Source organism: Pongo pygmaeus, chromosome 1 (genome assembly GCF_028885625.2).
Source record: "Pongo pygmaeus isolate AG05252 chromosome 1, NHGRI_mPonPyg2-v2.0_pri, whole genome shotgun sequence".
NCBI lineage: Eukaryota > Metazoa > Chordata > Mammalia > Primates > Hominidae > Pongo > Pongo pygmaeus.
Window position 1 is genome coordinate 16,457,640 of NC_072373.2, and position 144,179 is coordinate 16,601,818.

The following is a 144,179-nucleotide window of genomic DNA, read 5'->3' on the forward strand; positions in this document are numbered from 1 at the left end:
TCTATGTGTACCCAATGTTCAGCTCCCACTTATAAGTGAGAACATGTTGGAGTATTTGGTTTTCTGTTTTCTCTATTATTCACCTAGGATTATGGCCTCCAGCTGCATCCATGTTGCTGCAAATAATATGATTTCATTCTTTTTTATGGCTGCATAGCATTCCATATTGCATATGTACCACATGTTCTTTATCCAATACACCACTGATGGGCATCTAGGTTGAGTCCATTTCTTTGCATTGTGAATAGTGCTGCAGTGAACATACAAGTGGAAGTATCATTTTTTTTTTTTTTGAGACAGAGTCTCACTCTGTTGCCCAGGCTGGAGTGCAGTGGTGCTGCCTTGGCTCACTGAAAACTTCTCCTCCCAGGTTCAAGCAATTCTTCTGCCTCAGCCTCCCAAGCAGCTGGGACTACAGGCGTGTGCCACCACGCCTAGCTAATTTTTGTATTTTTAATAGAAACAGGGTTTCACCATCTTGGCCAGACTGGTCTCCAACTCCTGACCTCATGATCTGCCTGTCTTGGCCTCCCAAAGTGCTGGGATTACAGGCGTGAGCCACCTAGCCCGGCCAACAAGTGCAGTTATCGTTTTGGTAGAACAATTTATTTCCCTTTGGGGCTATACCTAGTAACGTTGAATTGCTGGGTGGAATGGTAATTCTGTGTTTAGTTCTTTGAGAAATCTCCAAGCTGTTTTCCACAGGGCACTGAACTAATTTTCATTCCCACCAACAGTGTATAAGCACTCCCTTTTCTCTGCAACCTCGCACATCTGTTATTTTTTGACTTTTTCATATTAGCCATTCTAACTGATGTGAGATTGTAGCTCATTGTTGTTCCCCTTTATTCATCAAATGTTTTGATCAAATTTGGGGATAACATATAGACATACCTCAGGCAGCAGCTGATACTTGTAACCCTCGCTCTGTTTCTAATAGAACTCTAACATACTCCTTACAGAATTGTTTCCTGACCTGAGAGTGTTTATCTGAACATAACTTCCTTGAGCTGTATTAAGAACCACACCTTTCAACTCTGAATGCCTTATCAGTCTAAAGTTACAAAATAACCTAGCATATTGATTTGGATGCTGCTCTACTGCTATTATATAACTCATCTACAGAAGACCCATGGAGCAAAAGACAAAAAAGACAGCTAGTTGGTAAAAGAGAATACAACAATGACTCATAAACATATGATAAAATGTTCATCACTAGTACAAAGGAAATGCAAAGAAAAAAATTAGATATTTTCACTTGTTATATTAGAGATTTAAAAAAATCGTAATTATTGATGCTTCCAAGTTTTTGTGAGATGGATACCCTTATACACTGCTGGGGGTGAGGAGCATACATTTATATAATCTTTCTAGACAGCAATTGGAATCTATCTGGCAATATATCAAAATCTCTTAAAAAATGTTTATTTCCTTGATATCCGTTTAACTTAGTAATTCTATTTGGGAGCATTTGTCCTGAGAAAATTATCCAAAATATAGTAAGCGATTTATGAATCAACAGGTTCATCATAATATATACCTTATAATAGCAAAGATTGGAAACAAATTAAATTCTCAAAACTCTCCTCCTTTGGAAGGCAACCACGACCATCTTTGTTTATTCTCTCATCTTCTGTGTTCTCTCAGTGGGCACTCTGCTAGACTAATTTGTGCTGGCTGATATATTGTTCCATAAAAATCATTTGGTTGTTTCTTCTCTGTGTCTCCTGACTATCCTTCCTACTAAACAGACCATATGCAATTTGAAGGCAGGATCTTTGGGCTTTTCCCCCATAAGATCTAGCATAGGGTAATCAGAAGAATCTGGAATCTGTTAGGAACAACACGACCCTGATCATTTTCCATTTAAATTCTTCATTGCAGTGGGCCCAACGGGGCAGCATAGCCCCATAGCAAGAGAGCTTTCTCCTTTTGGTGGGGTGGGAGGGTGAGTACATTTCACAACCATGGTATGAATGGTTTGAACCATGAGCCACAAGTTAACAGTACCTTGGCTCAGCCTCCATGTTTAAGAGGTGCCACTCCTCTGTCTTGTCTTGGGGTGCAATAATGTACCACAGCCCAAACTTTTCCCATATGACTAAGAGTGTGCCCAGTTTACAGACATGAGTGTCTATAGTTCACCAAAGAGAGTGAATTGCCCCTGGTGTCACTAGCTTGTTTTTATGTTTGTCTTCTCACTTCTCTGCACTGTGAGCTCCTTGAAGGCAGAAGCTACATCTTTGTAGCTCCAGGATGTGGAACAGTGTGGCTTATAGCAGGAGCTGAAAATTCATTTAAGTCAAGGAGGAGAGCAGAGCAGCCAGGGTCAGCAGGTGAGGCCATGGGATACATCCAAGTGAGACAGGAGAAGGGAAAGAATCATTTCTAAAGGAAGTTATTCTTAGGCTGATGGGAAAATATGCCTTTAGAGAAAGTACAATCACAAAAGTAGTCTAATAGGTGTTATTATGGAGGCCGTAAAAATAAACTATTTGAAATAAAACAGGATTAAGGAAGAGAAGAATGCTCATTAAGGGTCAGAAGGGATAGAAGAGGAGACTCAAAAATGTCAAGTCAGCTGGGTGTGGTGGCTCACACTTGTAATCCCAGAGCTTTCAGAGATGGGAGGATTGCTTGAGCCCAGAAGTTTGAGACCAGCTTAGGCAACACAGTGAGACCTCATCTCAAAAATCTTAGCCAGGCATGGTGGCATAGTCCCAGCTACGAGGGAGGCTAAGACAGGAGGATCATTTGAGCATGTGAGGTCAAAGCTGCAGTGAGCTATGATTGTGCCACTGCACTACAGCCTGGAAAGCTAAAGTTAACTGAAAACATACAAAAATTAAACAAACAAAAGAACAACAACAACAACGAAAACCTCTATCTCAGTAAAGCAAAAGAAACATGAACTACATTTTTAAGCACTTCGTATTTTAGGCAACACTAGAATGTGTAGAAAGTCCTGGAATTTTGTCAAGAATATGACAGACAGAGATTGGGACAATGTCAACGAACAGCTGTCACTGATGAACTACTACTGTATTTCTATATTCCTGAACTGTATCCATCCTTACAATCATTGATCCACAGAATAAAACACAGTGATAAAGAGTGTCACAGAAGATAGAGCGGGGCTCTTTTATGCTCAAGACTTGGGTCTAAAACTGACAGAAAGGAGCCTCTAGTTCCCCGCATTCCCAAAGAATTGCAAACAGTGGAGCTGGTGTCATCTACAGGAGGGTTCTCTGAGAGATATTCCAATCAATTCTGCTCCCCTCACTGAACCTCCATTCTACCGTGCTCCTCCACAATCAACATGAGCAGAAAACTCAGAGTAGGATGAGGAGGAGGATGATGGGAGAGAGAGGAGAAACATCCATGGCTTCGTGAAGACAGCTGGGCTTTCTCCCTCTCCTCACCGTGGAATAGTTCCTCCAGCTCCTATGTCAAACCAAATGGGGACATGCTGTAGGACATGCAGTGTCAAACCTTCATAACAGACTAAGAAGGAGACTCTAAAAGAAAATGATATTTACTTAGGAATGGCTTTGCAATGGAAATACATGTGCCAGAGTAAACTATGTAGATCATCAGGAAGGTTGAGGCAAGGGACAGTTTTTGAAGGCAAAATGAAAAGAATTACATAAGTTGTTTTGAATCAACTATCCTTGGCTGTAAGGATCAATAACAAGGGTGGTGTCAGTCCAAGGTTGGACAAGCAGTTGCTGGACAGATGTCCTTGCAGAAGTATTTTCTTTGTAAGGTTTTGGTGGCCTTTGTGCAAGGTTGTGCTTTTTTGCAGAGTTTGTTTGTGATAGTTCTTATTATCAGGCATACAAGCATGAGAACCCCCCCATTATGGCCTTTCTCAGTTCCAGTTGTCACACGTGACTCTATTTTGATTCTGACAACTTTCACATCAGCCTGTGGGCCAAATCCAGCCCACCATCTATTTTTGTAAATAAAGTTTTATTGGAATCGCTTCTCGGCCTTTTGGCTAAGATCAAGTGCAAAGTTTTATTGGAACACAGCCATGCCCATTCATTTTCATATTGTCTGTGGCTGCTGTCTCACTACAACTTCAAAGCTGAATAGTCAAAACAGAGACCATATGGCTCACAAAGCTGAAAATGTTTACTAACTGTTCCTTTACAAAAAACATTTTCTGCCCTCTATTCTAGAAAAGTCACTTACAGACACTACTGGTGCCAGAAAAAGGGAGAGATTGGCTTCCATTCTGGGTTGGAGCAGTAAGTTGGTGATAAGATCAAAATGTTCAGCCGGACGGACCATTTACAAAAGGGGGCTGAAAGGTCATTAAGAAGCATGAAAGCAGAATTTGGCAAAGCACAGATGAATACAGGATTGGAAGAAATAAAATCATTTGAGATTTAAAGCCCACCCACCCAACTCTTCCCTCCAGGAATTTAGACTGTGAACTCTTTGGATGCATTAGATTTGGTTTTATTGAATAATTTATTATACATTTTTATTTATTTCGTTTACTAATTTTTTTAGGAGTGCTCTTATTGGGTTGAGCAAAACTTGCTTTTATTTATAAACTAGAAATATTCTGTCTCTGTATGCCTAACTTTATCAATTTTGAGTTTGCAGATGCCCAATATCTGGGACCTAGGAAACAAAATGGGCTGAGCAAAATTCTAAGCTTCAACTTTAAAAGCTAAGATTTGCTTAAAAAGAATTTCTGTAATGCTTCTAAACAATAATAGTGTGTCCTTCGTCACCAAATGCTGTACAGAATGTTAAATTTTACCTGGCTTCTGCCAAGCATTCTTAGAACAAGCATTTATTATAGATTAGTTTTATTTTACATTAATGGATGTCTAGGAGAGGGAGGTAATAGCACTTGAGGCAATTTTGTTTTACTATGAAAATTATTTAAGCCTTTAGAATATGAAATTCAGGAAAATGTACTGTCTTCTCAAAAAATATGTGTTTATAACCCCAAATACAGGAAAAGCTTTTTGAGGAAAGTCATTTTGCTTCGCAAAACAGATTTTCAAACTATTAAGCAAGATAAAAGTTCACATTGACCATTTGTTTTAGATCATTCATTCATTCCTGGCCAGGATTTTATAAGATTGAAAGAGTGTGCTTCTGAAACAGAAAAAAAAGGGCCACAGCATTTATAAACTAGGAGGTCCCTAAATGCTGGAGATTATTCTGATTCCAGAGGGAGAATTCAGGCAGCAATGTAAACATGCTGCTGGTAAGTGAAATTACATTTCAAGCTCTACGTCTTGCCACTCCAAACCTAAATAAATGAATAAAAATTTTCTTCTAACTTGAGATATTTTTCATAGTTACTTTCTAGTGTTATTTTAAAATAGCACCAAAAGCTGAAATTCAGTAAATAATATTCTGATCATGCCGTTTACTCAGCAAAAGAAAAGAATTGCCAGAAATCCAGTGCCATCCACATGTCAACTAAGGTCCCTCTGTCCCTTGGAGACCTAGCTAAAAATGACTGCAGTCCTCTATTCCATGGCCTTTGAGAGGCTTCCTTCACCACCCACCATGGTCCACCTTACCTCTCACCCCCATTCTGCAAACTCCTCTGACTTTACTTCCTCTTGCTTCTCTCTGTTGGTCTTCCATATCTGCATGTGTTTCTTAGTTTGGTTCGACTCAGCCCAGATATAGAGCCTAGCCCCATCACAGTCTGAAAAAAAGCACCACTTGCCTTGTACATTAAGTGAGCTCAACAACTTTACTAAAAATCTGGAGAGCAGCAAGGAGTACCAGGACAGAACACGTGATTTTCCACTATCTCTTGGCTTCTACCCTCCGCTCTTTATGCTTCTTTCTTGTCCCTCTCACCTCCACATGCTGCCACAAAGCAAACTGCAAAATTATCCCCTTGTCACCCACGAAAGTTCTATCTTACCACCTTTGAATTACGGACTTTCACCAACTATTACAGTTTTCTCAAAAAGTATTCTGATTATTGAAATTTTCTGTCTTGTTAAAATATCATGAAGCATGTTCTTGTAAGTTTTGGAGACTGAAAAACAGAATCAGTTATCTGTCTTCAGCAGCAAAATGTCAAATAAATTAAATTACAAAGCCCACCTGTACAATGCTGTATAATGTCCGGAACTCCATTGATATTCTTTCCTTTAAAAATCGGAGGCTATACTTATCTGGCAGGGGAGATACCATGATCACAAAGGTGGTTTTCCCAGGGCAAGGCTCATCCATTGCACTCCAAATGTGTTGACCCCCGCAATTTCCTCAAATGTAGGAAACTCAATTGCATAATGTGTGGCAGTGGGAGACTGCGTTCATGCTTTCCCTTGTTTAAAAAAAAAAAAAAAAAAGTTGGAGCCTAATTCTCTCCATCCTCCCAAAGTGGGCTGGACTTAGTAACTTGCTTCTAATGAATACATTGTGTTGGAAGTGATTCCATGTGACATCCAAGGCTATGTCATAAAAAGGATAGCTTTCCTCTGGCTCTTTCTCTGGGGTAGGCTAGTCGCCATGTTGTGAGGATACCCAAGCAGCCCTGTGGAGAAGCCCCAGGATAGAGAGCCTAGCATGGAGAAGAACCAACTTGCCAGCTATGGGAGTGGATCACCTTGAGTCCTCCAGCTGCAGCCAGGTCTTCAGTTGATTTCAGCCATGGCTGATATCTTGACGGCAAACCACCCAACTAAGCTGTTCCTAAATTCTTGACCCACAGAAACTGTGAGAATAATAAATGCTTGTTGTTATTTTAAGCCACTAAATTTGGGGGTAGTTTACAGAGCAATATATAACTAAAACATGTAGATACTAATACAACTTTCTTGGAAAAACAATTAGTTTTTATAAATGAATGAATGTGTGAACATTCAAATCAAAGCATTACCAGAGAAAGAGAATTAGTTAACCAGGGGATCATTTCTTCTAGCAATGCTTTCCTGACTTCGCCAGATCCGCACTTCAAAAACTTTCACCTGTGGCTGGATCATCTCGGGACTCAACTGTAAATGAAGATTCTGATTCAACAGGTCTGAGAATCTGCATTTTTAGCAAGACTCCAGGTAATGTCAACACTCCTAGCTGATGGCTTTCTGTCGTGGCACTTACCATGGACTCCATTCATCCTAACATCTGGTGTTCAAGGTTATAGGTGACTGTGTCAGAGGCACTGGTGATACTGAACTTTCCCCAAGTCCTGTGCCTCTTGAAAACAGGGGAGATTACAAAACTACCCCTTCCCAACACACACCTTCAGTGTTCCAAAAAATGACTTCTTGCAAGGAATTCCCCTTTCCCATAAGATTTAGATAAAACCCACCAATGACCTATTTGTTTACCCATGACAAGGTTAGACACGGACCTTCCAATTCCCATTCTGTGTCTCATGAATGATTAGCCATTGGTCCCCACTGGCCAGTGTGGACAAGATGCCATCAATGTGACTTGACCAAACTCTGCTCAGGCTCCTCACCTTCCCCCAGGCCCCTGGACTTTGGTCCTTTCTTGCATGTAGGAATGCAGAACAGCCTCTCTATAAGACCTGCTCCAGAGAATGCAATGACCACAAACAGAGACTGAGCCACTGTTTGATCATGCCACTGCCTCATCCCACTCCCCCACATGGTTCTTGGTAGCCTTCTCTACTCCATATGAAAGAAAGACCTTTTTCTGCTGACCTCAGAGATGCACACTGATCTCATGGTTATGGCACTCTCTGCATTGCTATAGTCTCCTTCCCTAATGCTGCAGTTTCCTTTCCTAGAGCAAGAGTCTCCCCACCCTTGTTGCAATAATCCTTTTGCATATCATCTCTCCTTACCTGAGTTCAATTTATTTTCTCTTTGCTTTTCTTTTCTTTTCTTCTTTTTTTTTTTTTTTTTTTTTTTTGAGACGGAGTCTTGCTCTGTTGCCTAGGCTGGAGTGCAGTGGTGCAATCTCAGCTCACTGCAACCTCTGCCTCCCAGGTTCAAGCAATTCTCCTGCCTCAGCCTCCTGAGTAGCTGGAATTGCAGGTGTGTACCACCAGGCCCAGCTAATTTTTGTATTTTTAGTAGAGACCTGGACACCATGTTGACCAGGCTGGTCTTGAACTCCTGACCTCAGGTGATCCACCTGCCTCAGCCTCCCAAAGTGCTGGGATTACAGGCTTGAGCCATCTTGCCCTGCCCCATTATGCTTTGAGGGATTTACTTCTTTGGGTTTGAGATGTAGATCCCTTGAAAATCTGGAATCTCTTGTCTGAATCTACAGGAAGAACTGCTTTTCCCACATGATTATAATCACCTCCTTAATTATCTGTGTCTCACAGTAGATTGTAAACAGGGACAACAGGGACGGTGTCTGACTTATTTCTCATGTTCCCCTAAACTTTTACAAAGCGTTCATGTGGTTAAGTGCTGTATATGTGCTGAACAAGTGAATGATTATTAGAAATATTGAGGGTAGGTGCCATGTTTTGAGAGGCTGGAATATTTTAAAATGTGCAATTTACCTACATTGTTTAGGAAATTAATATAGATAAATTTAGCCTAGTCATTTGACCATATATATCTCCAAATTGTTCTTTCAGTAAGAAGAGTCTCATATTCAAAATAGTGTATTTGGATAATCAGCATCTAAGCTTTGTTTCCATTCTGAATGAGTCTCCACTAAGCATGGCCTATGTCTCTGAAATAACAGTCCTTCAAACCGCAGGATCTCAGCACTAGAAAAATATTAAGAGAAAAAATTGAAAGAAATTTCCTAAACACAGTGCTAGGAACATTCAATCACAGGAGAAATCTTTTCCCACTGAGCAGTATATTGCTATCAGAACCTGGGAAATAATAAGCAAAGTACATTTAAATGGAAAAAATTACTCCTTTCAGTAATTCTAGCTTTCAAAGTATGTATAGAAAAAAATTCAGAGCTAATGGGTCAACTTTAGTGAGCCTAAGCAAAAACCAATTTGGAAAACCTACACTTCAATTAACCTGAAATGAAAACTGGGGTGACAGAAAAAAAGATACAGCTAATAGAAGACATTAAATTAGTGCTTTTCGTGACCCAAGAGACAGAAGAAGAAATAAATTTATCATGATTTACCTTTCACATAGAGGAAAAAAATCTGAATACCTTCCAAAATATTAATTTGTTTCCAAAGTGCTTAATGATTAGGTATATTCCTTTTTTTTTTTTTTTTGCAGCTATTGTAAAAGGGGTTGAGTTACTGATTTTTGTGGGGGGTTTTTTGTTGTTTTTTTTGTTGTTGTTGTTTTGAGATGGAGCCTTGCTCTGTTACCCAGGCTGGAGTGCAGTGGCACGATCTCAGCTCACTGCAACCTCCGCCTTCTGGGTTCAAGTGATTCTCCTGCCTCAGCCTCCCAAATAGCTGCGATTACAGGCACGCCATCACAGCCCAGCTAATTTTTGTATTTTTAGTGGAGACAGGGCTTCACCGTGTTGGTCAGACTGGTCTCAAACTCCTAACCTCAGGTGATCTGCTCACCTCATTCTCCCAAAGTGCTGAGATTACAGGCATGAGAGACAATGCCCGGCCTGAGTTGTTGATTTGATTCTCAGCTTGGTCGCTGTTGGTGTACAGAAGAGCTACTGATTTGTGTACATTGATTTTGTATCCAGAAACTTTGCAGAATTCTTTTATCAGTTCCAGGAGCTTTCTAAAGGAGCCTTTAGGGTTTTCTAGCTAAACAATCATATCATCGGCAAACAGCAACAGTTTGACTTCCTCTTTACCAATTTGGATGCCCTTTTTTTCTTTCTCTTGTCTGATTGCTCTGGCTAGGACTTCTAATACTATGCTAAAGAGGAGTGGTGACAGTGGGCATCTTTAAGGAAAACTACAAAACACTGCTGAAAGAAATCATAGACAACACAAACAAATGGAAACACACCCCAAGCTCATGCTTGTGGATAGGTAGAATCAATATTGTGAAACGGACCATACTGCCAAAAGCGATCTACAAATTCAATGCAATTCCCCTCAAAATATCACTATCATTCTTCACAGAATAAGAAAAAAACAATCCTAAAATTCATATGGAACCAAAAAAGAGCCCGCACAGCCAAAGCAAGATTAAGCAAAAAGAACAAATCTGGAGACATCACATTACCTGATTTCAAAGTATACTATAAGGCCATAGTCACCAAAACAGTATCATACTGGCATAAAAATAGGCACATAGACCAATGGAACAGAATAGGGAACCAAGAAATAAACCCTAATACTTACAGCCAACTGGTCTTCAACAAAGTAAACAAAAACATAAAGTGGGGGAAAGACACCCTATTCAACAAATGGTGCTGGGATAAATGGCAAGTCACATGTGGAAGAATGAAACTGGATCCTCATCTCTTAGGTTATACAAAAATCAACTCAAGATGGGTCAGAAACTTAAATCTAAGACCTGAAACTATAAAACTTGTAGAGACAACATTGAAAAAACTCTTCTAGACATTGGCTTAGGCAAGGATTTCATGACCAAGAACCCATTTAAGCAAATGCAATAAAAAAAAGATAAATAGTTTGGACTTAATTAAACCAAAGAGCGTTTGCACGGCAAAAGGAACAGTCAGCAGAGTAAACAGACAACCCACAGAGTGGGAGAAAATCTTCACAATCCATTCACCTGACAAAGGACTAATACCCAGAATCTACAATGAACTCAAACAAATTAGCAAGAAAAAAACAAACAGTCCCATCAAAAAGTGGGCTAAGGACATGAATAGACATTTCTCAAAAGCAGATATACAAATGGCCAACAAACATATGAAAAGATGCTCGGCATCACTAATAATCAGGGAAATGCAAATCAAAACCACAATGTGATACCACCTTACTCCTGCAAGAATGGCCATAACCAAAAAATCAAAACATAGGCCTGGCATGGTGGCCCACACCTGTAATCCCAGCACTTTAGGAAGCCGAGGTGGGTGGATCACCTGAGGTCAGGAATTTGAGACTAGCCTGACCAATATGGTGAAACTCTGTCCTGTCTCTACTAAAAAAATACAAAAATTAGCCCGGCATGGTGGTGCATGCCTGTAATTCCAGCTACTCGGGAGGCTAAGGAAGGAGAATCGCTTGAACCTGGGAGGCGGAGGTTGCAGTGAGCAGAGATTGTGCCACTGCACTCCAGCCTGGGCAACAGAGCAAGACTCTGTCTCAAAAACAAAACAAAATAATAAATAAATAAATAAATAATACGTGTTGGCATGGATGCAGTGAACAGGGAGCACTTCTACACTGTTGGTGGGAATGTAAACTAGTACAATCCCTATGGAAAACAGTGTGGAGATTCCTTAAAGAACTAAAAGTAGATCTACCATTTGATCCAAATCTCACTGCTGGGTATCTACCAAGAGGAAAATAAGTCACTATATGAAAAAGATACTTGTGCATGCATGTTTATAGCAGCAAGGTTGCAATTGCAAAAACATGGAACCAACCCAAATGCCTAACCCATCAATCAATGAGTGGATAAAGAAACCGTGAGATGTATATAGATACACACACACACACACGCACACACACACACACACACACACACACAAAATGGAATACTACTCACCATAAAAAGGAATGAATTAATGGCATTCACAGTGACCTGGATGAATTTGGAGGCTATTATTCTAAGTGAAGTAACTCAAGAATGGAAAAACAAACATCATATGTCCTCACTCATGTGTGTGGGCTAAGCTATGAGGATGCAAAGGCATAAGAAAGACACAATGGATTTTGGGGACTCAGGGGGAAAGGGTTGGAAGGAGGTGAGGGATAAAAGATCACAAATTGGGTGCAGTGTATACTGCTTGGGTAATAGGTGTGCCAAAATCTCACAAATCACCACCATAGAACTTATTCATGTAACCAAGCACCACCTGTTCTCCAATAAACTGTGGAAATAATTTTTTTTAGAAAAAAAAGGTGCTTAATGAGACTTTTGATCTACTTACTGATCTAAAGAAAACGTGGTGGTAAATGGTTTGAAAACACAGCTCAAATTATTTTCTCCCTGCGTCTATGCCCTTTTGCAGTGTGAGTTTGTAGCTCCTGGCAAGAGAGGTGTAGTTTTTTGTTTTGTGTGTGTGTGTTTTTCCCCACCCGTTGTATCTCAACTAGCCTTGTGACTTACTTTGACAAGTAGAATGAGGTGCATGGGATATTGTGCCAGTTCCAAGTCTAGTATCAAGAGGATTTGCACCTTCTGTTCATTCTCCTGGAACCATGCCACTACCATTAAACCAGCTTGGACTTTTTCTGATGTTGCTGGGAGCCGTGTGGAAGAAAACCAAGGTGCCCCAGCTTGCTCACAGCCAGTTCTGGAAGCAAAAGTACCTGGCCTGCCTGCAGCAAGCCAAAGACTCACTAGTGAGCCCAGGCAACACAGGCCAAGTCAGAACCACTTGGCTGACCCCTGGAGTAATGAATCATTGCCTTAAGTTTTTGGGTGTTTTTCTACACAGCCATAAAAACTGATAGTTCACCCATAAAAAAGATTCACTCATTAATTGTCAAAGAAATTAAAACTAAACCAGCAAAGTCAGACCATTTATTGTCTAATAGATGGATGAAAATAAACAAGGATGTCCATTCACAGAGTTTGTAATTATATGGAAAGCTGGAAGGTGCAACTTTTTTAGAAGACAATTTGGCAATATGTAGTAAATTTTCAAATGTGCCAGCTATTACTGTTCTTGGATAGTATTCTAAAAAAATTATATAAATATGTGATGATTTATTAACCTCATTTATAATACTAATGTTAGAGAATCAATGTGAATGTTCTTCAACAAGTGATGTGTTTTTAAAAAATATTATGGTATATCCATGCAATGGAGTACTGAGCAGTCATTAAAAATGATATTTATTTATGTTGACATGGAAAGACTGCCACACTATTGTCACTGTTATTAAATAATTATTAGATTAATAGGATATTTCTATTTTTTGACTTTTAACAAAAAAACTATGAATAGAAAGTATTTAGAACAATATGCTTTGAAATATCAGCTATTATTTCTAGGAATGAGATTACAAGTGATTTTCATTTTCTGTTTATACATCTGAATAACTTAATCCTATTGATTGATTAATTGATTGATTGAGACAGGGTCTCACTCTGTCACCCAGGCTGGAGTGCAGTGGCACCATCATGGCTCACTGCAACCTCTGCCACCTGAGTTCAAGTGCTTCTCCCTCCCAAAGAGCCGGGATTACAGGCCTGAGCCACAGCACTGGGCTGAATCATTTAATTTTAAACAAAAGTATTTGTCATGCTTAAATTCTGGAAAATTATGTCTACTTTTTAAATGGTTTTAAACTCCTTTATTAGGTACAACATTAAACTAAATTGACCTGTTTGATTACAGGTTTTTATTCTGAAGAATGCATTTCTTTGTTGTTGACAAAAACAAGGAAATGCTTTTTTCAGAATGAAGAAATGCGTTCTAATTTTAAATGAGTATAAAATTGGGGCTGGACGTGGTGGCTCACGCCTATAATCCTAGTGCTTTGGGAGGCCCAGGCAGACTGATTGCCTGAGCTCAGAAGTTCAAAACCAGCCTGGCCAACAAGGTAAAACCCTATCTCTACTAAAATATAAAAAATTAGCTGGGTGTGGTGGTGGATGCTTGTAGTCCCAGCTACTCGAGCACCTGAGGCATGAGAATCGCTTGAACCCGGGAGGCAGAGGTTGCAGTGAGCCAGATTGTGCCACTGCTCTCCAGCCTGGGCAACAGTGTGAGATTGTCTCAAAAAAAAAAAAAAAAATTAAAGATTCCTTATTTGTTTTTGTATATATAAGAGGGAAAGTTTCCCATACATCAAGAATGGCCTGGAAATAGTATATTAATCAGTAAATTTTGGTGCTTCAAACACAGATGTTTGATCCAGAAAAACTAAAGAACATTCATCATGGTACAGATTTGTTTTTCCGTTTAATCAAATCAAGAGGGTCTTTCAATATTTTTGTAAGAGGGCTGGAAATAAAGAGGAAACTTGTACAAATTAATCAGCAACATTAATCATACGACTACTGTGTACAGGAATTATTCTGGTTGCAAGTGAGAGACCTATAAATCTAAAATGGTCTTTTTTTAAAAAATGAATTTACTCGCTAATACTATTTAAGAGTCCAAGAATTAACTCTTTTCAGATGTATGACGTAAGACTCAATGTGACCAGGACTGTTTCTATGTTTTTATTTTTTGGTGTTGGCTCCTCCTCTGGAAGAATCTCTCTTGTGATTGCTTCCAAGATGGGTTCCAACATACTTCATCATTCAGACCCAGTGGGAAAAAGAGAATGTTCCTCCCAGAACAGTTTTAAAACATTTCCTGATGTGAAATCATGTGCCATCCAATTACCTTTCCTGGAAGAGTAAATATGCTTGCTGTTTTAAACTAGAGGTGGGATTAAGCTCATCAAATCACAATGCTCAAGAGAAGTGATTGAGGAGCTTTCCCAGAGGAAAATTACAGTAAACTGTTATAGCTAAAGAAAAGTAAAGGGATTCTAGGTGGTAAAATTAATAGATGTTCACTACAGTCCTCTAGAAGGTTATTTAGAGAATAAAAAGACGTTTTAAATGCATTCCTAGCCACAAAATTATCACATAGAAGCAAGAAATAAACTACAGATACATGAAAAATAATTGCAATTAAAGACTCAGAATTCTAAGTGGTAAGTTAGTTGTGCAAATAACAAATGCATCTCAGAGGAGAAAACATCACTGTGTGTTTCAATGATTAGCCAAATGTTATCCCTTCATTTAATGGTTTTGGTAATAGCATGATGTTTTAAAATGTTCCTGCTCAATCTAGGCTTTTTTTAATTATTGAGTTTTAACCATGCCGTTAAGTGATTTGTCTTTGGGCCTCAGACCCAAGATGTGAGGTTTTGAAATAATTTTCCTGTGATTGCAATAAAGATAATAAATTGATTATCATTTGAAATGCTTTTCCATTGAGTTTTAATGCCTTTCTTTTTTACTTTCTTGAACACATATAATGGAAAACATCTTTATAATTATTCCCAAGTACTGAAACTTTAATCTCCATTGTGTAATTGAAATTTTCTCTGCAGCTAAGTGGTTTTTCTGGATCCTTAACAGGCTAAGAACATCTAAATGTTGATCATTTTCTCAAGGGAAAAGAGGAAAAACATATATAGGGAGAGTAAATCTTTGTTGTTGTTATTGTAAAGAAAATTCTCTCTTCAGTTTCCATTGCCATTTTTTTGTGAACACTTTTTTAAAAAACACTACTTTTTTCTCACTTAAATGCCTAAGTATCTATTCATTAAACAAATATTTATTGAATGCAAAAAATAATGTTATATATTATAACATATTATTGATATTATATGTTGTAATACACTATAAAAGAATTAACAAATGCAATGACAGAAAATAATGTGGTGTGGGCAAGGTGAGATTGAGAAACTTAATTTGATAGGATTTTCATAATGCCTTTCTGAAGAAGTGACATTTAAATAGAAACCTAAAAGATGAGAAGAGCATGTGAAAAGCAGAGTAATAAGTGCTCCATGTAGGAGATCGAGAGTTCCCTGCAAGGGGAACAGCTCAAGCAAAGGCCCTGGGGTGTAAATGAGTTCTCCATGTTTAAGGAACAACAGCGGGGACGGTGTGCCTGGAACATCAGAGGGCAAGTTGGAGTGAGATATGAGGTGCATTTGGAGAGGCAAGTAGAGATCCGACCATATGGGGGCTTGTAAGCCTATGATCAAGAATATGGATTTTACTGAAAATCCAAAAGAACTAAAAGAAAGAACTAAAAGAACTAAAATACTAAAAGAATGCCATTCATGTGTTTTAAGCAGTGAAGAATTAACAGCCTGATAGATATTTTTAAAGATAACTCTGTCTGCCATGCAGTGAATAGATTGAATGAGGCAAAGCTGAAAATGGGAAGAACAGTAAAGAGGCTGCGTAACACTTAGCCATGGCTTATTTCAAGGTGTGGGTAGGAAGCAGTGCCACCAGGATGGGTTGATGGATTGGATGTGGAAGGTGAATAGAAGGGACAATGATGCCAGTTTTCTGGCTAAAGTCATCAGAGAGGTGGTGGCTCTCCAAAACTGGGAAGATGCATCAGTCAGGATCTTGGCAGGAAACAGATGGTACACTCAGACAAGATCACTGATGAAAGTTTAATAGCAGGCGCTATTTACAAAGCAGTGGACAGAGTTAAGAGAAACAAACAAGGGATGGCGAAGGACTCCAGAACTACCAATGCAAGAAGCCATTATCCTTCCTAGGTCTGAAAGGGCAAGTGGAGTAGTCGCTTCCTGAAACTGAGAGTTGTAGTTGTAGCCACAGCTAAAAAAAAAAGTTCCATGAAACTTATGACTTATATGTAGAAATGCAGCCACTACCAACTCAAGGCTGGCAAGAAGGGAGGCAGAGAACTCAATACCCCAACTTTTCTCTCCTCCTGCCCTCCAATCTCCTGCCCGACCCCACCACCAACAAACCCGAAATAGAAGCCGAAATCCAAAGTTGACCACTAATGCAGCCTATACAGGTAGCAGCATCCTGGGCTCAAAGCAGGGTGGAGAAAGGTACAGAGAAAATAGAGGGTGTAAATGGAGAATGCTCAGTACCGATAACTAGTAGAGGAACTATTTTGGGGAGTGGGAATCAAAAGTCACATTTTGTACTCATTAAGTTTGAGACACCTGTGAAATATAAATTGATATTTCAGGGAGAAATGTGAGTCTACAACTCAGAAAGGAGATTTGTGTTGAAAATTAAAATAGGGAAGTTATCAGCATCTAGGTTGTTTTTAAAGCAATAGGAGAGATGAGATAACTGAGACCGTTTAGAGAGAGATTTAAAAGAGCAGGAGTAAGAGCTAGAATCCAGTATTTGGATGTAGAGTGAGAGTCTAGAAAGGTAGGGATTAGAAGAGCGGGATGCCAAGAAATGCAGGAACAGAAAGTGGAAGAAGATATAGTAAGTAGGTAAGTATGTTGAATGCAACTGAGAGGTCAGTAAAATAAATACAGAAATGTGTTCATTGGAGTCAGTGAAAGTAATAGACAATCTTTGACTCCTTTTAACTTTTCAAAATCATATTTTAAAAAATCTTTAGGCCAGGTACGGTGGCTCACGCCTGTAATCCCAGCAGTTTGGGAGGCCAAGGTGGGTCAATCACAAGGTCAGAAGTTCGAGACCAGCCTGGCCAACGTGGTGAAACCCTGTCTCTACTAAAGATACAACAAGTTAGCCAGGCATGGTGGCACATGCCTGTAATCCCAGCTACTCGGGAGGCTGAGGCAGGAGAATCACTTGAACCTGGGAGGAAGAGGTTACAGTGAGCCAAGATCACGCCACTGCACTGCAGCATGGGTGACAGAGTGAGATCCCTTCTCAAAAAAAAAAAAAAAAAAACTTTAAACAACTGTACATGTTTTACAAAAGTATATAAAGTACACTACATTTTAAAACTTTAGGAAACAACAGCAGTCCAATTGACATTTTTAATCATATATTAATAAAATCAAGTCCCCAAACAATGTGAGCAGCAAGTTCTACCACAAAGAATCACAAGGCCCAGACATGTTTATAGGCAAGTTTTACCAACCCTTAAAGGACAAATCACTTCAATAGGTTAAGAAATCTATTTCCTTGATCTTTATAAAGTGACCCCATAATTCACATGGAAGAAAAAGGGCCAAAAAGAGTCTAGAAAAGCACTTTTCAAAGTGTGATTAGAAATTCTTAGGGGTTCCCAAGAACCTTCTGGGAAGGGTCAGGATGGGGTCCATGAGGTCAAAACCATTTTCATAATAATGCTGAAACGTTATTTGCCATATTCACTCTCATTCTCTCATTAGTGTACTGTGGAGTCTTCCAGAGGCTACATAATATGTGATATCATGATAGATTGAATGAAGAAGCAGGTAGGAGGCTCTAGCTATCTTCAATTAAACAGATACGATAATCTACCTATCTTCTATTAAGCCAGGCATTTTTTAAAATGGCAAAACTGTAAAATAATGCCATTCTTCTAAATCTTTGCTTTGGAAAATTTATTACCTTTATTTTAAAAATGTTATATTAACATGCAATGGGTTTGCTAATATTACTTTTAAATGAATTCATAAATAAGCATTAAATATCTTAAACTTTTAATTTCTAATAGAGCAAATATTGATGGATATAATCCACATTTTAAAAACTCTTTGGAATTTTCAGTAGTTTCTAAAAATGTAAGGGGTTCCTGAGACCAAAAGTTTGAGAACTGCTGGCTTAGCATAAAAAAGGAAGAAAAATAGAGGGTAGGCTTTTCTCTCTGAATATCAAGACTGACTGTAAAGCTAGGGTAGTTAAATATATAGTTGTAAAAATGAAAACATCTATCCTTTGCCAGTTTTGGGCTAGGAGGTGAAGAAACAAGAACTCTCACATGCTGCTAGTGGCATGGTAAATGGTTCAACTGCTTTGGAGAGTAATTTGGCAATGTTGAAGATATGCATAACTTAGGGCCTGGTATTCCAGTTCTACATATAAAACCCTAAGGAAATTCGAGCACATGTGAACAGAGAGACAAGAGTATGAATTGCAGCACTCTTTCCATTAAGGGAAATCTGGAAACAACCTATGCATCCCCCAGTAGAAATGGGAAGGAAATACAGCAAGCCTAGAGCAAGAGTTACTCCTTGGAAGGGAGGCCAAAGCAATGGGGAGGGGAAACAAGAGACTTTCAGTTGTGACTGTTTATTTATGAGAAAATAAGGGAGGGAGGGAGAAAGAGAAAGACTGAAAACACAGCACAGTATCATCACTGAGTTAAATCTTGGTGATGTGTACACAGGAGTTCGTTGTGTTATTTATTCGTCTGAATGTTTGAAATACTACATAATAAAAACAAGCTACTGGGACCACATTCATTTGCATTCTCGTTCTGTATAGTGCACACAGTGAAACTGGTTGCCTACAAAGAGATGTTAAAATTTAAATTCAGGTACAAAGTGGTCTAAATATACACCACAGTCTAGCTCTTCCTAACACTCTGATAGTGTTAAAGGAAGTTTTATTTGTTATGGGTTTTATAACCAAGCTATTTGAAGGAACGCAGTTGAAGCATGGAGATCAGAGCGTTTCAATCTTCTGGTGTCTCCTAGGAGGTGCCATATGTTGGAATCATTGTCAGCCAGAAAAACATCCACTACAAAAGTGCATCTTTCTGGGGGAAGTCAGTTTGCATAACTTATCCCAAGAGTAAATTCAGACAATGGGGCAGCATCAAGAATGGGCAGTGATATCACCCTGGTCTGTGGTCATCTCCATTCTTAAGCCAGGTGGATCCAAACGTTATCAGCCAAGTGGATTGGTTTGAGGGATTATCAAAATAGTTTTGTCTTGGTTTACACCTTGAGATAGCAAGGGACTAAGCAAGCTAGTTTAATGGATCATTATTCCCAGTGTCCAACCTCCAAATTTCTGGATAGCAGAGTAACTCTTAGCTAAGCAGTGAGGTAGACAAAGTATGAAACACCCTAATTTGTAAGATAAGAATTTATGCTACTATTGATTATTGTTTCTATTCAATTCCACCTACATTCATGAAGCATATATGCTATGGTTTGAATGTTTTCGTCTGCTCCAAAATTCATGTTAAAACTTAATCTCCAATGCAACATATGAAGAGATGTGGCCTTTAGGAGGTGATTGAGTCATGTCATAAATGGAATTAGGTGCCCTTATGAAAGGGCCTGATGAAGGGAGTTCATCTCTCTTGCTCTTCTGTCCCTTCTTCCATGTAACGACACAGTATTCATCCCCTCCAGAGGATACAGAAACATGGTACCATCTTGGAATTGGAGATTGGGTCCTCACCAGACACTGAACCTGCTGGTGCCAGGATACTAGACTCTCAGCCTTCAGAACTGTAAGAAATAAATTTCTGTTTTTTAAATAAATTACCCAGTCTGTGGTATTTTATTATACCAGCACAAATGGACTGAGACAATATATTTTGTGAAGGCACTATGCTAGCCTCCTTGCTAGTGATTAGGGAGAAAAAAATTAAATAAGACATTCTCAACATACACATCTGTACAGGTAGTTGGCACAGGTAAACCTAATTTTATTTATTTAAGTTAGCACTGCCAAATGCTTTTCTATAAGGGGACACAGAAAACTCTGCAAGGAAAGTTATTGGACTCTTCCCATAACACTATAAAGGTCACTCTTGGTTATGTAAATAGAAGTAGAATAACATATGTTATGGGTTGAACATTTGTCACCTTCCAAACTCATGCTGAAATTAATTGCCGTTGGAATGGTATTAGGAAGAAGGACGGTTAAGAGGTGGTTAGGCCATGAGGGCTCTGTCCTCATGAATAGATTCATGTCATTATCATGGGAATGGATTCCTTATAAAAAAATGAGTTTGTCCCCCTTTGACTCTCTTTTGGTCACTCACCTTTGGCCATGCTATGATGCAGCAGAAGTCCCTCTCCAAGTGCCAGCCCCTCAATCTTGTACTTCTTAGCCTCCAGAACTGTGAGCCAATAAACTTCAGTTCATCTAAATTCCCAGTCTGTGGCATGCAGTTATAGCAGCATAAATGAACTAAGACAACATCTATTGGCCTACAAATCTCAGATTCTTTTTGTGATTCAGTGGAAATGGAGAGAGGGAAAGTAAATTTGCATGGAGTTAAGTAGGAGTTAAGTAGGCTTCAGTGAGGAATAAGATAAAGCCCATGACCCTTTGTCTTTAGATGATTAAAATTATTAGGAACTCTGAGGTTTTAGGATAATGTCAGTCAAAGTTCTCTTGTAGGAAAGGACCTTAAAAACCCAAAGAAAACAAGGAAAGTAAGAACCTGTACTAGTGATCCTTGTTCCACACAGAATATATAGATCATGATGACGAAGGCCTTTAAGACAACTTCAGACCCAACCACCCCATAAATGTTAGCTTGTGAGTAAAAACCATAATCACTTGTACCTTGGAGATCTGTGTGGCAATCAGAACCAGGGAGGCAACTGGTCTTTAGATGCAACACTGTGTCACAGCAATAGAAGCCACAGCAGTTGAAAACCGAGCCTAGTTGGTGGGCAACATGGCCTGGCATTTGTAAGCAAGAGCAACCATGCAAATAAGGCCAAGTAAGCTTCTCAGGATCTTGGACCATTTAGGATGATGGAGTTCATAAAAGCTTGGTGCTGGATTTCCTGCTAACATAAATATATGGAGCTAGAATAATCCACGGGAATGTAAAAGGGGGATTGTTATATTTATACCCCACACTGTGCAGGGGGCCATACTGGTTACACTTACATATCCCAAGAACATCAGCAAAACAACCCGTTTGAAGGGCATAGCACTACTATAGAAGTCTGCAACTAGTGCTAAAGAAATATTATTAAGAAAGTCCTTTGGGAGGCCAAGGCGGGTGGATCACAAGGTCAGGAGATCGAGACCATCCTGGTTAACACGGTGAAACCTCATCTCGACTAAAAATACAAAAAATTAGCCGGGTGTGGTGGCGGGCGCCTGTAGTCCCAGGTACTCGGGAGGCTGAGGCAGGAGAATGGTGTGAATCCGGGAGGCGGAGCTTGCAGCGAGCCGAGATTGTGCCACTGCACTCCAGCCTGGGCAACAGAGCGAGACTGCATCTCAAAAAAAAAAAAAAAAAAAAGCCAATCTTTATAAAAATCCTTGGAAATCACCGTAACTGACAAGAATAGAGACAGTTAATGATTATGTATTGTTCAATAATTTCATGTTATGTACTGAAAATACTGTATGCAGAATCACATTAGCTCTACCTCCCGAGAGTTGCTATGAGTAATCCTGTATACAAGTGTTAGAAGCCAAATTTGTCAGTAGTGTGAAATGTAGGCATTTTAATTCAGACTGTAAAATTAAAATTTTAAAGATAATGTTCTAGATTCTGAAGAGAAAATGTGTAGCCCCCAACAGAGAATGCTCCAGTATGATACACATAACTACGTCCACAAAGGTAGTGCCAAATACTATATGTACTTGGATAACACAATGGAAAACCTGTAAGCAATTGGATTTGCCTCTACCAGCTTGGAGTAACAACCAGGGCCAGCTATACAATTTGTGGCACTCCGTCAAAAATGAAAATGTAGGTCTTATTGCTCAAAAAAGGAATAAAAAGAGATCTTTCTTAAAGTACCTAAAATATAAAGCTTTTTCCTTTCTTTCAAAGTCTCCCCCTCTTGATTTGCCATGGTGTTTTTCATTGGCCACTTGCATTATTTTTCCATTGCTGCATAACAAATTAGCAGCTTAAAACAACAGCCATGTTTTCTGATAGTGTTCATGAGTCATAAGTCCAGGCATTGCTTAGGTGGGTCCTCTGCTCAAGGTATCTAAAATAGTCAGATGTGTAAAATCAAAGGATGGAATGGTGGTTGTCAGGGGCTGAGATGAGGGGGATATGGGAAATTTTTAATCATTGGGCATAAAGTGTCAGTCAAAGCAAGGTTAATAAGCTCTGGAGAGCTGCTGTGCAACACTGTGCCTACAGTCAACAAGAATGAATTGTATGCTTAAAAATTTGCTAGAAGTGTAGATCTCATATTAAGTGTTCTTACCACAACAAAATAAAATAAACTGGAATTTAATCTAATGACAGACTCTGATTCTGGAAATGATATTATAAGGATTGAAGAAACACTATTTTTCTGAGATTTATGCTGAAAGTCTTTCAGTTTCTCTATGAAAGTGAGAAAGGCAATGAATATGGAAAACAGCCTGTTTCCTCATCTATATTAATACTTAGCTCACAAGGTTCTGGTAAAGATGAAGTGAAATAGTGGAAGTCCTTCATAAGCTGTAAAGTGCTATTCAGTATAAGAAGACATTAGTGTTAAAATTAATGACAACAACACATCAACAAATTATTAGCAATCCTATTTGCCAATGAAAAATGAAGCCATAATTGTAGTAAGATCCTGCCTCTCACACTGGTTTTTAGAGGTTGACAGTAGGAACTCACACTGTGATCGGTGAGGTAGGAAGAGGGCACCAAGAAATCACTGTAGAAAAGAAGCACTAGAATGGAAGGAAGTTTCCCCTGAAAATGTAAGTTCTGCCCTCTGACATACTCGGCTTCTGGCCATTACAGAGAATATCAGGGATACAGAGTACTTTGCTAACAAGAAGCATGCATGTTCATACTCAGGACTATTTTTTTTTCTTTTTTTTGAGATGGAGTCTCGCTTTTGTCGCCCATGCTGGACTTTCTCAGGAGATTACAAAGATCTTTTCCCTCAGGTTAATAAACACTATCCAAAAGTACTTGGAAATAGTCTTAAAAATGTTGGATATGCAAGAAACAATTTTCAGGCCAACTCTTTTGACAATAGACTCTTCTGTATCTAAACCAATCCACTATTTGTTATGTCATTCTGAGTCCAGAATTCAGTCCCAATTCACTCCACAAGGTTGACACTGAAATTGTAAGTAATGAGATACAGTACTCAAGGCAGCTGATGGGTGTGAGACTCTCTGTGACTGAACAGCTTCCCTTAATAAAACAAAATATGAAGTGCTCCAAGGTCTTCAGTAAAGAAAAGCTGAACGAGAAATCTTTGGGTAAAAAGAAGGGACTTTCTAAAAGCCCCTATATGTTTTTTCTCAGTCTTTTGATAATGTAGACTCTAGGGATATGCTGCTCTCCCTTTAGGGTTTCTGCTCAATTATAGCTACAACCAAAGTCATTTCCTACTGCTTGTATGGATCAACTAGAAGATCCTTCAAAAAGAATGATATTAAAAACAAGAAGCACATACAAAGGGACACAACATAGAGTATCCTAAATAGTCAAGCTACAAGTATAGGTTTCTGATCCTGCAGTAACCAGCTGACTTACTGACTCATGGACCTCTTCTCTTCCATGTTCTTTCTGAATATGACCTCTAGCTGTTACCTTGTCTCACTATTGCTCAGGAGCTCATCTAATTTCCTGTGCTGCCCTGTTCCTGGAAAGCACAAACTTCCTTTCAATTTAAAACCCAAATCTTTTCATGGATTTCTGCTACCAAGGGCTCTACTACTCAGTTACAGTATCCGGCCTGAAAGCTAAGTCTCATCCCTTCCCAACTCGTTCTGTAAGTTTCTACCTATTTTATTATGATGCATTATGACAGCTCCTTCCCCACTCACCCCATCCCCACCCCAGACCTCAAGGTATTCAAAGGAAAGAATAAACATTTTTTGTGTACCTACTATGAAAACACATGGAATATATAAACAGGAAAAAAAATTGTTTAGGAGGTTTTAAAACAACCTCCTATAGGAGGGGCTACTTACCTAGATTTGCAGGGAAACATATGCTTCCCAGCACTGATACACCACTTTCTTGCTCTTTTAGAAAATTTTGTCTTTACTGGGGACCTGGATCAGTGTTTCCTTTCTTTCTGTATAGTAAGGACATTTTGTAGTCCCCTCTCCTAAGTACTCTGCACAAAGCTAGAGGCCCCATTTTGCTTAATAGTCTGAGAAGGGCTCCTCCTTCTGCTTGGTTTTGTGGCTGTGCTCTGTGACCTAAAGTCTTCTTGCCTGGCCAGAAGTCTGTGCTGCCTCTTTTATCACCATGGACTTCTTTTGCCTTGCTATGCTATAGGAAAGTTGTTTAAACTTTCTGGAAGAAACACTTGATTTCTTGACTGAAGTTTTAATTGAAAATACATCCCCATAGGCTGGAATACAGATACCACGGTGCATTCTTTGTAATATCATTAAATACATCACCTAATACTCACTCACACTCACTGTCATATATGCTATATATGTTATTTGACTCAATCCTGAAACCAGTTCTATGATGAAGAAAGTCTCCAAGGAGTAAAATAATCAAGGAGGCAAACACCATTTGTCTGTCTCCAATGACCAGGTTTATACCATTTTAATTTGCCACGAGGGTTAGTAGTCGTTCCAATAACATTGAGACAGTTTGAATGTATGTTTTGGTGTCAAAGGTGAAAAATAGTTTTTCTCCTTGGTCCCAATACTTATTCTAGTAGTTAACCTTGAGCCCACCCCAGCTCCTTCCCTGTACTCAGGGTTCTGCTTTTCCCTCAGTTGTCCCTTAACCTGCTCCTATGCCCAAGCCCTGCCAACCAGCTTGAACTTTATCTGGGGCTCTGTTGGAAAATACCATCTTCTCATTTCTCCAGAAGCACTCTCATGGGGCTGTGTTGAAGAGTGGATTTGTAACCAATTTTTTCATCAACATAATCCCAACTGCTTTGTGTCTTCCAGAAGTTCCTCAAACTGGGTGTCTTGTCCACCACCAGCATTTTCCTTGTTTTCCAAGGCTACTTTGGATGTATTCATATTTTTACGTCGGTCCAAAATTCAGTGGAATTTTGGAAGGAAAACACTATAACCTTTCCTTAGTACACAGTTTTGAAGCAAAACCTCTTACCTAAGTTTTCTAATTTTTTTCTAGAATTATAGTTCAGTATAACAGAGATCTGAGAAGAGTTTTTAAAGACAAGGGAATACTTCTAACACAAAGGCTTGGCACTCCAATCTAATGAAGATCCTCCTGAAGTCTGTTACTTCCAGGCATCACAGTTAGGTCTCCAGAGAAAATCACTTAAGAAAGCCTTGGTCCTTGACCAAGTAAAGTTTTCCTTGTATTGTTTTAGGTTAAAAATAAGAAAAGAATGACTCAGCAAGTTTTGGCCTATGTATTGTCATTCTGTACAACTCCCTAAATATTTAAATCTAAATTAAAACATAAACCGACTGAAAAATGTCTTTCTCTAGGCCCAAGGACAGTTTGATGCAGGAAATTTAAATATTATTTATATGTTGCTTTGTTACGAAATTTATTTGCCTTGCCAACAATACAGTGTGGTAATTTAAAAGCTGGGTTTTTTAATTAACAGTCTTGACCTATATTTTGCTACCAATAAAAGTCTGGTTCCTAACTGTAATTCCATACTAAATTCACTGCTTGTACATGAAGAAAAATCTAAATTAATTGACATGTAAAGGAGTGGCTCTCAGCAGAAGGCCACAATAATTGCATGATAGAAGTTTAATATCATTGTTCTTTGCATCTGAAAATGTCATCAATAGCATGCATATGAGTGAAGGGAAAAAACCCACTGTACTGTATGCATCTGCACAGCCCTCTGCAAATGTTTTTGGGAACAGTTCAGAGGACTTATTACTGGCAGTTGGTTCCTAAGCTGTAAACTTTCAACATTACATAGAGGTAGGTCTTAACATCTTTTCTGTGGCTCACTTTGCATTTTAGACCCTCTCCCACTCGGCTTTGTCCATAGCAGTTTAGATACCCATGATATTCAGGAGACCTTTTGGAAGGTTTGCAATAGCTTGGTTTTACAATGAAATGACAGTCTCCCTTATTTGTGACTTGAAATACTATTTCATGTTTCAATAATTTTAAGCAACTAAGGAGATAAATAAGGCTCCATGAATAGTATCTATTACAAAATTCTTTTAAAATAAGCTTATAGATTGTAGAATTAAAACATGGACTAGAATTTGTAGAATGTAATAGGAAGGACTGAATACATGAAAACAGATATTTTCACTAGAATTTGACTAGAAGAAAAAATTATCACAATTCTAGAAATAAGTATTCATGGATTAACTCAAAGAGAAGCAGATTCAGCTACTCAGTTCCGTAATTTAAAGTGCATTAGTTCTTTGGTCTTGCTGTACCTTAGACATGCTAAATTAATCATTTTACCTATTTTTACCACAGACAATGACTTACTCTCTACCAAATAAAACGTTGGTTTATAAGGAATTATTTCTTTGATGATTCTGATATTGCTTATATTTTTATTGTCTCTTCCATAGTAATGACAAATTGCTATTAAACAATTTACACAGTTGACATCATTAAACATCTAGTTACAATACCTGGCATTACAATATTTTGATTTTGTGAAATGTTATACTACATGTTTTATATTTTAGAAAAATTAAGATCATAGCCACTAGCCACAGAAACCTTTCATATTTCAAAACTTTTACTGATATAATTTGCCTATTATTTTCAATAATTTAAAATTTTCAATATGTCATGACTACTTACTAGTGCTCATTTATAACCTAAAATAATGTTATTCCTATTGCTTAGAATTCTATTATTATACTCAGCATTTGAGGCTTTCTGTAATCTGGCATTTTCCTTACTCAACAAGTGTCTTTTCTACCACTCTGTAGCCTGAATCTATCATTCTATTCAAGATAATATTTTAAATTGTCCCATAAATGTATCAGGCTCATTCCCATCATCATTCTTTTATTCACATTGCTCCCCAAAATGTAACATCCTCTTCTCTCTTTTTACCATCTATATTCTAGTATTATGATCATTCAGAATACCTATATAATTAATTACCTCTAAAGAAAGGAAATTAGAATCTTACTTCATACATTCAAAAACGTTAGATATATTAAAAAGTCTAAAAATTAAAGTATAACACAGCTAGAAGAAAATATATGAAAATATTTGAACACAGAATAAAGTCTAAATATAAAACCTATGGAATAAATTATAAATTATCACTGGATTTCATAAAAACAAATTTTCATACACTAAAAATAACCATTGAACAAACTGAAATGACAAGAAACTGAACTCCTATATCAGAAACTGTATAAAAGATACCTTTTTAAGTTTCCCTTTCCAAATATTTCAGAGAACACCTGAAGGATATTTATGTCAAGCAAAACAAAAATATTACAGTCAAACGTATCTCCAGTAAGGATTTTCTGCAGGTTTATTTTTAGGGAATCTGCTTATTTTTGCTGCTTAATTCTAAATCCTCCCATTAGGTATTTTAAATGCCTGGGCTTCATTTTCTTCAACAAATGTTTTTATTGCACTGCAGCCACATGCCAGGAATTGTGCTAGATACAAAAATGTACTGATGTGTAAAACAAATATGATCCCATCACACAACTGAAGCCTAGCGGAAGATAAAGTTTAATCAAGTAATCACACAAATTGTGGCTTACAAAGAAAAGGTGGAGAGCACTATGACAGCATATAAAAGCAACTTCACCTATTGGGGATATGGGATATGTATATGTAAAGGAAGACTTCTTATCTACATACAACGGTAAGCTCTTAAAACAGCAAGGGCTCTATCATAAATAGACAGATTCTGCACCTTTCTGCATCTAACACAGTAAGTCTTCTATATTTGTTAAATAATTCGTTCCAATTAAAATTTGAGGCTGTCCTTACTAACTAGCCTTCTTTTTCAGTGGTGTGCATGAAGTCAGCTTTAGAATGATCAATACTGTAGACTAGACACTTTAAAAGAGACAATTTAGAAAGATACACTTTTATTCTTATGATTAAACAATTTAAAAAGAAATCTGTTTATACGATTTAATAATCAATATTATCAGATTAATGGTAAAATACCATTTAAACATCAAAGGAGTAACATTCATATTTCTTTAAAAAATTATTCACATAATTCATGAACTAAAACAGCTTTAAAATTTTTTTCACTAACAGTACACATAGGTTGTTGAAAGTTTTTTAAAAGCATGTATTTTTACATTGTGTATCCTGGAAGTTTATTTATTACTAATTCACAAATATCTTTGCATTGCTTGGAAATATTTAGTGAACCAACATCATCGTCTTCTTCAAAGTGATCTGATGTACTGCTATCCAGGACATTAAGTTCGGACACATTTGAAAGCAGGTAAGAACTCACTTGGGATGTTCGTGGTGACTGGCTTTTTTCTAAAGATTTCCAACTACTTCTTGTTTTAACAGAGATGTCTTGACCTCTCTTTGTAATTTTAGAATTGTGCATACTATTTTGATCTATCTGGTTTTCTTTTTCTTCAGTCCAATGTGTTGAAGATAAATCACTAGCAGAGATACTAGATGCTTCCTCCAAACTTTTATCCTGAGTCTTTGAAATAGGAAATTTTCTGTGTGAGTGTACAGGTGACCCGGCTGAAAAAGGTGGGCTAAGGATAGAACTCCTGTCACTACTGTTTTTCTTTTTGGACACTCGTGTGTCACTAGACTTGCTTGTATATTGACTACGTTTTGGATTTTCTGTCCTTGAACTGCTATCATGAGCTTTTAAACTTCTGCTGGTGTCCTCAGTGGTACAGAAATCTTCAGAATAGCAAGGGCTAGATAAATCATCTGAATACTTCAGTTCTGAGATGTTTTCATAGCAACTATTTTTACCTGGTCTCTTGTCACTTATATCAGCCATAAGAATGTCATTATCTGTGGTTTTGACCTGTCTAATATCTATTTCCTTATCTATAATTCTGTCAACAACAGCATCCTGTTGGAAAACACATGGACTTTGGATTTTCATTTCCACATTTCCTCCCAGAATATTTGTAGGGGTAAGCCTTTCTGGAATAATGGAATCTGCAGGACTCACTTCTTCCAACGAAACATTATTGATTCTATTTTTACTACAATCAACTGTCTTTTTTTCAGTTGCATATTTCAGTTTAGTTTCTTTACTTGTGCTGGGATCATCAAAAACTCCACTGATTTGTCTTGAGGTATCACTACTTTCAGTAAAAGATGCATCTGAATCTAAATACTTATCTTTAGGCAGTTGTGGCTTCTGACTTTGTTTTGCAGAGCTTAATAGTTTAACTTTGGATGATGGAATTCTGAATTTTGTACCCAACATTTGTGATTGTGTTTTTCTATATAGTTCTCTTTTTTCATGTACCACCAACATATCAGGATTTGTCAGCTTTAAACGTAGTCTTAGTGTATTTGTTAAGCCATAAAGTAGCCTCCTTTTTGGAACTCTTTTATGGAGGGCACCACTGCTCTTTTCAGAATATTTATCTTCCTTACAGTTTTCAATTTGGTTCTTTTTATACTGAAGACTCACTGACTTTTCACATCCCCCCATAGAACGCTTATCCTTCTTGGATTCAGACTGGCATGTGGATTTGGCAGAAGATTCGGGTGACTTCTTATCCTCAGTCCTATATAACCAGGCTAGGTGAGGATGTATATGAGCAGGACTTGTCACAGGTTGGTCATATAACAAGGACAACTCAACTAACAAAGCATTTAACAAAGGCAACTGCCTTATTGTATTAATTCGATTTTGTTCAGTTTGACATGTTTGATTAATTGCTCCTATATTGTGAATATGTGGAGGATTTACAAGCACTGGAGGATGCTCATGTGTTGCAGAACTTGGATGTTTTAGACAACTCCTGTGTGTTGGGGGATTTACACGCTTTTTTTCAGGAGAAGCACCATCCAATTCCTCAGGTACATTCATTTGAGGCTCAATGGTGATTTTAGCCTGCGCAGGGGGCGATTTTTCTTGGGTCAAGTTAGTGTAATACAAAGGAGGAGGGCAAAATATATTGGTCTCCGTGTCCAATTCTGTGACTTCCTCATTTAGGGAGCTAACATTTCTCCCATTGCCAGCACTTGAACATGTAACAACAGAATTGGTTTTGCCATTCTCCACAGAACCCACATTATCACATTCGGTCTTACTCTGGAAAACCATTTCCTTCAAATCCTTCTGTGCCTCTAGGATTTCTAACTCCCCCAGCGGCCTATCAGCCTCTTTTGGGCTTGGCTGTGAGGCTGGCTGCTGTAGCTGCTGTCTTTCCTGCTGGGTTTGGGGACTGACCTCCGCTCCTCCTCCTGTGGGGGTGAAGGTGAGGGGCCGCTCAAGTTGGCCCAGCAGGCGGCTTCCCAGGTCAGTCAGGCGGTAGGCCAGTGCAATGTCCCCAGTCCGCTCACCCACTCGATTATGCAGGGGGAAACGTCCCCGGTGACGGTGGGAGCATCCGGAGGCGGCCGGCCCCACGACCCTGTGCGCTGCGGTGGCCAGCGAAATGTCGCAGGCCCCCAGGAGCTGCGGGGTGGGCGTCGGGCGCCCAGGGGGCAGCTGCAAAATCAAGGTGGCAAGCGGGGTCCGCAGGAGCCGGCGGTGCAGGGTAGCAGGCTGCAGGCGGAAGAGGCAGGACTTGCCGCGACCGAAGCGGATGACACCGGGCCACGGTTCGGGGGCGGGAGCGCCCGGGCCGTCAGGAGGGTAAACCAACAGCGTGGGGAAGTCCAGCAGGCGGAAGGCCACGGCGGGGCACAGACCGCGCGGCGACGAGGCCTCCCCCTGCTCCTTTTCCTCCTCTTCCTTCTCCTGCTCCACTGCGGCAGCGAGGGGAGGCAGCAGCTGGGCTTCTAATCGCACCCAGTCCACCAGCAGCTCCAGCGAGAAGAGCCGCTCGGGCAGGGAGGCCGCCATTGCTGTTGCCCCAGGAAACGCCGCCGCGGACTCCGCAAACGAGAAGCTGAAGCCCCGGGCTCTCACGAGAAAACGGAGCAAAAGGCATCGCTGCCTGGTATCTCGCGAGATTTGCGGAAGCGCTCCAGCGGGTCCCCGGCGGTGTCTGCTTTGGGAGTTTTGCTGCTCAATGTATTTGGCCCCTTTGTATGCGTACTTGTTGTGAATCGTTCTTTTTGCCTCCAAACTTGTATTAAGACAATTGTTGATGATAATGCTGAGGATATAAGCGGTAAAAGACAGTGAGTTTTTTGGGTAATGGTTTTATCACTGCAGATCTTATGTAATTTGGGGGGTCAGATCAATATACCTGAGGTATATTGAAAGAAAATCAGGACTCTCCTTCCTTTCCCATGCTAAAGAGAGCCAGTTAGTTAACTGTCCACAGTGGGCCGTCTCTGTGTCTGCTCTTCTACCCAAAAGATGGTGACACTGCTCTGATGGCTGGGGAGCCCCTGCCTCATAAATTAGAGTAGTACTGAGACAGACACACCACACACACACACACACACGGAATGTGAATACACTGGCAAAAACTCTCCTTGGCTGAACTTTGGTCAGGCTCATCTAAGCCTTCTTTCCAACTAGGCTTTGACCTTGGCTTCCAATCCTGTGGAGCCTGAATCACCGAGTTGTAGCAAGAGTCTCGCTACGGCTGTTGAGAGAGAACCCCCAACCCTTCATACCTGATTACCGTCAATACCTGATCAAATTCTTCATTTTCTACCATTGGTATCTGACCACCCTGGCCTGGCTTCAGCAATAATCCTATTAGGCCTGCTTAATCAGAACCCTCCCACCCCTGATGTTTCCTATCGGTAAGTTTCCATCCACTTGACCCGACGCCCCCTTGGCTTTAAATCCCCACTTGTCCATGCTGTATTTGGAATTGAGCCCAGCTCTGTATTGAGATCTCTTTTCTCTTATTGCAGTAGTTCCTGAATACAGTGTTTTTGCCACTCCAACTACTGTCTTGCCCTGTTTTTTATTTGACAACATTTCCAGCTAAGCAATCATGATGCATGAGGGTAATGTTAATGATTCCATCAGTAAAACAAATGTGTATACATAAACGTACACACACCTACGGAGACAGAGAACTTACTGCTCTATCCAGATATTTTAAGAAACATACTCCTAACCTCAATGAGCTAGTCAGCTAGGAATCCAAGGCCAGTATATGGAGATCCTTGAATGCCATGGTAAAGAATTTGGACTACATTCTGTACAAATTATTTTGATTGAATAAGTACATCATAGCAATATTTGGAAATGTATCATGGGGAGGAATACAAAGGATGGATTCTACTAATTAGAAATTGGATTCAGAGCAATCTATTAGAAGACCACTGCAGTGGTCTGAGAGGCAGATAATTATGACCTGCACATGGTCAGGACTAGTGGAAATTAAAAAGAGGTGGCAGAAGAGGCATTTGTGATGGAGGGATTTTAAAATTTGGTGAATGGGAAAGAAAAGTCATGGGTGAAAAATTTCTGCTACTGAAGGTGAAAATATTGAGGAGGCACAGATTTGATGGAAAAAAATACTTTGAGTTTTGAGATATGTAGAGTTTGAGGTACCTGCTGCTGGGCATTATATATGTACAGCTTTATTCAGCTTTATAAATTATAGTTAAATTATATTGCTTCAATGCTCAGAAGAACATTGTGAAGCTCAAGAGAAATTCAGAACTGGAGGGATATGATGCTTTAGTGTGAAGACGTGAGAGAGAAGTCTCATTGCAATATATAAATACAAGATACTTCTCGGGCCAGATGCGGTGGCTCACGCCTGTAATCCCAGCACTTTGGGAGGCTGAGGCAGGCGGAACACGAGGTCAGGAGATGGAGGCCATCCTGCCCAACATGATGAAACCCTGTCTCTACTAAAAACACAAAAATTAGCTGGGTGTGGTGGTGCATGCCTGTAATCCCAGGTACTTGGGAGGCTGAGGCAAGAGAATTGCTTGAACCAGGGAGTTGGAGGTTGCAGTGAGTGAGCCGAGATTGCACCACTGCCCTCTAGCCTGGTGACAAAGCAAGACTCCATCTAAAAAAAAAAAAAAAAAAAAAAATTGCAAGATACTTCTCTTGGCTTTGAGAATCTTGCTATATACTTGCAGAGGACACATATCAAGCAACATCCTCAATGGATAGATGATGTAGAGCAATTAAAAAAAGACATCATCACAAGTGAAAAGCAATGAGGTATTGAGTCCATGTGTGCCAGAGAAATACAGTAGACAAAATTCCTCTTAGAAGATATCCTGTAGTTAGCCTTTTGAGTAAGGTTAATAGTGTGCACTAGTAGCACTTCTATGTCTCTTACATATGAATAGAAAAAGCAAAGTCCCTCTTCTATAAAGACATTATTTCTGCAATATGTAGTTTCTGCAATGATAATAACTTCTCCACTCAGCTACTCTACGTGACTGGTATTATATGAATAATATTTTATACTTGTAAATAATGCTAAAGGTAACAAATAAAATTTTGCCATGACAAATATTTTCCCCATGTTTCTACACCACACATGGAGAAGTAGCACAGTGCAGTAGCTGAGCACCTGAGTTCTGGAAGCAAACTACCTGGCTCAAATCCTGGTTCAGTGACCTTATACTAGTTTCTGAACTCTCTGTGAATCATTATCTTCATTTGAAAAATATAGTTACAGTAACTACCTCATAAAAATATTATGTGTGTTAAGTGAATTAATACTTTAAAAACTCTTAGAACAGTGCCTAGCAGATAGTAAATATTTGTTAAAATAAATATTGTTTTATTTATTATTTGCCACATGGCAGACTTTTTAGCTGAGTGTTTAAAACACTGCTATTGTAGTTAGCAAAAACATAATTTATCCAACATGGGCCCATTATTTTCAATCTGTAAAAGGTTTTATGCTCCGTATTTTATTTTTCATGCAGAAGCTAGCTGTTTTTTTCACAGGTCAAGGTCAGGCTAGGCAAGAGACTATGGATTATTGAACTATAAAAAACTACTGTCATTGGAGAAAGAAGTAGGGAAGGACACAAGTGAAAAGTATGAGTTTCAGTGTGTGATATGCTGAGTTTGATACATGATATACATCCAGGTAGATACATCTAAGTTAGATATATGGATATGAAACTTACAAGAGAGATCTGGGCTGAAAGGTTACATCAAAAGTTGGATGTCAACCTAATTTCTTCATGTAAGACCTGAATTAGTATAGTAATGAGACATTATTTTCTTCTTTTATGTAAATTACTTTGAAACAGTGTATATTGCAAGAATTTTGGGTTGATCTCTGATGATCAGATATGATGTTAACTACTTTTTATAGGGGAAATAACTTTGGGGTGAAAAGGGGCAAAGGAAGTCAGCATCATTAACTAAGGTAGTACAGCTTCAAGACATGATAGGACTAATAATTTGGGCTGGAAGCAGAAACTGAATTAGTAAAACTCACTGAGCTGTGTGAGTCTGGCTCTTTAGAGGCAAACCTGTTGTCATAGGGCTGTGGACCCCAAGGAATAGATTCAGCAGATGGATCATTGTAGCAAGAGTTGTAACAAAATGGCAGTCGTTGGAGTTAAGTAGGAGAGCAGTTGGTCTAGTTTGGAACAGAAGCCCGGATAAATGGGAAATGTCATGGGGGCTGGAAAACCCAAGTGCATGTCATGGATGCAATCTAATCTACTTAGCTTCAGAAAATGGAAAGGAGCTCCTGGGCTGTCGAGGGAAGTGACGTGGCTATCCAGTTGTGTGCACTGAACAAACACTGATTAGGAGAAATGTGTGTCTAGTCGACATGAAAATGTCCAAGGCTTACTCTAGAAGCACCAAATACTAATTCCAGGTCTCACTATAGGGGACATCCTGCTGCCTACAGACTTCCTTGCTTAATCAGGATTAGCTCTAGAACCAAGTATAACCACCATAATTGGCAGAGACAGAGGGGACTGAAGACATCCTGTCCCGCCAGGTGGAAGATACAGAGCTGAGGGAAGAAGAATCTGTGTAGTTCTAACTAGGAAGAAATGAAATTCAACATCCCTTATTTCAGAATAATTCTTTACACCAGTGTTTCCTTTCCCCAACAAAAAGAACATAACACAAATACCGCACGATCTTACTTATAAGTGGGAGCTAAACATTGAGTACACTTGGACATAAAGATGGGGATAATAGACACTGGGGACTACTAGAGGGGAGAGGGTGGAGAAGGAGGGTTGAAAAACTACCTACAGGAGACTATGCTCATTACCTGGGTGAAGGGATCATTTGTACATCAAACTTCAGTCACCTGCAATTTAATAAAACAATGAAAGACCTAATAAGAAATAATTCTACAGGAAAATGTCTTTTAAAAAAAAAACCAGAAAATGTAATCTGCAATCTTGAAAATAGAAATGTGAAAAGACCAAGTGAAAGCCTTTTTCCCTCGACCATGGTTTAAAACCCCTAGCATATGCTCATTTGCATGGCAAGCCTGGGGTCCTTAGCTCTTAGAATTCTTTGAGAGACAGACTGGGAAGTTGGCAGTTCTTGTTGCAGCTCTCTTTCCTTCAGGTCCTCTCCTGTTGTCTCCCAAGGACTTGCATTTCAGGATTCTAGATACATATTGTATTTCTGGAGCAAGACAATTTCAATCAGGAGAAGCCTATTTCTAGTCATTCATTCAGGACTTCAGATAAAAGCCTGTTTTATGCAGAAAGCTGCCCTGCCTCTAGACCTGATTATAGGCTCCTGAAATCTAAGCCAGATATCTCCCTCTTTGCTAACTGGGTTACAAATGGACCTCACACAACTTAAACACCACAAATGACCAGAACTTTAATAACATTCACCTTGACATGTTTCATTATTGGTAAAGATCATATGACTCTGTCTTCAGAATAAATCTCCAGTGTTTGAATGTGGATCTTTTTCTTTGTTTCCAGTCTTTTCATTCCCTTCTATTTCTAAATTTCTGGAAAGGGGGAATCGTAGCTTTTCCATGTGTTGTCATTAAATCAGGGGCAGAGTTATGATCAGAACATGATTACCATTTCCAATATCACAGATACAAAATAGCTGTGGTAAATAAATGCAAATAATCTAAAAATATTCTGCAAAATGGTATCAAGGCTCTGCATTGCATTTTCAGTTTTTATTTTAAACTTGCTAGAACTTGATATTGGAAATTCATTCACTTGAGAAGAAGGACAAGGAGAAAGATTAAAGGGTGGAAGGGAGGGAGGGGCTGGGGGTTGGAAGTAAACAAAGGAACTACTAGAGATTAAAGGGAAAGAATGGCCTATACCCCACTCCAATAAATCTCTCTACCAGAAAGGAAGGGGAAAAACAAATTATGAAGCATCCTAAGGTATTGGAAATATATGAGTTCATTAATAAGCTAAATCGTATGTACAATTGGTAGGAGTGGTTTAGTGAAAATTATTTGACTGTCATTGGCAATTAGAAATGTATCATAGTGGAGGCCAGGTGCGGTGGCTCACCCCTGTAATCCTTGGGAGGCCAAGGTGGGCGGATCACAGGGTCAAGAAATTGAGACCAACCTGGCCAATATGGTGAAATCCCGTCTCTACTAAAAATACAAAAATTAGCTGGGCATGGTGGTGCGTGTCTGTCGTCCCAGCTACTCGAGAGGCTGAGGCAGGAGAATCGCTTGAACCTGGAAGGTGGCGGCTGCAGTGAGCTGAGATGGCTCCACTGCACTCCAGCCTGGGCGACAAGAATGAAACTCCATCTCAAAAAAAAAAGAAAGAAAAAGAAAGAAAAGAAATGTAGCTTAGTGGAATCAACATAGTCTTTGAAGTTGAGCAGTCCTGGATTAAAATATCAACTTCTGCATTTTATACTCATGTAACTCTAGGACAACTTCTTCAACTCGGGGAATTTTCCTCCCATATTATCTCACAGATTTTCGAACTATGCCATGAATGTTAAAATGCAGAATCTTAAGTCCATCTTCCAGAGATTTTGATTTCCTAGGTCTCAGGCAAGGCCCAGAAATATACATTTCTAACTATCATTCCAGATGATTTTGATACAGGGAGTTACTGGACTTTTCTTTGAGAACCACCATCCTAGTTTCTGGCACATTGCAGATAGCCATATTTCTGTCTTCTGCATTTGTAACAAGTATATGCTGATCATATAGTAGTATCATATATAACAAGTAGTATAATCATGCCAATAGAATAGTATGAAAGATTTATGTAATCATAGCTCCTTTCACACTTTCAGTCTGAAATGGAAGAAATGAAGTAGGTAACCTTTAGCAATGAAGCATTACTGCCAACATGCCACCATGCCAAGAGATGCCGAGGTAGCAGCAACAACAGCAGCGTTAAGAGAGAGACAGCTTCCCGTCAAGTACTCAGAAGAAGCTTCAGAAAGCCCCCAGAGGAAGGTAGTTTATGAGAAACCCCCTCATAAGCAGAACGCTGCCTGCCAAGACACCAAAACCACTGTTCTGCCCCAGGAAAGACTGACGACGGGTCCTTGGACAGAGTACCCTCCTGCCTTCAGTAAGCAGGGAGGGCTGAAAGATAAAATCTTGCTCATAAATTCTTTCCTTCCCATGCATATACACACTGTTAGGTATTTTGGCCTAGACCACCTTGTCAAGACTCTGTAAATAGTTGCCCCATGTAATAGAATTAGGTTTAAATTGGGTTTATTTTAAATTACTTGTTAAAAATTATAGGAGGCCGTTGTTTTGGACTAAGCTCCTGCACTAGGCCCTAACAGACTAGACTAAAAATCAAAATGCTGTCATTCGTGCCGTAGTTACAGGTCGCCAAACTGAAACTAAGTTATGTGACTCTATCAGGAGAAAGGGATAACTGCTTTAATCCTTACAATAAAAAGTAACGTGATGTTAACCAATTGGTTATTTCTCTATTGTTCCATTTCCCTGCTCCTGCCTTACAAGGAAAGTCACTTTGAAATGAACAATTCACTTTGTGTTCTTGGGTTCTGCTTTCTTGGGCTGCTCTCTGTCTATAAAGCTGACCTCTTTGGCTCAGCTCCATGAAACACTGATTCTATTTTGTGGAATGAAGTGTTTTCTGGTTCTAGAATAGCAAATAAAGCCAACTGAGATCTTTAAACTAAATTTGTTGCGATTTTGTCTTTTGACACTACTCACTCATAATTTAGATTCTTCTAAAAGATAGCCAGCTGTTCTTTTCATAATCTGTAAGATATGGGAAATAAATCAAAAGTCTTGATAATTGTAGCAAGCAGATTTGTCCTTTAGGAGACCCTTATCAAAAATGGGAGCTTGGGGTACACTGAAATAACTCTATAAATAGCTGCCAGTTTTATCGAGCTTATCATATGTGCTTGGCATTGCATTTGGTCTCTTACAGACCGTATTTAATCTTCATAGCAACTCCATGAAATTATTGGCATACTCATAAGGAAACCAATGAAACTAACTTGGAGAGGTTAAATAATGTATTCAAAGTTATATAGCAAGAAAGTGGTAAAGTATCATTAAAATACACTTCTGCCTGTCTTTTAAAAAATAGCTTGTGTTCATCCCACTAGATTCCTTCATCTTATTTGTTTATGCTCAAGGAAAGTATTAATGTACAGGAAACTGACACTATCCAATTGGAACATGTATTTGGGGGTACAAAGAAGCAATTTAATAATACCACAAGGAAACAAAGAAGCAAATGTTGAACATCTTATGTTCTGTAAGAAAACAGAACCAGCTTAAGTAACAAATTAGGAGCATGTAAAAAGGGGAGGTAGAGAAGGAGGTTGCTCCAGATGAAGTTTTTTTTTGTTTTTTGTTTTTTGTTTTTGAGATGGAATCTTGCTCCTGTTACACAGGCTGGAGTGCAGTGGCACGATCTCGGCTCGCTGCAACCTCCACCTCCCCGGTTCAAGCAATTCTCCTTCCTCAGCCTCCCAAGTAACTGGGATTACAGGCGTGCACCACCACGCCTGGCTAATTTTTGTATATTTAGTACAGATGGGGTTTCGGCATGTTGGCTAGGCTGGTCTTGAACTCCTGACCTCAGGTGATCCACCAGCCTCAGCCTCCCAAAGTGTTAGGGTTACAGGCATTAGCCACCATGCCCAGTCCAGATTAAGTTTTAACAGACACAACCGTCAAATGTAACCTGTGCACCTTCTTTGAATTCTTAAATAAACCATCTGAACAAAACGACGTGTTTGAGACAACAGGGGTGATTTCATTACTGACTGCTTTTAGATGATACAAAATAATTATAGTTTAAGGTTAGGTGTGTTAAACTCATGAAGGTTAGCTATGTTGATGGAAAAACCAAACTCTGTAAAATATTTAAAGAGGTTTATTCTGGGCCAATATGAGTGACCATGGCCAGGGGTGGGGGGACAGTCTCAAGAGGTCCTGAGAAAAGTGTGCCCGACACATATGTTTATTGTGGCACTATTCACAATAGCAAAGACTTGGAACCAACCCAAATGTCCAACAATCATAGACTGGATTAAGAAAATGTGGCACATATACACCATGGAATACTATGCAGCCATAAAAAATGATGAGTTCATGTCCTTTGTAGGGACATGGATGAAATTGGAAATCATCATTCTCAGTAAACTATCGCAAGAATGAAAAACCAAACACCGCATATTCTCACTCATAGGTGGGAATTGAACAATGAGAACACATGGACACAGGAAGGGGAACATCACACTCTGGGGACTGTTGTGGGGTAGGGGGAGGGGGGAGGGATAGCTTTAGGAGATATACCTAATGCTAAATGACGAGTTAATGGGTGCAGCACACCAACATGGCACATGTATACATATGTAACTAACCTGCACATTGTGCACATGTACCCTAAAACTTAAAGTATAATAATAATAAAATTTTAAAAAAAAAGTGTGCCCGAGGCAGTCAGGTTACAGGTTGGTTTCATACATTCAAGGCAAACTGGAATTGTAGGGAAAATCGTAAGTCAATACATGAACGGTGTACATTGGTTCAGCCTAAAGAGGCAGGATATATCTTGGAATGGGACCTTACAGGTGGATTCAAAGATTTTCTGATTGGCAATTGGTTGAAAGAGTTATGCTTTGTCTCAGGACTTGAAGTCAGTGGAAAGAGATGCTTGAATTATGATAAGGGGGTTTGTGAAGACGAAGGTTCTTGTTATGTAGATGAAGCCTCCAGGTAACATCCTTTAAAGAAAATAGGTAGTAAATGTCACTTTTCAGACCTTAAAATGTATCAGACTCTTAGTTCATCTCCCCTAGATCCAGCAATGACCTGGCTGCATTAATGGAGATTGCCTACAGACACAAATTTCCCCCAGCAAAGACAGCTTTCAGGGCCATTTCAAAAGATGTCAAAGAAATATATTTTGGGGTAAAATATTTTTACGTCCTTCAGGGTTTTCTGTCATGTGATGCTATGCCAGAGTCAGGTTGGAATTTGGTATCTTAGTGCCACAAAAAGTCAGTTTTTCAGTCTTATGATCTCCGTTTTAATCTTAATGCTGGTCAGGGGTGCCTAAACTCCAAAAAGAAGGGGTGTAATGAGGCATGTCCAGCCTCCCTTCCCATCATGGCTGGGGCTTCAGTTTTTTAGGTTACTCTGGGGTCCCCTTGGCCCAGTGGGGAGGCTTTCATTCAGTTGGTTGCTGGAGGGCTTAGGATTTTATTTTTAGTTTACAGCTATGAGAATACTCATGCAGATAAGAGCTGCAAACTGAAGTAGTAGGACTGAAATGACAATGCCTGGAATTTGCTTTATGATGCCTCAGGGAAAAAGAAAAATGACATAAGAAAAGCCAATGTGGCAAAGTCTTGACAATTATGGAATCTGTGGGGTAGGTATATGGAATATATGGAGTTACTTATGGTTTTTCTGTACTTTAGTGGATGTTTTAACCTTTTTATAAACTAATAGCGGATTTTTCTTTCACAAGTTTCAGATTAGCCGTGAAAGACTGTGAACTTGAGTATAGCACCAGATATCAGTACTGTAGAAACTAACCACAATGTATAATCATGTTTCCAGGGGAAACGACTTTTTACTGCTGGAGCTGTGAGAATCTAGAATATCCAGAATTAAGTTCTGATGGCTGTCCTGAGCAGTTACTTAAAATGAGGGGTATTTGTAAGTAGGTCATATATAAATAGCATGCCTCCTTTTTATAGGTCTTAAAGGCCAAGTATGTTTGGAATTCCTTCTGCCCTTGCTTCATTTCTCAATGCCAGCCACTTCAAGGTGGGGGGACAGGGTGGCAGGAATGGGACCCTCATCCTCTCTTCTTTTGTATGTATATATTATCATTTAATTTACTTCCCGGTCAACCAGCTATTTTAGGATGACGGCCACAATTTACATTGACAAGTTTATTTTTCTTTAAAACATACATGTGTTTATCATGTTTTGAACTGGAAATTCAAAAAGCAAATTCAGATCAGTAGGTACCACGCTTTTTTTCTTTTTTTTTTTTTTGAGATGGAGTCTTGTCTGTCGCCCGAGCTGGAGTGCAGTGGCTCGATCTTGGCTCACTGCAACCTCCACCTCCCGGGTTCAAGCAATTCTCCTCTCTCAGCCTCTCAAGTAGCTGGGATTAGAGGCATGTGCCACCATGTCTGGCTAATTTATGTATTTTCACTAGAGACGGGGTTTTGCCATGTTGGTCAGGCTGGTCTCAGACTCCTGACCTTGGGTGATGCACTCGCCTCAGCCTCCCAAAGTGCTGCCGGGCTTACAGGCATAAGCCACCATGCCTGGCCGGTACCATGCTTTATATGTATCATAAAATGCCGGAAAAATGCTGTTACCATGCTTTATATGTATCATAAAATACTAAGATATAGGTAGCATAAAATGCTAGCATAAAAAAACTCACATAAAATGCATAAAATACATAGTAACGTATTTTCAAATTTTAAATAACAAGAACATGAAATAATTTACCTCCTTATCAATACAGGGACCTTTAAGACCAGATCCCAAGCAACTTACCCACTTTTATTTCTACCATTTGCTGTTCCTTGTTTATAGACTCCAGTTTTCCTATTTTCAGTGCTAGTATCTATGGTTTATATTCCCTTGACCTTAAATGCCCTCCTCTACTTCTCCACAGATCTTAAACATCATCTTCCTTTAAAGTCTAAATCAAATGCGATGTCTTTTTAAAATTCTTTCCTGGTTGTCCTTGCTGTAAGTGATCTTTTCTTTTCTCTGCTGCACTTAATCTCCTTTGTGAACTATTCCTTCTGTCTTGTATTATTACTCTTACACACATGAGTTTATTGCCTGTAGTTCTCTATAAGCTCCTCGACAATGTTATTTTTAAATTTTTGCATGCCTACAGCAATGAACACAGTGCCTTGTTTCTAGACATAGTATTTGTATATACAATACTTGATAAATTAATACATGAAGAATATAGTTCCTTATGGGACTTGCTTGTGTAGAACACAAAGTTCAGAAAATATAATGAGCTAAAAACTTACAAATATTTAAAACAAAGCTATGATGCTTCCCAGTTTGCAGTGTTCTTTGTGTAGAATGTATTTTATCGAAACCACAGAGAAGCTCATAGAGTGTTCAGGACTTTTCAAAGAGGCCCTACTGTGTTCAATTTGCCTTAGTTTTTGAAGTTATGGTTGACTGAATCCAAGGCCTTAGGTAGTTAGATTAAAGTAAACAGGATTAAGTGTTCTCTCCATACTGATTTTATGACATGCAGGACTTCTCTGCAGGTTTCCTTTCTGTGCAAGCACCGGAAGTGAACATTCTCTGAAGATTGCTCAGTGCCCACAAGACAGCAGGAGGCATGAGACCCCTATTGCAACCACGGCTGAGGTTGTAAATGACACCGTGCAATTGGAAGCTCTGCCTCCTTTTAAATGATTACTCTTAAAAGATGCAACCTCCAAATGAAACTGTAATCCAGTCTAGCTAAAAATGACTCCCTGTTCACTCAGCTTAGATTTTCTTAAATCGTTCCTCCCTTTCTTTGAAATGTCAGTCTTCTCTTTTTTTTCTCTACTTCCCACCTGCATAGCCTGGCATATTAGGGCAGTGCTAATTGTCATAAATAGAAAGAAGTAATATACGAGGTGAGCTATTCAACTCACATGTCCCAGGCCCCACATGAAGGGCTATGGTCATACCTCCTGTCCATTAGGATGGCTACAAGCAAAAAAACAGAAGATAAGAACTGTTTCCAAGCATATGGGGAAATTGGAAGCCTTCTATACCATTGGTGGAATTATAAAACAGTGAAACTGCTGTGGAAATGAGTTTGGTGCTGACATGCATGGAATTGTGTCCCCAAAAATTCATACATTAAAGCCCTAACACCTAATATGACTGTACCATATTTAGCTATGAAGCCTTCCAAAGATAACAGGATGTTGAATTCCAACCCCACACTATAGGTCCTTTTCAGCTTATATTCTTATACGGATGCCCAATAGGACGGGTTTCCGTATAAGAAGAGGAAGAGCTACTAGAAGTGTGGGTCCACCACCCACCACATAACTCCATGCTGATAGATCACCCTCCACCCGCACTGCACCTCCATCCTGATAGATCACCCTTACACACACTGCACCTCTATGTTGAGAGATCACCCTCCACCCACGCTGCACCTCCATCCTAATAGACCACCCTCCACCCACACTGCACCTCCATGCTGATAGATCACCCTCCACCCACACTGCACCTCCATCCTAATAGATCACCCTCCACCCACACTGCACCTCCATCCTGATAGATCACCCTCCACCCACACTGCACCTCCATCCTAATAGACCACCCTCCACCCACACTGCACCTCCATCCTGATAGATCACCCTCCACCCACACTGCACCTCCATCCTAATAGACCACCCTCCACCCACACTGCACCTCCATCCTGATAGATCACCCTCCATCCACACTGCATCTCCATCCTGATGGATCACCCTCCACCCACACTGCACCTCCATGTTGATAGATCACCCTCCACCCACACTGCACCTCCATGTTGATAGATCACCCTCCACCCACACTGCACCTCCATGTTGATGGATCACCCTCCACCCACACTACACCTCTATATTGATAGATCACCCTCACACACACTGCACCTCCATGTTGATAGATCACCCTCCACACACACTGCACCTCCGTGTTGATAGATCACCCTCCACCCACACTGCTCCTCTATGCTGATAGATCACCCTCCACCCACACTGCACCTCCATCCTAACAGATCACCCTCCACCCACACTGCACCTCCATGCTGATAGATCACCCTCCACACACACTGCACCTCCATGTTTATAGATCACCCTCACCCATGCTGCTCCTCTATGTTGATAGATCACCCTTCACCCACACTGCACCTCCATGCTGATACATCACTCTCCACCCACATGGCACCTCCATGTTGATAGATCACCCTCCACCCACACTGCACCTCCATGCTGATACATCACTCTCCACCCACACGGCACCTCCATGTTGATAGATCACCCTCCACCCACACTGCACCTCCATCCTGATAGATCACCCTCACACACACTGCACCTCCACCCAGAACATACTTTCATGCTGAAAGAGCACCATTCCTTATCTCACCTTTATCTTCCCTCTACTTTTTCTTGTTTCTTTACTATACTCATAGATCCTTTGATCTATCAATGTCTTGAGATTATTTTAGTTAGCTTGTAATTCTTATAATTTGTGGGTGTTTGTGAATGACTATTATTGCTGTCAAATAACAATTAAAATATACTGTAATATGTTTTCTTAAAATGCCTCTTCTATAAAATGAAATTAATATTATATTTCATTTACTCTAGCAGGCATTGAAAGAAGTATTCTTTTTTTTTTCTTTTTTTCTTTTTTTGAGACGGAGTTTTGCTCTGTCGCCCAGGCTGGAGTTCAATGGCGCAATCTTGTCTCACTGCAGCCTCTGCCTCCCGGGTTCAAGTGATTCTCCTGCCTCAGCACCCCCGAGTAGCTGGGACTATAGGTGTGCACCACCACGCCTGGCTAGTTTTTGTTTTTTTTTTAGTAGAGACAGGGTTTTGGCCAGGCTGGTCTTGAACTCCTGACCTCAGGTGATTCACCTGCCTGGGCCTCCCAAAGTGCTGGGATTACAGGTGTGAGCCACTGCACCCAGCCTAAAGAAGTATTCTTGTCTTCTCCTTGAATTACATTGTTTATGAATGTTTATTTTATCCTCCAAACCTAGATGTTTTTGTTTTGTTTTGTTTTGTTTTGTTTTTTTGAGACAGAGTTTCACTCTTGTTGCCCCAGGATTCAGTGCAATGGCATGATCTTGACTCACCACAACCTCCACCTCCCAGGTTCAAGCAATGATTCTCCTGCCTCAGCCTCCTGAATAGCTGGGACTATAGGCACCCGCTGCCACACTCGGCTAATTTTTGTATTTTTAGTAGAGATGGGGTTTCACAATGTTGGCCAGGCTGGTCTTGAACTCCTGACCTCGTGATCCACCCGCCTCAGCCTCCCAAAGTGCTGGGATTACAGGTGTGAGCCACCGCACCCGACCTGTTTTGATTTTTGAGTTCATGATTTTTCCTAGGGAAAATTGTATGACTCATTTTGGGTGTTTTTTTCCAATGGTGTACATGTTAATATGAACGCATTTGTTGTAAATTTATTTTGTAATTTAGATTTTCCATGATTTTAGATTTTAGATGACAACTGATTGATGTATAAAATCTTACTGCCTAAAAATCACTAATTTAATGAATTTGTACTAAGCAGGGTAGGGAGAGAGATAATTTAGGATTTTATGTTATTTAATTTTATCAGCTTAACTAATAATTTCAATGCTGGATACCTAATTGAATAAAAACCGTGTAGCCTTGGTCCCTTTATATTGTAGCTTCTCTGAATTCCATAAGCATGTTCTAAAAATTTATTGTATATTAATGTACTGGACTGTCCCAAAGACTTTTCACAAAGCAGTAGCTCTCTATTAGATTTTTATATTTAAATGATAATCAGTGCAAAAATCACTTAACTTGGCACTCACTACAAATTAAAGAAAACAAGTATTAAGTGTATTGAAAATGTACCCAGACAAAATTTAAAAGTGTATCATGGGCATACTTGTAAAACTTGAGAATTGCAGACACTCATAAAGATTTTAACATTTTAGCATTGAATTGTTCTCCAGTTCCTGGTTTCTTTTGTACCATCTTCTGTTGATCAGGAACTGAATTTCTGACCTATGCAACATCAGAGTCAATGCAACTTTTTAATTTGACACGTTCCTAATTAAAATGAGATCAGGATATATCATTTCATATGAAGGATCATTGTCTTTTAAAAAGCCAGTTATAATTTCGTTCAGTTTCTCTGCACTCTAAGTAAAAAGAATAATAATATTACAATCCCACAAATAAATGTGACTCCCCCTTTCAGTTCCTTCACAATTCTCCTAACCTGGAATATTATTTTCCAAGGGTTATAAATTACAGATTCTTTAGAGGGCAAAGTGCAGTTCCTTGGCTTCAGGCTTCAAGTACAAGGAGTAGATTTCCTGTCTGGAATCACTGGAAAGTCAAAACAAATCTTAATTTTTAACTTCCTTATAGAATTATTTTCTTTTTTAAAAAAGTAAAATGATAGGTAAGTATTTTGCCATAGAAGCCTAGGAAAGAAAATTCCCCAGAGATAGAAAATTGTTTGGCAGGTTTATGCCTGAAAGTCCAGCTCTGTAAGTTCCACCTGTGGTTCCACCAAGAGTCGACCTGGAGGTAGCCCCAGTCCTCAGGACCTTAGCTTTCTAGCGTACACATGGGACAAAATAACATAATAGGTGATCCTACTTCACAGAGATGATGTGAAAACCAACAACCTCAGGTTGGAAAAGATTTCAAGTACCTGAGAAAGTGAGGACAATAAAAACACTAGTGATTGTTACTATAATAATTATAATAACATATGATTCTGCAAGTGCAATGCTGTGGCCCAGTGGGTGCTTACTAAATATTAATCAAATGAATTAATGCACAAATAAAAGAGTCATGATTTTACAATAATTCAACAAATCACCTTAATGTTTCCAAGACTGAGAAGTATTACAAATATTTTAATTTTTTTATTTTATTTAAAAAAAATTTTTTTTTGTCCCTAACTTTAACCCTAATGTTGTTGTTTTTTAAATGTGTGTGCTTTCACACAATCTATTTCCCAAAATTTCTAAAATACTGTATGAGAGGCCCGTCGCAGTGGCTCATGCCTGTAATCCCAGCACTTTGGGAGGCCGAGGCAGGAGGATTGCTTGAGCCCGGGAGTTTGAGACCAGACTGAGCAACAAAGTGAGATTCTGTCTCTATAAAATTACCCAGGTGTGGTAGTGTGCACCTGTATTCCCAGCTACTCAGGAGGCTGAAGCGGGAGAATCCCTTGAGTCCAGGAGTTCGAGACTGTAGTGAACCGTGATTGCACCACTGCAGTCCCATCTAGGTGACAGAGTGAGACCCTGTCTCAAAAACAACAACAAAAACAAACAAACAAAAAAACTGTATGAGGTTATGTTGTGCATTTTCTGGCCTTACCATTGACAGAGCTAATAATGGCAACTCTATTTTAAAAGTCTCATTCATGGTGCCTAACTATGCATCTCAAGTATGTTAGCCTTTATTAATCAATTCCATGTTTCTGTTGATATCTAAGGAAAGCAACACTGGATTTTGTAATCAGGATGCTCTTGCCAGATGTCCTTGGATACATGTGGGCAACAGAGAAAGACTTAGCACTAGGAAGATGAGGATAGCCTGAAACTGGAGAGTCAATGACAAGATTGTATAATTAGTGGTTTCCAAATTTATTGCACTTGGAAACTCTTATTTATCATGAGGAAAACTATAATGCATTTTCACATGATGTCAGTTGAAATTGCACTTGAGAGGCTGTATCATGTACAGTGGTTCCCAAAATGTTGTCCTTGAAACAGCAGCATCAGCCTCACCTGGGAACTTGTTAGAAATGCAAATATTCAGACTCCACCTCAGACCTACTGCATTAGAAATTCTAAGAGTGAGATCCAGCAATTTGTGTTTTAATAAGCCCTCCAGGTGATTCTAGTGCAGGGCAAAACTGGGGAACCACTGGTATAGTGGCTAATATGGTGCTATGGTTTGAATATTTCCTCCAAAACTGATGTGGAAACCTAATCTCCACTATGTTAGTATCGAGAGGTGGGGTCTTTAAGAGGTGATGAGATCTCAAGGGCTCTGTCTTCGTAAATGGATTAAGCCATTCACGGATTAATGGGTTAATGGATTAATGGATTATCATAGGAGGGGAACTGGTGTCTTTAGAAGAGGAGAATGGGAAACCTGAGCTAGCACATTTGCACACCTTCAACATGTGATACCCTGCACTGCCTTGGGACCTTGTAAAGTCCCCACCAGGAAGAAGGCTCTCACCAGATGTGGTTCCTTGGCCTTGGACTTCTCAGCCTCCAGAACTATAAGAAACTTGAGCTTAAGCTCAATTTGAGTAAGAGAAAATTGAGTAAGACACATGGGCTGTGAAGATGCCTAAATTTAAATCCCAGCTCTACCAACTCACCAACTGGTGACTGAAGCATGCCTCAGTTTCCTCACCTAAAAAACTTTAATAGTATGGATGATACAGTTGTGATTAATTCACATTAAACAGTGCCTGCCACGTGATAAATATCCAGTAAATATAGGTCACTATGAATCTTTCAGTATTAGAACAATGCTTGCAAGCCTACTGGTTTGAAAATACTTTTTGCTATCCCTGTATCTTGGGATCTGCTCCAGGAATCCTCAAGGTGAGTGTCACAGCAGAGTACATTGAGTTGCCAAGAAAGTGGCAGGACTGTCTAGACTGTCAGGCAAGATTAGCATGCTGTAGGGCAGCCAGGAAAGCACAGCCAATATTGGGTCAAAGTTGGTGTTGCAGCTGGGCTCTCCGGGAGCAGATGTTGAAGTGGAGTTACAGGTGCAAGATGTTTATTAGAGACCAACACCTGTGAAGAGAAGGGGGAGGAAGCAGGAATGAATAGAAGAAGATGTTGAACTGTGATACAGACCCATTGAATCTTTGGCCTACTTGGAGGGAAGCTCTGGAGCTGTGATTGCTCATCAGAATGTGCCCTGGCTGGCCAAATAGTCCCGCTGGAAGGTTATGGAACTTGGACCAGGTGGCCTCTGTGACAGAGGCAGATCCTGAAGAAGCTGGCAGCAGAGCAGCTCGTTCTTCCTTTAAGGAGGATCAGGGCAGCCCACTCCCTGCTTACCACAGTCAGTAGCAGGAGATTCAAAGTAAAGGGAGAGACAAACTTGAGAACTAGATACGCAATTCATTGAACTGTAGATCTCATTGAAGAACTTCACTCTGCTTTTTAGCCACTGTAACATACACAGACCATTATAGTTCTGGGTACTACACTTAAGGGAGTCGATAATTCTAAAACCACGACATTTGCCTTATTTTACACCTGGGACTCTTGAGACAAATGAGACGTTGCATTGTTAAAGTGGGTTTCTATGGCAGTGATTCTCAACAATGGGGCACGCACACATACAGAAGAGCATTTCAGAAGGTGAGGGGCATCTGTGCTGTTTGCTCAGGCGATCCTAATATGCCTCCCAAAGAATACCACTCCCCGAGAGAATTCCAAGTCTAAAGGAACTTAAAACTATACCATATAAGTTGAGGAAATTCTAATGTTTAGCCTGCAAAAGAAAAGAAAGTGGATTTCGGATGAAATAGATATGTTAGTGAGGCTTCTCAGAATTAAGTAATATATGGATGCTTTATGAAGGAAGAACAGTCAAGGCTGGTATTGCCTGAGATTAATTTCACCATAATGTTAGCAAAATACATAAAACATAAAGCCAAGCATACATTTGAAAAGCAAAAATAAAATATTTATTAATTAAATACAAAAAAGTCAACAAAAATGCTTAACATTAATTTAACGTGGTGGCTGATTCTGCTTTGATGGAACTAAATAACCCTACAGTATGAATGTGGTACTGATGCTATAAAACTATTGTTTTTAGAGTTGGCGTGCCACCATGTGCCATGAGATCACTTAATTTTGCCACCACTTCCTTCTATTCAAACTACTACTTAAATTATAGGCTGGTATATAGTTAAATCATTTAATTATATAGCATGAGGCAATGCCATCTGGCATTTATTCAGCTCAAATGCATCACTTCTGAATTAAGCCTGCTTTGTTCTCTTCTCCTTTCCCCAAGTATAAGACATCGATGGATTCTTTTCTCACAAACATCCTTTTTTTTTTTTTTTTGGATAGCTGTTCTTTCCCAACTCCTGTGTGCCAATGAGCAGCAAAGCATAGTATCTTACCCTCCAAAGGAGTCCTCACATGATCTAGAATTGACAAGCAGAACACTCATTCCCTCTGGCTATGTAAATGGGCAAGTGACTCCAGCAGGTGCAATTAGATCCCTTCCCTGGTATTATATACTTGGCTACTGAAAGAATGTAGCTCTTTCTTTCCTCTAAGGTTGCTTCACATGAGTGTTATAAACCTTGTGCTCTAATATGGCCATCCCCACCACACCTCACCCTCAACCCACTCCCACCTCCGGAAGAGGAAGCCTGTTAGTGTGATCCACACACAGCAAGCAATGTAACTGAAAGATGAACTGTCTCAGTGACATCAACTGGGTCTCAAGGTGAGTGCCACCCTTGGGCTGGGAAGACAGGAGAGCCAATAAATATTCTCATTTAGCTTCAGCTAGTGAGCACAGACAAGTCCCGGTCGCCTTGTAAGCTCATTTTCTACCCCTTTTCAGTAGCTTCACAAGAGTTGGCTTTGCAGGCCCATGTGAGCTCAATAGAAGAACTGGCTGACACTGGCTGCTGCGCCCCGGAGGCTCTCTCTTCCCAGAAATGCCAAGTTCTTGACAAAGGAGCTGCCACCATTACAGCACCACATAGATGTCTCCTATGAAAATATAGCGCACTGCCGGGCACAGTGTCTCACGCCTGTAATCCCAACACTTTGGGAGGCTGAGGTGGGCGGGTCACCTGAGGTCGGGAGCTCAAGACCAGCCTGACCAACATGCTGAAACCCTGTCTCTACTAAAAATTAAAAAAAAAAAATTAGCTGGCCGTGGTGGCGCATGCCTGCAATGCCAGCTATTTGGGAGGCTGACGCAGGAAAATAGCTTGAACCTGGGAGGCAGAGGTTGCGGTGAGCCGAGATCATGCCATTGCATTCCAGCCTGGGCAACAAGAGCGAAACTCCATCTCAAAAAAACCTAAAGAGCTTCTGCACAGCAAAAGAAACTACCATCAGAGTGAATAGGCAACCTACGGAATGGGAGAAAATTTTTACAATCTATCCATCTGACAAAGGGCTAGTATCCAGAATCTACAAAGAACTTAAACAAATTTACAAGAAAAAATCAAACAACCCCATCAAAAAGTGGGCAAAGGATATGAACAGACACTTCTCAAAAGAAGACATTTATGCAGCCAACAGACACATGAAAAAATGCTCATCATCACTGGTCATCAGAGAAATGCAAATCAAAACCACAATGAGATACCATCTCACACCAGTTAGAATGGCAATCATTAAAAAGTCAGGAAAAAACATGTGCTGGAGAGGATGTGGAGAAATAGGAACACTTTTACATTGCTGGTGGGACTGTAAACTAGTTCAACCATTGTGGAAGACAGTGTGGTGATTCCTCAACAATCTAGAACTAGAAATACCATTTGACCCAGCCATCCCATTACTGGGTATATACCCAAAGGATTATAAATCATGCTGCTATAAAGACACATGCACATGTATGTTTATTGCAGCACTATTCACAATAGCAAAGACTTGGTACCAACCCAAATGTCCATCAATGATAGACTGGATTAAGAAAATATGGCACATATACACCATGGAATACTATGCAGCCATAAAAAATGATGAGTTCATGTCCTTTGTAAGGACATGGATGAAGCTGGAAACCATCATTCTCAGCAAACTATCGCAAGGACAAAAAACCAAACACCGCATGTTCTCACTCATAGGTGGGAATTGAACAATGAGAACACTTGGACACAGGGTAGGGAACATCACACTCTGGGGCCTGTCGTGGGGTGGGCGGAGGGGGGAGGGATAGCATTAGGAGATACACCTAATGTAAATGACAAGTTAATGGGTGCAGCACGCCAACATGGCACATGTATACGTATGTAACAAACCTGCACGTTGTGCACATGTACCCTAGAACCTAAAGTATAAAAAAAAAATGTAGCACATTATAGGTGTGGAGTCCCTGCATACTGCGTGCATTCTCGCACTGCCTGGCCCTGGCACATCTCTCACCAGGATAAGGAAAGTCTGGGAGACTGGTGTACTCTGCTACTTCTGGCTTGAAAGGTTTTTCCTCAATTAACCGTATTTGATCTTTGCAGGACACAGGGCTTGTGGTGTAGGTGTCCCTGTCTCTTTTGCAAAGCAGCTAGTTTGGATTCGGTTTTTATGATCGGTAACGGAGTCCTGACAAATTTAGCCCACAGTAATAAGACCAGCCCTGCTTAGCACCACTGCAGTCACAGACCCAAGTGCAAAGCCAAGCCCTGAAAACTGAATGGCAGCACTTGAGGTTATCAGGACCATTCAGACTGTCCAGATATGCATCCCACACAAGTATAGGTCAGATTACCATGCTTTGAAAGTGCATGCACAAGCAGGCACATGCAGATGCACACACAATCCTTCAAGAGAACTCAGAGCCCTACAACTATAAATGTGAGCCCGGTTAGAGAAACGCTTCAGCTAAGTAACTAAGAATATGCTGTGCCCGGAGTTGTAATGATGATCCTTTCGTGTTCATCCCAATGACAAAGTCAGGACTTTCCATGAAGCTATACCTTGTAGCTTTTCTGTTTTTCTTAGCTTTTTCTGAAGTATAAAAGCTCCAGTTTTAGTTAATAACTTAGTTAAGGAGAATTCTGGTCATCTCAAACTAGACATTTTTCAGAAATTCAGTTGATGAAGTTTTAAAGTTATTTGCAACTGTGAGGATATTTGGATTGAGAAAAATATGACCTCTGTTTTTTTTTTTCTTCAGGAGCAAGAGGACACACTTATGTTCCTAAAGAAATCTCTTTGTGTTATAATTTTAGAATTTTTAAAGATGGCTCAGGAAGTGTATTGTGGTAGGGGTGGAGGAGCTTTCCAAGAATATACCACAGGTTTAAGTTAGGGTTATGCTAGACAGGCAGAAAATTAATAATTTGGAGCTTTTCCTCAGATATAACCTTAAAGTCAATGTGGGGGATTCTAAGTTAGCACAAGTGTGCCTTTAATAGTAGCCTTAAATCTAAAGTTCAGTTATTTGTGGTTATAAGATATTTCAAAGTATAGACTTTACAAGAGTGAAAACTATTATCCCAGTTCACCTTGGCCCAGTTCTAACTTGGGTATATATTTGATAGGAAGCAGGACAATGTAGTAGCAATAAATACAAGTTGGGGCTAGAAGACCACAATTCTAGTTCTGTTCTGCCCCTCATACGGCCATGGACGAGTTAGTTAACTCTAAGTAGGTGATTTCAAAGTGGGATGACCCACTGGGTAAGGATGGGGAATACCAGAATTTCTAGTTATGTCTATTTTCATTAAATCATTTTAAAAATTTGAGCACGTGGGCCGGGCGCGGTGGCTCACGCCTGTAATCCCAGCACTTTGGGAGGCCGAGGCGGGTGGATCACGAGGTCAGGAGATCGAGACCATCCTAACTAACATGGTGAAACCCCGTCTCCACTAAAAAATACAAAAAAATTAGCCGGGCATGGTGGCAGGCGCCTGTAGTCCCAGCTACTTGGGAGGCTGAGGCAGGAGAATGGCGTGAACCTAGGAGGTGGAGCTTGCAGTGAGCTGAGATCACGCCACTGCACTCCAGCCTGGGAGACAAAGGGAGACTCCGTCTCAAAAAAATAAAACAAAACAAAACAAAAAAATTTGAGCATGTGCTATTTTACAAGGTACATTAAACTTTAATAAATAGTACATAAGTACAATTCATAAACAGATATACATACATTTGTATTAAGATTATAAACTAAAACATATTTAAAGACTATAGTCCTACACTTTGGTTTCTTTATAAATTAAAGGTGTTGTACTGGGGTTCTCAATGTTTGAAAAATACACACACACACACACACATATACATTTATGTATATTATATTTACAGGTTCTATTTATATATTCTACTCCTTTAATTAGCAAGAGCATTCTCTGGCTTCCCTAAGGGTTCCATGGCTATAATAAAGTAATGTACTCCGTAATTGAGGTTACTTTATGGTTTACCCTCAACAAGGTTCTTTCCAGTGAAAGGTGATTTAGTTGCTGATTTTGTGGCTTAGAAACTGGGTAACTTTGAGATGAAGCTGTCAACACTGACATTTAAAAAATGAATGAAACATCGTTACATTTGATCTGTGTTTGCTCACCTGAGAGGCTAGAACCCTGTGCTGCTTTCCATATGTCTGGCCTTTAAGGATTTGAGTAGCTTGAAAAAGTGGTTTACAAATTATAAAAGTTGCTGTCCTGTGGTTTTAGCTAAGTCTAGGCTTAAGAGAGTATGTTCACTCTTTTGTATTTTTGATCAATTCTGGCTAATGACTGAATTCTATGACCTCCTGTGCCTAGAAGACTTTAAAACTTAACAGAAAACCCTAATGATCCAGGTTTGTATCTCCACCCGATAAGAGAGGCCTTATGCAATAGACTACTTAGAAAAAATAAAATTCGCTTAGCCAAACACTCAATAAACTCCGATGGGGTGAAGGTTTCAGTGAAAGAATAAAAGTACTAATCTTTGGCTATGTAAAAAAATTTTCAAACTCAAAAAAAAATACTCTGACAAATCCAATAGGAAAATGGGCGGGCAAAACACAAATAATTCTCAAAAATGTACTAGTAAGTAGTATTTATAGGAAATATGAGCAACTTCAATCTTTTTAGTCATTAAATAAGTTAAAATGAGGTGCTGTGTTTGTCTATGTAAGTGGTTAATTAAAAAATAAAACGGGTTGGGCACAGTGGCTCACACCTGTAATCCCAGCACTTTGGGAGGCCGAGGCAGGCAGATCACAAGGTCAGAAGATCGAGACCATCCTGGCTAACACGATGAAACCCCGTGTCTACTGAAAATACAAAAAATCAGCTGGGTGTGGTGGCGGGAGCCCATGGTCCCAGCTACTCGGGAGGCTGAGGCAGGAGAATGGCATGAACCCAGGAGGTGGAGCTTGCAGTGAGCCGAGATCATGCCACTGCACTCCAGCCTGGGTGACAGAGCAAGACTCTGTCTCAAAAAAATAAAATAAATAAAAAATAAAAATAAAAATAAATTTAAAAAATAAAATAAAACTTGGCCGGGTGCTGTGGTTCACGCCTGTAATACCACCACTTTGGGAGGCCAAGGCAGGTGGATTATGAGGTCAAGAGTTCAAGACCAGCCTGGCCAACATGGTGAAACCCCGTCTCTACTAAAAATACAAAAAAATTAGCCAGGCATGGTGGCAGTTGCCTGTAATCCCAGCTACTCGGGAGCCTGAGGCAGAGAATTGCTTGAACCCGGGAGGTGGAGGTTGCAGTGAGCTGAGATCGTACCACTGCACTCCAGCCTGGGCGACAGAGCAAGACTCCATCTCAAAATAACAAATAAATAAACAAATTTTAAATTAACCAATTAATACAAGCTGATAAAGAAAGGAAGTGAAAGCTACCTACAACTACTGTATTTCAGGCAAAAGAATCTTTGATATATTGTTAATGTTCCCCAGTGACAGCTTAGCCATACCTATCAAAACTTTTATGAATACATCTTTGATTCAGCTATTTTACCTGTAAGATTTCATCTAAACAAATGATAATGTGCACAAAAATTTATCTACAAATATGTTTATGCCAATACTTTGAATAAAATCAGTTGTCATTCATTCCGTGCTTACCATGTACCGAGTGTTATGCTAAAGTTGTAATATACATTATCTCATTTCAGCCTTGTAAAAACCTCATGAGGCACTCTTTTTATAATTTTCATTAGCGAAGAAGACTTGGCCAGGTGCAGTGGCTCATGCCTGTAATACCAGCACTTTGGGAGGCCGAGGTGGACAAATCACCTGAGGTCAGGGGTTCGAGACCAGCCTGGCCAATATGGTGAAACCCCATCTCTACTAAAAATACAAAAATTAGCCAGACGTGGTGGTGGGCGCCTGTAATCCCAGCTACTTGGGAGGCTGAGACAGGAGAATCACTTCAACCTGGGAGGCGGAGGTTGCAGTGAGCTAAGATCATGCCACTGCACTCCAGCCTGACATGTGTTCTAAAGTGGTATGTACATATTTTACATATGAATGTAAATATGTAGAATGCTGAAGTCCAGTATCTTCATACCCATCTTTTCTCCATATTTTCCTGTACCTCTTTTATTAATATTCAAACATGTATATATTTTTAAAATCTATTATAAATGTTTTATCATTTAAGAAGAAATATATAAACACATTAAAATGCAAAATTCAACAGAAGGGTGCAAAATAAGAAATAAACTGTCCCTTGAATCTCACTCCAGAATACCCATCCCAAAAGGCCACCATCCCTGACCCTTTCTGTTTTTGGTTCTCCTGGTGATTACCTCCAAAGCTCAGATAATATGCTTATGTGTCTCTTAAGCAATTTGCCACCTTCAGACAGCTGATAATTCTTTTGATTCTCCAGTGTGATGGATAAGGAAAATAGCTGATATAAAGTACTGTATTCTTTGTAATCTTAGTTTTCATAAAATATACAACCAAAATGTTAATAAGACCTGTCTCTGGCTGAGGGATTATAGGGAATTTTTATGGTTTTCTTTGTTTATTTCTCTATATTTCAAGTTTTCTACAATCATCCAGTGCAGACAGTTTTATAAGTAATTTCCAATTTAAAAAATGGGTAATGAAAATGTGAATGTCTTCATCTAAACTTTATAAGCTGAATTGTGAAAAAAAATCTATCTCTATCTGGAGACAAAACTGCTACAAATCAAATTAGCAATAGACAGAAACACAATTCTTGTAGGAGAATTCAACATATCAATGACATCAAGTAGACTTTTTAAAGAAAAATGCTGATCACTTTGACATATTATTATGACATTGATTAGACATGTTTGGGTAAGAGCCAACATATTTAACAACAGACAAGCACCGGCTATTCAGGACAGAAGCCAGTCCAATTAGCATGATGCCCACTTTAAACAAACAGGACATACGCACCAGATGGGTCAGTCTGAGTTCTGGCTTGAGTCTGCTCATAGGGCTAGAAATGGTGAAAGGAGGTGGGGATACTGCTTACGGGGATCATCACCCCTCTCTGGGGAGGCCATTATGGGCTCTCCAGGTCAGGGGAGACTCACCTCCTCAGAGAGGGGATGGAAAGCTGCTCCAATTCATAAAGAGGAGTTGGCCGAATTGAGAATTTCACAAAGTGTAGAGACTAGAGTGAAGTAATCAGAATAAATACCATTTAAATGCAATGTTGTAAAAACTCAAAGTTAGTGCAAAAAGATCCATAATGAAGAAAATATCAACATTTTAAATAAAGACATGAAACCACAGGCCAAGTTTACTTATAGAGGATATGATGTAAGAATCCTAAATAAGATACTATGGACTTCTATTGGGAGTAGGATGGGATGGAAGTGTAGTTTTGAGGCTTTCTCCCATCCTTTTTTACCCTTACCTCTTAAAAGAACTGTAGATTCTTGAGGAAAAGCTAAAGGGTTGAATCCTAGGCAGTCTTATCTCCCTCAGTCTCCCATTCCTATGGAAACCAATACCAAGGGCTCCTGTGGTCTGTGATGTAGGTACCACAATCACACTCAGGTGACCTGCCCCTGCACCCAAGGAGTGATCTCCTAACCTGGGCTGGGCCATTCCAGAAGCCTTAACTAGAATGAACAGAATTTGTCCTGTACTGGGGACTAAGGGTGAAAATGCAGGTGACATTAACTAAATAAATGTCATGACGTATGGCTATAAGGAACAGGCTTTATTGGGGAATGTCCACACCAAAGATCAACAAGAGAAGGCACAAGATCTTCCCTTCTGTCATCATTCCACGGCGAGGTGTGCAGGGTCCACAGCACTAAATGACCGAGATGCTGTGTCCAGGGGAAGACTTCCTCTCCCCACCAGCTACTCTATCTTTTTATAGTGCAGCCGTGAGAGTGGTCTTGTATGGGAGATATGTTTACTACCAGAGTTAGACACAAAGCTGTCTGCGTTTTGAAGCGAGGTCTTCAGGGAGTGGTCAACTGCAGGCACCTTGTGGTTTCGAGCTATGGGGAAAGACAGTACCCAGACCTTGAGAGCTCGAGTTCTGGCCACAGTCCCTCCCAGGATGGAAGAGGTGTCTTCAGCTCTGACTGGCTCACAGCCTGACAATCTGGGATTTCAATCATCATTCACTGGATAATCTTGCTGGTTTCTAATAATTAGTTTTCTTTCCTAAAATCATCTTACATGTATTTACCTGTTTATCTTTTCTGATAAGACTGCTATGGTCTGAATGTTTGTGTCCCACCCCCCACTTCTGCAAAATTCCTATGCTGAAACAAGGTGGTGGTGTTAGAAGACAGGGCCTCTGGGAGATGATGAAGTCATGAGGGGCCCACTTTCATGAATGGGATTCGCGCCCTCATGAAAGAGGCCCAGAGAGTTGCCTTGCCCTTTCTACCTTGTGAGATTAAAATGAGAAGATCATCATTTATGAGGAAGTGGACTTCTCCAGACACTCAATCTGCCAGTGCCTTGATCTTGGACTTTCAGCCTCTGGAACTATAAGAGGTAAATTCTAGGGATTTTTGTTTTGGTTTGTTTGGGTTTGGTTTGTTTTTAGGTTTTTTTTTTTTTTGAGATGGAGTTTCGCTCTTGTCGCCCAGGCTGGAGTGCAGTGGCGCGATCTCGGCTCACTGCAACCTCCTCCTCCTGGGTTCAAGCGATTCTCCTACCTCAGCCTCCTGAGTAGCTGAGATTACAGGCACCTGCCACCATGCCCGGCTAATTTTTTGTAATTTTAGTAGAGACGGCGTTTCGCCATGTTGGCCAGGGTGGTCCTGAACTCCTGACCTCAGGTGATCCTCCCACCTGAGCCTCCCAAAGTGCTGGGATTACTGGCGTGAGCCACTGTGCCCGGCCTTGTTTTGGTTTTGTAGAGATGGAATCTCGCTGAATTGCCCAGGCTGGTCTCAAACTCCTGGCCTCAAGCAATCCTCCCGCATCAGTCTCTGAAAGTGTTGGGATTAAAGGTGTGAGTCTCTACACCAGACCTGTTCTTTATAAACTACCCAGTCCAAGATATTTTACTATAACAGCTTGAATGGACTAAGACAGACTTTAAACAGCATAGCTTTATACCTGGGAAAGGCTGAGTATTGTCTGAAAATATTGATATCTTTGTATTATTACAATTCTAATAATAATGTCTTATTTCTATCAGGTTTTATTGCATTGACTAGAAATTCCAGAACAATGTTAAAGAATAATGGTGAAAAAGAATATCACCGTTTTGTTTCCAATTTAAACTGGAAAGCTCCAGCTTTTACTTTTGTTTTTATTTATTATTATTATTTTTTTAAATGGAGTCTCGGCTCTGTCGCCCAGGATGAAATGCAGTGGTGCGATCTCAGCTCACTGCAACCTCCGCCTCCCAGGTTCAAGCAATTCTCCTGCCTCAGCCTCCTGAGTAGCTGGGATTACAGGCGTGTGCCACCACCCAGCTAATTTTTGTATTTTTAGTGGAGACGGGGTTTCACCATGTTGGCCAGGCTAGTCTTGAACTCCTGACCTCAGGTGATCTACATGCCTCGGCCTCCCAAAGTGCTGGGATTATAGGCGTGAGCCACCTCTCCCGGCCTTGTTTTGTTTTTTAGCAGTTTAATGTGAGACTAGCTATTGTTTTTAAATATTCTTTATGTCTAGGGACTATCTGTTAGTTGATTAAAGAATTTTCTTTAAATAAAAGAAAGTTTAAAATTGATTGGCTTTTTGCAACATATATTAAATTGATTATATATTGTGTGATTTTCTGTTGATATAAGGGTAGAGAAGGAGAAAGTGAATGTCAGTGTACAGGGCACATGCATATGTAAAGCAGATATTATGCTTGCACTATAACCAGGTAGAGTAGGGAAGGCAGAGTCCCTTTTAGATCACAGCCCCACTCACTGTGTGCCCAGCAGTGCCCTGGACTGGAACACTTCTCTGTGGAATGACAAGAGAACAGGGAACCATGTGCTTCCTCTGCTAATCCTTGATTTATATGGTTTCTCCATAAAATGCTTTCTTTAAATTTTACAACATTGTGGCAACTGCCCTGACTTACCTTGCCACAGTAATAAAAAGATATTTGCCCAACTTTATGCTACAATTATTAAAGCAATGTAGAACCGGTGCTAGAAGAGACTGATGAGTGATTCAGAATATAAAATTCTGAAACAGATCCTAAAATAGATAACTGATATATAGAGTAAGATGACGATAGCATCATAATCATCAGGAAAAGGAGGTGTTGTTTTATAAGTGGTGCTGAGAAGTGAGAATAAACTAATTATTTGGGAAAATGATGTAGAAATATTTTATCCATTCATTCAATATAATAAGAACAGCTAGATCAATGAATTAAATGAGAAATCTGAAAATCTTAAAAAGGGAATAAATATAATGTCTATATAGGAAAGAGGTTTTTTGTTTGTTTGATTTCTGAGATGGAGTCTGGCACTATGCTGACAAGGGGCAGATGTGGCACTGATAGGTTGCCTATGGGGGATGCAGATGTAAATTGGTATAGAATTCCTTGAAAGCAATTTGGCAATATAGCCAAGACCCTTTAAATATGCGTATCTTGGAGTAATAGGCAAACGTATCCACATAAGTGGGTGGTATAGAAAATGCAAGACCAGAACACAGTATATATGGGAATTATATTAATAAATGCGAACTTTTATTGAAGGTTTACTATGAAGCAGACTTATTGCTGAGTACCCTATGTGTATTACCTAATTTATCCTAGAACTGGGCTTATGAGATACTGTATTATCCCATTTTACAGATGTGGATATAGCTTCAGACAGGTCAAGTCACTTGCATAAGATCACAGAGCCAAGCAGTGGTTGAATTGGTGATTCAAATCCAGGTATTCCTGACATCAGAGCTCTAGCTGTTTATAAAGATAACATTTTAAATTACAAGGGAAAATCATGGTTTTTAATACACAGTATTAGGAAAACTGGGCTTTCCATTTAGAACAAAATCATCTCTTCGACCGATGATTTACAAACATTTTCAGGTTATGAACCATTTAAAGAATCTGATGAGAGATATTGATCCTCTTCACACATTCTCTCTCTCTGCATATAGGCAAGTGTGCGTGTGTGTGTGTGTGTGTGTGTAGTCTTCCATGCAGTTCTGATGGATTTTGGAGCCAAAAAGCCATGAACTTGAAAATAACCCCTACAAGATAGGCTATATTCATATCAACATAAATTTATGGTGGATTAAAACTTTAAATCTAAAATTTAAATATAAATGTCATCTTTGTGTGAATATAGATAAGGTATCTAAATCTCCAGCCTTTGCTTCTTAGTCTGGAAAAAAAATTGGGAGTAATGATATTTGGCACAAAGTTTTGTCATGATTAGACAATCATGAAGATAGCCGGGCGCACTGGCTCATGCCTGTAATCCCAGCACTTTGGGAGGCCGAGGCTGGCTGGAGGATCATGAGGTCAGGAGATCGAGACCACCCTGGCTAACACGGTGAAACCCCATCTCTACTAAAATTAGAAAAAATTAGCCGGATGTGGTGGCAGGCACCTGTAGTCCCAGCTACTTGGGAGTCTGAGGCAGGAGAATGGCGCGAACCTGGGTGGCGGAGCTTGCAGTGAGCCAAGATTGTGCCACTGCACTCCAGCCTGGGCTACAGAGCGAGACTCCATCTCAAAAAAAAAAAAAGAAAAGAAAAGAAAGAAAAGAAAATCATGAAGATTAAATGGGAAAATACACACACAGTATTTCACAGGATCTGGTACATTAAAAAATACTTGGTGAAATTGAATCCTCTCTCTCTTTCTCTTTCTCTTTCTTATTCTCCCCATCTCTGTATATGGTTGACCCTAAAACAATGTGGAGGTTAAGGGTGCCGACCTCCTGCCCAGTGGCTAATTTGCATGTAATTTTTGACTCTTCAAAAACTTAACTACTAATAGCCTACTATTAGTAGTAGTTGACCAGAAGCCTTGCAGATAACATAAATTGTCAACTAATATATATTGTGTATCTTATATGTATCATATACTGCATTCTTACAATAAAGTAAGCTAGAAAAAGGAAAGTGTTATTAAGAAAATAAGGAAGAGAAAATAGATTTACTTTCGTTAAGCGGAAGTGGATCATCATCAAGGTCTTCATCCTGGGTGTCTTCACATTGAGTAGGCTGAGGAGGAGGAGGTGGTCTTGCTATCCAGGGGTGGCAGAAGTGGAAGAAAATCTGTGTATAAGTGAACCAGTGCAGTTAAAACCCTTCAAGAGTCAGCTGTATACATACACACACACACACACACACCCCTATATATACACACACACATATGTGTGTAGATATATTACATACAGATTTTAAGTAGATATATGCATTTGTGAAAAAATAGTTTCATAAATTTGGAGGTGTTAATAATTTTCTCATCATGTCACCAAAACAGGCACCTGAGGGGAAAAAATAGATTTAATTAATTTTAAATGTAAAATTTTTATTTCTTAAGAACTTACTACATTAATACATTCACTTTTTCATTCAACAAATATTTATTGAACATCAACTGTCTTCCAAGTACTGTTCTAGATACTTGGGACACCACTGTCAACCAAACAAACCCAAATCCCTGCCTGTGTGGAGCTGATACTTTGGTGGATGGCTAAGACTCACCTGGAACTTACTGAAATGGGAGTTCCCCGCACCCACCTTGCAGGACATGTGACAGGGGTGTGGCTGTCAGTTTGGCTGCCTGGAGCTCAATCCCCTTACAGGAGGGGATGCATGCAGACAGGCAGGTGCAAGAAATGGGCAAGTGCTTTTGGGCTCCGGTGCCAAGGCAGCATCCAGGGGTGGCTGTCTGCGACCCCCAAAGCCCAAGTTGGTGTATGTTGCAGTGCACTCTTTTAGTTTTGCCGTCCCCGGGTGGCTTAACGGTGAACCAGTTCAGTGGACCCTTTGCCTTTTTGCAGGGACAGGGGGCCAGTGTGATACCTTTCTGTACCCTGAGCTCTTGTACAGAGTCCCAGTCACACAGGGACTTGGAGGATGAATGTGGGGGTTTTATTGATTGGTGGAGGTGGTTCACAGTGGGATGGAATGGGACCTGGACAGGGGATGGAGTGGGAAGATGATCTTCCCCTGGAGTTTGGCCGTCCTGCAGCCAATTCTCCAACTATCCCCAGCCAAACTCCTCCAGATGTTCCTTCTTTTCTCCCCTTCTCTGCTGTGCTGTTCTGCCATTTGTCTTGTTTGTCTCCTCATCTCCTCGTCTGCTTCTGGAGCCTGGGGTTCAGGGTTTATATGGGTACAGGATAGGGGGGATGGTGGGACAAAAGGCAACTTTTGGAGTGCAAAAATAGGAATGCCTGTTCTCGCTTAGGGCTGCGGGTATCCAGGCTTGAGGGTAGGGCCTTTGCCAGAGAACCGCCCTCTTCTACCATGTATTTCCCTGTCTCCTGTCCATATCATTTCCATGAGCACAGCAGGGTTGCTCACTGATTTAACCCTGGAAGAAGCATCTTACTGGTGAGGAAACTGGCGAGGTAACAGTACCCAGGGAAGGGGACGAAGGGCAAATTGTTGTGTTTCGTCTTTCGAGCCTACTGAGGAAGAAGTTCTCAAGCACCAGAGCAAGGGCTTAAATGATGGGAAAGGTGGCAGAGAGAATTGTAAGCCAGGGGAGGGGACACAGTGGGAAGCTGGCTAGAGATGCCAAACAGGGCACAAATGGGACAGGCAGAGCCAATGAGAGGGTGCAGAGCTGATTACCGGGTCTGAGCTGCATGTGCAGGAACAGCCAAGTCCCCGTATGTTGGGGCCAGGTGCAAATCAATTTGCAAGGACTATTTCCCATGTATTATTTCTGGAAGCATGTTTTGGGGCAGTACCGCTGGGATGGAGAAAGGGTGATGCCATCATCCAGGATGATGCCATCCACTCCTGGATAATAAACTTGGATCTCAGAGAGTTTCATGTACTTTGGGGATGTATAAACTACCTACTTGTTATTGGAATTGTGTCTGTAGAAGATGGGAAAAACATTATGTGAGCCTTAATGAGTTTGGTTATATAGGAGTGTGATTTCTATCTCATAAATAATAAACAATCCCCTCAATATGCTAATTCCAACTCTCTTTCAATTACTCATGTTAATCTTGCAAAGAAAATAATCAAGAAAAATATGGAAAATGCCATCTCCCTGTTGGAATGAAACATCTCCTAGATGAGACAGCATCTCTCCTCCAAGGTTTGGAAGCTTATTAGCTGTATCTGACTCATTGGTTCTTCTATGTAGACAATCTCTTCTTCAAAATCTAATCAATGTTAAAATGAAACCTGAATTTAATTCAATAACACATGTCTGTTCTAATAAGATTTGTTGAATTTGAAGTGGAATAAAAAAACAAGTTTGAAACTAAGAAAAAAACTGAAAAATTATTCCCGTCTCCAATAGTTAATTTTTTTTTTTTTTTTTTGAGATGCAGTTTCACTCTTGTTTCCCAGGTTGGAGTGCAGTGGTGCTATCTCAGCTCACTGCAACCTCTGCCTCCCAGGTTCAAGAGATTCTTCTGCCTCAGCCTCTTGAGTAGCTGGGACTACAGGCGCCTGCCACCATGCCTGGCTAATTTTTTGTATTATTAGTAGAGACGGGGTTTCATCATGTTGGTCATGCTGGTCAGTCACATATCTTTATTGATATTTTTTTACTGTGACATCTTTTAAAAGAAAAACTACCAATGTGTATAGGGAGTAGGTCACCTTTTTCATGTCACATAGAAGGCGATTTAGACGATGAATAGGAAATCAGTAGGTCCTATGTAACTTTATTTCCCAAATATTTTACTAGATCTTCTTTTCTTCGTCCCTGATGCTTCTGCCTGAGATAAAATCTAACTCCCATGAATTGCTGTCATGATCAGACTCCCTTCCTCCTTTCCAAACTACGCCTCAGCCATTGGATTCACTGCACTCACCCTGGGCTGTGGGCACACTGAATCCCTGCAGTTCCTTGAACAGCATTTGCTCTCATATCCTGTACATCTTTGCATACACTGTTTTTCCCCTTGAAATTTCCACCTACCTTCCCCTCCCTGTCTATCTCATTACCCTGTCTTCTCAGTTAGGAAGATGCTAACTTTGGAGCTGGATGGTCTCTGTTCAAATCCCTGCTTTGTTACTTCCTAGGTATATAAGCTTAGGCAAGTTCACCTCTGTGTAGGCCTCATTTTTCTTATCTGGAAATGAGGATAATAAGAGTATTTAATTTCATGAAGTTGCTATGAGAGTTAAATGAGACAATGCATGTGATTGGCATTATATATAATATGTTCTAAATACTCAATATTGTTGTAGCCATAATTATGGTTACAAGTATTATTATCATTTACTCATAACAATTCTATTTATTTATCATCTCCATGTGGCAATCCTGTTTGCTGGGGGTGCAGGGTCAGAGATCCATGGGGAAGGGTTGTTGGTAACAACAATGATCAGTGCCACTGCCTAGTTCCTGTGGGTAGCTCAGAAATCCTAGAGATGTGGAGATAATTTTGGTGAGGAGATGGCAGCTGATGACAGGCTTTTCTGTCTTTCACTGCATTTCTTTATAAGACCAAGCCAGAACGTTGGTTCCCATGCTCCTTGGGAGCAATGAACACCAAAGAAGCAATGAATGTATGGCACTGAGTGGAATATGTCTGGACTGAGAGTAAGCAACCTGGGTCTCTAGCTTTAACTCTGCCATTAATCAGTTATCTTTGGGCAAGTGACATCAACTCCCTAGGCCCAGATCTTATTTAAAAAACAAAACAAAACAAAACAAAAGAGGACTGCATTCTGCCATCTCTAAGTACCTTTCCAACTCTGGCATTCTGGGATTCTACGCCAGGAAACTCACTCTGTATTTGCTGTTTGTAGGCTTATGAAGTATCATGGTGTGTGCCAAGTCAGGACCCTGCTCCATCTGGTATATGGAGAGGCCAGGCAGTGCCACAGTATCCAATGTCATAACTAGAAATACCTGAAAATTCTGAGGCATATGGTTTCCCTGCCATGTTTCTGAATCTTATTGCTATGTTTTCTTTTGTTTTGTTTTGAGTATTACTTACTATGTAAGATAGAAAATCTTTTTCAATGCACATGGTTAAATAAATAAGACCTTTTAAAATCATGCTAATCGGAGATCAATAGCGTATTATCCCCTCATGAAGTTGCTAAAGTCTAACAAAGAGTCTACAGGAGAGTGTCAGTATCTTTGTTATTTAAATCAGTCTCTTTTACTTTTTATCCACTTGGCAGTGCATTCTCAGAAAGGGCAATACAAATGTTTTATTGTGTTGTTTAAGATGCAATGGGCCAAACAAACAAATAACAACAAACAACCTATACGAACATTCCTGACAAGCCATTAAACTACGTTTCTTGATGCGTACAGAAGGTTTAGGAAACATAAATTTGTGTCTGAGATCCCTGATGTACGTCTTGGCTCTAACACAGATGAGCGAGAAGTCAAAAATAGAAACCACTTTGAAGAAACTCTGGGGCCCTAAATGCAAGTCCCCTTGTAAGATGTCTTTATTAACACAAAAAATCCTCCAAGGTTCCTCCTCTACAGTCATGACAGATGCCTTTGAAAGTCTCCCCACAGTGGGAAGACTTCTGAAAATTTCTTCCTGCACTTTGTGGAGTTTACAAAAACTATGCGAGTAGCCTCCACTGCATTTGTCAAGCAAGAAGTAATTGAAAACAGCAGGTAGTTGTGCCTTAGTCACTAAAAGAAGTCTGTTTGCCAATTGATGCATGGGGTGCTGAGGCTGGGAGCTCCCATTAGAGCTCCTGGGTGGTATTTAGGTTCAGTAAATCCCCTGTGTGTCTGGGTAACTGGATCCCTAAATCTTGAGACTATTTTCATCCACTAAGAAGAGAATTGGAGTAGTATGGAATCTACTAAAAAAAAACTTGCTTTGTTTCTAGATATTTGTTAAATGAAACATTGTAAGTATGATTTTGAAACATCTTATGTAGCCATGTACATTGAAAAAACATCCTTTCTGTGGTAGGTAGTGAGATTAAAAACAAAACAAAAGAAAATATAGCAGTAAGATTCAGAAACATGGCAGGGAAACCATATGTCTCAGAATTTCCAGGACAGTCCTATTTCCAATTACGATATTATACTGTGGTCCCCAAATTCTTATAATATTCAAGAAATCCTAATAGCACCTAGACTGTATAATTTAGACTGCCTCTTATGTACAAAAAAGATATACAAAATCCTTGTTCAACGTGATCTGTGATTCAGAAAATATAAAGTATCTTAACACTATAGTGTTAAGCGTCGGATAGTCTCCTAAAGGTGTTGGTCAGAAGAATTGAACCTTAACCTGGATGGATCTATTTAAAGATAGATCAGATGAGAGGCAAGAGGTGACTAAAGAAATTAAAATTTAATTATTAGCAGAAAAGTTGAAAGTCTTTGTGATAATCTACAGTAGAAAATATTAAGATACGTAATAATTTCCACGAGAAATATTATTGACAATGAAACCTGTAATATATATTATTTACTTGACATTTGGTGAGAGTTGGCATACCACACCCAATAATGGATTTGTGCAAATTCATTCACATGCTCTTGAGCTGCGTGCTTTGTGTGTCCAGCTGTACATAAGTGCTCCCACGGTGAATGGAGAGAAGAGCACAAGCAAAGGCAGGGAAGCTGGACACATCCTGTGCCTTCTGAGAGTCTCGAGAGTGCTGGCTGGCATTGTCAGGGCATGGCGGGGATAAGAAGCATACAGTAGATGCTGAGGCTGGAATGGCTGATAAAGTTCAGGTCATGTAGAGATCTCTGCCCTTTGTGACCAACTGTATACCATGAGGTGGTAGCTGAGGGATAGATTCTCTGACTCTGGAACAGATATAGATGTGCTGGCTTCCAGATGCTGCTCACTTCAGCTTTACAGATATATTATATTGGTGGTGAGTCTCCGTTCACATCTAAGTGTAGAAAAGGAATTATGGAATTGACCACCACAGAAAAAAATAGGCTAAGTGTTAGGAAGACATTCTTGGCTAGAGCAATAGCAAAATGCAATTTTAAATAAGATGGTTTTTTTTTTTTATAGAGAGTACAATTGTCCATCAAGCAGGAGGATGAAGAAAACAATTTTGTGGATGACTTTCTCACCCTGTGCTGTTGTGCTATTTTGAAGCAGAATAATTACAACCGGGAACAAAGTTCGCTTAACAAACGGCAGTTATTGAAACATTGCCTCTTTTTCCGTGGCTTCTTTTGTAGAGAAAGTTCAGCCAGAATCAAACTCAAGAGGGAAGGATTCTGGAAGATATGTGGATCCAAGCACTGATGGAGTTGAAGAACTAATAACATATTATGGGCTTCTGCTAGACTAGAGGGTGTTTGTTTGTTTGTTTGTTTGTTTGAAACAGAGTCCCCCTCTGTCGCCCAGGCTGGAGTGCAGTGGTGCGATCTCAGCTCACTGCAACCTCCGCCTCCCGGATTCAAGTGATTCTCCTGCCTCAGCCTCCTGAGTAGCTGGGATTACAGATGCCCACCACTTTGCCCAGCTAATTTTTGTATTTTCAGTAGAGATGGGGTTTCGCCATGTTGGCCCGGCTGGTCTCGAACTCCTGGCCTCAGGTGATCTGCCTGCCTGGGCCTCCTAAAGTGCTGAGATTACAGGCGTGAGCCACCACACCCAGCCTAGACTAGAGTTATTTAAGAAACAAACGCTCCTATGAACCTAGTCCAATAGGAAGATCACGTCTTATTCTGGCTGTGGGCCAACGTTGTCAATATGGTGCTAGAAATGCTTATGAGAGCACATTTCAGTCAACTCCTCATGTCGAACATAAACAACGCTTTAGGCCAAGGTCGCTAACCTTCTCAAATGGGGTATGCATTTTCCTAAAAATACAATATTCAAAGTTGTAACTATCATTTCTGACTTTTTTTCTTAAAACTAGCTTTTTTCTTTCAGATTTTAGAATAGCTCTCTCCAACGTCTCGTTTGTCCCAAAGCCTGTTGCATAATTCTAATAACTTATGACTTTCAGAAGTCTTCCAAAACTTATGACTCAGAGGTGTGCCTGGGGTTGGTGGTGCAGAGTTCTTACTTCCTGTAGGCTGGCAGCAAGTGCTCCCGGCAGATCTACCTTTACAAAGAAGCAGATGCCACGACCTTGCCCCTCTTGCCCCTCAGGCTGTGCCTGATCACTCAGTGCCATCTGGCCACATTGCTGTGGAGGGAATGCTCTTGGTAACTGTTATTGCTGTCTGGTTATGCGTTGGCACTTTACAACAGTACAGGGAGCTGAGCAAAACAACAAGCAGTCTCAAAAAAACTAATTTCACTAAACCTCCTTACAATACACATATAAAAACTTTTAGAGCTTTTTGGAAGGAAAAATAGATTCAAACTTCATTACAAGTGTCAGGAAAAAGCAAAAGTGATGTCTATATTGAAGAAAATGAGCTGTGGTCACTGTTTTTTGCCATTTAGGACCTGTGTTACTGATAGAAGAAATGAAAACCCTCTGGACCCAATAAGATGTTGGGTCTTTCATTTCTATTCTCCTCTTGCTCCTCTGCCCAGACCCTCTGACATCTTGCCCAAGGTGACAAACACAAATAGGACTGGCCTTCCAGAACCCTCAAAGTGGCCACCTCTTCCCACCTCTTCTTGAACTCTCCAAGTTACAAGTCACTGCTCCTTCTCTTGAACTCCAGGATCTCTCTGTCTGAACTTTCTATCTGGCTTTAGAATTAGCATTTGTAACTCCTCTTTTAGATAATTTGCTCATTGACGCTGTGGTCTGGACTGTGTTTGATTCACTTGTACTTTCTCAGTTCCCAAGTACTCAGTGAAATACTGGTGAAACAATTCCCCAGGACTGTGACATTCTATTTGTGGGTGTCCTTTAAGTAAACTATTGGAGAAAAGCAAAAGGAAAAATACATGATCTCACACAAACAGGGTCCTCACCTGCCAAGAAGCCGTTTTGTGTTCTCTTGTTAGAATAATTTATCTGAGTTTAAGAGCAAGGATTTTTTTTTTCTCTTGGGCAAAGTATGCACATGGCTGCTGCAGCAACAGCTCAAATAGACCCTGGCTTCCTGCTGAGGGCCAGAGGGGAAGACAGGGAGAGCACATCTGGAGGAATCACCCAGCTGGGTGCCCAGACGCAGCCACCTGCCTCCTGCCCCATGTCGAGGTGATGTGTCACCACACTGGAGAGGGCTGATTTGGGTCACATCACAGTGCAGGCCCCAGATTGGAAACTCTAACCAGAAAAGCATGACATTTTAAAATATCCTTGCGATAGTTTACTGAGAATGATGTTTTCCAATTTCATCCATGTCCCTACAAAGGACATGAACTCATAGGTGGGAATTGAACAATGAGAACACATGGACACAGGAACGGGAACATCACACTCTGGGGACTGTTGTGGGGTGGTAGGAGTGGGGAGGGATAGCTTTAGGAGATATACCTAATGCTAAATGAGGAGTTAATGGGTGCAGCACACCAGCATGGCACATGTATACATATGTAACTAAGCTGCACATTGTGCACATGTACCCTAAAACTTAAAGTGTAATAATAATAAAATAAAAAAATAAAATAAAATAAAATATCAGTAGCACATCGGGTAAATGATTAAACCTCCCAAACAAGGAGTGTTTTTCTCCACGTCTACTCCAACACAGACTCATCTTCAGACCACTTCATATTAAGCAGTAAGTAGAAAAAAACTTGTCATGGGTAAGAAGACAGAATAAAACCTTACAAAGAGAAAGAGAGAGGGGGAAAACGATAATTTAAAAAGGAATTTTAAGAGGATGGCTGGAGCTGATAGCCGCCCTTCCACCTTAGACACTCCTCTGACCCCATCAGTCCTCAATTCTTGTTTGTTTTCCAAAACCGTGCTTCATGAGAACAAGATTCCTTTTTCATTCATTATTATTATTTTTTTTTTGTAGAGATAGGATCTCGCTATATTGCCTAGGCTGGTCTCAAACTCCTGGTCTCAAGTGATCCTCCTGCCTCAGTCTCCCAAAGTACTGGGATTACAAGCGTAAGCCGTTGTGCCCGCCTAGATTAGTTTTTATTATAACGTAATTTTTGGTGTGAATTTCACCATTTCCTGTGTTCAGAATGTAGTTTCCCCATCTAGGAAGTGGGATAGTAAAAAATTCCTTTTACCAATGTCACAGACGTGGCTCTAGCTCAGTGCAAAAGGGATGTTAACTCTTCCAGGCTTCAGGGTGCCAGTAAGTGAGTTACTTAAGAGTACTTAAGGGCATCCTGACAGCCTGATAGTTTTCCAAAATAGCTACTGCATTCTCAGAAAACCCTTCTTATTCCGTTTTAGTTAACAGAAACATTTTTATGGAAAGATCAATTTCACCTGGAGATTTAGAAGAGTGCTCCCCATGACTACAGAAGGCAGCTCTCCCAGGTATTCATAGGGCCCTTAAGTTAACGTGTTACTTGGGTAGCAAATGACGCACAATGGCTGAGGTCACAATGTCCTGTTTCCGTTAGTTAATTTACTAGAGGTTTGTAGTAAAGTCATTAGTTAATTGGTGCTCATTAAGTGACCTAAAAGAGTAGGTGCTGCTTCTGCAAAGGTCAACTTAACTCTCACGGTGCAAATTGCACACAGGATAAAATCTGAGGCAAACTGATATCCCCAGTCTTGGAGAAATGGGAAATACTGTGGACTTGATATTTTCTGCCTCAGCAGGCTTTACGACAGGTGTTCCGGCACTCAGGAATTCACTAGTGATGTTGTTTAAGATATTTGAAAGCAAAGTGTTTCTTCCCCCAGTTGGCCTATTGGATGGTGCTCAGGCTGGGTGGTGCTAAAGCAGATTGAATACCCATGTGCAATATGTTATTGCTGCAACAATTACAACAAACCATTTGTCTGTAAAAGTGCCTTCTGTTGTTATTAGGTCATTAACCTTAACTGTATCAATGTGTTCCCAGTTATGTAACTATACTAGCAGGTCTGAATATCCCACTATGGAAGAAAATGCTCACAGTTCATGCCTTGTTGGCACCTAAGAAAAGCTCCAATCCTAATAACCCAGTCCCAGTGCTTAGAACTACCCAAGGTGCTATAAAAAGGGTGGAGGGAAAGCTGTAAAACCCACAATCAATAAAACAGAAATTTAACAAGGAAGTGCAAATACAGATCTTGCCAGAATAAGCCCCAAAGTTCAATTGCTTTGTCTGAAGACTTAAAAAGCAAAAATAAACCTAAAAATTGAACCAGATGAAACCACCAAATAGGGACCTCAAACACACTAAGTCTTATTCCATTCCAGTTCCAAATTGGCCATTGTCCCCAGATTACTTTTTCGAAACTTTAACCAAGATCAATGACTGTAAGCCAAGCTCTTGACAAAGGTGCTTTTCTCCTGGTTTTGGTTGACACTGTTGTAAAAACAGACCAATAATGCTATTTGGCAAATTGGCAACAACATTTAAGAATCAGTTTAACAAGGAGCAGTCTGGTAAATTGTTAAATACCTCATTACCTAAAATGAGAAGGGAGAAGCCTTAGGTTGTAAATGTATCTTTGCCTTCTTGGATAAAGTAACTAGATATTTACAGTTATGGAGCAGGTAGGCAGATTAAATGACGGTGTATCACATTTTAAGATTATGTAACAATGTAAAGCATTCTGAAGTCAGTGATTCTTTTGTTCTTGAACTTTCTATGTTTCAACTTCCTGAAACAGAAAAATAGAGATTGAAGAGGAAAGGCATGCTATTGATCACATAGCCTCTCTGAACTTTGGTGTTTCCAACATAATAAAAGGACGTAATCCCAAATCTTTTCTAGTCTTTTATTTTTAAAGTTCTCCAAGCATTGTCTTTAAAGGCAATGACAGAAGCAAACAGGCAAATTTTCAAATAAACCAAATCCTTATCCTAAATTCCTTTTTCTCAAATCTAAAGTCACTCATCTGCCTTGATATTTGACTCACAACAGAGGTCCCCACTTGCTGATTTCAGGGTCACCTAAGAATTTTTGAAGGAATATTGCTACAGAAACGGCAGGGGTTTGATCTAGGTCTTGCTGCTTGCTGCACAGAAAGCCTATGACTGAGACAATGATTTTGCCAAGGAAGAAGGCTTTAATCGGGTGCTGCACGCAAGAGATCAGAGCTCAGTCTCAAATCCATCTCCCTGAGCAGCTAAACCGAGTGATTTATATAGCAGAGAAGAATGTATCAATGTGTAAGAAAACAAGAACTAGGGAGGGGCAAGGAAGCAGTCATGATGAGTCAGGGGTCTGGCATCTCATTGTCTGGATGTGGTGATGTGGTGAGTTTCAACTCTTTGATACTTTTTTCTTTCTCTTTTTTTTTTTTTTTTTTTTTTGAGAGGACTGAAGATCATTTCCTGAGGAAGGAACTCAAATAAATCAAATATTAAGTTTCAAGCTTTAAGAACAGAAGGGTCAATTTCTATGTTTATCCAAAAAAAAAAAAAAAATCTATGGGACTATTGGGTCAGTTTCAATATGAGAGGTAAAAAGATATAAGAAGCTATATGAGCTGAGGAGGAGACCTCACCTTAAGAGATAGTGGATTAAAGCAAGGTACCTCTCTCTTGAAGAGTATTGCAAGTGTTTTAATTTTTTTCCTCTGGAAATATCTCATCAGCTTGATGGCAGAACAGGAAAAGTTACTAGAGCTTATACAGAAAAAAGAAGGGGAGAGGAAAGCTTGTTGGGGAAGATAGCTTTAAGATTGAGGGTTGTTTTTGAAGCCACTCACTGGCTTAATGACAATTGTCAGAAACATGTAAGAACAGTAAGACTTCTAGCCTAGGGTATTCAGGAAGTTAATAGTTTTGCTTTTTAATCTCATCTCTCCCAGCAAGATGGGAAGTATAGTTCCAGACCTGGAAACCTCGGCAGAACAGAGCTGTTTGATTCTGAGATGAACATAATCTATGTTGTTATCTCCACCTTTTATCTTCATCACAATACATTTGACCCTTGAACAAGTTGGGGGTTATAGACACAGCCCACCCCACCGCCTGTAATAGAAAGTCCACATATAAATTTTGAATCCCCCAAAATTTAAGTACTAATAGCCTACAGTTGACTGGAAGCTTTATCGATAACATAAATAGTCAGTTAACACGTATTTTGTATGATATATGTATTACATACTACATTCTTTTTTTGTTTGTTTGTTTTTTTGTTTTTTTGAGACGGAGTCTCCCTGTATTGCCCAGGCTGGAGTGCAGTGGCACCATCTCAGCTCACTGCAAGTTCTGCCTGCCGGGTTCACACCATTTTCCTGCCTCAGCCTCCTGAGTAGCTGGGACTACAGGTGCGTGCCACCATGCTCGGCTAATTTTTGTATTTTTAGTAGAGACAGGGTTTCACCATGTTAGCCAGGATGGTTTCGACCTCCTGACCTCGTGATCCACCAGCCTAGGCCTCCCAAAGTGCTGGGATTACAGCTGTGAGCCACTGCACCCGGCCACATACTACATTCTTATAATAAAGTAAGTTAGAGAAAAGAAAATCATAAGGAAGAGAAAACATATTTAATAGTCATTGAGAATAAGTAGATCATTATTAAGGTCTTCATCTTCATTGTCTTCACGTTGAGTAGGCTGAGGAAGAGGAAGAAGGATGGGTTGGTCTTGTGGTCTCAGGGGTGACAGAGATGGAAGAAAGTCTGCATATAGGTGAACCCGTATAGTTCAAGCCCTTGTTGTTCAAGGGTCGACTGTATATTATCTTATTTCTTCTTAAACTTCTCTTTATCTCTACTTTACTTCTTGATGTTATATGTTTATTTTTTCTCTCCTTTTGTTAATAAATCTTTAAAACTTAAGAATGTTATATTTTTAACATAGTAATGGAAAGATAATTTTTTCATATATAAAAGAATTAGAAATTTATTCTTTTGTGATAATCCTTGATTTTCTTGCTAACCAACATATACAGTGATACCCTTGACTGTAGTCTGCATTGATCTAAATCTGATTTATAGAGGGAACTGGATAGAGAAGAGTTCTAGAATTTCTGCACACTTTCTTTGGCAGCTGGCTGGGATAGCAAATAGTAGGGTAAAGAAGGTAAAGAAACAGGTATGTCAGACTTAAGCCAACAGAGCCAGTAGGGCCAAATGCCCATTTATAGGTGAAGACCCAGCTGTCACGAAGTTTCCAACTGCTCCATTGCACAATGACGGTAAGGATAACAGTGTGTGTTTCTGATACATTTAAATGTATTCAAGTTAAAGAATTGCTTTTTGTAAATACCTATCATGTTAAAATGTCCTTCCATTTATGAACCAATGACAGTAGATGATTTTTATTCTTCCATGTGATTTTAGGATAAAAAAATTGGACAATCCAATGTTAGTTGCCAGAATTATTATTTGAAATCTTACTCTTCTAGAATCTAAAATATTAGAAGCACTGTGATAGTGAGATATGGGGAGTAACATAGCCAGAGACAGGGAGTAACATAGCCAGATATGGGGAGAGTAACATAGCCAGATATGGGAAGAGTAACATAGCCAGATATGGGGGAGTAACATAGCCAGAGATGAAGAGTAACATAGCCAAATATAGAGAGTAACATAGCCAGAGATGGGGAATAACAAAGCCAGATATGGCAGGAGTCACATAACTACATATGGGGGAGTAACATAGCCAGGTATAAGGAAACTAGCATAGCCAAAGATAGGAAATAACATAGCTAGATATGAGGAAAGTAGCATAGCCATATATGAGGGGAGTAACACAGCCAAATATTGGGAATAACAACCAGAGACAGGGGGTAACATAACCAGAGATGGGGAGAGGAGCATAGCCTTGTATGGGGGAGTAACATAGCGAGATGGGGGAGAGTAACATAATCACATATGGAGGAGTAACATAGCTATAGTAGCCAGATTTAGGGGGAGTAATGTAGCCAGACATAGGAAAAGTAACATAGCCAGAGAAGGGGAGTGACACAGCAAGATACGAGAACACTAACATAGCCACATATGAGGGAGTAACATAGCTATGTAAGAGGGGAGTAACCTTGCCAGATATGGGGAGAGCAACAGCCACATATGGGAAAGTAGCATAGCCATATACGAGGGGAGTAAAAGCACCAGATATGGGGAGAGTAACATAGGCACGTATGAAAGAGTAACATAGCTGGATATGAGGGGAGTAACATAGACAGGGATGGGAAAAGTAACATAGCCACATATGGGAGAGTAACATAGCCGTATATGAGGGGAGTAAACTAGCCACATATGGGGAAGTAACATAGCCAGAGATGTGGAGTAACTTAGCCAAATATGGTGAGAGTGACATAGCCAAATATGGGGAGACTAACATAGGTATATATGGGGGAGTAACATAGCCAGAGATGTGGAGATTGTCATAGCCTCATATGGGGGAGTAACACAGCCACATATGAGGGAGTAACATAGCCAGTTATGGAGAGAGTAACATAGTCACATTTGAGGGAGTAACACAGCCAGATACGGTGAGACTAACATAGCCACATTTGGGAGAGTAACATGGCCAGAGATGGGGATTAACTTAGCCAAATATGGGGAAAGTGACATAGCTTCATATGGGGAATAACATAGCCAGATATGGGGAGAGTAACATAGCCATCTATGAAGGGAACAACATAGCCAGATATGAGGGGAGTAACATAGCCAGATATGGGGAGAGTAATATTGCCACAAATAGTGGAGTAACATAGCCAGATGTGGGGAGAGTAACACAGCCACATATGGGGAGAGTAACATAGCCATATATGAGGGGAGTAACATAGGCAGACATGAGGACAGCCATCTATGTATGGAGCAACATAGCCAGATATGAGGGGAGTGACATAGCCAGATACAGAGAATAACATAGCCATATATGAGGGGAGAAACATAGCCATAGATGGGGAGAGTATCATAGCCACATATGGAGTAGTAATTTAGCCAGGTATGTGGGAAGTAACATAACCAGATATGGGGAGACCCTGACACATATGGGGGAGTAACATCCAGAGATGATGAGTAACATACTCAGATATGACGAGAGTAACATAGCCAAATATAGAGGTAGTAACGTGGTCAGAGATGGGGAGTAACATAGCCAGACATGGAGAGAGTAACATAACCACATATGGGGAAGTAACATAGCCAGATATTGGGGAGTAAGATAGCCATTGGTGGCAAGTAACTTAGCTAAATATGGGAGGAGTAACACAGCCAGATATGGGGAGTAACATAGCCACATATGGGGGAGTAACATATCCAGATATGGGGGAGTAACATAGCTAGATATGGGGCAGTAACATAGCCAGAGATGGTTGGAATAACATAGGCAGATATGAGGAGTAACATAGCCAGAGATGGGCAGTAACATAGCCAAGTACAGGCATAACAAAGCCGGAGATGGGGAGTAACACAGTTCTGTAGCGAGTGTGTATTTATGTGTGGTGTCAGTTAAAGGGTATTGTATTTGTTTCCTGTGGCTGTGAAGACAAATTACTACATATTTGGTTAAGTTAACAAAAATTTTCCTCTCAGAGTGCTGGAGGCCAGGTCTGAGATTAGCGTGCCAGCAGGGCCAGGCTCCCTCCTGAGGGTCTAAGGGAGTTCTCTGTTCACCATGTCCAGCTTGTGGTGTTGCCAACATTGCTGCGCCTCCTCAGCCTTCCTTAGCACTTCCTTCTCTGCCTCCATCTTCACATCTCCTTCTCCTCTGTTTGCGTCTGTCTCTCCCTTATAAAGATGCTTGTGAAGACTGTCTTACCTAAAGATCTTTAACTTAGGCATATCTGCACAGACCCTATTTCCAAATGAGGTCACATTTACAGGCTTCCAGAATTAAGATGTGAACATACCTTTGAAGTCGTTCTCACCCCACCTCAGGCATCAAACCTTATTCAGGCCAGAATCACCTCCGTATCACCTGGGGGATCCAGGACAGAGAGATGCTGATTTAAGTGCTAGCATGTGTGTAATATATCTGACAGTGACTTATTAGTGGATTTAATGGCGCAATGTCTACACACGACATAAAACTGTTGGGGGGTGGGGTAGAGAGGCAAATTGCAACCTGAACTTAAGAAAAAGTTGAAGGTTTGACAGCATCACCTTGTATTTTATTGAACTTACCTATAAATTATCCTGGATACTTTACACACCATTATTTAAACTATATTTTATGTAATTTTTTTCTTAGATCCAATTGTCTTTTTGTAGTAAATAATCTTTGAACAAATCTTAATTCTAGAGAAGGTCTGTTTCTGAGTTCTTGAATGTTTACAAATACTTTTATATCATTGTCCTACCATTTGAATGCTCTTTGGTTGGGTATGAAACAATTGGTTTAAAAATAATTTTTCCTCGGAACATCTCAGAATTTTTTTCTTTTGAGATAGGGTCCAAATCTGTTGCCTAGGCTGGAGTGCAGTGGTGCAGTCATAGCTCACTGCAGCCACAACCTACTGAGCTCAAGTGATCCTACCACCTTGGCCTCAAAAGTGCCGGAATTACAGGCAGAAGCAACCACGCCTGACTGTTTTTTTTTCTTGAGATGGAATCTCACTCTGTCATCAGGCTGGAGTACAGTGGCACGATCTTGGCTCACTGCAACCTCTGGCCCAGGTTCAAGCAGTTCTCCTGCCTCAGCCTCCCGAGTAGCTGGGACTATAGGTGCCTGCCACCATGCCCAGGTAATTTTTGTATTTTTAGTAGAGACAGGGTTTCACCATGTTGGCCAGGCTGGTCTCGATCTCTTGACCTTGTGATCCACCCGCCTCAGCCTCCCAAAGTGCTGGGATTACAGGTGTGAGCCACTGCACCCGGCCCAGATTTTTTTTTAACATACAGTTTTGCCAATAAGAATTTCGATGACAACATAATTCTAATTTCTACATAGGTAATCTATTTTTCCTCTAGGAGTTTTTCGAAATCGCTGTATTCTCTATAGCTCTAAGACTTCATAAAGATACATTCTAGCCTGGGTGTGGTAGCTCATGCCTGTAATTCCAGTAGTTTGGGAGGCCATGATGGGAAGATTGTGGGAGCCTAGAAGTATGAGACCAGCATGGATAACATAGTGAGACTGTCTCTACAAAAAATACAAAAATTAGTCATGCATGGTGGCATGCACCTGTGTTCCCAGCTATTCAGGAGGATGAGGTGGGAGAATGCTGTGAGCCATGATGGCACCACTGCACTCCGGCCTGGACGACAAAGTGAGAATGTCTCAAAAAAAAAAAAAAAAAAAAAAAGATACATTCTAGATGCATCTTATCAATTTATATTGCTTAGGGATTATTATTTCTCTTACAATATAGGTGGGTGGCTCTTTTTATGTAAAAAAAAAAATCTATGTTTCTCTTCAGCTATGATAAATGTTTATTTTTCTTTATAATTTTCTCCATTTAATTTTTTTCTATTTCTGAAACCATATTAGATATGTTGGAACTCTTGAAATGAGCTTTCCTGTCTTTTAACTCTTTCCCCATCTTTTTATCTTTTTGCTCTATGTTTTGGAATATTTCCTTAACTTTATCTTTTAGGTCACAGGTCACTAAACTACAGTAAACTACAGTCCATGGGCCGAATCCAGTCCACCACCTATTTTTGTAAATAAAGGTGAATTTTGCAAATAAACCCTTTCTTGTTTGTATAGTATTTTGTAAATAAAACCTTTCTCCTTTGTATATTGTCAGTGACTACTTGCCTACTACCCTGGCAGATTGAGTAGTTGTGACAGAGACAACATAGCCTGGAAAACCAAAAATATTTAAAATTTGGCCTTTCACAGAAAAAAAATGTTCTGACCTCTGTTTTAGATCACTGATTTGTCCTTTATTGTGCCTGTTCTTCTATTCATTCCTTCCAGTAAGTGCTCTATTTTTGTAATTCCATAATCCTAAGAACTATTGCTTGTCCTCTGTTTCTTTTCCATAGAAGCCTATTCGTTTTAGGGGGCAACGTCATCTTGAAACCTCTGGAGGATATTAAATAGAAAGCTTGGCAGTTCATTTCTCTATTGTGGATTTTCTGTTTTCTCTAGTGTCAATGTTCTGTCTCTTTCTTTTAATTCCTTTTTAATTTAATGGTTTCCTCCCTTAAGCATGTCCGTTTATGCCTAAGGATGAAGAACTGGATGAGTTAATACCAGATAGGTGGCCAGTGTGAGTTTCCTCTTCAGTTGAGGAGGGAGTCACTGGCAGTGGAGCCCTGCGTTCTGCAGACGGCTCTTTAATTGCCCTGATCATTGCCAAAGGGCCTCCTTCTGCTCTCTGTAATTGTTAATACTAAGCTTGGAGTTTCTCTACAACTGCTCTTGTCTTCCTAGTAGGTTTTTTTTTTTTTTTCTGTGCACATGTTGGGCTGTGGTTTTCCCAGTTTTTGTCAATTTAATCCCATCTGCTTTCCATCTTCCAAATTCATTTTAATTTCAGGATCTCTCAATGTCACCTCTATTCTTCCTGTGCCGTCATGAATGTAGTCTTAACAGATGCCCTTTTCCTGTCACTGGAAAGGATTCAGGGTGAAATGGGAAGTACAGGGTGGCAACCTGTGTGTTCTGACCTACCTACTTAGCGTCTTAGATGAGAAACATTATCTGTAGCAATCTCCTATTTGCTTTAGGAAAGAAGTTCTTTCCCACCAGCCGATTTTCTAACTAAAGCTCATCTATTCAAAAATAAAGCTTTAAACAACTTAACCATTATGATGTAAATAGCATTTCAAATATGTTATTCACTTTTCTGGCTTCTTAAATAGAGGATACTCAACATCATTAACCACATATTTACACAGGATCATCATCACAATATGTTCCCCTTTCTGGGTGGTAATGGAGTGAACTTGGTCCTTGATTTTACCTGGCCACATCAAGCAGCTCCTGTGCTCTTCATTTATGACTTCTAATGCTCCCCTGTGTTCTTGCTGAACTTTCTACTTCTAATTTTCTGTGGAACAGGAAACCACAGGGCTATGCATATTACAAAAATATATACTGTGGATAATTGCCATTAAGACTGGGGGCTAAAAGAAGAAGAATGTGGCTTGGTGAAGTGTCTTTCTGTAAACTATTTCAGGTACATGGAGGCTTTTTGCATGCTTCTAGACCCTGAGGTTTTATTCAAGTAGATGAACGTTTACTAGGAGGCTGACTCTGACCAACAGGGATATTTCTGTGCTAATGTTTTGTCATTAAGTAAAAAAAGTATACACATTATATATAAACTATTATACATAAACAAATTATTATATATACATATAATACGTATTACATATACATACAAACTATTATGTGTGTGTATATATATATATTTACACGTACAAACACACATAGGTACTTTCACTCACATAGTCAGTCATGTGTGGCTTAATGACAGAAAATGTGTCATTAGGCATTTCCATCTTTGTGCGAACATCAGACTGTACTTACACAAACCTAGATGGTCTAGCCTACTACACATCTACGCTACATGGCACTCACTATTGCTCCAGGCTACAAATCTGTATGGCATGTTACTGAACTGTATACTGTAAGCAATTGTAGCACAATGGTAAGTGTTTGTGTATCTCAACATTTATAAACATAGAAAAGGTACAGTAATAATACCACATTGACGACAAAATAAAAAGATATTTCTTTGGAGGGCACTTACCATGAATAAAGCTTATAGAACTGGATGTTTGCTCCAGTGAATCAGTGAGTGAGTGTGAAAGTCTAGGACATTACTGTAAACTCTCGTAGACTTTATCAGCACCATACACTTAGGCTGCACTACATTTATTTAAAAATTTTCTTTCTTCAATAATGAATTAACCTTAGCTTACTGTAACTGTTTTACTTTATAAACTTTTTAATTTTTTTAACTTTTGACTCTTTTCTAAAAAGACTTAGCTTAAAACACAAGCACATTGTACAGCTGTTCAAAAATATTTTCTTTCTTTATATCCTTATCCTATAAGGTTTTTTCTGTTTTAAACATTTTTAATTTTTAAACTGTTTTGTTAAAAACTGAGACACAAAAAAACACATTAGCCTGGGCCTACCCAAGGTCAGGATCATTAATATCACTGTCTTCTACCTCCACATCTTGTCCCACTGGAAGGTCTTCAGGGACAATAACATGCATGGAGCTGTAATAACAATGCCTTCTTCTAGATTCCTCCTGAAGGACCTGCCTGAGGCTTTTACCGTTAACAGTTAAGTTACAGTTACAGTTAACGGTAAACAGTTAACAGTTAATTAATGTTTACAGTTAACTTTTTTAATAAGTAGAAGTACATTCTAAAATAATGATGAAAAGTATAGCCTAATAAATACATAAACCAGTAACGTAATTGTTTACTATCATTATCAACTATTATGTATAATAAATAATTATATGTGCTAGATTTTTTTATGATGGCAGTACAGTAGGTTTGTTTACACCAGCATCATCACAAACACACGAGTAACATGTTGTGCTACAACATAACAATGGCTATGACATTTCTAGGTGACAGGAATTTTTCAGGTCCATTATAATCCCACAAGACCATCATTGTACATGTGACTCATTGTTGATTGAAACATCATTATGCACAACTGTGCTCTCAAATGCATGTAAAGTTCTCATATATACTCTCACACACATATACTTTCTCTCTCAAACAAAAAACAGTGTGTCTCTTGCTGAAGTAAGCACCTACAGAGGGAAAAAAAAATATTTTCTGCATATGAGTATAAATCTCAATATAAATCCCCACTTATTTATAAAATGCAAATGAGTGACAGGCACATTCAACCACCAGAGTTATGTTAGAAACAAGAGCTCAGAGTCACAAGGAAAATGAGCACTCAAATGAAGGATTTCTCAGTAAGGCAAATTTACTTCTGCAGAAGGATGCTGCTTGCACTTCTGGCCACTGCGAGAGCACACCGAACAAAGGAGGGAAGGGGTTTTTATCCCCAGTGTGGTTAGTCCCTGCTTCTGTGTCCTGTCCACATTGGCTGGAGTAGGACCGCACAAGCTAAACTGACCCGACTGGCTACTGTTTAAAATTGAATATGGCTAATTAGGCGGGAAGGGAGTGGCTGTCTATTATGGTACAAGGCATATTTGGGCATGTCAGGATGCAGCAGCAAAGGTGGGAAGGGTAGTTTTGGCAGGAAGGGTAGTTTCGGCGGGAGGGGCAGTTTACAGAATGGGTAGCCAGGAGTAAAGAGGACTCTTTCCAAATAAGGAAGCGATGTGAGTTACAGAGTGGGACTGGCAGGAGAAGTTGTTTACAGAGCAGGTAGCTTAGGAGAAGGGACAAAGAAGTTGATCTCAAGGACGAAGAACAACAAAGTCAGAAATTAAAACTTTGGAAAGGAACTTACTGTATCTGACAGTTAAAAGCTAATGTTAATAGAAAATTTTGGAGCTGCTTCTAGTGGTGTTTCTATTTCTTTCTGCAAATTAACTTCTTTCAACAAAATCTGCAGAAGAGGCCGGGCACTGTGGCTCACGCCTGTAATCCCAGCACTTTGGGAGACCAAGGCAGGCAGATCACCTGAGGTCAGGAGTTCAAGATCAGCCTGGCCAACATGGTGAAACCCCATCTCTACTAAAAATACAAAAATTAGCCGGGCATGGTGGCACAGACCTATAATCCCAGCTACTCAGGAGGCTGAGGCAGGAGAATTGCCTGAGCCCAGTAAGCAAAGGTTGCAGTGAGCTGAGATCGTGCCACTGCACTCCAGCCTGACTGACAGAGCGAGACTCTGTCTCAAAAAAAAAAAAAATCTGCAGAAGAATAGTTCATAATGACCACAGCAGATTGCATGAAAGAATAGTTCATAATGACCATAGCACACTGCATATGCACATCTACTCTCATCCAGACCAAGACACTTCACAGGAGCCCCAAGGCAAGTGGAGGTCTTTCCCAGCAGGGACCACTTCAGGATATGTTTCCTGCCTCTACTTTCTCTCTCTTTGAATCCTGCCTGTTTTCCATAGCCAGAATTATGTTAATAAGGGAGCTTTTTAATAAGTATTCATCCCCTTCTAACCTACTTAAGTAGGCAGTGTGGTAAAGTGGAAAAAAGCATTGCTTATGAACCAAATAGACCTTGCTTCGGATTCCAACCCACCACATGTGAATTTCATAAACTTTAAGTTACTTGACCTCTGTCAACCTATTTTCTCAAGTATAAATTTAGGAAGATAATGCTCGCTGTGATATACTGTACTCCGTAGTATCTAAAGAGTATAGGGCAGTCTTTTTGGTCTGACATTCAAGGTCTATACAGTCTGGCATCAATATATCTACTGCTACAGCTGATGTAAACTCACTACTGCCAAGCTACCCCATGCATAACTTTTATCTACATCTATGTCCATCTGTCTTAGTTTGTGTGTTGGGCAGAATAATCTCCCCTCCCCTACCCCACCACAGCCCCCCAGAGAGCAAGTCTAATCCCCAGGACCTGTAAATGTTACCTTATTTGAACAAAAGGGTCTTTGCAAATATGATTAAGTTAAAGATTTTAAGATAAGGAGATCATCCTGTATTATCACAGTGGGCCCTGCATGTCCTCACAAGTTTCCTTATAAGGTAGAGAGAGATTTGACAGACACAGAGAAGGGAACCATGTGATGAATGCAAAGACTGGAATGATGCAACCACAAGCCAAGAAATGCCAGCAGCCAGCACTGTAGTAACTCCATTAGTGGCTACAGTGCTAATTTAGTGCTAATGGTTTGTCTCCTTAAGAGATGGTGCTGTACCTAGGGCTTGCTGCAGATCTCTCGTTTTTGGCACTGACAGCATCCAGGCAGATCTGGTGAATTGGAACCACGCTGTTGACCCACATACCTATTGTATCCATCTTTGCCACTGTTGCTACCATGCTAGCTGGAAGAGGCAAGGAGCAGAATCTCCCTAGAGCCTCTGGAGGGAGCGTGGCTCTGCCAACGTCTTGCTTTCAGCCCAGACTGATTGCAAACTCTCCAAAACTGTAAAATAACCTATTTCTATTGTTTCAAACCACCCAGGTTGTGTAATTTATTACAGTAGCCCCAGGAAATGAATAAAATGTGGGCTTGCCCAGAAGCTAATTCCAATATAAGGCTTTGAGTGCAAGTTTTCTATGGGAGGTGACACCAAGAGTCACTGTGATGGCCTGGAGAAGCAAGGGTGAGAAGAAAGGAAAGCGAGCAAAGGGAGCATTAGAGGCCGCTGTGCTGTGGGCTACTGGGCAGTCCTGTAAGAGACTGTGTGGACCATGCTTCCCAATCCCCCCACTGAGCAGTGAGATAGTTGGGGTATTGATCCATAGTTCCCATTTTTCATTGGTCAGGGGTCATTCCTGGGGACATTAATTCTCCATCACTGCAGGCCTCTCCTGTATGCAAGTGGAGCATATTCTGCAGCCAGACTATGTTCTCAGGCAGAGAGAGGCAAGAAACCATCAGACAGGAAGAAACATGGTGAGGGCCCTGGACTTTGTTGGAGTCCACTGTGCAGCCTTCTGATCCACTTGTGCCCCAGAATAATTCCTTTCTGTTCTGTCACTGAGTCTTCAAATTGGTGGCCACTTGCAAACCCAAGAAGACCTATAACACGGAGGTTAGTGGGATGGGCCAATATCCTGATGCTGCAGTTGGATCTGAGGCCATAATTAATACTCATCGACTGCCTCTTCTACCACCTGTGTTTGACTCTTCTCACTTTTGGTGACTTTTTTGCTGGTCTTAGTTGGTGTATCAGGTGTGACCCAGACTTTGATCCCTGAAGGGTATGAGCTTCTAGAGACTTTCCCCTGTTGTCAGGCCTGGTTGGTACAATTGTTCTTTCATTGTCATCAGCAGACATGGAAACAACTAGAAGTATCCCCACAGAATCTATCTCTTGAGTTCCAAGTATAATCATCCCTGTGCCTTTATGCATCAGCCTCTCTGGATTTTCATAACCAACATCAGTTACTCATGCCAGTAGAGTAAATGCTTTCTTTGCTGCTGGTCTATCAGCATGGAGGCTCAAATTAACCAGGCTACAGTGTAACTTTAGGTTCAGTGGAACCCTTACTGTTTCTCCTAGTGGAAGCATTCCATCCCTGAAGGCCACATCTTCTAATACAATAGACCTTAAAATTTTAGAAATGGATGCACAAAAACCCCAGGTAAGTTCTGGAAGTGAAAATGATGAGATTACTTCTACTCCTTGATTTCTGGATTGTATATTCTTGCTACTGGGGACACAGCACCCTGTAATTGCTCTTGGTTCAATGTATACCACATCTTGCCCCAACCACATGGGATGGCACACCGTTGGCATCTTTACTGAGCCTCTCAGGGGCCATTCCAATGTTCTGTCAGGCTGACAACTTATTGGGATAATATGGTTTTTGATAGGACCAGTGGATCTCATGGCAACATGCCCATTGTCAAACCTCATTCCATGTGTAAAAAGTAAAGTAGAGATTCCTCTTCAAAGACTTTCTTCCCCAACTAATTAGGAATAAATAGTAACTTCTGTTAGAAGCAAAATTTATTCAAAGACCTGTGCTAACATTCTTAAATATCTGCTAGCCGTGATAAAGAAATCAATGTACTTTATGTTCTTAACTCCCACAGTTTAGCCTAAATATTTGCCCTGGCATGCTTATACTGGTCCATGCAAGCATTAGGTCATAGCCTGTTCCTCTTCCTTATTTGAAGGTGTTTTTACCTTTCTCAGCATTCCACAAGTTACTTCCTCCTTCCTTTGTTCTCCTCTGCCTTTGCCTCTTTTAAAAAGTTCTAAGTTGCTAGCCAATCAGGACAAATACAGAATGTGAGGTCCCATTCCAGCCAATGGAAACCGGACACAGCAGTAAGGTGGACACGTCAGGTTATAAATGACCCTGTCTCCTTTGTTCGGTGTCCTCACGTGGCAAAACTGCTGGCGAGTGTACCAGAAAGTAAAGTAAAAATGGCCTTGCTGAGGAAATTAAATTTATGTTCAAGTGCTATTTCTTTATGGCACCAGGGAACAAGCATTTCTAACACATGTGAAGTGGATCCCGTGGTTCATGGAGATTTAATGTGAGATCCTATGTTGGAAAATGACTCTTTAAACCTTCAGTTAATGATACTGAGTGAAGCAGTGCAGGCAGGGATGGCGACCCCATACCCAGAATATATATCAGAATAAAGACAAATTACTGCTCTCTTCAAGGTGGAAGGCGTCCCATGGAATTAACTTAGCACTAATGGTTTGTCTCCTTAAGGGATGGTGCCGTACCTAGGGCTTGCTGCAGGTCTCTCATTTTTGGCACTGAGAGCATCTAGGCAGATCTGGCAAACTGGAGCCCATGCTCTTGGCCCATGTATCTGTCACATCCATCTTTGCCACTGTAACTACCATGTTCAGGGACCCCTTGTGCAAGTCCTGGGGTGACCAAAGAGAGCTGGATGGAGCAAAAACGGTATCTGCTACACTGACCTTACCTTCTTTTGTCCAGTTTCCAAATGGGAAGAGCCCTAGCTTTTGGTTTTGTTTTCACTTTTCAGATTCAGTTGTCAACACATAGCCCTATCTTCGTGACTTTTTGTGTTCTCGAGAATCTCCAGCAGCTAACTTATATTTTCTTTTTTTCTTTTTTCTTTCTTTTTTTTTTTTTTTGAGACATAGTCTTGTGTCATCCAGGCTGGAGTGCAGCGGCGCAGTCTCTGCTCACTGCAACCTCTGCCTCCCGGCTTCAAGCAATCATCCTGCCGCAGCCTCCTGAGTAGCTGGGATTATAGGCGCGTGCCACCACTTCCTGCTGATTTTTGTATTTTTAGTAGAAACGGGGTTTCACCATGTTGGCCAGACTGGTCTCGAACTACTGACCTCATGATCCGCCCGCCTCGGCCTCCCAAAGTGATGGGGATTACAGGCGTGAGCTACCGCACCCGGCCCTAACTTATATTTTCACCTGTCCACTTTCAAGGTTTCCCCTTGCTTTATGAACAAGCGCAAACCTCTCCCATTCCTCCTTAGAAACAGTTCCCTTCGCTAGTTAACATCAATTGCTTTCATTAATTTATTCATCAAGGATTTTTTAAACAAGTATCATATGTCAGCCATCTTTTAACTGTTGTGGATACAGTGAATAATAAAACAGATACTGTTTTGATTCTCATGTAGGTTATATTTTAGCAAGAGGATTGGGAGGTGTCATACAATTAACAAGTAAACAAATAGAAGATAATAAGAACCAGTGCTTAGTGTTGTGAAAGAGGTCAGCAGATAGTGTGGTTAGTAAACTTCTCCAGCACAGTGAAATTTCAGCTGAATCCTTAAGAATTAGAAGGGGCCAATTACACAAAAAGACAGGGAAAAACTGGGCTGACATAGGGAAAAATCAAGTGCAGAAGTTCTGAAGTGAGAAGAGGCCTGAAATATTCCAGGAATTGAAAAGTTACCACATTGAGTGTATATTCATTGAGCAACCATTTCCGGAGTGCCTCCAGGCACCAGGCTGGAGATACAATAGTGAAGAAGATGCAGCACCTTCCTTCAAGGAACGGGAAACACTAGTGGGAGAGGCAGATGATGGAGGACTCAATTTCGACGTAGGTATTGCTTTACTGAGAGGCTGCAAGGCTGCACAGAAGAGCTGCATAGGCTCAGCAGAGTCCCAGAGAAGACAGCATCTGTGCTGAGTTCAGAAGGACCAGAGACATTATGAGGCCAACGGGGAAGAGACTGGGCAGGGAAAATAACTTACAAGAAAGCAAGAGTCAGTGGGGCGTGGTGGCTCACGCCTGTAATCCCAGCACTTTGGGAGGCCAAGGAGGGCGGATCACGAGGTCAGGGATTCAAGACCAGCCTGGCCAAGATGGTGAAACCCCGTCTCTACTAAAATATAAAAATTAGCTGGGCGCGGTGGCAGGCACCTGTAATCCCAGCTACTCGGGAGGCTGAGACAGGAGAATCGCTTGAATCTGGGGGGCAGAGGTTGCAGTGAGCCGAGATCGCGCCACTGCACTCCAGCCTGGGGGACCTAGTAAGACTCGGTCAAAAGAAAGAAAAGAGAAGAGAAGAGAAGACAAGAGAAGAAAGGAAGGGTGACAAAAGAGTGTAAAATATGGGGTCACTGCAAATAGTTGAGTGTGACTGAAATAGGGAGTATGGGGGTAAGGAAAGATATGAATAAAATGCTGGGCAGTCACAAAGTAGCCCCATGATGAGGGCGCCAAATGCCATGCTAAGGAGTTTGAATATCGGACATAGGGTGATGGGAGCACTGAAAAGGCTGAAAGCAGGGGAGTATGTGAGTGAACTTGCATTTTAATAGGATCACTTAAATGCAGAGAACTGACTGGAAAGGGGCAAACCTGAAAGCAAGATGACTAGGGAGGGCAGGTGCAGTGATCCAGCCAGTGATGAGGTGGCCCCATGTATTAGTCCATTTTCAGGTTGCTGATAAAGACACACCCGAGACTGGGAAGAAAAATAGGTTTAGTGGACTCACAGTTCCATGTAGCTGGGGAGGCCTCAGTCCCGGTGGAAGGTGAAAGGCACTTCTTACCTGGCCACGGCAAGAGAGAATGAGCTTGTGCAGGGAAATTCCCGTTTTCAAAACCATCAGAGCTCATGAGACTTGTGCACTATCATGAGAACAGCACGGAGAACAGAACGTCTCCATGATTCAATTACTTCCAACCAAGTTCCTCCCATGACACGTAGGAATTGTGGGAGTTACAATTCAAGATGAGATTTGGGTGGGGACACAGCCAAACCATATCACCCCAGGAGGGTGGAGATCAGTCATGAGATTCCACAGTTGCTGTGGAAGCAGAATCTATAGAACATAGCAACTCAACAATCAACAGGGCTTTGAAGTGGAAAAGGAGTGGGTGGTGGGGGTGTGTGTGGCTTTAGGGTCTCTGGCTTAGGAAGCTGAGTCTCCGTAGTGCCATTCATACAGATGGAATGAGAGAAGAAGCAGTTTCATGGGAAAGTAGTAAATTTGATTGAGTAACAAGAGCTTGGGGGATCCAGAAGAGAGCTAGGTTTGCAGTTCAGGAGTCCAGGAGAGAGTCAGACTGAAAACATAAGCCCATGGATAGTCAGTCAGTGAAGCCATGGGAATGAAGATCACCTATGGGAAACACAGATGGAAGAGAATGTTACAACAATGAAGTGTGGTCTATACAATTAATTGCTGCAAAGAGCTCAGGTAAGATAAGGACTGAAAAATAGCCATCGGGTTTAGTAACAACAATGCCTTTGGTGGCATTAGAAGTACAATCTTAAAAGTGACACAGTAGGCCGGGTGCAGTGGCTCAAGCCTGTAATGCCAGCACTTTGGGAGGCTGAAGCAGGTGCATCACGTGGTCAAGAGATCAAGACCATCCTGGCCAACATGGTGAAATCCCATCTCTACTAAAAATACAAAAAATTAGCTGGGTGTTGTGGCACACCAGTAGTCCCAGCTACTCAGGAGGCTGAGGGAGGAGGATTGCTTGGACTTTGGAGGTGGAGGTTACAATGAGCCGAGATCGCACCACTGCACTCTAGCCTGGCAACAGAGCGAGACTCCATCTCAAAAAAAAAAAAAAAAGTGGCACAGTAGGTGCAGAACACTGTGTACAGAATGCAAGAAGTAGCCACGAGGCAATGAAGACAGTGCAGACAAGGCTCAGAATGCATGATTCTGAAGGAAAGGGGAGAGATAATGAGGCTGTCTAGTGAGGAAAGTGGAGTGATTGAAAAAAAATTCTTTTTAAAGACAGATGTGTCTGGAACACATTTAAATACTGATAAAAATAGACTAGAGCATTGATGGAAATCAAATACGGTTATTTTAAATTTGGGAATATAAGAGCTATAAGGTAATATGTTAGCCAGATATAATTTTTTTCACTTTAGAAAAAATCAGTTTGATTATAATAGGTATGATTTACCATACCTGCTATGTGCCAAGCACTTTACTGGGCATTTTATATCTCCAGTGATTTTATGTTTAAACAACATTAGGAAGTAGGCATTGCTATCATTGCTATCATTATTTTTCAGATGAGAAAATGAAGATGTTATGTGTCTTTCTCAGCCCATGAGTAGTAAATTTTCAGTTCAAATTCCAACCTTTCTCCAAATCCATATTCCTTACACAGCACCACCTCTCAGCGTATATTTGCTATGTGGTAGCAGAATCCTTGGTGAATGAGCATCAAAAGGCATGTTTTGATCAGGCTAGGAAATGAGGAGAGAATGCAAAGATCTGAAAGGATCCCCTGTCTGGAATAAATCTTGGTAAAAGATGCTACAAAAGCTGGACCTAGGACAGGAGGATATGAAGAGCAAAGGGAGACAGGCAGAATGAGAATATGGTAATAGCAGGGGTACCAAAGCATTGTGTAGGGGAATAAAGTCCAGCAAAGTGGGGAGGAGCAGAAAAGAAGAACCCATGTCCTAGGCCAGCCTACACAGCACTCCTGAACAGGGGAGATCTGGTAATTACTCTATTGATTTTACACATCTGGATAAAGGAAATGCCAGTGATAGGCTGCTGACAACCACCTTTCTCTACTACACTCCTTATGTGCATATCCAACCACTTATTTGAAACCTCTACTCTTGATTTCTCAAGAGTAGAATTCTTCCCCAAGCCTCCCCATTTCAGTAAATTACTCTACCTCCTATCCAGTTGTTCAAGAAGTCATTCTTGATTTCTCATTCCTGTTTATTCCATATAATCACTATCTGTTGCTATGTAGCAATATTACTAGAAACTTAGTGGCTTGAAGCATACTTCTGATCTCAGTTTCTATGAGCAGGAATACAGACATAGCTTCCTCTGCTTCAGGGTCTCTCACAAGGCTGCAATCAAGGTGTTGCCCAGGCTGCAGTCTCATCTGAGGCTCAAGTGGGGAATTATCTAATTCCTCATAGTTATTGGCAAGATTCAGTTCTTTGTGGGTTACTGGACTGAAGGCCTGAGGTCCTTACTGGCTATTGGCCAGACATCTTTCATTGCCATAAAGGCCTCTCCATACAGAAACTTGCTTCATCAATGCCAGCAAGGGTGAGAGCTAATAAAGAGTCTGCTATCAAAACAGACATTTAGATCTTATGTACTGCATTCACAGAAGTGCCATGCAATCACTGTTTCTATATTCTGTTGGTTAGAAACAAGTCATAGGCTCACCCCATATTCAAACAGAGGAGACTTCACAAGGGCATGAATATCAGGAGGTGAGGATAAACAGAGGTCATCCTAATGTCTGCCTACTACATCCCATCACCCAGTTCATTGCTAAGTCTTGTGAATGCTATTCCCAAAATGCCCCTTGCGTTTGTTCATATTCGTCCATTTCCAGGGCCACCATCACCAATTCAGGGACCATCTCTCACTGGACAATTCTTTGGCCGCCTTGGTTTCATTCTTTCCTCTCTGAAGTCTATTCTACACACTTAGATCATATAATTTCTCTTCCATACTTTAAAAATCCTCCAAAAAGTTCCCACTGATGACAAAATAAAATTGAAACTCCAACAAGACCCTACATTTCCTGGCCTGCTGGCCTCTGACTTAATCTGATTTCATATTCCACAACTCAGTATACTCGGAGTGCCAGCTGCTTATGCTTCTCCAACTCCCTGAGTTTATTCCTGCTTTTCAGAATTTATTCTTCATATTTTCTCTGCCTGAAATGTTCTTTCCCCCAGATCTTTTGCAAAGCTGTGCCTCCCTTGTCATTCAGCTCCAGCCCAAGTGACACATCCTTGGAGAGGCTTGCCCTGCTGTATTAGTCTGTTTTCACACTGCTATAAAGAATACTACCCAAGACTGGGAAATTTATAAAGGAAAGAGCTTTAATTGACTCAAAAGTTCCACATGGCTGGGGAGGCCTCGGGAAACTTAAAATCATGGCAGAAGGGGAAGCAGGCACGTCTTACATGGTAGCAGGCAAGAGGAGAGTGAGCAAAGGAGGAACTTGCCAAGCACTTACAAAACCATCAGATCTTGTGAGAACTCACTCACTACCATGAGAATAGCATGGGGGAAATTGCTCCTATGATCCAATCACCTCCTACCAGGTTCCTCCCTGAACACCCAGGGACTGCAATTTAAGATGAGATTTGGGTGGGGACACGAAGCCCAACCATATCACCTGCCCAAAGAGAAAGGGAGGAACCAGGATGATTTCCAGGCAATCACCCAAGCTATCTCTATCACATTGCCTCTTTTAATTTTATTAAAGCCCTTATCATTCACTGTCATTTTCTTATTTACTTATTAACTGTCTTTTCTTTTATTAGAGTTTAAGATCTGTGAGAGCAAAATCCCTGACTTTCTCATTTTCCACTATATATTCCCATTATCTAGAGTCAGGCTTCAAATATAACAGGCACTGGGTAAACATTGCTGAATGAATGAATGAATGGATGGTCAATTAATTAATGAATCAAATTACCCATTCTGGGCTATCTTTAGTTGTCTGCACAACATTAATAATTTTAAAACTGGGCTGGGAATGGTGGCTCACTCCTGTAATTCCAGCACTTTGGGAGGCTGAAGGTGAGAGGATCACTTGAGGCCAGGAGTTCAAGAACAGCCTGAGCAGCAAAATGAGACTCCATCTCTACGAAACAACAACAAAATAGTCAGATGGCCAGATGTGGTGGCACACCCTCACAGTCACAGCTACTTGGGAGGCTGAGGTGGGAAGATCACTCGAGCCCAGGAATTCAAGGTTGCAGTGAGCTATGATCATACTACTGCACTCCAGCCTGGGTGACAGAGTGAGACCGTGTCTCTAAATAGATTAGAAATAAATTTAAAAAACTGAAGTGCTTTTGTATGCCCTTATTTTATTGCCACTGAGATCCAGCCTTAGAAAGTTTCCTCCACCATTCTTTAGGAAGATTTTATAGCCCATTCATTGAACACCACTTATTTCTCATGCACCCCAAAACGTATTTTATAGCACAAAATTAACAAAATGCTTTCCTGGAACAAAAATGCCACCACAGAAGGCATTTTGTCGAGGTCTTCAGGGAGCCAAATTAACCCAGTGGACCTAAAGAGAGAGCATCTCCATCACGCCTGCAGGGACTGACAGAGAAGATAATCTCAGTATTCCTTGGCCACAGCTGTTCTGTGGGCATCATAGCTGGTTTCTACTATGATGTCTCTTTCACAGGTATGAACATTTCTGTAGGAAAATAAAGGGTTGCACCAAATGAAAATAAAAGCAACTCAGTGAGAAATAATACCATGTGGGCGATATAGAGGAGTCCAAGAAAATTAAAAACATTCCAAGTTGCTGTTTTGGTTTGTTCTATTTCTCATTCTGATGAGGCCAAATGATTGACATCTGTTAGACACTCTTTTGTGTTTCAGAGCTGATGTCGTACCCATTCAGAATTTAAAAAGAAAAGTTAATCATGATTATTGCCTCATGGTGTATATCAGTCTGCTGAAGGATTTTTCTGAAGTGAATACATGTTTTTGGCAGCTCTTGTCTGGGGGAGAGAGCCACCTTCTCTAATTCTTCAGCTCGTGGGAAGGTTTGGCACTATCCTCTGTTGCTCTTTAAACCAATACTAACAAGGGAATAATAGGAATATGAAACAAAAGAAACAAACAAGGAGAAACATCTCTTCTATTGGTGTAGCCATCAAGGTCTACTCAGAAAAATAAAGCCCAGCTGAAAGAGTTCAATGGTAAGAATTTAATTAGAGGAACTAGTTAGGAAGGTGCTGGAAGAGCTGAAATGGCCAACAAGGGGCAGTGAAAGACGACATCAGTTCTTTGCATCTCAGAGGAGATTCAACTAAGTGCCTTGCCCCAAACAACCTGATACATCAGGTTAGCAATAGCGGCAAGCTGCGACCACACAGGAAGGCGGTGTTATGGGTTAAATTGTATCCCCTCAAAAAGGTATATTGAAAGTAGATCATCACAAATGTAAGGAGTTAAGTTAGAATTAGGTTGGACTGGAATAGTGGGCCCCTAATCTAATAGGACTAGTGTCCTTATAAAAAGAGAAGAGACACAGAGACATAGGGGCAAGATGGCCTTCTGATAACAGAGACAGACTAGAATAACGCAGCTGCAAACTAGGGAATGCCAGGGATTGTGGCCACCACCAGAAGCTTGCAAAAGGTGAGGACAGATTCTATGCAGTGTCCCAGAGGGAGCACGGCCCTGCTGACTCCCTGATTTTGAACTTTCAGCCTCCAGAGCTGTGAGACAAAACGTCTCTGTTGTTTTAAAATACCCAGTCTACAGTACATTGTTAGAGCAGCCCTGAGAAACTAATATGAAGAGTGTATTCAGAATCCAAGCCCAGGACCACCTGGGGGAGGTGGATTTATGAGGCGGCCTGGGAAGAGGCTAGGGTCACGGAGGAAGGGCCTAGCTGGCAGGATCTGGGACTGCAGAGGAGACTCAGTCATTGCTGGAGAAGCCACCAAAGCAGGTGAGTGTCAGGGAAGGACGGAGAAATACTCTGGTCTCTCTATTCCTCTCATCCTCCCAGCTCCTGCCAGTGCCTCTCTGTTTCTGAATCTAGTTAGAAACCAGTTGGCACAAGAGACTGCAAAATTGTTGTTTTTGGGGGCAGGGTGAGGAATAAATCTGAGTAAAAAAAGACAATGCCTGTCACTCTAAGGGGCTGTCACGTTAGGCTGGCATGTGCACTGTATGTTCTGTTCTCTGCAGCCAAGTCGGGAAATACAGGATATCGATTACTGCACATACCCTAACAGTAGGATTGTGGAGGTTGTTTGAAGTGAAAAAGATCCTAAACACAAAGGCAAAATATTACAAGCCACTGTGGTTTCATTACTAAAGGCATTTGTCCAATGACCTGGAGTCAAGAAAACTGCCACAAATTGGATTTTTGACAATTTAGATGTTGGATTTTGGACAAAGATGGTTCACTTTTTCTATCATGTTATGAAGAAGAACTGAAACAATGGTATTGGGTATTGCTATGAAGAAACGGAGAAAATTTAGGGCTGAAGACCTACAAAATTTGTTTTTTAAATAGAGAGAAACTTCTCCTTCACCCACTAAAATCTGCCAAAATCAAGAAGGAAGTGAATAGATGCTAGAGTGATATTTATTTCACGACCCTATATGACTCCCCTGGACCTAACGTTCCACAGTAAAAATTAAAACAGTATATATGCAGCAGTCATTTGCAAAAGGATTGGAAACACTTGTGGATTTAAACAAATGCAGATACTTAAAATAAAAATCCCCACCATTCTTTAAAGGAAGAAGCATTTGGTAATGAACTTGAGATAAAGTTTTCTTTCTTTCTTTCTCTCTTTTTTTTTTTTTTTTTGAGATGGAGTCTCGCTCTGTTGCCCGGGCTGGAGTGCAGTGGCGTGATCTCGGCTCACTGCCAGCTCTACTTCCTGGGTTCACGCCATTCTCCTGCCTCAGCCTCCCGAGTAGCTGGGACTACAGGCCCCCGCCACCACGCCCGGCTAATTTTTTGTATTTTTAGTAGAGACGGGGTTTCACCGTGTTAGCCGGGATGGTCTCGATCTCCTGACCTTGTGATCCACCTGCCTCGACCTCCCAAAGTGCTGGGATTTACAAGCGTGAGCCACCGCGCCCGGCCTAAGTTTTCTTTCATATAAAACAGAATAATATAATATATGTGCATATATTTTATAATGTATTTTAATATTTATAGATAATATTTTAACATTTGTGATAAAATAAGGCATACACATTTATTTGCCAGGACAAAACTCTTCTTGGAACACAACATTTATGAAATTAGTCCTTGTATCAGTGACAGTAGGCATTGTCTCTAACCAATATCTTGTTCTGACTGCTAATCTTTTTTTTAAAAAGGGCACCACAATCAATCATTCATCAAAAATAACAGGCAGAAAAGGACTGAGGAAATGTGATTATTGCTTTCCAAAGTTTCAAATTAGCATAGAAATAGAAGGTAAGCTATCACACCACTAAATAATTAATGTGGCCACAGCAAACGTTGGAGCTTACAAGGAGGCCTTTGACATGTGTGGGATGATAGTACGTTCATGGTCATTACACCTAATGTATAACTTTTTGACCTTGCTGATTGAAGTGAACGTTACAAGTTATAAATGTGATATTCTGTTGGAAAAGGTTGAGGTTTTTAAATAGATCCATCAGTGTCATGTTCAAACCACAACAAACACGAAATGATAAACAAAATTGAAACCCACAGGAAGACCTCCAAAGAGCCAACATGCTCACATGCAAGGAATGCTCACTGCAGCACACTGCAACTGGGCGTGGGCCTGGGACACAGCAGGACACAAAAACTCCTCTGGGGCCGGGCGCGGTGGCTCACGCCTGTAATCCCAGCACTTTGGGAGGCCGAGGCGGGCGGATCATGAGGTCAGGAGATCGAGACCATCCTGGCTAACACGGCGAAACCCCGTCCTACTAAAAAATACAAAAATAAAATTAGCCGGGCATGGTGGCAGGGGCCTGTAGTCCCAGCTACTCGGGAGGCTGAGGCAGGAGAATGGCGTGAACCCGGGAGGCAGAGCTTGCAGTGAGCCAAGATGACACCACTGCACTCCAGCCTGGGCAACAGAGCGAGACTCCGTCTCAAAAAAAAAAAAAAACTCCTCTGTAGGGTGATATAAATCCTTCCACATCTATATCGCTTAGTTGTAAAGTAAGGGAAGGGAGAAAAAGACAATCCAAACTGGCAGTGGCACTCAGGAATGGAGTGTCAGAAATAGATTCTTGAGCAGAACCTTCAAATAGATCATGAATCAAAGAGGAGAAGAAAAAAGAAATGTGGGTTGCAAATACAAAATTAGCATAAACCAAGAGAACAGACTTTATGTAGCGTGAGGAAGATAAGTATTTCTCTTGAGTGTCCATAAAAGTGTCCCCTGGGAGTACCATGGACACTTTCTTACCGTGTCCCTGGAGGTTTCATACTAGGCAGCATGCTTTCATAGTAGGTGGGCATAGACAGGCTAAGTGCCTTGTCCAAAACAACCCAATACATCAGAGTAGAGCTAAGATGGGTCTTCTCAGTCCTTGAGTTTAAGGACTTTGATCACTTAATCGAGTCATGCTGCAGCTCTCAAAGATGACTTGGCTTCCTGCAGGTCCAAAGCACATTACCAACTTAATAAGTAATTATACTAAAATGCAAGAAGGCTACATGTGCACAGTGTTTATCCCGCAGGATCCCTGTATGACCATAGTAAGTTTTTATTGCTGAGAGATGGAAAGGAGAAATTTTACACAAAAATCAGGATGGGCAGAGCACTGCCCATGTACCTTACTTTAAAAAAAACAAAAAACAACAACAACAAAAAACTCTTCCTAGTGTTTAATATCCAAATGACTTAGTATTTGTTTGTCCCCTGAGAAAATATTTTATTGAAAGCTACATAAATACTATTCTGGTGATTCTTATATAAAACACCGAATCCCAGTTACCATCTCTTAAAGAACACAGATGCGGATGAAGTTCACCTGGGTGGCATGCTCACCATTTAACCAGAAGGCTAGTACACCTTGTTTACGATTCCCAAAGGGAATAGAGCAAAACTTGCTCTATACTAAAGGCAAAATAATGAAATCTGATGACAAAACACCATCATAAAATAAAGATAATATTAACCATTTATTAGGTTCTAGGTGAACTAAAATTTGAGCAAAAGGGTGAATTTACTCTGGGGGTTGGTAGAAGACAAGAATGTTTGTAGACTGTTTAGAAGGGAATCTAGTGGTAAATGGTCACCCATTTTTCTGTGTACGTCAGGGAGTTTCATTAGAAAAATCTCTGCTAGTGCATTGATATTCTCCCACAGCTGTGGCCAGTAAGTGTGTCATAGTTACTGATGCCAATTTGACAAGAAGGCTGAAGTGAGTCCAAGTGTGGGAGTCTTACTTTCTTAGCAGGCTCCATCGTCTCCACTGTGTAATCTGACCAACTATTCCACTTCAATGTACTTTTTTCGCTATAAACACAGAAGTGTTTCCTCTCATCTACACTCCTCTAAGAATATTACTCTTATAATGCTAAGAAAATCTTTGTAGTTATTTGAAAACAGAACAACGTGAGCAAAAACAATTCTTTTTCAGAGGGTTAAAAATAAATAGCCACTTAACCACACAAGGGTTAAAGTATTTCAGGTTATTTAAAATACAGTAACTTGACTGACTGTCCCAAGTGGGATATAACCTAATGGTAAAAAGAAACTCTAGAGAATTTTTTTTTTTTTTTTTTTTTTTTTGAGACAGAGTCTCATTCTGTCGCCAGGCTGGAGTGCAGTGGCGTGATCTCAGCTCACTGCAACCTCCGCCTCCCAGGTTCAAGCGATTCTCTGCCTCAGCCTCCTGAGTAGCTGGGACTACAGGCGCACGCCACCATGCCCAGCTGATTCTTGTATTTTTAGTAGAGACCAGGCTTCACCATGTTGGCCAGGATGGTCTTGATCTTTTGACCTCAGGTGATCTGCCTGCCTTGGCCTCCCAAAGTGCTGGTATTACAGGCGTGAGCCACTGCGCCTGGTCCTACTCTGGAGAAATTTTAAACTGTATTCAATATTTATATTGAATGATTTGGGCATCATTTTTCTGAAACTAAGACATGTAAGGTAAAAACAAGTAATTATGTTAACTTTGCCAGAACCAAGAATTTCAGGATAAGTGATTAGAGTCACAAATATAAAATCAAAAAGTAAAATTTCTCTGTCTTCTATTTCAGCTGACTGTGTCACTATGCTCGTAAGGTATTCTTTTCTTTTAAAAGTGCATATTTTATATAGCCTTGTCCACTGAAAGGGGCAAAGAAATATGGAGCAAGGAACACGTCTAGGGCTCAGACTGTGATCTCGCAACATCGTTTCGCACGTCAAGTCTCTTTGGAGAAATGACTGTGTCAGATCTGGTTCAGGAAATAGACGAGATGAGCTAGAGTATCTTATTATACTAGAACATAAGATAAATCTTTTAAAGATCACTAGGATCATGTCAAAAGGGTTTAGAAGCCAAATTAAAGAGACACCCTCACTCACTAAAGATGGGACAGTTGGGTTCTCAAAAAGGATAGTAACTGCAAATAATTTTTAGGCATCTAATATTGTATCATTCATGAGTTCAAAATGATACTGAAAATGAGCCACCATTGGTCTTTGGTCACATTTAGCAGATGTTAGGGAACTAACTATTCTAAAACTGAGAAAACAGTCAAGCATTTATTCTGCTTTTGCTTTACAAACTATGCTTAGGGATTATCATATAGCTCATGAAGAAAAGTCTTTCTTTATAGCAGCACTCCAGCTACTAAATGAAGGATTAATATAATGACATCATTTCAGAACTCCTAGTAAAATAATGGATGTAGGCAGTGATCATCAATGACTGCTAAAACTGTTAAATGAGAAACTGATGGGGAACTTTAAAATGATGGAAAGACTAACAAGATTTGACCCAGCAATCAATCTTAACATCCCATAAAGGAAGATAATCAGACATTATGTGCCTCCTGTTGAAAGTACACAACTATGAGTCATTCCTGCCAAAAAACAGAAATTTAATCTGATAAATCTTCCAAATCGAATTGCCAGCTTTTAAGAAAACAGAATGTGTTAAATGATACCATGAAGATGCAATTAGTAAAATTCATAGGAAAAATGACCTGGTTTCTTTAATCTCTTCAACAAACACATGAAAAGAAAAATACAGAGAGAGAAATCTATAGATTAAAATAAACAAGAGGGGCCTGGCTTGGTGGCTCCCAGCACTTTGGGAGGCCGAGGCGGACAGATCACTTGAGCCCAGGGGTTCAAGACCAACCTGGGCAACATGGAAAAACCCTGTCTCTACAAAAAAAATACAAAAATCAGCCAGGCATGGTGGCATGCAACTGTGGTCTCAGCTGCTTGGGGGCCTGAGGCTGGAGGATTGCTTGATCCCAGGAGGTCTAGGCTGCAGTGAGTCAAGATCACACCACTGCACTCCAGCCTGGTTAACAAAGTGACATCCTGTCAAAAAAATTTAAAAAAGAAAGAAACTTAAGAGTTATGTCAACCAAATGCAATGTGTATCTATTGATCCTGATTCAAATAAACCAACTGCTGTAAAATATTTTGAGATAATCTTAGAAATTTGAATAGACTGAATATTTTATGATATTAAGAAATTATTAATAATTTTATGTGCAATATTTATGTTTTGATCATGTTTTAAAAGAGCCCTTGGCCGGATGTGGTGGCTCACACCTGTAATCCCAGCACTTTGGGAGGCCGAGGTGGGAATCACTTAAGGTCAGGAGTTTGAGACCAGCCTGGCCAACATAATGAAACCCTGTCTCTACTAAAAATACAAAAATTAGCTGGGCGTGGTGGCGCACCTGTAGTCCAAGCTACTCAGGAGGCTGAGGCAGGAGAATTGCTTGAACCTGGGAGGCAGAGGTTGCTGTGAGCTGAGATTGTGTCACTGCACTCCAGCCTGGGCGACAAAGCGAGACTCTGTTTCAACTAATAATAATAAGCCCGTAACTTGCAGAAATACATAGTAAAATATTTTCAGATGAAATGATGTGTCAAGGATTTGCTTGAAAAGAACCGAGTTTGGGAGGGAAACAATGGAACATTGGAGGAGGTATTTGTGCAACAGTATCAACCACAGGTTAATAATTATTGAACTAAGTAACAAATACATGAGAGTTTATTATAGTATTCTCTACTTTTGTATGTGCTTAATAATTTTATAGCAAAGAATGGAAAATACGAAAGCTCTAAAAACCAATGTTATTCAAATGCTTACATTACCAAAAGTTAAAATTATACACACATTATTCTGTTCATGTTTCTCTCCCATTGTCTAAGATCATTTTATTTATTCTAAATATTATGGGAGAAAATTTGATAACATCTCCTTGGCCTCTTTAATGATTAAAAGTAGAATTGAGGTCTCAGTGGACCTAGTGTAGCCACAGATTGGACCCTAAAGGAAAAGATAGGTTGGTGCTGCCTTCCATTTGTGAACATGGCTCTTTAAATAAGTAGTAGCTTAAAATAATTTGCCTTTGGGGATCATACTCAGTGAATATAAAATGATGAAACAACAATCCTTAAGCTGCTAGAGCTGGGGTGGGAAGGGGTATCATAGCATAATAGAGCAAGTGTCATAACATCAATGACTTCCACTGTGTGGTACAGGAGAGAGAATTTTTAGGTCTTTCTCAAGCTGAAGGATGCTCTTTTTCTGCTCTCCTTACAGAATAGAGTGATCTGTGATATCTTCCCGCTACTCCCAAGTCGGGAGAGAGAGAGAATGAAGACCCATTGCTGTACAGGAACAAACTGAACATGTTGAAGGTCCCGCAAGGCGAGGGTGGCTGGAATGCAGACACAACACCAGGAGGAACAGGAGATGGGGCTGACAAGAGAGGCAGGAGTCAGATCTCATGGGAACTGTCACCTGCAGGTAAGAGGTTTGGACTTCATCCCACATGCGATAAGAAGTCATTGTTGGGATTTTAAGCTGGCAAGGGCAGTGGCTATATTTGCCTTTTTAAAAGTTCACTCTGGCTGCATGAGGTAAAAAGGATCAGAGAGGAACAAGCATGGAATCATGTCAGAAATGTAACCCTCTCACCAGGCACAATGGTAACATGGTGGAGGTGGTGGAAATGGAGAGAAGTAGGCAGATATGAGATATAATTTGGAGATAGAATAGACAGGACTGGGTTTTTTTGTTGTTTTTTGTTTGTTTTTGTTTTTTTTGAGACAGAGTCTCCCTCTGTCACCAGGCTGGAGTGCAGTGGCACCATCTCAGCTCACTGCAACCTCTGCCTCCCAGGTTCAAGCGATTCTCCTGCCTCAGCCTCCTGAGTAGCTGGGACTACAGGCATGTGCCACCGCGCTCCGTTAATTTTTGTATTTTAATAGAGATGGGGTTTCACCCTGTTGGTCAAGATGGTCTCAATCTCATGACCTCATGATCCGCCCACCTCGGCCTCCCAAAGTGCTGGGATTACAGGCATGAGCCACCACGCCCAGCCAGGACTTGTTGATGTATTGGTTAAGGAGGATCACGGACAGAAGTTTCAAAGGTAACACACAAATTTTTTCGTATGATCACCCAGAAGAAGAGATGCATTTATAACTAAATGAAGAACACAGGAAAAGAGGCATATTTGTGACCAGAGATCAAGAATAAAGTTTTGAGCATATTAAGTTTGAGATGCTGATTAATCTATCCAAGGGACATCCCAGTGATGATAAACAGAAGTTAGAATGTACATCTGGAGTAAAGAAATATCATCAGGCATTTAAGCCAGGCATGGTGGCACGCACCTGTAATCCCCGCATTTTGGGAGCCCGAGGTGGGCGGATCACCTGAGGTCAGGAGTCCGAGACCAGCCTGGCCAACATGGCCAAATGCCAACTCTACTAAAAATACAATTAGCTGGGAGTAGTGGCCCATGCCTGTAATCCCAGCTAGTCGGGAGGCTGAGGTAGGAGAATTACTGGAATCTTGTTGCAGTGAGCACAGATCGTGCTATTGCACTCCAGCCTGGGCAATAGAGCAAGACTCCATCTCAAAAAAGGTGGGGGTGGGGAGAATGGGTGGGGGAAAGAAACATCATCAGACATTTGCCCAAGGTGGAAAAGTGATAGCCCCTAATGTTGATCAGAGCAGGAAGTATTAAAAGACTGGGTGGGGTCATAGAGAGAGAGGCAACTGAAGTTAGAAGCCCCCGGAACTGATAAGACCCATCATATTGACCATCTTAGGCTGTGGCCCTCCAAGTCCCAGCCACACTAGCAAATACAATGCTCCTCTAGTGAGTTCTGTTGTTCCCCAAACATGGGACAACTTCTCAGCTTTCTGAGGAAGCTTTCCTAGGATGAAGTGATTCTTCTGCCATCCTGTAAGTATGACTCTGAGCTTTGAAGACAGGGCTGACCCAGGGGAAGCCCAGGATTGGGACAGAATTGACTAAAATCTTAGGATAGTGTCCAGGGACCAGATAAATTTTTTTTGTCTTTCTTAAGGAAGCCTCTTATCAAGGTAATTATTGTGAAAAGTAGGAAATGATTTGTGGTACTGCCCAGTAAGCCTCAAATATTGCTGGAAATCATTAATCATATCAAGGTAGGGGCGTGCCGTGCCCTCTTTAGAAGTACAAGTGCCTTCTTCAGCAGGCAGGGATTTTACCCAGAAATTTTACTCTGACACTCTCAGATAAATATTTTTTAGGTTTGGGTTTGGAGTTAAAGCTGCAAACATCATCAGAGTCTCATGGGATACCAGAATGAGAAAAGTAGTCCAAGCAAACATCTGTTTTCAATCTTTTCAGTGTTGCAGACCTCTTTGAATACACCATGAGCATTGTGGATTCTCGCCTCTGGAAAATAAAAATCACATACAGAAAAATTCAGACAACTTTAAGGAGTTTGAAGAATCCCTGCTAGTCGTGGACCCATTTGGGGTTGATGGATTCCTGACCATGACTCCTTGGATTCAGAAGTTATGTAAGATGCAGTTTAACAAACACTGGAAATCAAACGAGCATTCTGAGGACAAACAGCATCTTCCATACATCATCTTCTGGAATATCCCAGATCTGGATGAGGTCACAGGAATGTCCATTCATAGGGAGCTCTACCTGGAGCTCAGAGATCATTGAGAGAGGGTAATCATCATGGATGTGTCCAAGTGAAGGTAGTTTGGAAAGAAACAAAGTTACCCTTTTTTCTCACTAAACGTCTTAGGGTCCCCATTAGCAGGAAGGAAGGAAGAGGACAGGTGAGCTCCCTGGTATTGATGTATTTACAGAGAACCTAGACATCAGCCATACATACAGAGGACACTCATTTGGCCAGAATTTGGGCTTTGACTTTAATTAAATTCCCTTGCTCCCAATAAAACCTCTCTTAATCTGAAAACAATTTGTCATAAGTGATGTACCTGCCAAGACCTCATGGCAAAGAGGCAGGGGGTACCTAGTAAATGTTGCTGGCGAAGTCCAGCATGACTCTAAAGGGACAGTGGCTTCCTTTGGATGGTCATGTGCTGGTGCTGGACATAGCAATCAGAAGGACAGTTGTGAACACTCAGGAGTGAACCAAGATGCAAAATTCAAGTCCGAGGGAAGAAGGGTGCAGTGTAGAGGGAAGAAGGATGCAGTGTGGAAGAAGGGAAGGCAGATGCTGCAGCCCTGCCTACAAACAAGGAGGGAGCCATTAAGAGCCCCAAGCTGGCCAGGCGCGGTGGCTCACGCCTGTAATCCTAATCCCGGCACTTTGGGAAGCCAAGGTGGACAGATCACCTGAGGTCAGGAGTTTGAGACCAGCTTGACCAACATGGAGAAACTTTGTCTTTACTAAAAATACAAAATTAGCCAGGAGGCTGAGGCAGAAAAATTGCTTGAATCCAGGAGATAGAGGTTGCAGTGAGCCGAGATCATGCCATTGCACTCTAGCCTGGGCAACAAGAGCGAAACTCCATCTCAAAAAAACAAAAAAGCCCCAAGCCTACTTTATCAGACAGAGGAATCAAGTTGTATTTCCTTCTCACCAAGAGACACTGGAAAGCTGTGATCTTACGCCAGTGGAGAAAGTGAGAGGAAAATAAACTCTTTCTAAGGATGAATCCTGAAAGCCTTTCACAGACAATGCTGGTGCTATAAGAATGACCTGTGATGGTTAAGCCATCACCGTCTTCATTCCAATTGACATTCTAGGTAAACCTGTGCACAACTTTTTCTGTGTATTTTCCAAAAAAGGATCATTTTATAAAGGCTCAAGTTATTTACAAATATTGTGCATATTCTTGCTGTTTCTCAGTTCTTTAAGAACCATACAGACATATTGCCTGGATTTTCACCAGCCAGTATGAATGTGCTCACCTTCCCTTGGGTGAGACCACACAGGCACAACACGCAGCTCAGGATAAGTTTTATTGAACTTTTAGAGAGCTAGTTAATTAATTAATTCATTCATTCATTTTTTGAGATGGAGTCCTTCTCTGTCACCCAGGTTGGGGTGCAGTGGCGTGATCTCAGCTCACTCCGCCTCCCGGGTTCAAGTGATTCTCTTGCCTCAGCCTCCCGAGTAGCTGGGATTACTGGCATGTGCCACAACACCCAGCTCTTTTTTGTATTTTTAGTACAGACTGGGTTTCACCATGTTAGGCAGGCTGGCCTCGAACTCCTGACCTCAGGTAATCTGCCCGCCTCGGCCTCCCAAAGTGTTGGGATTACAGGCGTGAGCCACGGTGCCAGGACCAAGAGCTAGTTAATTTAAAAAATAGTTTACAAGTTATTTAATAAATGAGAAAATGGAAACTCAGCCCCAAGGGGAAACGGGATTCTAAGTTTAACTTCCTTAGGCAGGTCCAGTTTTGTGTGGTTTCTGTGGTATGGGTGAGTGGTTATCACACAATTTGATCTCATGAGTAAAACTGATGCAGGAGGACTTTTGTTCACTCTGTTTTATTAATGAAATGAATCCAGAGCTGCTTTTCTATGCTAAACACTTTAGAGTAAAGACATAATAAAGACAGCCCTTCCTCCTCTTGTCTGAGGGAATTTAGGAAGACATTCCTTGAGGAATCTATTTAGGGCTTTGGAGACAGGAAAGGTAGCAGGATATGGTAAGAGCAAAAGCATCAGCTACAGTAGGTAATGCCTGGGGTTGTTGAAACTCAAGGAAAAAAAGGTTTCCTGTACAAAAACCAAGCACCGTTTTATTTTAATGCTCAACCGAGACCCCTTCCTGAGGAAACCAGCCATGTCTGTGATTCTTGAAGAAGGTAGTTCCTCTGAGCCCTGTGTTCGCCAGAGGCCTGGAGGAGTAAGTGAGAAGTAGAGGGTGCTGCCAGCACAAATGCTTTGTCATTTAGAAGTGCCCAGGGAGCAGTTATAAAACACACACCTGCAAATTACAAGAGGATGGCATGGGCTCACAGGTGCAGCAAGACATGAAGTGACATCTGTCCTCAGTGTGCCTTTTCTTGGAATGCTCCCGTGTAGAACCCTACGTCACTTTGAACGAACTTCTTTCTGAAGTGCCTGGGGAGCTCTATCTCCAAGCCCCTACCCTAGGTACTTGTCCCCTGAGGCCACCCAACCCCACCCCAGTACTGATGACTCATCTTAGGAACTGGAGATAGTGAAAGACAAGACCAATTGAGCATTTGGATGGGAGAGAACACGACTTACATGCTCTGCTAATCTGGGATCACATTCTTCCCTACAAGTCTGAAAGCTAAGTGACAGCCCAAAGTCTCCCTTTTAGCAGGTTACGAGGGGAAGCACACCAACAGGCCTCACAACTGTGTGTGGAATCACTGTGTTCTCAGTGAGGGAGAGAAAATAGAGAATTTTTAAAGCATTCTCCCCAGATAATAGAAGTTTTGATTCGTTCTTTCCCAAGACAAAACCAAAAGTTTGTTTAAATCTTGTTGTTTCGTACACACATTCAGGAGAGCAACTTTGAGTGTCTACTACATACTAGGCATTGCACTGTGTGTGGGGCAATACAGGGGTGATATGGGGCGGAATAAGGCAACTTGAGTGGCCGCTAGGTGTACTGCAGAGGTAGTTAACCTGCACTTTGACAAGGCTCCCTCCCCTCCCTTCCCCTCCCTTCCCTTTCCCTTCCCTTTTTTTTTTTTGAGGTGGAGTCTCACTCTGTCGCCCAGGCTGGAGTGCAGTGGTGCGATCTCGGCTCACTGCAAGCTCCGCCTGCCGGGTTCGTGCCATTCTCCTGCCTCAGCCTCCCGAGCAGCTGGGACTACAGGGGCCCGCCACCACGCCCGGCTAATTTTTTGTATTTTTAGTAGAGATGGAGTTTCACCGTGTTAGCCAGGATGGTCTCGAATTCCTGACCTCGTGATCCACCCGCCTCGGCCTCCCAAAGTTCTGGGATTACAGGAGTGAGCCACCGTGCCCGGCCCATTACTTTTTTTTTTTTTTTTTTTTTTTTTTTAAGGCAGAGTCTCTATCTCCCAGGCTGGAGTGCAGTAGCGTGATCTCTGCTCACTGCAACCTCCACCTCTCAGGTTCAAGCAATTCTCCTGCCACAGCCTCCCAAGTAGCTGGGATTACAGGTGTACGCCACCATTGCCCAACTAATTTTTGTATTTTTAGTAGAGACGGGGTTTCGCCATGTTGACCAGGCTGGTCACAAACTCCTGACCTCAAGTGATCCACCTGCCTCGGCCTCTCAAAGTGCTGAGAATACAGGCGTGAGCCAATGCGCCAGGCCTAATATTCATTAATTTTAATCTTTCTTTTTTTATAAAAGCATTGAAGTTTCTACGATGTCTTCTGAGGATTAGTTATGCTAGGTTTCAGTTTTGATTGCCTCTTTGTTCCAAAGTTTGTCTAAGGATATATTTCATAATTTCAAAGTATTAACTTCATCACTTTTTATTATTTATTATAACTCTATTCTAACTCAATTGGATGATGATAGAAATAAACTCTCCTTTCTTTGTTCTGTCAACCTAGAAAATAATTTTTATTAGCTATTTGAGAGATTATACATTCATAAATTTCTTTATGTTTTTAATTTTTGTCTGTTACTTATGACTGATTATGAAAGAGTTATATTAAAATTTCCCAGTAATATTACACTTGTATACAGTTCTTTTATTCCTGATAAGTTTTGCCTCATATATTCAGCTGCTATTTTTTGTGTGCACAGAGGTTTATGAGTTGTTATAATTGTCTGGGTTGTCTAAGAAGCAGACACCGAGATAGAAATGAATAGGGAAGAATTGTATTAGGGGAAATGCCTAAGAAATAAATCGGAGAAGGAGTTGGGAGAGGCTGGGAGAGCTGTCAGATCATAATGAAGACTGACTCTAAGAAAAAGAGAGAGACAAGAAAAATAGAGTTGAAGTGTTTTCAACTGCTGTGAAGTCTAAACATTCAGCACTGCTGTCTGGAAGTCCTTGAGCCAAAGTTGGCTGTCCAAGAGTCTTGTGTCTTCCAGGAATGGGCTAACTTACTATGCTATTGCTCTTGTTTATTGTCTGAGAACAGCCTCTGGGAAAGCTGGCCCACCATGAATGGGGTGATAGGTTTAGAGGGCAGTGGCTGGTGCCCACTGTCAATGATGCTCCCTGTAGTTGGAAGTCAGGTAGGTGTATTCTAATGACAATCATTTTCATGTACCTTCCTCAAAAACAAACACATTCAAATTTTATTAACTGATTATTTTAGCATTTCCCAAACCTACTAGATCATGGAATCTTTTTTATTTTTTTTCTACAGAACTCATGGAGCACATCCTGAGAAGTGCTTTTCTAGTTGCACATGCGTAGGCATTGCCCTTGGTCATGTCTAGAGCATTTTACTAATGATATCTATGACAACAGAGAAAGCAAGTATGTTGATTTTGCAGCGGTAATGTAGAGCAAAAGGGAAAACAAATTCAATAGATTTTCAGAAGTCTGTCTACCTATGCAATTATGTTCCAGTTCTAAAAGGCTCTTTGAAAAGCCTTTCATAAATCCAAAGTAAGACAGCCTGTTTTTAGTCTGCAGCCTCTGGGTACATTCCTACCAAAATGGACATGGGTCATGACTTTGAAGCGTTAAAACCAGACACACATTTTCCTAGCTGATGTTTGTTCTGTAAGCATCTAAAGTTTTTGAGACAGTTAATCCCGACCCGAAGCTCAAGATCTCTGAAATTAGTTTCTGGTAACTCCTTAGATGTCATGCCATGCCATGTATATTTGTCTCTTCTCACTTTGATTTTGTGCAGATTCAAATGGCCATGAACCCATTCAACCATACAAAGCTTGAGACAGAAGTTTCCTTGGCAGTAGCATCACCTTGTTCTGTCTTCAAGTTCTCTAACTAACTCTTGGCTTTAGAATACTTAGTCTAATAAACTAAAGCCTAAAAAGTCTACCTCATCTAACAATAGGGTTGATCTTTCAACCACATACCTCTCTTTTCCTTGTCTTGCCTACTATTGTCAGTTGCATAGACTTTTTTGTTCACTGATGTTTCACTGTTTATCCTTGAGAATCATTCCTACTGTCAAATGACTCATCTCAGCTGCATATGTTGCATTTGTCATTTCGTCACCACTTTCAATTTTTACAAGTCACTTCCTTTGTTTTCCTTATAATCTTAAGTCTCTAGGTATGAATGCTTTCAATATTTTCTTAACAGTACTTTTCAAATAGTATGCATTTAATAATGTCCTTAAAACAGCTCAATAATAAGCACAGACCAATAAAGAGTGTGACAGCTGGCCAGGCGTGGATGCTCATGCCTGTAATCCCAGAACTTTGGGAGGCCGAGGCGGGTGGATCACCTGAGGGCAGGAGTTCGAGACCAGCCTGGCCACTACTGGTGAAACCCCATCTCTACTAAAATAGAAAAATTAGCTGGGCGTGGTGGCGCATGCCTATAATCCCAGCTACTCTGGAGACTGAGGCAGGAGAATCACTTGAATCTGGGAGGCAAATGTTGCAGTGAGCCAAGATCACGCCACTGCACTCCAGCCTGGGCAACAAGAGTGAGACCCTGTCTCAAAAAAAAAAAAGAGTGTGACAGCTGAGTATGCAACCACTGATGTCATCTGTTGGTGGCAGTGGGACCTGAAACAATTTGCTCTGATGGAAAGCTTTGCTTATATCTACAAAAGTTTATTGGTGGAAAACTCATAAAGAAAGATGATTCTATATTAATCTCTATAGCTAGAGGGGGTTTATAAGTAATGCCACATATGGTTTTCTGGTCCCACTGGAGACAGATTCTTTAAACACAAATGGGGAAAGAATGGTAGTTATGACTTCAGATACCAAACCAATTTACCTTAAAGTCTCCTGTAAATTAAACCAGCTTTGATCCACCAGTCCTGGCTCATTGGTGACCTGGGTTTTATTCCTAATTTGATTCAGGTAGCTTTAGTTTTATCTGAATGGTACCAATCTTTCACTGATAATCTTGCATTGACACATACAATTCCTGGCTTCATCTTTGTGTATAAATAATAAGCCCTAACCTCAATCAAGCTGGTGATGTCTTTGCCTGAGGTCCCAAGTGTCCTTTTAGTAAAAGGCTAGAATTACATTAATTGATAATAAACTTCACCTGGATACAAGGTTCTTCCAGGACCTGCATTTGGTTGGACGGTTCTTAGTTGTTTCCTTGAGTTTCTTTCCTTCTTTTTTTTTTTTTTTTTTCTTTTTAGAGACAGAGTTTCACTCTGTTGCCCTGGCTGCTGTGCAGTGGTGTGGTACAAGAACAGCTCACTGCAACTTTGAACTCCTGGGCTCAAGTGATCCTCCCATCTCAGCCTCCCAGGTGGCTGGGACTACAGCTGAGCACCACTATGCCTTGCTAATTTTTAGATTTTCTGTAGAGACAGAGTCTCACTGTGTTTCCCAGGCTGATCTCAAACTCATGGCCTCAAGCACTCCTCCTGCCTCAGGCTCCCAAAGTGCTGGGATTTCAGGCATAAGCTACCATACCTGGCCTGGCATCCCCTCTTTTACCACTGCTGGGATCACTTGGCTCCCATCTATTGGCCTAGGCCTATCTTAGTCCCTATGATAAATCCTGATGTTAGACAGGATGAAAGCACATCCCTCCAGCCCACAACATTCCCATACTTTGGGGCTTGGGGTCTATCCCCTCCCTGCTGCTCTTTGACCTTGTGCACCTAGTCTGATAACAAGAGTGGAGTCCTATTGCTATCACTCCATGTATGCCTTCTACCACCTCTGTAACTAAACAGAGACAGTGTAATGTCAAGAGTACCAGATTGGCTCAAAGGACACAATCAACACAGTGAAAACACTATGGAATGGGAGAAAATATTTGTGAATATTGTGGGATTGTGGGCCCTTATTCCATGAGAGCTTAATATCCAGAAAACATAGCTACAATTCAATAACGAAAAAGCAAACAAATCCCATTGAAAAATGGACAAAGGACTTAGAGATTTCTCCAAAGAAGAAATACAAGTGGTCAATAAGCACATAAAAAATGCTCAACATCACTAATCATTAGGGAAATGTCAATTAAAACCATCTTTCACCCATTAGAATGGCTACCATAAGAAAAGATAAAATAATAAGTGTTGGCAAGGATATGGAGAAATTGGAACGATGGTACACTGTTGGTAGGAATGTAAAACAGTGTAGCTGCCATGAAAAACAGTACAGCAGTTCCTCAAAAAATTAAAAATAGAATTACCACATGATACAGCAATTCTACTTCAGGTACATACTGAAAAGAATTGAAAGGATGAATTTGAAGAGATATTTGTACACTCATGTTCATAGCAGCATTATTCACAATAGCTAAAAGGTGAAAACATCCCAAGTGTTGGATGAATAGATAAGCAAAATGCAGTATATACATACAATGGAAAATTATTCAGTGGTAAAATAGAAGAAAATTCTTACACATGCTACAACATGGATGACACTTATAGAAAATATTATGCTGTGAAATGAGCCACTCACAAAAAAGAAAAAGACTGTATGATTCCACTTATAGGAAATATCTAGAATAGGGGACTTCATAGAGACAGAAAATAGAATGATGGTTGCCAGGAGCTGAGGGGAGGAGGGAAAGGGAAGTTGTTTGATTAATGTCATTTCAGTGTGACAATATGAAGAGTTCTGGAGATTGGTTGCACAACAATGTTAATGTACTTAACACTACTAAAATGTACACTTAAAAATAGTTAAGATTGGCCAGGTGTGGTGGCTCAAGCCTGTAATCCCAGCACTTTGGGAGGCCAAGGCAGGCAGATCACAAGGTCAGGAGTTCAAGACCAACCTGGCCAACATAGTGAAACCCCGTCTCTACTAAAAATACAAAAAAATTAGCCAGGCGTGGTGGCGGGCACCTGTAATCCCCACTACTCGGGAGGCTGAGGCAAGGACAATCGCTTGAACCCAGGAGGTGGAGGTTCCAGTGAGCCAAGATCGCACCACTGCACTCCAGTCCGGGCAATAGTGCAAGACTCCATCTCAAAAAAAAAAAAAAAAAAAAAAAAAAAACTTAAGATGGTACATTTATGTTATGTATATTTTACCAAAAAACTTTTTTTGAGAATGAGCACAGCAGAGGACCTGAATAGATGTCTCAACTCTGATCTTGTTATGCATATCACTAACTTCTTTGGAATTCAGTTCTCTCACTGTATCACTAGAAGCCTAATTATTCGTATTTACATCCCAGGAACACAGAAAATTCAATGAGCTCATCCATGGAAAATTACTTTGTAAACAATACAGAATTCTTCTGTAAATGTAGATATTGTAGAAAGTGAAGTAGAGTTCCTCTTCAAAGGGACTTTCCTCCCTGTCTAATTAGTAATAAATAGTAACTTCTCTTAGAAACAAAATTTATTCAAAGATCTGTGCTAACATTCTTAGATATCTGCTAGCCATAATAAAGAAATCAATGTACTTTGTGTTCTTAGCTCCCACATTTTAGCCTGGATATTTGCCCTGGCATGCTTATACTGGTCCAAGCAAGCATTAGGTCATAGCCTGTTCCTCTTCTTTATTTGGAGGTGTTTTTACCTTTCTCAGCATTCCACAGGTTTCTTCCTCCTTCCTTTGTTCTCCTCTGCCTTTGCCTCTTTTAAAAAGTTCTAAGTTGCTAGCCAATAGGGACAAGTACAGAATGTGAGGTCACATTCCAGCCAATGGAAACTGGACACAGCAGTAGGGTGGACACATCAGGTTATAAATGACCCTGCCTCCTTTGTTCGAGTGTGCTGTCATGGCAAAACTGCTAGTGAGTGGCACTCTTTCTGCAGAAGGTAAACTAGTCTTGCTGGGAGGTCCTTTGTCTCAGTGTTGATTTTTGCGACACTGAGCGCCCATTCCCAACTATATCAACAATAAAGTGTACAACTAGAAATATTTTAGTTGTCTCTAAGAAGACAATTAGTAGATAAATTTGAGAGAAATTTGTAGAGTTAAAATAATCCCAGGAACCTGCAGTACAGCATGGATATGCAATTCAAGTCAAAGCATTTTAGTGAGAACTTACCGTACATCAGGCACATCCTAGGCACAGGAAACAAGAATAGTCTCTCTCTGTTGCTGAGCATAATATGATCACAGAATTTTTTAAAAAGCTATAAAACACGGTATTGAGGAAGGAACACAGAAGGCTGTGAGAGATCATGGACGTCCTGAATGAGGTGGGCTTCTCATAGGAAATGACATCTAACCTGAGGTCTGAAGGCTGAGTACAATTTCACCAGGCCAAGAGGAAGGGAAAATCAAAACACACATAACCACTCATAAGAGATGACACAAAATGTGTATACAAGAGAATGAATAAGAAATAGTAGAAATATTAGAAAGGTTCGGTAAAATTTCTGAAGGTTGACTTAAATTTCACCAGACCAAGAGGAAGGGAAAATGTGTTCTAGGAAGATGAAACAACTGTGAGAAAGTGTGACGGTAAGAGGAAATCCTGATATGTTTGAGGGGCTGAAGAAATTTCTCTACGAAGTTTGGGAGACGAAAAGCTGAGAGTTAACAGGAACCTCAGCTCACACCCAGACCTTTAAGCTATATAAAGCTGTTAACATTTAACCTGTAAAAAGTAAAGTAGAGGTTCCTCTTCAAAGACTTTCCTCCCATCTAATTAGGAATAAATAGTAACTTCTGTGCTAACATTCTTAGATATCTGCTAGCCGTAATAAAGAAATCAATGTACTTTATGTTCTTAACTCCCACAGTTTAGCCTAAATATTTGCCCTGGCATGCTTATACTGGTCCAAGCAAGCATTAGGTCGTAGCCTGTTCCTCTTCCTTATTTGAAGGCGTTTTTACCTTTCTCAGCATACCACAGGTTACTTCTTTCTTTGTTCTCCTCTGCCTTTTCCTCTTTTAAAAAGTTCTAGGTTGCTAGCAAGTTGGGACAAACACAGAATGTGAGGTCCCGTTCCAGCCAATGGAAACCGGACGCAGCAATAGGGTGGACACGTCAGGTTATTAATGACCCTGTTTCCTTTGTTCGGTGTACTCTCTTGGCAAAACTGCTGGTGAGTGTACCCTTTCTGCAGAAAGTAAAAAAATGGGCTTGCTGAGGAAATTAAATTTATGTTAAAGCGCTATTTCTTTACAGCACCAGGGAACAAGCATTTCTAACCCAAAGTGCAATATGATGCCATCAAAGAGTATTAAGTGGGTAATGCTATCATCAGAATTTTGTTTTGTGAAGATCATTCAGTTTCTAGGGTAGAAGAGTGTATTGGGGTAGGCAGGGGAGAAGTCCAGGCATAGAAATGTCATACTGAAGGTTGTTACAGTAATCTAGACCCATGATGATGGAGGGAAAATAGCATATACATTCAAGCCAGATTTACGAATAAAAATTGATAGGATCTGGTAATGTATTAGACATAGAGTAAGAAGGAGAGAGGGGGTCAAAGTGATGGCTTGGGCAACTGTGAACATGGCATTACCATTTTCGGAGAAAGGGAACACAGAGCAAGCAACATGTTCAGTTTTGGATGTTTTGAGTATGAAATGTTTGAGGGCCAAGCAAATGGGGTGCCCAGGTCAGGTGAATGCACTGGTTTAAGATGATTGGGATAGAAATTTGAGCCAGAGATATAGATGTGCAAGTCATTAACGGGTAAAGGGAGTCAAAACCATGGACGTGTAAAGGCACTGTGTAGTAGTGCAGGTGATAGAAGAAGGCAAACAAAGAGGATTTGTTATGAGAATGAGAATCAAAACATACATAACCACTCCTAAGACAGGACACAAAATGTGTATACCAGAGAATGAATAAGAAATAATAGAAATACTAGGAAAAGAGAAGGACATATTTTCTCAAAAAGTTAATAGTTTATGTTTTAAGCTGGGAGAAAAACATCATCTATCCAATGAAAAATAAGAAATGAAGGAAAAAATTCAAAAGGTACAGTAAATGGAAAATGTTAAATAAGATGTCAGAAGTATTTTTTATTATAATGAAAGTAATCAGAGTAAATGTAAATGGATTTTAAAACACCCACTGGATTTAAAGAATAGAAGAACCTAATATGTTATTACAAGAGACAAACTTGAAACAAAAGAAAACAGAAAGATTTGAAATGAAGATTTTATTTTTTTATAGCTACTAACTTCTGTAGCACTTACTATGTGCCAGGCATTGTTCTAAGCCTGTTCCAAGTATTAATTCATTTAATCCTCATAACAATACCATAATGTAGTTCCTATTAATATCCCCATTTACTAGATAAGGAAATTGAAGCATAAAGGTTACATAATCATTCCAAGATAAAAAAACTAGTAGTAAGTGGCAGAGCTGAGATTCAAACCCAAGTGGTCGACCCAGATTAAGAAAGATATACAAATGTGGATCAAAACAGACACGGTATTCAAATTTTAATATCTGACAAAATAGAACTTGAGACAAAAAAAATATATCATACCAGTCACAACGGGACATTAGATACTGGTGAAAAGAGAACTAATTGTTTTGGGGGATTTCTAATATACTATTTCAAACCAACAGGTCAAGCAAAGGAAAATAAATACGTCTATAAAAGATCTGTTTAATTATCATTTTTTCAGAGAGGTTTTTCTAACCTACCCTTCATGAATTAACTCTGACCACATATGCCCTGAATTGTCTATCACCCTTATTCTGCTTTATTGTTCTCCAACGCAGTTATCACTATCATATATATGTGTGTAAGATGTAATGTGTTGTTTACTAATTTATTATCAGCACCAGCAAAATATTGCTTCCATGAAAGGCAGGAATTTTGTTTTGCTTACCACTGTATCTCACATGCCTAGAACAGTGTGTAGCAAAAAAGTAGGCATTGAACATTCTTTGAAAAAATTAACAAATAGATGAATCTAAATAATACAATCAATAAGATTAATGTACTATGTGTACATACTCACCCTCAATAGATGTAGAAAACATTCTCTTTTGAGTGAAAATGGAATAGTCAGAAAAATTGGCCACGTGTGAAGCCATAAAATAAGCATCAAGAAATTCCAAATGAAAATATCATAAGATAATAATAAAATATAATAAACATCATACTAGTAACAATAATTATAAATCAATACTAAAGGTATCTAAAAAATGTCAGTAACATTCTAAATATTACACTAAATAATAAGCTAAATGTTTAAATAGTGGATCAAAATAATTTAAAAGACTGAAATGTTAAAAATTAGTAACTGACTAGTAAGTACTAATTTAACTATGCTAACAAACTAAACTAAATTAAAAGGAACTAAACAAATAAAACTAAATGACTTAGCTAATAAGTAAACTAAATTAAATACCGAAACTAAATTGTACAAACTAAACTAAAAAAAAATACTATCCCAAATACTTGAGATAAAGATAAATCATAAGAAATGCTATAACATATAGAACTGAATTACTGTGAGTTATTAACTTGTCAAAATTAAAGAGACATAATAAAAGCATACCTAGAGAGAATTTTATAGTTTTATTCATTTATCAGGGAAAAAAATGAACTCAGTAAGAGCAAATGAACTCAGCTGAGCACCATTGCCCACACCTACAGTCCCAGCTACTTGAGAGGCTGAGCCAGGAGGCTCACTTGAGCATAGGAGTTTGAGGCCACAGTGCACAGTGACCACATCTGTGAATAACTACAGCACTGCAGCCTGGGTAATATAACAAGACTCCATCTCTTTAAAAAAATGAAATAGAAAGAAAATAATGTTAAAGATAAGAAGAGAACAAAATTCTGCTTAGGAAGTTGTCTAATATTACTTGAAGATAGACTGTAATAAATCAAAGATGTATATTTTAAGCCCTAAAGCAACTTATAGAAAAGTAAAACAAGAAGTATACTCCTTGAGCCAACATTTGAGCAATCATAGTGGAATCATAACATATATGTAATCAATCCAAAAGAAGGCAGGAAAGAAAAGAAGCAAAGAAAGATGGTCAAATAGAAAACAATCTATATATGGACATTTTGGTGTCTTCCAGTGAAAAAGTTGGCTTTCTGACAGTAAAACCCATCTGCCAACAGATCCTCCCTCCATATACAGAGTTTGCTTTCAGCTTTTTAATTCCTTTCTCTTAAATATAAAAAGACAGACAAGGTTTACTGGACATTTGATCAAGGTCTCTATTATGAAAGATAACAATAAATAGACACATACAATGGAATGGAACTACTTGGAAGGCTGAGGCAGATTGCTTGAGCCCAGAAGTTTGAGACCAACCTGGGCAACATAGCAACAGACACCATCTAAAACATGAAACAGAGAAACACAAGGAGAAGAAATCTTCAAAATGTGTATAATTTTTATCCTCAAAGAAAGCAGAGAATATATTGCAACCATAGAGCAAGAAAATATGTTTTCAGATTCAAAAAACAAGACTGAACTTTGATAAGTAAAATATGTTAACATAGGTTTTTATAAATTAATAAGTGGATTAGAAAATAAAGTAAGAAATTCTCTCCGAATGTGAGAACTAAAAGACAAATACAAGGAAAGTGAGAGAGAATAAATAAAATGGAGGATTCATCCAGGAGATCTAATATCTGACTAGTAGACATTCCAGAAAGAGAAAACATGGAAAGTGAAGGAGAAGAAAGTATCACAGAAATAATACAAGAAAAGTTCTCAAATAGAAGCAAATGAGTTTCCAGACTGAAAAGTAATTCTCCAGGATAATGGATGAAATTAGAAAGGACCCACCCTAAGTGGGACCTTGCCCACTAGTAAGGCATACCTGTAGAATTTAGGGATAAACGGGATCCTAAAATCTTCCAAAAACAAAACAAAACATAAACCTCAAGTCACATTTAATTATTGAGAATCAGAATGGCCTGGGTTTCTCAAAAAGAACACAGGGAATTTGAAGAAAATTGAGTAATGTCTTCAAAATTCTAAGAGAAATATTTTCTAACTTATAATTCTATATTCAGCCAAACCATCAAGCAAGTGTTGGGATATAATAAAGATATTTTCTGACATTCAGGCCTTCAAAAAAGTTATCTCTATTTGTTCCTGTTACAGCTCTGGAAATTAAAAATTACTTCCACCAAAATGAGAGAGTAAACTAAAAAAGGAGATTTGTTGTTTAGGAATCAGGGATGTAACACAGGAGAGGGGCAAAGGGAATTCACAGGATGATGGATAAGGAGAGTCTCTGGATGTCAGCTGAGTATCTGGCCAAGAGAACAACCAGGGCAGACTGAAGCTGAAAGACAACTCCAGGAGACAGATGTTGAATAATAATAATAATAAACTAATAAATGGAAAGGAAAATGAAAAAAAAATCACTTGATGGCTTTAATACCTTGAGAAGAAATTTAGATTTCTGTGGGAAATTTTAAGGATGATTTAGCATAATACAGAAAAACGAGCAAAAAAGACAAGAATTAATTTCACTAATTACAAGAAAGAAAATGTAACAATATTGCTTTACATGATTCAACTGTAAATAATAATTATGCAATCAAAGTAATATGAACTCCCACAATTGATTTTAACAACATAACGGGGTTCAGGGACAGTGGGGGTGTGGGAGTGTGTATATGTGTTTTGGGAGCATGGGGAAGAGCCAAATTCCATCTTTTATGATAGAAAGTTAAAGACAATGTCTAAATTTGAAATATGAAAAACTATTTGTTTAAATCTGTCATGTTTTGAATGTTTGTGTCCCCCACAAAATTCATATGTTGAAATCCTAACCCCCAAGGTGATTAGGAGGTGGAATCATTGGGATGTGGTTAGGTCATGAGGGTGAGGCCTTCATGAATGGAATTAGTGCCCTTATAAAGGAGGCCTTAGAGAGCCAGCTAGCTCCTTCAGCCATGTGAGTCTGGAGTAAGATGACAGCCATCTTAGGTAGCCTTGATCTTGGACTTTCAGCTCCAGAACAGTGGACAATAAATGTCTGTTGTTTATAAGTCAGCCAGTCTATGGCATTTTGTTAGAGCATTCGGAACAAAGACCGGGTGCTATCTGTCTTTGACAAAGTATAAATCACAAGACATAGCTGAGAGAGTGAAAAGTGATGCCATTTGACATGTGGGAATTGGGAAATAGAAAATTGTGGTGAGGGAACTGCTCTTTTATTATAAGTCCTATAATAAAACAGTGTTTTTGTTCAACAGTTTCTGTATTACTTTGATAAAAAATTAAAATCACAATTAGATGAAATTGTGGGACGGATGGTAATGAATCCAGATCGTGAGCCTAAAGATCTATCCAAAATGATTCTAATTTCTAGAGTGAAGAAGCAAAAGCAGGTTTTGGCTGGGAAGTAATAATGGCATATCCTGGGAGAGCTCTGGAGCCAGTTTTCTAGAGAGTAGCTGGGAAATGCTGCAGCATCTCACACCCACACAGCCTGCTAACCCGTCACTACCTAGATCATGTTTTCCAGTGAAATATTGGCAGGGGAAACCTTGATTTATCACTATTTTATAAGGAGAGAATTTGGCAAGGGCTATGGATTAAAATGTACACAGAATATAGGTCTTGAAACTGGAAAATGTCCACCTGGATTTGAAGAGAATTGCAGCTAAGTGGGATAGCTATTCCTTCAATAAAGACATACTGAGCATCTAAGTGTAAAACATTGTGTTAGACTTTGGGTGGGAGGTGCTTATAAAGATTAATAGGCTGCAGGCTCAAGAAAGTTACAATCTACTGGGGAAGATATGAGCACATGGAAATTAAATAATAAGATGTCACAGTCAGTATATCAAATCATTTAAGCGGGGTCTCATGAGCAGTTCAGCTTGCCCTGATATTCTCAGACATTTTGAATGAGGAGAGGTACACAGTGATGCATTTTAGAATCTGAATTGTGTATGTCCCAAGAGAAAGAAAAATGGGAAATAATGACAATATATTCTGTGAAGCCAAGCTGATCTTTTCCAGAACTGTGTTTGCACCGAAGGAAAAAGACAGAAAGTCTAAGCCTGAAAAACAGAAGAGGAAGAGAGAAAGAGACAGGGGAAAAAGAGAGAGAACAGTAAGTTAGGAACACTGCAATAAGGGACGTAATGTAACTAAATCATTGGTTACAACCCACAGAACCAGTTTTAAGAAATAAGCGAATGAAGGGGGTCATGCCTTGTGTATGTTAATATTTATTTCCATAAAGAATTATAATTAATGTGATATGAATCAAGTCTTACCACAGTGGGTTGCCACATGGGGTGCTGGCCCGTATCTTAAAATTTTCACGTACTAACTTTTTGCTTAAAATAAATAGGGTGTAAGCTGGTGGTTGCCATTTTGATGTAACTTCTGTATTTTTGTGGCAATAGATATTTTTACCTGAATTTTAACTAATACTTGAGTTATATTTGACAAACAATCCTTTCACTGCCTTTTACTTAAGTAAAAATACCAGTGAAATGTGGCTTTCAGAAAAGCAGAGAAGACCATTAAAATGGTAAATTCTGAAGATAAAAAATGTTTAATAACTAGTAAATCAAGATGATTAGTTTTTTAAAAGAATAAAATATACGCATATCATGGAGTGGGAGGAAGTAGTTTGGGAACACCATGAGAACTTGGGAAAACATTTGTTTGCCCAAGAGGGTGCTCTGGTTTTGGGATGGGAGAGATTAAAACACTCACTGATGGCTCAAAGAAGGGTAACAGAATGCGGCTCCAGGAATGTGAGATATGATGAAAATACCAGGACATTTCAAACATAGATGCATGATTAGAGAAAGAAATTTGACAACAATTCCTTAGCTAAGAAATTTATCAAGCGATAATAATAAAAGCACAGTATATGGAATCTTCAAAAACAGAAATTTAGATAACTTAAAAATATCTACGAATCATTGCACCCAAATCTCTTAAGAATAGCCAAAATTATTGAGCTATTGAAAGGCAAGGCCATGATTGCCATCAATTTAGCCAAAGGAGACAATTCTGAAGCGAAATAAGAAAAACAATGAGCATTTCAATGAGGACAAATAATACAGCAGTGGTTGAAGTAAGAAAAATATGTAATTTGTCTGTTTGCATTGTTTGTTGTTTTGTTTTTCTGTTGCACTTTGACTTTTCTCTGTGATATATAAAAATTTAGGAATAGAAATATGTGGTCACTTGAGTCAATGAAAAATTCCATATTGTAGGCCGGGCACAGTGACTCATACCTGTAATCCCAGCACTTTGGGAGGCTGAGGCAGGCGGATCACCAGAGGTCAGGAGTTCGAGACCAGCCTGGCCAACAGGGTGAAACCCCGTCTCTACTAAAAATACAAAAATTAGCTGGGCATGGTGACGGGGGCCTGTAATCCCAGCTACTCGGGAGGCTAAGGCAGGAGAATCACTTGAACCTGGGAGGCAGAAGTTGCAGTGAGCCAAGATCGTGCCACTGCACTCCAATCTGGGTGACAGGAGCCAAACTCCATCTCAAAAAACAAAAACAAAAACAAAAACAAAAAACCTCATATTGTACTAATGTATACAGAATAAGAAGCACTGTGTAGGCTTGCTATTCACCTGGTCTGAGCCACCATTTTATGACTATATTTATGGCCCTGACGGGTTAATGAGCGTCTGTCCAGTCCCATGGGCTCCTCTGTTGAAGCATCTGAGTGAGCAGGGGATGGACAGTAGGCTGGACCAGCAGGTTCCATTTCAGCTCAGGGCCCCAGACATCAGATGCACAGTTAAACTGCGGGTGCAGACAGCTCCATGAAGAGCCTAAAGTAACCATCTCTGATGAGCTGAGAATAGGGAATTTATTTCCCAGTTTCCCAACATCCTTGTTAAACTTCCAGGGAGGGCCACCACCTTCTGTCACCAACCCAGATGCCTGTCTGGGAGCCCCTGATCCTCATCAAGTAACACTGCACTAGTGCAGGACCTAACCATTCCACCCAGGGCGGCTGTCGCCGTGGGATGCACCTGGTCATAGTTACTCAATAGTCTTCCTGGAAGAGGTCCCTGATGTTTCTTCCACTCCCCAAACTGTAAACTTTGCCAGGAAGCAAGGAAATGCCCTGTGGAACGTTTAACTGAACAGTCAGCAAAAGACAATCACACAGGTCAGGTGATGACTCATGCTTTGCAGCTCATTTCATCCCTTTGGGAAAATCCATGCTCTTTCCCTGAATCCCCTGAAATAAATTGCAAAGGTTTAGAAAGCCTAAAAATAAGTGCTTCTCCAGTCCAGAGCTGTCACTAGAAGCTAACTCCCACGTTGGTTTTAATTTCCTGTCTTGTAATGTTTTCTAAATATATGCTACTCTTTGCCACCTCTTCGGAAACTGCCATTAAACTGTGATTTGTGTCTAGTCAAGAAACGGAGGCACAAAATGGTCAAGTAACATTTTAACATTTCTAAGGTCACACATGTAATCAGGATGGGGCTGGAATCCTAGCACAGGCGGGTCTGCCTCTGCCCCTATTTCTTCACACCACCTTCTTAATAACTTTTAAGCCTGGCGCAGTGGCTCACGCCTGTAATCCCAGCACTTTGGAAGGCTGAGGCGGGCGGATCACCTGAGGTCGGGCGTTTGAGACCAGCCTGACCAACATGGAGAAACCCTGTCTCTATTAAAAATACAGAATTAGCTGGGCATGGTGGCGCATGCCTGTAATCCCAGCTACTCGGGAGGCTGAGGCAGGAGAATCGCTTGAACCTGGGAAGCAGAGGTTGCGGTGAGCCGAGATCACGCCATTGTACTCCAGCCTGGGCAACAAGAACGAAACTCTCTCTCAAAATTAATTAATTAATTAAATAAATAACATAACTTTTATTGGTCTCATCCCCTAGTTCTCTAAATTCCTAGAGCACGCCCCTCACTGATGGCCCATGCCACTCAATTCAGCTTCTAATACTCTTCTGATTTCGATTCAAATAAATTCCAATAATACTCTAATTTCAAAAAAGAACTTTATTGACTATTTCGAAAATGTTATTTTATTTCCCAATGAGCTTCTGGGCTTTTTGAGGAGCTGTATTTCAGAATGATCACTGTGGTCCTGTGGGTAGTGTTAGGGCCCACTTCTCCATGGACAGACAAGACTTGGGCATGGTGGCAGGGTTTGAAGCTGGTCTGGAGTACTGGGTGCATGATTACCCTGCTACACAACTGGTTCCCAGGTTACAGGGAGTTAAAGAGCTTCCCAAGGGAGCTTGGTCTGCCTGTAGACATGGTTAGTAGATACATTTCTTCATCCAATAAGACTAGGGAGAGAATGCCCAAAGAAAGATAAAGGTTTTCCACCAAACTATGAAAATCTTTGTCCCCAATATTGGCAGTAATGTTTTCTTCTAGATACCAATGGAAACATCCCTTTCATGGCACTGCCAACAATTTTCTCAACAAAATATCATGTTGATGGATCATGGATGCAGCTTACATTCTCCACTTTCTTTTTTGTTTCTTTTTGTTTTCTTTATTTTTATTTTTTTGAGACGGAGTCTTGCTTCATTGCTAACGCTGGAGTGCAGTGGCACGATCTCGGCTCACTGCAACCTCCTTCTCCCAGGTTCGAGTGATTCTCCTGCCTCAGCCTCCTGAGTAGCTGGGATTACAGGTATGCGCCACCACACCCAGCTAATTTTTGTATTTTTAGTAGAAACAGGGTTTCACCGTGTTGGCTAAGCTGGTCTTGAACTCCTGACCTGAAGTGATCCGCCTGCCTCGGCCTCCCAAAGTGCTGGGATTACAGGCATAAGCCACCACGTCTGGCCTCTACTTCACTTTCATTCACAGCGGATTGTGAGGAATTGCATCTTTGGTAGTCTTTTCATTGCTTTTTTTTTTTTTTGCCTTTTTTTGGTTAGCCTTTTCATTGCTTTTTTATATTCTAAAATTGAATATAAAATTGATTGAATGCAAACACCAATAGTGACAAGGGGTTACAAACTTGTGGTAATAAATGGCCTGAATTTATGATGGCCCTAAGTTGTAACTCTTCATAGAGTCCTCAGCCCCTCAGCCTCACTCTGGCATATCTCAGTTTCTCTGTTATTCTGCTCCATGAATGATCTCTATAGGGTTCATTAGTTCTTACATAGAGTACTTGATTTTGAAAAAAACATGAGGTATCCGTCTTAGTTTCTCACCCAATAACTGATTACTTCCTCTCTCCCGGATGGCTGGTATCACCCCACTGCACAGGTTCAGTAATGTTCTTGTTCTCCACATCTCTTAGTCGTTAACACAAATACAAACTTTATACAAAGTTTGTTCTTCCAGCAGGTAGAGCACAACATGTTCAAACAGGAAAACTGGGTTTCAGTGGCAGCTTGCCAGATTAACCAGCTAGTCAACTTGTCCAAGTCACTTCACATCTCTGAGTCTTAATTTTCTTTTTTGTAAAATAAAGATCAAAAATATATTCCTAAGAATGCTTAGCCCCAATGATGTAAAGATCTTTACAATTATAAAGTGATATACAAATAAAATGGATCAATATTTTGATTTTGTGTTTCTTCCACAGATTCCCTAGAAGCAACAAAAAAGTAGTGAGTTCCTGGATTAGATACTGTATAGGGTGCTAGGGGTGTGAAAACATGTCTCCTTTTCTTGTTTTCTCTTTCACATGAACTACCTTGACTGCTAATTTTATCTTCTCAGATTATATCATTTTTGTACGATATCTCACATCTTTGGTAGATTGGAATAATACATTATTTAATAAATTAATAATTAATAAAAGAAAAGAAAATAATTAATGGTACAAGGCACAATACCTGCTCAAAAGGACTGTATATCCTAACAAGAGGACACGACAATATTTTTAAAGACGATTTCACAACATCAGGGACATTCTGAAAGCCCTCAATGAGTGATGGAGATGGTACAGCTGCAGGAGAGATGGGAGAGGTCACCAAAAGACATGAAGTGGGAAAAGGCTTCGGAGAGCAGGTAGTGCTCCTGTGAGGTCTTGAAGCCAATGAAGATTGAAGAGAGCCTTTCATCCCAGAGAGGGAGGTGAACAAAGATTCAAGCGCAGAGATGGGTCAGGGGTATTCAGGGGGAAGTAAGGCAGCCTGGAGTTGAGAGAAAGGACACTGAAGTACAAGACAGAAAAATGACTTTTCAGAGGCTGAAAATGTAACAGAATGTGCAGGCTACTGGCTCTTGTCCACCACCACTTCCGCATTTGCACAATCTGAGAATCCTGTACAATCCGTGAGGCTCAGGAACAAGCCACTTGGATGGGGGTCAGCAGGCCTGGGTGTCCTTACCAGCTCTGCAAGTCACAAACATCTCTGAGCTTCAGTGTTTTTTCCAGAAGAGCAGTTCTCCACATCCATATTGCAACACATTGGAATGTTTAACAAGTCATTTGTTACTATTATGAAATTATTAAAGTAGGTGAATATTTTAATTACAAATCACTTGTTTCAAAATTTCTTGAGTGGAATGAAAGGAATGGAAAAGGGAGTGTGTAAGTCCATAAGAGGGGGTGATCTATGTCACAGTACCAATAGTGCTGTTCCAACATAGAGGGAATGGGGAGAGACCAGTGTCCTAGAACATAGAGGCGTGGTTCTATATTTCAAAGTGCCCCATAACAAAGAAGTAATAACACGACTAGGTCTGGACTGTGCCTATGAAGGTAGAAAGTCTGAAGACACACTTGCCTCTGGAGAGTATGTAGCCAGTACTCAGGCACTGGGTAGCTCCTCATGGAAGAAGGAAGGAGCAAGAGGCTCTTACTGGTTCAGAGGCAGCTTGTCTCGGGATCTCAGACGTGGAAGGCTGGTGCAGTTCTGATGCACGCACAGCCAGGAATGACTGGGTTTGCAGCTTTCCTTTCTCTTTTCTGTTCTTATTCTGGAGGTAGAACTTGATGCCTCCTTTGAGTCCTCTGCTCCTGTTTCCTCTGTTCCCATTTCCTGTTCCCGATGGATCATGAGAAATATGTGAATCACACTTCAAATGATGTTTGACATTATTGAAAAGGGCCCTCTCTAGAGAATACCTTTTATTATGTGAAACATCTTATTTGTGATACGTAGAGCACTTGTGTTTAAGCTGTTGCTAATTTATATTTGTGTATGCGGTATTAGTTTTCTTTGAGAGGTGGCCAGTTAGGACACTTATGTTGCTGAGTACCCGTTACATTGTGAAAGATCCCCCAAGGCTAGCTGATTGTTCAGTTTTTCCAGATTTTCTGTCTTACTGCTAGTGCCAACTGTGCATCTGGGCATAAACCAGACCCTGATTCACCAAAGGCTGGCCATTGTCTCTTCCTCTTACCCATCTATTCTAACACACCTTCAGTCACCCAGAGCCCATAGAGTGCCATCAACAATAGTACACCTTACACGAGAAGAAAGATGAGACTTTCTAGTTTACTAGAAAGAGTGCAAGTGTGAACATTCTGCAGTGAGGAAAACAAAAACCAAAATAGAAAAACACCAAAAACTTGGACTATTCCTCTTGGTTTTCATTGAGTTGATAGAGTGGGCTCTTTAAGGATGGGACGCTTTACACAATACATCAGGTCATGAGTTCTCCGCAGGGGCCAAAAGGAACATATTGACAAAGGAAGACATCATTTTCCTCCAGCAGATTCAGGGATGAAGGGATCTGTTTTATTGAGGCAGTGCTGAGTCACTTAGCAGCTGACTCATTAGCAGCCATTAGCCGGCCCACAGTCAACAGAAAATGAGCACAATTGTGCAATCTTTACAGAAGAGAATTTACAAATTAGGGTTGGCAACCGAACTGACAGATCTGGGACTGTTATCAAACAGAGGAGACTTTCTGCCTGCTGACTATTTTGGAGACTTGAACCCAGCAACATGAACACCCAGGAAGCTGTTGCACACTATATACAGGTCAAACAAGACTCCTTTAAACTGATGTTTTTCTGTCTGTCTCTGTTTGCTCCTTGTATGAGATTATGCCATTACATTTATGCACTAAGCAGACAGATAACACTATTAGTTCTGATTTCACTTGGCTCCTTAAACACCATACAGGTTACTAACAGAGCTGTTTTAATACATACTGGCTCTTTGTGTCATGCCAACACACAGGTGTCACTAGGGGACACAGGGCTGGAAACTTAGCCGAGCATGAATGGCCCAGAAGGATAAGACTGGGATATCTTCTGAATAGGGAGAGGAAAATGACTACCATAAAGCCAGATAAGGAAACAGGAAGTGTTATCCAGGCTTTCAGCAGTGGGAAGTGCTACCATGGAATCCTTCTCACTCTGGTGGCCAAATTTACTTGATTTCTACCTTTCATCCAACCTGGTGCCCCTGTGGTGGGCTTCACTATGAATTATTCAGTGAGACCTCTGGCTAGTCCTGCCTTTACCTTGGTACCCCCACTCTCTCAAGGTCAGGTTTCCCTGACTGATCACTAGCTCTCTGAAGCTCCAGCCTGGTAGGTAATTGGGCACCTGTCTGAACCTCAGATCTATTTTTTTTTGTGAGACAGAGTTTTGCTCCTGTCGCCCAGGCTAGAGTGCAATGGTATGATCTCGGCTCACCACAACCTCTGCCTCCCAGGTTCAAGCGATTCTACTGCCTCAGCCTCGTGAGTAGCTGGGATTACAGCCATGCGTCACCATGCCCAGCTAATTTTGTATTTTTCGTAGAGGTGGGGTTTCTCCGTGTTGGTCAGGCTGGTCTCAAACTCCTGACCTCAGGTGATTCGCCTGCCTTGGCCTCCCAACGTGCTGAGATTACAGGCGTGAGCCAGCATGCCCAGCGAAAACCTCAGGTCTTTAAGGTCAGATGCTCCTGACAAGTTAGCCTTACCAAGAGAAGACGTTCTGCCAGGTATCACTGGCTCCCAGCTATGAACCCTAGCTTCTTCTACCATTTACTGGCTGCATACCTTTGGGCAAATGACTTAAATCCCTAAGTGTCTATTCCTCCATCAGTTACATGGGAATACCACTGCAGTTCCATTTAGCTCCACAAGAGTCCATTTACGCAACAAATATTCATTGATCACCTCTGACAAGCCTGGCTCTGTGCTAGGCACTAGGGACACAGTGGCAAACTGTAAACTATGCAGATAAGGTTCTTTCTCACATGGAAGGAAATTTACATGTTACCTGGGGTGGGAGTGGACAGGAGGAGACAAAATAACAAAGCAAACAAATTTACCTGGTAATTTTTGATAGTAACACATGCTAAAAAACTAAGAAACAAAGATGCAGAATACAATGATTTGATAAAGAATGAACAGGGTGGAGGTGACAGGATTTAGCCAGGGAGGTCGCATTTGATATGAAACAATTTGAAGGTGCATTGTGAAGATACGATGCATGGATATGAAGACCACCTTGTGAAGATGTGGAAACGCAGCAGTCCAGGTAGTGGAAAGAGCAGGAGCCAAGGTCCTTAAGCAGGAATGAGCTTGACTTGCTCTGAGGACACGTCGGGGAGTGTTGGACTCAGGAAGGTAGGTGATCCAGTGTGTGGTAGCAGATGAGCTTATCTGACAGGCAGATCCAGTCATGTGGGACATTGGAAACCACAAAAGGAGCCTAAATCTTAGTCTATATTCAGTGGTGACTCTGGGAGGAATTTTCCACAGGTAAGTGACATCGTCTGCTTTGCATTTTAAAAGACTATCCTGTCTGCTTTATAGGGTGGGGATTATAGGAAGAAGTGAGTGTAAAAAGAATAGTTAATAGAGTATGCATAACCCAGGTAGGAAATTCTGGTGGCTTGGCTTGGACTGGAATAGTTTCTGGAGATAAGGAGAAGTTGACACAGCAGGGATTCATCTTGGAGATAAAGCCAACAGGTTTGCTGATGGATTGGATGTGAGTAGATGGGAAGGAAAGAAATTAAGGATGATGCCTAGATTTTTGGTGAGGTGTCTGGATGGATAATGGTAACTTTAAATAAGATGAGGGAGACCAAGTCAGGGCTATTAGGGGAGGAAGGTCAGTGGCAGTCAGAGTTTCCCTGGAGCCAGGTTGGTTTGTCATTCTTCTTAGCCAAGTGAGGTTGTCAGATTGGCAGTTAAATCTACTCTACATTTGCAGCTCAGTGGAAAAATTAGGGATGGAAATTTTTTTTTTTTTTTTTTTTTTGAGACAGCATTTCACTCCTGTTGCCAGGCTGGGTGCAATGGCATGATCTCAGCTCACTGCAACCTCCGCCTCCCGGGTTCAAGCAATTCTCTTGCCTTAGCCTCCCAAGTAGCTGGGATTACAGGCACGCACCACCACACCCAGCTAATTTTGTATTTTTAGTAGAGACAGGGTTTCTCCATGTTGGTCAGGCTGGTCTCGAACTCCCTACCTCAGGTGATCCACCTGCCTCGGCCTCCCAAAATGCTGGGATTCCTGGCGTGAGCCATAGCGCCTGGCCGGATGGAGTATTTAAGTACGTAGATTGTTTAAGGCTCAGCTCTGTGCTAAACAATGCATATCATCATTCATTCATCCAACAGGCCCTATTCTAGGCACTGGGGTTACAGTAGTAAACATAACAGACAAAAAGCCCTGCCCTCATGGAGCTGACATTCTAGCGGGAGGAGAGGGGCAATAAACAAATATGTGAATGAAATGTATGTTAGGGAAAAAAAGAGCAGGAATTACAGAGACAGGGATGCAGCTTGAAGACAGAGGATCAAATTTAAAATCAGTGGTTAGGGAAGGCATGTTTAAAAAGAAAAAGACCTGAGTGAGCTGAGGGAGTGAGTATGTGGTTACCTGGGGAACTACATTTCAGGAGGAGCGCAGGCTGGTGTGGAGAGGAAGCAGGTGCAGGAGTGCAGGCAGGTGTGAGTTCTCTCAATCCTAGCCCTTCCCAGTCCTGTGTGGGTTGTCCATCAAAGCTATTATTGCTTTCACCACCTCTATCAGCCAGTGGTTGAAGGGGTAGCCTGTGAGTGTCACCAAGTCCACTGGCTCCTCTGCATTGAATAGACTCACTCGTTGACTGATGGTGGGCTGCAACACCCGGGACACTTACCCTCAGCAGGTGGCTTCTCCACCAAGCCTGCAGGCATGAAGAGGAAATCCCACAGGCTCAGGAATGAGCACCACCTGGAACTCACAGGAAAGGGCACTGCTCTGTGCTCACTGATACTGCAGCCCCATAGCGTAGGATTCCTCCAGAAAAGAAGTAAACAAACAAACAACATGTTCCCTAAATCTTTGACTTGGGCTTAAGCTTTTCCCTGCTCTTTGTATCTGTCCTCCATTCCTGACAATATAGCTGGGATGCCTGCCTTTGTAACCAAGCCTGGCTCAGGCAGATGCACATCTTCTGGGACTTCAGCTTTGTCACACCCTGGCTGATCCAGCCACCATACTAGCCCCTGCCCAAGGCCCTGAATTCATGGCTGCCATTTCCTCCTGTTTCTATGGGCAGCCTCGACTTACCCGGCAGGTTTTGGAGCCAACTGGCCTGGGTTTGTTTCCTGGCCCTTATCAGCCATGTGACCTTGAATCAGTCAATTTCTTTCTTTTTTTTTTTTTTTATTTTTTGAGATGGAGTCTCACTCTGTCGCCCAGGCTGGAGTGCAGTGGTGTGATCTCTGTTCACTGCAACCTCCGCCTCCTGAGCTCAAGCAATTCTCTTGCCTCAGCCTCCCGAGTAGCTGGGATTACAGATGTTCACCACCATGCCTGGCTAATTTTTGTATTTTTACTGGAGACAGAGTTTCACCATGTTGGTCAGGCTGATTTCAAACTCCTGACCTCAAATGATCTGCCCGCCTCGGCCTCCCAAAGTGCTGGGATTACATGTGTGAGCCACCATGCCTGGCCAGTCAACTTCATAAGGGCTGTGTTTCTTCATCTGTGAAATGGAGATAATAACCCTGTCAATGTTTTTGTAAGACATAAATGTGTTACTACATCTGCAATTATTAGTCCTGTGCTTGCCATGCATTTGGTGTTCAAAATAAAATGTATTATTATTGGCTAGTTATCATCTGCCTTTTAAATAGATATAAATATTGTAAAGTACAGCCGGTGACAGCAACAGTAGATGTCTGCCCCAGTTGTGTTTAGGCAACATGCTGGCTTTTAAAAATGCCAATAATGTATTTTATTTAATGAACATATCCAAAATATTTTCAGTTCAATGTGAACAATATAAAAATGCATGAGATATTTTACATTTTTTATTATGGTAAAATATATAAAACTAAAATTTACTATCTTAACCATTTTTATGTGTACAGTTAGGTGGGATTAAGTTGATTCTCACTGATGTGCAACCATCACCACCACCCATCCATAGAGCATTTTTTATCTTGCCCCAAAATATTAAACGCTTTGCAAGCTTGTGTGTTATCCTTGCACAGGGCCCATGCTAATTTCCTCTGTGTCATCCCAGTTTTCAGTATCACTTCCAATATTACTTGTTATCCACACAAACACCACACCTTGGCCTTTTAAAGGGGTTCGCCGATGGTCTGAAAGTAAGCAACAAGTGTTAAAGTACCTGTCTTACAGAGTAAGTTAGCTTTAAACCTCATGCAAGTTTGCATGCTAAAAATGCCTCAGAAACTCCGACTGCGGGTTCTGTGGACACACATCTTACTGTGACAACTATAGCTTGAACATTTTCATTTTTCACTCGACCAGAACTAACTTAAGGTGTGTCGTCACCAATGTGCTTTCTCATAGGGTCTATTCCTGACTAATTGGAGGCATTGTGTTAGTAAATTCTTCTCAAACAAATATATTCTTTCCACGGATCTTAGATCTGAGTCCTTTATGGAGGCAGTGTTAACTTTCTATTGTAAACGTTTGTAATTCAACTCCGGATCAGATACGGAACGGTTATTGAGATGAAGTGCAGAAATACTTTTTTTTTTTCTTTCTATTCCACATGACTTTTTAAAACTTGATTCAGGATAGAAAAGGATGCCTGAGTGAGGATTCAGGGATTAACTACCACCCACAGGCTCACTTCTAGGTACATGGAGAAGTGCATATCCCCACGTCCCCTTGAGGCTAGGTGTGGCCATGTGGCTTGCTTGGCCAGTGGACTATGGGCAGCAGTTACCTTGCCCCAGTCAAGTCTGAAACTGTATGTGAAGCTAGCGGTGTCATAAAATGATGGATCCCCCATCAGCCTGGGACCCTTAACAATTACAAAGAGCAGAGGCCCCTCCTGCCCAACGGTAGGCGTGTAATACAGCAGCAATAAAGTTTTGAGTATTTAAACCCCTGAGATTTGGGGATTATTCATTACAACAGCATAATCAATCTTAACCTGGCTAATACAGGAGCTAAGTAATAAATACAAAAAATTCACTAAATCATGGAAGGCCTTCCTCCTTTTCGCTGCCCATCAACACTCTTCTCTGACAAGCATTATAAACAATAAAACAAATTCTGAAAGAAAACCTCCCTTGGTCATAATTTTAACATGCCTAGGTTTTTTGTTTTGTTTTGTTTTTGTTTTTGTTTACGGAGCCTCGCCCTGTTGCCCAGGCTGGACTGCAATGGCATGATTTCAGCTCACCACAACCTCTACCTCCCGGGTTCAAGCGATTCTCCTGCCTCAGCCTCCCAAGTAGCTGGGATTACAGGCACATGCCACCATGCCCGGCTAATTTTTAGAAGAGATGGGGTTTCACCATGTTGGCCAGGCTGGTCTCGATCTCCTGACCTCGTGATCTGCCCTCGGCCTCCCAAAGTGCTGAGATTACAGGCGTGAGCCACCATGCCTGGCCTGATTTTTTTATTTTTAGTACAGATGGTGTTTCACCATGTTGGTCAGGCTGGTCTCGATCTCCTGACCTCGTGATCCACCCGCCTCAGCCTCCCATAGTGCTGGAATTACAGGCATGAGCCACTGCACCCGGCTGGCTAGCTCTTTTATGTTGTTTTTCCAGCTCAGGTTTGGTGATGTAATGGAGCCTTAAAATCTGACCATTTTTGGGCCGGGCATGGTGGCTCACTCCTGTAATCCCAGCACTTTGGGAGGCCGAGGAGGGCGGATCATGAGGTCAGGAGATCGAAATCATCCTGGCTAACATGGTGAAACCCTGTTTTTACTAAAAATACAAAAAATTAGCTGGGCGTGGTGGTGGGTGCCTGTAGTCCCAGCTATTCGGGAGGCGGAGGCAGGAGAATGGCGTGAACCCCGGAGGTGGAGCTTGCAGTGAGCCGAGACCACGCCACTGCACTCCAGCTTGGGCGACAGAGTGAGACTCCATCTCAGAAAACAAAAAAAGTCTGGCCATTTTGAAGTTTCAATCCTCTAAGGTAACATGGTTATCATGGTTGGTGTCTGGGTGTATCTGTCTCTCAATCATCGTCGTGACATTTTCATCGATTTTTCACCTGACAGATATATTGGGGCTGAAAGTGATGTTCTTTATTTTTTTTTCAAGTTAGAGAAAATATGCTCCCATGTGAGTCAATTCTCTTTCTAATTTGAAACTCCAAGCTAGACACCTTTCAAAGGTGAAGATGTGACAGAGGGTGATCACTGGATTCCATCCATTTGCTGCTGCCTCACTTTCAGAAAAGTGGTAAGGAGGCTGATCCTAATTTAGTGCCTACAGCACTCAGGCACTATGCATATTATTTAGAGTAGCTTCCAATGCAATCTCCTGAAAGACTGGTTCTTAACTTTTCCTTAGGTCGCAAACTTCTTTGAGAATGTGTTGAAAACCACTGAGCCTCTCTTCAGAAATCAACACACAAAAAGTTTGCATTCAAAGTAAGAATGTTTGCAGGCATCATGAACCCCAGCTGGGCTCCCTTTGGATGCATTTCTGCCTGTTCTAGAGAGACGTCATATGGCAGAGAAGCATAATGTAAGGAAATCACACAATTTAAAAACCCGAGTCCCACTTATCAGACACTTGCTAGCTGCAGAATCTGAGCAAGTCACCTGACATCTCTGAGCCCCATCTCCTTTTAATACGGAGTAATCTCTCCTGAGCCTGCTCTGTGCTGCGTGGTGTGTTAGAAGGGGGAATGGAGCTACAGCGATGCTTAAGATCCACTGCCTGCCCTGAGAAAGCTCACAGGCTAGTACACTAAGGGAGACGGGATAATACACATCTATAGAGGAGAAGCAACCCCCTACCTCTCGCCTATACTAACCCCCCCACCTACCCACCCCGTGACAGCCAGCTTCCAGGACACAGACTGGGTCCTATCTGCCATGGGATGGGGCTGCAGGTTTTGCAAGGTTTCATTTGGGCATGGCTGTCTGATTCCTCCTGCTTCCATACTTCAGCTGTGGACACACCCAATTCTGCTCTCTCCCTTGGGCTGGCTTGAGAGAAAGGCAGAGCCTGTCCCTCTAGAATGGAGCCTCTGGCTCTCTTTTCTCTTTTTCACAAATGAACAGGCTTTTCATTTGGGGTTCAACACTACATTTACGTTTGGGGATCCACAGAGTCCCCATTTAGGCCCAGAGTCTCATCCCAGTGCTTCAGTCTATAAGGATCTTGGCTGAAAATAAAGTGAGCATTTGGTATCTCACCCATTATCACTCATTTCATTTGTACATCTCCCTCAGGGAATCAGGCGGGAGGTAGTGTGCTTGGCAGATGAAAGCTCAGGTCTTCCTGAGTCCTCTGAAATAGGGGCAATGCCCAAACCCCACACGAACACTGTAGAAAGAGTAACCAGGACACAATCTGATCAGTGCTCTGGGGGCAACATGGGCTGTGTGCTCTGGAGGCAGAGAGGAGGAGCAGCTCAATGTGGGGTAATGATGCCGCCTGGCTGACGTCTCAGCTTTGAAGAGGGCATGAAATGAATTGCACACGGTCGCTTTGCAGATTATCTGGATGAAAGCAAGATGCTATAGTCATCCGCCAACGTTGACATCAGCCCCTCAGTTTATCTCAAGGGGAATGGGGCTGGCTGGAGTATGTACTCCCTTCCTTTCCTGACTCCCCCTTCCCCAGGCCCGCCCCCACCCCCGCCAAGATGATTGTTCTTTAGTCAAGGGGAATGAATATCTATCTTCCAACATGATATGCTTTCCAAACCCTTTGAGCTTGTGCTTCTCTTCTTTCTTTTCCTTTGGGAAATAAGATTCTGGGTCAGAAAGTCTTCTAAATTTAAAGAAATTACTTAGAGAAGAACATCATCTTTCTCTGCTAAGGCTAAAAACAATCCTGAACCCCCATGCTAATGAATTTGCAATGCTGGGGCACATTCAGAAGCTACCCAGAAGAAGTGGATGGAAAAGACAGTCTGATTTAACTGAGAGTAAATTGTGCTCAAGTGATATGCAATCTCTCCAAGGCAATGTATAACTCAACTGCAAGCTTTCCTCATTTTTCCCCCTACTTCATCTGCTTTCCTACTTAGATTCTATGGACTAAGTCACATGGCATTGAAGAAAGTCACATTACATCAAAAGTGTGGACACACCTTCTCCCCAGCTGGGGCAATCTGGCTGTCCCTACTTAGTCCATAGAGATGAAGACACAAACAAGCTCCTCCTCTCTTCCGTTTATCTTCAAAATGGCTCCTGTAGCTGTGCAAGCCTGTACTTTCTCAAATCTGGGGACTCATCATTTACATGCTTTGCTTTCAACTCTATAAAGTTTTCCTGTGCCCTAAGGAACAGGAGCCCTGTTTGTTCATGTGCCAGTTTGGAGAGCCAGGACCTAACTGCAAATAATTGAGCACATGTGCAGGAGTTTCAGGAGCCTGTATGTGGAGCCTTGAGCCTTCCCAGCTGAGCTTCCAACTGACTCCCACAGCACCTCTCAGTCTTGCTTCTGGCAGGGAAGCCCCAGGCTTGAGATCCAGCTATGTGGCATTGGACCCAGCCCAAAGCTATAGCCCAGAGTGGAAGGGAAACAGTTTGATGTTTTCATCTCATTCTGCAAAACAAGACGAAGCCTTCTATCCTTTTACAATGAGATAAGAAGACTAGAATTTATACCAATTTGCAAGTTAATTGTCCAGAATGTAAAGCGATGCAATCTGCGTAATTAATTTGCATTTCTGATGGCAGAACAGAAATTCAGTGACTAGCAGTGTAACTTAGGAGAGTAAGAATTATTTCATGTGAAAAATGATTAGGACCAAGTGCCATCTTGGCTTAGCTAAGACCTGATGACAAGCCAAGACCCTACTACCTCTGTTACATTAACATATTATTTATTCATTCATTCAGTCAAAATCTTAGCACCTACTTGTATATGCCAAGCTGGGCACAAGATATCGAACAAGAGATAATTCCTGCCCTAGTGAAATTCAGTCTAGCGCAAGGTATAGACAGGTGAATAGAAATAAAAGTATAGTGTAACGAAAGTTGAATGTTGGCCAGTTAAAAAAAGAACAGCAATTTTTAGCCATAGGAAATGACACAACCTTTTTTTCAAAATATAAGGAACTAAGGCTGGGTGCGGTGGCTCAGCCTGTAATCCCAGCACTTTGTGAGGCCGAGGCGGGCAGATCATGAGGTCAAGAGATCGAGACCATCCTAGCCAACATGGTGAAACCCCATCTCTACTAAAAAACACAAAAATTAGCTGGGCGTGTGGCGTGGGTCTGTAATCCCAACTACTTGGGAGGCTGAGGCAGGAGGATCACTTGAACCTGGGAGGTGGAGGTTGCAGTGAGCCAAGATCATGCCACTGCACTCCAGCCTGGCAACAGAGCGAGACTCTGTCTCAAAAAAAAAAAAAAGTAAGGAACTCCAAGGCAAAGAATCCATAGACTATCTTTAAACTTCATGAGGTTAAATGTCGATTGCTGTACACATGTGACTTATGGTTATCTACTTTTATGAATTATTTACGTATTTGTTAAGAAAGTTGTAAAAACAATTAAACAACTTTTAAAAAAACAGATGCCCGAACAGGTTTTGGAGGCTCAAAGTGGTACTCTGTTTTATGCTAGTGAAGCAGGAAACTGCCCCTGATCCCTTTGCGGGTGGAAACTGGAGTGTGGGCGTGGGAACTAGCCAGGTGCTTCGGCAGAGGTGAAGTCCACTCACTTGAACCCACTGTGCCCAACCCCCCACAGGAGGGAGCACGCAGGGGAACAGGTACAGGAGCCGGGGTGAGTGCTTTTGGGCGCTGGTAGAAACAAACTCTATACCAGCCCCAAGGCAGCGTCTGGGGGGGGTGTCCACGACCCCTTAAGCCCCAGAGGGAGTGTTACAGTCAGTGCTCTTTTAGCTTTGCCATCTGCAGACGGCTTAAGTATTAACAGCTCAGTGGAGGCTCAATGTGACAGCCTTTTGCACCCACACTTGTGGCTCTGAGCTCTTGTCCAGCATCCCAGAAAAACAAGGTTGCCTGAATGAGTTGAAGATGGTAAATGTGGGGGATTTTATTGCCAATGAAAGTGGCTCTCAGCAGGATAGGGAGTTGAAAAGGGGACACAGCAGGAAGGTAATCTTCCCCCAGAGTCCAGCTGTCCTTGTCTGGACTCCTCTCTGAAGCTGCACCATCAAGCTGTCCCTCTGAAGTCAAGCTGCTTCTCTCCAACGTTCAACATAGTCTCCAACGTCCAGTTGCTCTCCTCTACTCCCTCTGCTTGGGGTTTTTATGGGCACAGGATGGGGGGCGGGGTGGGGTGGGCCATGGGTGGTTTTGGAAAAGGCAGCATTCAAGCAGAAGAACAGGGATGTATGTTCTCACTTTGGGCTGAGGTTCCAGGCTTGAGGGTGGGGCCCTTGCCCGGGACCTGCTCTCTTCTGCCTAGAATTTCCCTGCCTCCCATCCCTATCACTAGTGACATCATCTCCCTTTTATTCGACACTATCAACAATCCCACCCAATCTAGGCATCATCAGTCAAGGTTCTATAAGGACATGCTGTAGACTTGTGTGAGGAGTAGCAGAAGTGGAGCCATAATTTGAGGAAGCTGACTACCAAATAGAGTCATCCAGACACCCCGAGTTGATTTGCATTGTCATATCTTTGCATACTCTTTGCTTTGTGGTGGAACCAGGTGAATGCCTCCCAGGCAAAGTGCTCTTCTCTCTCTCTTAATGGTGCCATGAGCAAAGCTCTGCCTGGGTATCCTGGTGCCTTGATGATCAGAAATTGTAATCACCGGCAATGTGAACCAAGCCTCCTCAGCCTTCTTTAGCCAGGGGCAAGGCTTCCTTCTGCAGTCCATTTCCCCGTGTTTTCCTCAAGGCTCCCTGGTCACTGGGTGATGTGGCCATTGCCTCATGTGGATTTTCATATTTTGTCAGACAAAAGATGCTTCCGTGATCTGCAAGCTGTTCTGCAGGTCTTGCTCTCTCTCCTGCATTCTTTTTTCCCTTCGTTAGGTCACGGTGAAGTGTTTCTGCAGCTCTCTTAAACTTTCTACTAACAAAACACTTTGGCCTCATTTCTATTAGCTTGTCCTTAGGGCACCTCTGCGAGGCATCTCAGTTGTTCCTTATGTAACACAAGCAACCTGCCTCACAACTCAAAGCTTGGCTGTAGGGAGATGACTCTACTAAATGCTAACATGGGGCAAGAGAGAACAAAAAATTGATTTTTTTTTCTCTTCAAGGACTTTGAATCTGGTTAAGGACACCAAACATTTATGGATTTAAAAAGAAACAACTTTGTCTCTTAAACAAGGAATAGTCTTCTCTGTTTCTAGAGCCCTTTGTCCGTGAGGGCATGGTAGCAATATTTTTATTCCATTGGATGCTTTGCCCCTTTGTTTTTCTATGAAGATGGGCCCCATGAGGGTAGACGCACATCTTTTCAACTTCTCATTCCCATTGCTGTGAAAGAAAATAGAATCTTGGGACCCCACACTCACTATGCCAGAGGGAAAGTTAAGGTTGGGAACTGAGTCACAAATCCTGCCTTCCTTTTGTTCTGGAGTAGATAGCTGTAATTTCACAACCCCATGTCATAGCCTCATTTCCTCTACTCCCTCTTTTCTCATGTCTATAATACTTTATCTTAAACAAAATGTAGATTTACTGAGCATGAGACCAGGCATCATTGACTTTTTCATCAACACTCTCTTTTCACATGTAAAATGTAGTTTACTAAGGCTCATCAGAGCCTCACTAGAATGTAACCATCTACCTCACTGCCTACCCTCTTTTTTCCCCTCCTGCTTCCTCTTTCCTCTTTAAATACAGAAGTTCCTAAACCCTTTTGGAAAAATCGCAGGTCACAGATGTCCCTGCAACTGGTGTTTTTTCCCAGGCGTGTCCTCGACCTTGACAAAATAAACCTCTATGGATTGACAACTGCCTCAATCACTTTTTGGTTGACAGTGCCCTTCATGGTGCCTCTTACATGGGTATTCTATAAGAATTTGTTGGATGCTAAATTTGTCGAGAGGTAAAGTGGCTGAATCAACTTCTTTACATTGACTGCCCTTGGGCAGAAATAGTTTTCACCCAGTTACTTAACTGTTCAGAAATCGGTTGCACACTGTTGATGAGAAACAGAAGCTTGGGATGTTCATGTCAGCCAACATTTCCTCATTCGCCAAGAAGTATCACTTGAATGACGTTCAAGGTAGCAGAATGGCAAGGACAGTTCTATTCAGCAACCATTACGTGGCATATATAATATATTGTGTGCGTGTGTATTTATAGACATATATACAGATTTATATTTATTTTATATATATATATTTATTCACACATTTACACATGTATAATTTGATTTCAGGAAACACCGAGACAACCTCTAATAAAAATATATGTTCCTATTACATCCCCCTAGTCAAGGGATGAATGTGGCAGAAGGGGCTTATGAGGAAAAGAAGGGCTCATATAATGTGTTAGGAAGTGGGTGTTCAGAAGCAGGAATGTCAATCTAGGAAAGGGGACCAGGGATGAAGGGATTCCAGGGTAGAGCGCAGCAATGAGGGTTGCTAGTGATCCTGTATATTTAGAAGACCTGGGAAGAAGAGGGTCTGAGAGGCTTACCCATGGGCAGCTGAGAGGGATTGGGGCCTGCAGTCATTCACCACTCGCTGCAGCTGTGGGGTGAGAACCGCTGATCCCCATCCAGGCGGAGCTTCTGGCAGACAGTGTGCAGAGTCATCAGGTGCACATGCTTGGGATTTGAAACATCTCGATTCAAACTCTAGCTCTGTCATCAGTCAACTTGGGAAAAAAGTATTTCACTTCTCTCAGGGCTTTTTCTTCATTTCTAAAATGAAGCTGCTATTCAACCTTGTAAGTTGTTGAGGAAATTAAATAACAGAAAACACTCAATATGGTGCCTGCCACATAGAAAGAAAGTAATATACGGCAACTCTTATTAAAAGTTATTTTTGGCTGGGCATGGTAGCACACGCCTGTATTCTCATCACTTTAGGAAGCCAAGGTGGGAGGACCGCATGAAGTCAGGAGTTCAATATCAGCCTGGGCAACATGGCAAGACCCCGATCTCTAAAAAAAAATTAAAAATAGCAAGGCATGATGACTCATCCCTATAATCCCAGCTACCTGGGAGGCTGAGGCAGGAAGATCACTTGAGCCCAGGAGGTCGAGCCTGTAGTGGACTGTGATCACACCACTGCACTCCAGCCTGGGCAACAGAGAGAAACCCTGATTCAAAAAAAAAAAAAAAAAGAAAGAAAGAAAAAGAAAAGAAAAGAAAAGAAAAAAAAGCCAATATTGCAGGGAGTGGCAGGTCATCTGAAGATGGCTGGGTTCTCATGGTAAACTGCTGGGATGGGACTAGACTTTGACCAGACAAGAAATTACAGGAGACATTTTATCCTTACTAGTATTCAAAGACTTCTGGGAAGGAAAACATTGTCAACATCATTAGACAGTTATGCCTTGGTTAGAAATAACTTTTTCTGAAAGCTGGTTTTGATTAAGAAAGGGAGAAGTGAGAAAGGACATGGACAACTGACTGGGGGGAGAGAGATTGTGGGAGGAATTTCTGAGTTACCAGACATAGAAGGGTTGTCCGAGAAAAGCATGCTGAAAAGAAACTCTTTTTGCTTCCCCACTTTGCTGCTGTGTAGACGGGGGCCGGCCCTCCTTTGGTAGCTGAGTGTGACTTCCTCACCTTCCCCACCCCATTCTGCCCTGAGTGGAAGTGACCAAAATGCGCCATTTCCTGCAGCAGGGCGTGCTGCATCAATTCCTCATCGGGTAGTTAAATCCTACCTCCTCTTTGTTTTTCCAATACCCAGATGTTATTCAGAACTTCTGTTCTCCTCAATTCTCTTTTCCCATGTTGGAATTAGGACTGAACAGATAGATTTAAGCCAACTTGATTCTGTCAATTTGGGAGTCAAATCTCGCGAGTTTTTTTAAGAGACTGCGGTGAAAAAAAACCCAAAATACTCAAAAGAGCATTATTCTCAGGATACTTCTGATTTATTTGGAGCCAGAAAATTAAAGACATTTATAAAAGGCAGATTTCTGCAGAAAAAAAAACAATTTTATCTTCCTCTTACCTGAAAGCCAGATTGTGTTTAAAATGTGCAAATTGGAAGCAGATTGAATAAGTGCTGCTGCTCAGGGTTTGGGCCTTTTGAATTTGAAAAAAAAAGCCAAACTATGAACCAATTGATTTGTCTGCTCTTGGGAGCTTATCTATCATGAGCTATTATCTTCTACTGTAGTAATAAACACGCCTTGCCTACTGAAGAGAGGTGTGGAGTTCCATTAACTTCTAAGAGGATATTCTCAAGGGCAACAGTTGCCAACATATGTCCTAAGATGAACTAGTTCCCTGGGATGGTAATGCACTATCTGTGCTAACCAAGCTTGGAAAATACCAGATTATACAAAATAAACTCAATTTCTTTTCCTCAGGAATGTTCAGCCTTCAATATAAACCTAATATACATATTTAATATCCATTCATTGAGATTTTTCTAGAGTGAAGAGTCAATATTCAGCATTTTCCAAACGAATTCAACAATAGAGTCCTGTTCTCTGAGAATGGTTTTGAGAGACTCGCGTTCCATGGACCAGATGTTGAGAAATACTGCACAAAAGTCATTAATCTATTGATGGTTAGTGTGTGGTTAGCTATTTAAAATAATAACACATTTGCTGGCATTCTAGATTTTTGAGCCTGAGAGACAAAATCTCACCACTATTTGTAGCAAAATTAATCACCACTTTTTGGAGCTAATTGAGTATTAAATTGGCATAATTCCTACATCGAAGATATACAAAATGCATATATAAAATATCACTCGTTTTGTTCTGTGGATGAGGTGAGTAGAACCTGGCAATTATCAACTGAGCAGATTTTTCTTTGTAGAAGATTCTAGCCTGCAGAGACATATGGTGGACAACTTGAAATCAACCAATATAATAATTTCCTTTATATTGATTAACATTCATTTCCATCCAGAGAGATGTGCAGAGGAATATATATTCCTGCCTGAAGAGAGGAGTGCAGAGTTCTGTGAGCTTCCATGTTGACAGTCAGTAGGGTGATACTGCCTGAAGATTTAAAGATTCTCAGATCACCATTATATATTGGGAAACAATGAATACACACACACAAACACACACACGCACACACTGCTCTAGGCTGTTAAAAGATGAGAAAAGTAAAACCTAAATATGCTTGCCGTTAGAGTAGCAAGAGCTGGGATTTTAAACTCAGTACTTCCGACCCTCATTCCAAATGAAAATAGACTTTTTGCAGATAGCCATATTACAAAACATTAGAAACTTGTT

At 40.8% G+C, this 144,179-nt stretch overlaps 1 protein-coding gene, 1 long non-coding RNA gene and 2 other non-coding genes across 6 annotated transcripts; 2 read left to right on the forward strand and 2 right to left on the reverse strand.

Annotated features, from left to right (window-relative positions):
* Positions 1 to 6,159: 6,159 nt before the first annotated feature.
* LOC129022679 (U1 spliceosomal RNA) lies at positions 6,160 to 6,323 on the forward strand. Its single transcript, XR_008496513.1, has one exon. It is a non-coding gene; the product is annotated as a U1 spliceosomal RNA (small nuclear RNA).
* Positions 6,324 to 26,808: 20,485 nt separating this feature from the next.
* On the reverse strand, positions 26,809 to 63,079 carry MAP10 (microtubule associated protein 10). 3 transcript variants are annotated; one of them, XM_054454834.1, is made up of 5 exons: positions 62,987 to 63,079; positions 62,749 to 62,866; positions 57,736 to 57,815; positions 35,568 to 35,606; positions 26,809 to 31,535 (listed from the first exon to the last, which is right to left on the reverse strand). In XM_054454834.1, the coding sequence occupies exons 4-5, from the start codon at positions 35,582 to 35,584 to the stop codon at positions 28,565 to 28,567; spliced, it is 2,988 nt and encodes a 995-aa protein (XP_054310809.1). In that variant the 5' UTR covers positions 35,585 to 35,606; positions 57,736 to 57,815; positions 62,749 to 62,866; positions 62,987 to 63,079; the 3' UTR covers positions 26,809 to 28,564. The 3 variants fall into 3 exon arrangements, 2 of the variants coding, with proteins under 2 accessions (XP_054310809.1, XP_054310817.1); XM_054454842.1 differs by lacking the exons at positions 62,749 to 62,866; positions 62,987 to 63,079 and adding an exon at positions 58,062 to 58,130; XR_008494704.1 differs by lacking the exons at positions 26,809 to 31,535; positions 35,568 to 35,606 and adding an exon at positions 48,911 to 49,308.
* A 27,412-nt stretch (positions 63,080 to 90,491) lies between these two features.
* Positions 90,492 to 105,573, forward strand: LOC129045139 (uncharacterized). The gene is made up of 3 exons (XR_008504896.1): positions 90,492 to 90,860; positions 102,903 to 103,109; positions 104,989 to 105,573. It is a non-coding gene; the product is annotated as an uncharacterized LOC129045139 (long non-coding RNA).
* A 27,285-nt stretch (positions 105,574 to 132,858) lies between these two features.
* On the reverse strand, positions 132,859 to 132,963 carry LOC129023440 (U6 spliceosomal RNA). Its single transcript, XR_008496806.1, has one exon. It is a non-coding gene; the product is annotated as a U6 spliceosomal RNA (small nuclear RNA).
* Positions 132,964 to 144,179: the final 11,216 nt, after the last annotated feature.